Source organism: Pan troglodytes, chromosome 2 (assembly GCF_028858775.2).
Source record: "Pan troglodytes isolate AG18354 chromosome 2, NHGRI_mPanTro3-v2.0_pri, whole genome shotgun sequence".
Taxonomy (NCBI): Eukaryota; Metazoa; Chordata; class Mammalia; order Primates; family Hominidae; genus Pan; species Pan troglodytes.
In genome coordinates this window covers 153458040-153602218 of record NC_086015.1, presented here as the reverse complement: position 1 = coordinate 153602218, position 144179 = coordinate 153458040, and the positions used below count along the sequence as shown (strand labels likewise).

The following is a 144179-nucleotide window of genomic DNA, read 5'->3' as shown; positions in this document are numbered from 1 at the left end:
TTTAATTTTGGATTGATTTACCAGATGTTTAAGGTGGTTATAATGGGTAGTGTTGATGGTGGTGCTTTTGGAAAAATGAGTATTATATGCCTGCTCATCCCTTTACATTATCTTATCATATAAACTTCTTGATTACTCGTTATGATACTCTTAAATGGTACATTTAGAGGAAAAATCTTAAAGTAATCTGTAAGACCATTTCTCCTTAAAATGATATATTATGAGATGAAAGGAAAGATAAAGATAATTTAGAAGAGATCCAGAAGTGGACTAAATTTCTGGTGAGGAGGGGGCTAAAGATGTTAAAAGACATCTTAGGAAAAGCATATGATTTATAACTTTTAAAAGTGTCATTTAGATGGTTAAGGATTTGTGTTTAATAGTTCTCTTGAAAATATTGTTTTCCAAAAGTTTAAAAGCCCTAGATACTTTTATACATTTGCCCTTAAAAATGTACAGAATTTATTACATCAAACTGCTGCAAAGAAATAAGAATTCTGATTTTTGCAAGTAAGTTGGAAATCAATGTAGAGGACAAAAAGTGGCATAGCTATATCTAAACAAAAAAGTATGTAATTCAAAAGTTGGTCCACAAAGAATCGAAAGCCTTTCAATAACTAATTTAAATGATAGAAAGCAGTATGTATATGCAAGTACATATGCTCCCTGTATAGAGAGTGGTTAGTAAGTAAGATGGTAGCCTAACTCACTGGAATAAAGAGATCCTTGGAGTCCCAAACCTCAAGACTAGGAGTCTTAATGCAGTTACCAGGCTGCATGCCTGTACCCAGAGACCATACTAGAGGCTGTGGGAATCCTCGATTACTGCTCTTAGAGCCCCCAACTTGACTGTTTCTTCTGTACCTGGTACTTTTTTCAAATATTTCAAATTGCAGTGATGCATGGGAGATACATTTAGAAAACATAATGCAGGGGAATAAAAGCAGTTAAAAACTAAGGACAGTTTCTACTGATGAAAATAAAAAACTGCTACAGCAAGATCTTTTCATCATCTGTAAACATCATATCCCCAAATTTTCCTAGGTTATTATCTAACCTCATCAGTACCAGATGGTGAATTATTTCATAGAAAATCCTGGAATGTAAACTCTAGATACTCAAGAAAACCTCTTTTTTTTCAATGAAGGTATATTATATTTAAAATAATAATGATGCATTAAACATTATGGGATAAAGAAAATACTTTCCATAGAAATTAAGCAATGGCCTAGGCAAAGAGAAGTAACCCTTTAGCATTAATACTATCAGTTAGACAGTGACATTTATTGAACATTCCCTGTGTTGTGTATTAAGAATTGGACTACCTATATCCCAGTCAACAATTTTTTCTGGAGTTTAGAAATAGTTTATGCTTATTTTCTGTGTTTTTTATTACCAAATTGTTATTAGTTTGGTGCAAAAGTAATTGTGGTTTTTGTCACTTACATGATGGCAAAAACTGCAATTACTTTTGCACCAACCTAATAGAAAAATACAAAATGGAGAATAGTTTTCAGGTTCCACAAAGCATTTGCTAGAAATAAATATCAGTTGTCTCAATAAGTAGTACTTGATTTATTACTATGATTTTCGTAGGGTTCCATTTCTGGAACAATATCATATTAATAAACCCTTTCAGTGAGACCATTGTGTGGTATTGCCCAAAAAGGAAAAAAAAATGTAATGAGAAAGAACTAAGGCTAATAAAATTCCATAAATACTATTATAAAGAAAAATATAATTTGACTGAGATGCACAAATGCTTACTTGATAATGAGGTGTTTTTAAGGAAACTTCTATTAAATACTCTTTTTGAGTTTAATATACTATGAAACAATGTTGTCTTTTTTTTTTTTTAATGAAGATTTCCTTGACTTCCAAAGACCTTTGATGTTCAAGCAAAATGTAGCAATTTGGTAAAAGTAAAGGGTGCATTTTGAACTGAAATACACATAATGTCCTATTAAGACCTGTATTATATTTTATGGAATTTAACTTAGAATGTAAGATATTAGCTCTGTGGTTTTACAAGCTAGTTTAAATGCTGCAATGTAGGGCAACAGAAAATCCAAACAAAATCCATTAATGACTATATTACTTCTTTATTTTTCTTTTTAAATATTATATGTGGCCAGTCAGGATGAAGTTTTTTTTAAACTACATTTCCTAGTTGGACAGATCAAGAGTAAGCTCCAGTTTTGCTATAATCTCGTTTTGTGATTGCTGACAAGTCTATTACTCCCTCAGTTCCCCTATCACTAAAAAGAAATAACATTGTGGTAAAGAGGTGTTAAACTACCAAATCCACTGAAAAAGTATGGAAAAAGGTCACAGATGTGGCAGCTTTGGCATCTTCAGAAGAAAAGATAGCAACTCAATGTGATACTATTGGCAATACCATTTGTTAATTGAAAAAAGAAGAAGAAAGCAGTTACTAGATATCCATGATTTTATGGAGAAGCCATATTCTGTCATAGATGAGCTATTTACAGACATTCAATGGCACATTCTTTGACAAAGTGAATCATCACTGTCTAGTCTTTCTTGTATATGAATTTGAAGTATTGATTAAAGTTGTAGCATACCTGTAATTTTAAATTGTAAAACTTTAACACTCACAAAAGAACATTGAAAGACTGCAAATTTCTAGACTTGGAGGTTATAATTCCTTCTGTATGTTACTACTATCAGCTTATAAAATTTTAAAAAATGTGAGTGTAGAAACTTATATAAACTGTATTCACACATGAAGGATAGCCTAAATGCTCCAGACTGATAATCTGAAGGTCATTCTCACCTGGCTGATTGAACTACTTTTATTCATAGAAGCCAAAGTTTTGAAAGGTACAGATAGAATCTTGACTACCTTGCATTCGCAGTTACGTTTTAATTGCAAAATAACAAGCTCTTTAGTCACTGGAAACAAAACACTTTTAGCATTTAACTTTATAATACTTGAAATCCTACCTTGAAAGCATTCATACTCATTAAAAGCTCAACACATGATCCATGTTTACATAAGGATTTGGGTGTTACTTAAAATGATCATGTAATGAGCTGCTTCTCTGCAGATTAATATTCACTCCCTTCCCTCATCCTTAATGTGGGATCTTTGAAGGAAAAGGAAGTGACCAAACTAAAGACATAGGGAAATGCAAAATCAAGGTGAAAAGTTACCCAGAGGGTTGTTTTAATTTTGGCCATCAACCCCCTAGTGAATAATGGTAACAGTATTGTTTTGAGACCCATTTTGTGGCATTTACCTATTGTTAAACTAAATTGACTAGATGTAAATATATTTTCATCTTCAGATATTTAGAATTTCTATCCTTCCCCATTGTTTCTGGATTTTGATACTAATCTTTTTTCTTTGCATATTGTATATATTTACTCAACAACTAATCTAATTTTAGATTTTTAGCTTATCCACATTTCATTTTTGTTTATTTCATTGGTATTTCATCAATACAATGGCTCTACCCTTCAAGGAAAAAAAACATCAGCCCGTCCCACAAAAATGCATATATTCAAGAAAGATAAATTACATTGTGATGATTCAATCATAGTAAGTATTCACCCCTGAATTTCTTTAAGAATAACTACTGTGTTCAAAATAATTTTTGTACTAATATTTCATTTGAGATATTTTATTTCTGTGGAATAAAAAGATTTATCATAGTAACATCAAGCTTGTATCTTGAACAAACAGCTCCAAATATAATAATACAAGCTCTACTTCATGCATTCAACATGTATTTAGAAACCTGGCTGGGCACAGTGGCTCACACCTGTAATCCCAGCACTTTGGGAGGCCGAGGTGGGCAGATCACTTGAGGTCAGGAGTTTGAAACCACCCTGGTCAACATGGTGAAACCCTGTCTCTACTAAAAATACAAAAATTAGCTGGGCATGTTGGCAGGCGCCTGTAATCTCAGCTACTTGGGGGACTGAGGCACGAAAATCACTTGAACCTGGGAGGCAGAGATTGCAGTGAGCCAAGATCAGACCACTGCACTCCAGTCTGGGTGACAGAACAAGACTCTGTAAGAAACCTACTGTGTTGGCCTCTTTGCTGGACTTGGGGAAAACAGTTGTGAACCAGAAAAGAAAAGCAAAGTCGTTGTTCAAATAGGTCTTATATTTTAGTAGGGGAAACAACCACCAAAGAAATAAGCAAAAAAATATAATTTTAAATATTCATAAGTGTTAAGAAAAAAATGAAACAATAATGCAAGGTGGGAAAGGAGACAGTGTACCTTACTCAGATGTACTGTAGGTAGGCCTGAGGAAATGTTCTTTGAGCTAAGGACAAGCTCATCAGGGGAGCATTTGAGGAAGGGAGACAGATGAGGCAATGGCTTTGTGCTGGAAACCAGTATGTGGTTGGAAGGGAGCAGGGGGCATCTGAGTAGTAGGCAAGGGCTAGATCATATGGACATTGTTGGCCACGTAAAGGCACAGATATTTTATTTTAAATGCATTGAGAAGCCACAGGCAGGTTATAAGCAGAGGACTAACATGATCTGATTTACATTTACAAGGAAACCTTTTTAAAAAATCTTAACCTCTAATAGTTTATAATATATTGTGTATTATGTTTAGAGAGATTTAAAAATAACTTACATGATCAAAGACAAGTTTCTTTTTGTAGGGCTGTACTATTTGTGTGATATCAAAATGGAAGAAATATTTAACAATCTATATGGCATTTCTTACAGAGACTTAATAACTTTGTTGCAAAATGACTAAATCTTTGTAAGAGAGAAATCTTTTTCTCCATGAAACCTTAACTTTAATTTAAGGGCAGTGATTTTGATATTTAAGAGAAGCTTGAAATGCCCCACTTAAAAAAAAAAACAACTCTGGACAACAGTGAAAAAGAAGTCATTTTGTTTAAATGTAATTATTAAATAAGTGTGACAAAAATAGAGCTAATTTTAGGGATGCTCAGGGCTGAGACTCCTTTTCTTCAGTGGATAAAAATATCCATAGGCGCCGGGCGCGGTGGCTCACGCCTGTAATCCCAGCACTTTGGGAGGCCGAGGCGGGCGGATCACGAGGTCAGGAGATCGAGACCATCCTGGCTAACACGGTGAAACCCCGTCTCTACTAAAAATACAAAAAATTAGCCGGGCGTGGTAGCGGGCGCCTGTAGTCCCAGCTACTCGGGAGGCTGAGGCAGGAGAATGGCGTGAACCCGGGAGGCGGAGCTTGCAGTGAGCCGAGATCGCGCCACTGCACTCCAGCCTGGGCGACAGAGCGAGACTCCGTCTCAAAAAAAAAAAAAAAAAAAAAAAAATATCCATAGGCAAATCTAGGGACACTTTAAATAATTCAAGTAGTCATAAAAGGGTCTCAGAGGAGGGAACCTCTTCTGGAAGAGGTAGGTGGAAAGGCCATGCATTTTGATATTGGTGGATTGCTTTTCATTTAGAAACTACTTTGTTTTCCTTGTCCAGTACAATTGAACAGTAGATGATTTCTACTCCGTTTCATGGGCTATTTCTTTATTAGCAAGGTTACACTCTTGAGCACCTGTGGGGACAACTGGCCTGGGCACTTTCTTCGTATCTCCCTTTATCTTCTCTCAACTCAGGCCTGTATGTACAAAGGTTAAATTTGTTCCTACTCAGTTAAAATCTAAAGGAAGGCCACCATAGGCCATTACTTTCTCTAGAGCACACAAAGGTAATCTGTTTTCCTAGTTGAACATGGGAGAAGAAACACCTAGATGTTTTATACCATAGGCTCCAATGTAAATGTGAATAGGTGATATAAATTCCAAGCAAAAAGAAGAAAGTTTGCTTATCTTATCCAATACTTTTGAAATATATTACTATTTGATGGCATTTGGCATTTTATAAGATATGATAAAAACTTAAGACTAAAAAAAGAAGGCCAGATGCGGTGGCTCACGCCTGTAATCCCAGCACTTTGGGAGGCTGAGGTAGGCGGATCACCTGAGGTCAGGAGTTCGAGACCAGCCTGGCCAACATGGTGAAACCCTGTCTCTGCTAAAAATACCAAAAATTAGCTGGGCATGGTGGCAGGCACCTGTAATCTCAGGTACATGGCAGGCTGAGGCAGAAGAATCACTTGAACTTGGGAGGCAGAGGTTGCAGTGAGACAAGATTGTGCCATTGCACTCCAGCCTGGGCAACAAGAGAGAAACTCCATCTCAATAAAAAAAAAGGATAGCATGCCAAAGTTATTGCGTAAATTCTTTAAAAGGGGTACACATGTGCTCGTGTTGCATTTTTGTTAAATATCATCCTAAAACTTAGATTATTTTACAACTTAATTATAAAGCTTACGAATCCTGATCATATTGCTTTAAAATAGCACCTTGTTATGGGTAGAAAAATATTACCCAAACTTTATAGCCCACCTTATTAATGAACTTTGCTTCTAGTTGACTTATTTTATTTATTTATTTATTTATTTATTTATTTATTTATTTATTTTGGTGACAGAGTTTTGCTCTGTCTCCCAGGCTGGAGTGCAGTGGCGCGATCTCAGCTCACTGCAACCTCTGCCTTCTGGGTTCAAGGGATTCTCTTGCCTCAGCCTCCCGAGTAGCTGGGATTACAGGCACATGCCACCACACCTGACTAATTTTTTGTATTTTTAGTAGAGACAGGGTTTCACCATTTCGGCTAGTCTGGTCTCAAACTCCTGACCTTCTAGTTGACTTCTGTTTTCAAAAGTCAAAATCATTTTGAAGATGAACATTTGTCATTTGTTGAAAATTTTTTAAAATGTTAAATATGTTAGAATACCAAGTAAAAAAAAATTAAAATTATATCATGCCTTTTAAAAATTACATGTATGCATAGTAAAAGAATTTGGGAGAAATACGTTGGAACTTTAATAATGGCTATCTCTAAGGGATGAGGTAATAGGCTTTTTTTTTTGCTTTATATATTTTTTTCAAAATTTCTGCAATGATCACAAATCATTTTTATTTAAATATATTACTTTTATATATTTAAAAAATGTGCCCACAGACTCCAGACTAAGCCAAAAATAACTTTGTAAGGGTGTATTAACAACAGCCAAGTTTATAGTTTTAGCTGTTGTGATAGATGATAGTTCATAAATGCTATCCAAAGATAAATTGTCCCTTGGAAATAGTATATATTTGAATGCCCTCAAAGATAATATTAGAAATAATTGGTGCCTTTTCAGTTGAATCAAACTAATGCAGAGCAACTTTTAAGAGTCAATTTATGAAATACAAGAGGATTTTAGAACAGAATTACAAGGACAGAAAGGACAGAAAAATAATTAAAATATTAGAAGCAAAGTTGAAAGAGAGTGGGACGTCAGGAGACTTTTGTTCTGTTACAGTCTCTGCAGCATTGTGTCTAGTTGTGTGTCCCTGAACAGGTCATAATTTCGATGGGCCTCAGTTTCTTTAACTGTAAAATAAGAGTTGACTGAACAGATGACTATTTTCAGTGCCAAGACTTTATGAATCTAAATTCCCCAAACAAATTTGGATTCTTGGTTTTACGTGCAGCAGTCAATATATAAATGGGTCCAGAAGATGTCTTTGCTTCAGCTTTGGTAACACTCAAGTGTGCTGGTTATTGCCTGATTTCCTCTTCTCTATCATCTCCCTGCTCTTCTCTGCACTCTTGCATTCCAGGAATGGGATGTTCTGGCCCTCATTACCAGGGATCCCCTTGTCTTCCCTGGGTTTAGCCAATGAGAACTGCTGGCAGGAGGTCAGAGGGTAGTAGAAAAAAGAACTTGGGGTATTTCTTTCCCCCTCCCTTTGAACTAGCCTGAGATTCTGGTGGTGATGGCATTCCTCTACAACTGCATACCCTATCAGATACCCGCCCATGGCTCTAACTTTCATTGGGCTGCTTCAGATCCAGGTGTGGTGATGGCATCCCAATGTACTAGCCCCTGAATGCCTCAGCATTCCTTGTTTGGCCTCTTAACTCTGCCCACATTTCTGTAATTGTTCTTTACATTAGTTTGTACTCAAAATCTCCTTGGAACTGTGCCTTCAGTTTCCTGCTAGGACTAGGTGAATACATCCAAGTCATTTCTATTTTTCTGATTCCTACAACTTTGCTCAAATTCATTGTTTCCTGTCATACTCAGAATAAGAGTCAAGTCTTAACAATAACCTACAAGATTTGTGCTGTGCTCACCCTACTCCAGCCACAATGATCTCCTTGCTATTCTTATAGCCTACCAATGTACCCTCCTGCCTCAGGACTTTTGCACTTACTATACTTTCTCCTTATTCCCTAAGCTATTTGCATGGCTAATTCCCTTATCTTCAGGTCTTGGCCCAAATGTCACCTTTTCAGTGAGGACTTCCCTGACTACACTATTTAAAACAGCAAGCCTCCACCTCCCATCCCTCTTTTTGCTTGATTTTTCTCTAGCACACTTATAACCTTCTAATATACTACATTATTTACTTATTTTGTTTGTTGTCTCTCTTCCCATACTGAAGTGGATTATTCCAAGAGGGAGAGGGTTTTCATCTGTCTTGTTCATTCTTATATTCTCAGAGTGAATAATACAGCCTGGCACATACTGGATTCTAAGTAAATATTATGTAAATAAATGTTCCATTTTTACAACATGCTACAACAATTTTATTCATTATTTATGAAAGTAAAGTAATAAACATGCTGAAAAACATGGAACATTGGTAAAGTGGGAAATTCCCTGCGATGACAGATACTTTTGGAACATGTCTTTTTTTTTTTTTTTGAGATGGAGTTTCGCTCTTGTTGCCCAGGCTGGAGTGCAATGGTGTGATCTCGGCTCACCACAACCTCCACCTCCCAGGTTCAAGCGATTCTCCTACCTCAGCCTCCCGAGCAGCTGGGATTACAGGCATGCACCACCACACCTGGCTAATTTTTGTACTTCTGGTAGAGATGGGGTTTCTCCATGTTGGTCAGGCTGGTCTCGAACTCCCGACTTCAGGTGATCTGCCCACCTCCACCTCCCAAAGTGCTGGGATCACAGGTGTGAGCCACCGCGCCTGGCCAAAACATGTCTTTTATAAAGGGGATAAAAGAGAGATACTATTTTAATTACAAGATAAAAGTTTCTTTACCTTTTTATTGATGCATTTTATTTGTTGCAAAATTTTCAGAAAATATGCAAGGTATGTATTGGATCATATGTTGAAGTCCTTGAGAAAATACCTTATTTAGTATTTAGAAAGTGTAAGATTAAAATCTTGATCAAGAGTACGCATTACTTTGACACTAGCTATTCTTAATCGTATTTAATTCAAGGCACATTGACATATTTTAAATATTTGGTATAATGGCTAAAATAACATTTCCTTTGCATAGAAAAATCTAAAAAATATAGACACTGTAAGGGTAAAAACTTCTTATTTAGTTTTTAAAATGTAGGTCTATAGATATGTCACTGTAGTAACAAAGTATTAGGAAAAGCTCTATTTTGAATTCATAGAGTCTAAATGCTATTGATTAATAATGAATACTTAGATTTTTTAAATGTCTTTTATAGACTCATTGGGCTTTGTTTTCTTCATCTGTTTGGTTTGGCTGCTCTCATTTACATACTTGCTCTCATTAGGGTTTGAATTTCAGAGCTGGCCTCACTCTGCAATGAGAACAAATGTCTTGCCATGTGATACTAACTTTCCATTACATGCTGAAGCATTTGCAGTCCCAGAGGCAAAGAATTTATGGTTGGTACATGAGAGATAGAACCATCACATAAAAGAAGCCAAATTTGCAATCATATTTTTCCTTAGTGCTAATATAGTTTCGGGATAATGAGAACTCAGAATAATCAGCTAATGATCAGAAATGAATCATTATTAAAACACTGTTTTTCTGGCATAAAATAGCTAATGTTTCTAGTTGGTTGATAATTTTCATAGCAACCATGGTATTTGGCACGTCCTAAACCACTTTTCACTAGAAGCCTTCAGACCCCACTGAAGCAGTTCATTATACTCTGAAACAGTTCTGAGAATCAGGGAGAATAATATACAAGTTTTGCTGATATTCTATAGCTGTATAGCCAGTATCCTGTAGCAAATACTTAAAATTTCCTACAAGATTTCTCAGTAATTCTCCAGCCAAGTAGGAAATTAAGTAGATGCAGCAGAAGAGATTAAAAAGTATTGGAAGTCGATCCCCAAGTTAGAGTTTGGTCACAATTTCAAGCTTGTTTTATTGTTTTTTAAAAAGTAAATAAACAAGTTGTTTTATACTTTAATAATAGGGTCACCATTAATATAACATTTACATGGCATCATATTTCCAAGGGATTCTGTATATGTCCCAGCTTCTTGTTATTACTGACTATGCTCTGTGAGATTTTTTGGCGGCATATATTACTTTGGTTTTGGCCAGAAAGTCAAAGGAAAAGAGTATTGAGAATAGCAGCCAATAACTATGAAAACTCATCACAGATCTATTCATATATCTGGTCATACCCTGCACACATATAGCACTGTATGGTTGTCAAACTCTTGGCATGCATGATATCATTTGATCTTTATAACCCTATGTCTGTGTGACCTTGAGCAAATCACTCAGCCCATGGCTGTGACTCCTGTTTGGAAGCTGGGTTTAATAGATACCCTCTCCTAAGTCTATAGGAATGCTTCAGAATTAATAATAGAGTAGTTCAATGCATTGTGAACTTTGTAAAAGAAAGGTATTATTATAAATGCAAAATTATTTTATTCACCTAGCTTGGGACACTAAAATTTAGGGAGACTAAGTGAGTTGGCTCTAAGTGTTTAACCACATTGGTCCCAGGAAACACACAGAACCATGGATTAAAAGGTTGATGTTTTCTAGTTTAGATAAGAAGCATGAGATTTTATCATAAAGGGCAAAATACTGCTCATAAGTAGAGAATATTGTTTTCTAAAGAATATAACCAAATATTCATTCTGAACCATGAACTCACTAATTTAATTTAAATGTGTCAAACAGTATGATTTTATTAGTTATTGATCAATATTCAGGCTACATGTAACAATGGATGACAACCAGTTTTCTTGAAAAGATATCCAATTTGGAGGCAATTAATCCCAGAATTATTATGAATTACATAAACTGAGAAGATAAATTGGTAATATTTCTGATCAAAATAATATTTTCCAAATACATATATTTTCTGAGTAATATTGTATAAACAATAAAGTGGTCAATCTTGTCACTAATGTTTCATATAGCTCACATATTAGAATAAAACCTACTTAAGAACATCAGATATTTGATAAGATGTGTCAGTTTCAATTAAGCTAGGTTTTGTACCAGCCTAATAAATAAAGAACAATAATTCAGAAGCTAGGAAATATAATTTCATTGAAAGATGGAAAGGAATGAGTATCTAGCATGAGCCAGGCAGTGTGGTAAATACATTTTAAATGTGACTTTATTTAATCTCTACAACAGCTCTGTAGGATAAACATTATTATCTCTAATTTAGAGATAAAGAAATCGAACCTTCAAGAGATTGAGGGCTTCCTCAAGAGTTTGTAAATCAGAGCCATAATTGACCTGGATCTGAGTGATACCCAGGTATATGTTCTCTCCATTACTCCATTTTATAATTTAGGAACCACCAGATCAGATGTTCCCAAATTTGTGAAGAGGAACTACATTCTGGTTTTTTGTTTTGTTTTGAAACCTCATATTGGTGGAGGGAGGGGCCAGGAGAAAGAGGTTGAACCTGATGTGGGTGAATGTGAGGATAAGGGCCCCTGATAGTGAGGGGCTACAGGCATGCGCCAGCAGGGCCGGCTAATTATTTTTTTTAAAGCTCTTGTAGAGATGCAGTTCCTCACTTTGTTGTCCAGGTTGGTCTCAAACTCCTGGGTTCAAGCAATCCTCCTGCCTTGGCCACCCAAAATGCTGGGATTACAGGTGTGAGGTTCTTCACAGGGGAATGAAGTGAGCAGAAAGTAGCTGCTTGCCAAGTGAAAGAAGCAATGGACCAATATAGGCTTTGAGGTGCACTTGTAAGCTGGTGTGTTGGGAACTGCCGACGTGGTTAGATGATGCTCTCTGATGGTCTTTCTGTTATATTAAGGAGTAGAGATTTAAAAATATTAGATAATTTTATGTTTCTATTGCTAAATTGGGGTTGGGGGGGATGTTGGTCTGTCATTCTATTTCACTTCAAATGAAGATGCATTTTTATCTGGAACGTATGTGGAACTGTCTTGGAATTTGACTCTGCCGGGTCAGATTATGTCCACACAGCATACAAGCAAATTCCCAGGATACCAGGTTGCTGTTTGAGGTTGGCTGCTGCTAATTCCTCTCCTAGAGAAGAGGACACTCTAGTTCTAGCCCCAGCTCTGCAACTGGCAGATCACCTCAGCTCTCTGGGCCTCTGTTCTTCCTCCTCTGAAAAATAAGGAGGCTGAACTAGACAATTCCTAGGCCTCACTTTCAGTCCTTCTGTTCTGCAGTTCCATGAGAAACAGAAAGCACAGTTTATCCTTTAAGCCCTCTAAAAGGCAAAAAAAAAAAAAAAAAAAAAAACTAAAACAATTACCTTCCATGGTAAAACTGTCTGCTATATACATTTTAATGTTCCAAAGGATTAAAGTCCATCAATCTTGTAGACTTGTTGGGAAACAAGTCGGTTGGCATTTTCATACACTTTTTATTTCACTGTGTTTTAGCATTATTAGAAAATTTTTCTGTAGAGGAAAATTTTGCTAGGAGTTAATTCAATTTTTTTTTACATCTGATTTTGAAATTTAAAGTAAATCACTTGTTTTGAGTATCTTATGTAGATGCTTTTTAAGCCACAAATAATTTTGTCAAACTTTGCAAAAGTACACTCTGCCCTCAGAAGTTATTTTAGGTACAAATTACTTGTTATGTTAAATTGAATAGATGAAAATTTAAATGCTGTAATATTTAAGTTATTCCAACATATACACTTTGATGATGAATACATGCTAACTGGAAACATTTTACTGTAGTCTTACTTTATGGTTTTCTACTAATAATGTTCATAAATTCATGAATGGGTGGATAATCTTGGTAAGAAAATGAAAAGGCTTTTAATTGTGTAAAAATATGGATTTGTCTTCTTCTGGAGTTGTTGCTTGCTCAGCAGACACGTGTTGAGTCCTGCTAACTTGACAAGCACTGCACCACTTGCTGAGATTACAAAGATAAGTAAGATATGCTCTGTGGCTCTGGAAAATCAAAAGCTAGTAGAAGATGCCTGTAGTTCATCTGGAAAAAGAGAGCTTATAAAGTTTTTTCTACAATATGACCTCATTTGAACATATGGGGTGCTGTTATTCTTTTCCTTATTTTACACAGGAAACTGAGTCTCATGGAGGTTAAGTTATAATGCTCAACTTGTTATTACTTGCCCAGTATCTGTTGTCCCTTAAACAAGGACTGACACCATGTCTATCTTTTTCATTCTGTAGTTCCAGTACAGTACCTGGCACATAATAGGTGTTCCATTTGAGCACCTATTTGATGGATTAATAAATCCATCAAACATATTTGATGGATAATAGCTCCAACAAATATTGGATCATAGGAAAGCATTACTAGCATTAGTCTTCTTACTCTTGAAGTAAGTACTCTTTCACTATGCCTTGCTGTCTCTGTAATTATAAACCTGTTTAGTATTAACAGGATGAATGCTTGTGGTATGGAAAAAGAGCTATATATGCTGCCTAATTTTTTAAATAAGGAAAGAGATTGCCTTTGAAAGGTAGAAGCTGAACACCCTTGCAAAAACAATAGGATAAATCCCCCAGAACTCAGACATCTTGATACTCAACCACAAAACATTCTTTTCTTTATGAAGAAATAATTTGGTCATATGTGTCAAGCTTTCTCATTATGTAGTGGTTTGGAATCATTTTAAATTGGCCATTAGAAGTAATGGCAGCAGGTTCGAGGGTCTAGAAGTATTATATATTGTGTACTTTATCAGTAATTTTTATGATATTTATGAAGCTCAGTATGGCTGATGTTAAGAGACAGGGTTATTAGCACTTCAGAACATAAGAATGGAATTCAAAATGACCTTGGAAAAATTGAGAGGTGTTGATCCTAAATAGGAACACATGTGGGGAGAAAAGACAAATGCACTGTAACTGCAGTATGCAACTGTGTCAGGGAGGAATTTAGAAGACCAAATTCAGAATCACAAAGTATTAATAATTCTTGTATTACATTCTTCAGACTATTACTGGAATACTATGGTCAGTCTCAGTCCCACCAGTTTAAGAGATTGTAACAAATTGTATGAGATTTAGAGAATATAGAAAATAATTAAAGGTTAGAAATTTAGGAATGTGAAAACATAGAAAATAAGTTGAATTTTAGTCATGTAAGGTCTCAAAATATTTTACCTCTCATGTTTTCATTCTCAGAAGCTACTCAAGGATGTGCTCCACCAAAATGAGGATATGAAGCCAATATAAAGGAAGGCAATGAATACAAGAGACAGGCAAAGGGAGTTCCCAGGACGTAAGCAAGGGACGTCCCAGGTAGCAAGCGTGCACCTGGTGTCCAGGGCCATCTGTCCAGGTAATGCATGTTATAAGGTGTAAGGGGAGATATTTTTCAGGAAGGTAAAAATAAAAGAATTCCTGATGCATCTGAATATTTTAAGAAAAAGGGCATGGTAACACATGCCTGTAATCCCAGTTAATTGAGAGGCTGAGGGAGGAGAGTGGCTTGAGCCTGGAAGTTCTAGGCTGCAGTACGCTATGATCATGCTTTTGAATAGCCACTGCACTCTAGCCTGGGCATCATAGCAAGACCCCCATCTCAAAAGAAAGAAGGAGAGAAAGAAAAATAAAGAAAAATGGAAAGAGAAAGAAGGAAGGAAGGAAAGAGGAAGAAAGAGAGAAAGAAAAGAAAGAAAAAATGTTAAGCATTTGATGGAGAGTTTGGGGTTAAATTAGTGATATACACAGAGAATATTTGCTAAAACCAACAAAAACCAACTCCAGGGAAGCAAAAGTTTTGGCCAAAACAAAAAGAAGAATTATATATACTACAGAGCTTCACTATAACTAACATAAATACTAAGTATTAATCTAATCAAAATTTTGATGTAAAGATAGTAGATGAAAAGATGGGAAGGGTGGATGTGTGGGATGGGGCGGGAGAGGGTGGTGAAAGAAAGCTGTGCCCTTGTATTTCACAGTGAGAAGTCATGGAAAATGCCTACACTTGAAAAATCAAATTAGTAACATAAGCAAATATAGCATTAAAAAGTTGTGGAAGTAAACATCAAAACTACCAACCAACAAATTAATCAAACGAACAAAACAAAATTGCTGAAAACATTGAATGTGGCCGCCTTTGGAGTGGAGAGAAATACATTGAGAGGAGGTACAAGGGACCATTATTTTTCATATCAAACCTTATTTAAAGCTTATTTAAACCATGAGCTTGTATAACTTTGGTTAAGGCAAACAAAAATAAATTAAATTATTTAACTACATAAAATATATTTAAGGACCTAATAATCACCAAAAGTAAGGAAATTTGTTTTGTCTCAGGGTGATGACAACTGCTTGTTGTATTTACAAACTCAAGATTTTGGTTTAGTGGTAAGTTCTAGTAAGGATTGTTGTATGGGAGTTTCTAAACAGATGAGTCATTCCCTTTCCTGGAGCTATGGGGGGACTAGCAGTCAACACTCAATAGCCTGGCATGGTTTAGGTGCAGTTATAGAGTAAGGTTGTGTGCATTTCCCTGTCTCATTTGGGTTCCTTATAATTCTGTAGGCCTCCAGCAGTGGTGTGGTGTGAAGACAAAGCACTGGATTTGTAGACACACAGACCCCAAGTCAAATGCCAGCTCAATCATATGCTATTTATGTGACCTCAGAAAGTGACCCAACCCCTCTGAATCTTAATTTCCTCATCGTAAAATGGGGCCATGTGATATCCACCTCATGTGCTAAGCCATTAAATGAACTTACGTTTATAAAGTATCTGGCAGATGCTCAAAAAATATCAGTTCCTTCCTATCCGAAGTAGTGAATCTCCTCACGGATTCAGAGCAGTAATCATTTGAATCATATGATGATAATGTATATTCATCTCTAATGCAATCAGGTAGGGAATTAAAATACATATTTAAATATCTTCTTGTTTTAACTTTTACATGATATAAAATAATCAGTTTTCCTATCCTAGAAAGATAGGCTTTAAAGATAATTTATTTAGTCCAATTAGATAGCTATTTTGATGTCCTGTAGACACAACTTGAATGCTTATGTGTCACATATGGCCTAGTACCATGAGAAGACTTCAGGAACACTCAAGACCTGTAGGTGATGGAATAGTCAAAACATGCCCCATCCAACCAGTCTCCCAAATTGCTACATAACCCCTTGAGACCCTGTGAATCATAGTTTATAAGCAACTATTCATAGATTTAGGCGTTTTCCCCAGGGTGTTATTTATATGAGGCTGCTAATGATCAACTTTAATATGTGTATATATTTTCTTTGCTAAGTATTAACTCTAACACCTGACTCACAAAAGTGGAGGGAGGGGGGAAGGAAAAATCCACTAAGTTAGAGAGGCCAGAGAGACCCCTTGCAGAGAGAGGATGGCAAAGAAAGTCAACCTTTGAAGAAAGGCCTCCCTAAGGAACAAGGACCATGTGGTCCTCTGATCCTCTGTAATCTAAGTGCCAAGACTTGGTGCCAAGAATAAATGATCCTGGTTGATGAAGAGCAATCTGCCACTTCTAAGCTTTGATCAAAGCTCAGAAAACCATCTCTGTGCTGCTGCTTCTCACATCTGCTCACATTTTAACAGTTTAGTGCCTATAACAGGAAGTGCCTATTTTCACATTGAAATTCTTTCATTCAGTAGAAATATTTTTGTTTTAAATAATTTAAAAATATAACCAGTGAGCATCTTTAAATTTTCATAATTGGCTCACAGTAAAATAGATTTCTCACCTCTGATTTAGGTGAAATAACATTGTTTCTGTTTTGTTGTATTCTACTTTCTCTACCTCAAACAAGAACAAAAGTTCTTTTAATAATCAATTGAGCTCATCAGTTTCTTTAATTGAACACTTGCCAGATTCTGGGGATACCAAGATGACTGTGAAAGAGTATCTTCCCTGGAGGAACTCAATTTCTATTTGGGGGTGATAGTGGAGAGAGGGGAACCCAGATTTGGAAAGAGACAATGGTGATAAGAATGACAATAAAAGTATGTACAAAGGTTAAGATAACACAAAAGATAGAAAGGCCAACCCTGGAGCTTTCCAAAAAGGCTTCCACAGAAGAGATAAAGTTGTGGCTTGATTTCCCAGGCCTTGTGAGAGCTTGCCAGTCAGGCAGAGACTTTGAAGATACTCATGAAGAACAGTGAAGAAACAGAGCTTAGAACCAAACAGTATGTTTGGAGAATGGCACAAAACTCCATGTAGCTGTGTTAAGCAGTGAATGTGGGAAGGTAGTAGGAGGTGAGAACCAAGAAACAAGAGATAGAACATTCTATAGATAAATAACAGGAGTGACAGGCTCCAAGATGCATTGTCAAGAGAACATGTGATGGTGAGGATGGGCTGGAGTGAGATGAGAACCTATTTAGAAGTAGTCCAGGTAAGAGATATGGAGGTCCTGAATTATGGCAATAACATATCAAGGATGGATGATAACTAATTGTAAATCATCTAAAAATGTGAAGTACCATGTAAAACCATACAAAGATATTAATTATTGATATTAATTTTCTGCATGACCTTGGAGTCTGTTGTGACAACCCACCCCTAGTTTAGTAAACACTTGCTGTGGCCAAGCCAAATGCACAATGCCATCTACAGTAGGTGTGTGCTACCGTCACACAGCCCTCTCATGACTTCCCAGGATTTACTAGGAAGGCTATTTGTGGAACAAGCTCATTTTAGCCTCTTAAATATCATAAAATAAACTGAGATTGCCCATTTTATTTTAAGTATCCTGCAGAAGACAATTAACTTTGTTTCCAGCACAAAAGATAATGCCAATATAACTTTGGTGAAACGTAAAATGGTGAAATTTAAGGATATGGCTGAAGATGCCTATGATTTTATAGGCTTTTCACTTAGATGAATGAATGGATGACTTTGCCACAGCATTTTCAGCATTCCAGGCGTGTGATAAAATGGAATCCAGTTCAAGTTTCTTTTAACCTTCATTTTTAGGAACCTGTGATTACATATATAAACATTTATAAATATACACGTTTGGATTTGACAGTGATTTAACATTTTGACCAAATACCTGTGCTAAATTCATCCATGAGACAGCTGAGGAAATCATTTCTGGAATAATTTTTACTGTTCTTCAGTGTTCCTCAGGCAGGAAGCCACAGGAAACAAAGTATTGTGGTGCATATTTCCCTGCAGGATTTGGTGTGTCATTCACTGTGGAGAATTTTGCTTTCCAGCTGCCTATAGTTCATATTTTTGTACTTGCTTTTCCCTCCAGGATAATTTGATGAAGTCAGTTCCTCAGAGATAGAAAATGTCTTTGTATTTTTTTAAGATCAGATTTGTTTCTTTTCCCAACTGAGAGATAAACTTGATTAAAAAGAAAACATGTAAGTAGCCGGGATTAATTATTTTGACATATGAAATAACCATGATCGCAATATGAAATAGTCATTAGATAATTTTAATAATCTAATAGGGTAAGTGCCTTTGGTTGAATGAAAATAAGGTCTGTCAAAATTTTGGATCAGTTTAAGATGTAGTAAATTAGAACCTGGAATATAGAAATGAAAACCACCCTTTTTCGAGAGAACTTCACTATTCTTTTATTAGGTCTAATTTCTACTTTAAAGTTTTTCTACCCTCCTTTTCCTCTCACTTCCGTGCGAAACATTGTCCCACTCCTAGATGAGAAAATGGCAGAATAAAATGTTTTAAAATCAGAACTAATATCCTCACGTTAAACAACTATTTTTTTTAAACACCTACACCAGTGGGTTTTCAACCCTGCCTGTAAGAATCACTGGAGGAACTTTTTAAAAATGCACAGACCTTCACGCCTGTAATTCCAGCACTTTGGGAGGCCAAGGCAGGCAGATCACTTGAGGTCAGGAATTCGAGACCAGCCTGGCTAACATTGTGAAACCCCGTTTCTACTAAAAATACAAAAAAATTTAGCCGGGCATGGTGGCACGTGCCTGTATCCCAGCTACTCGGGAGGCTGAGTGAGGCAGGAGAATCACTTGAACTGGGGAGGCAGAGGTTGCAGTGAGCCAAGATCGCGCCATTGCACTCCAGCTTGGGCAACAAGATTGAAACTCCGTCTCAAAAAAAAAACAAAACAAAAAAACAAAACCACACAGATTTCACCTTCTGAATTACTAATTTGATTCGTATGGGGTGGGACCTGAGTGTTCACATTTCTCAGAACCTCCCAGGCTGACTTTAATGTACAGTAGAGTTGAGACCACTGGCCTCTACTGTCCTTTGCATAGGTGTCCCTAGGCTCTTTTTCAACCTGCCAAACCTGATTTCTCTATCACCCACTTAAAGATTACACTTGGGGTAACAGTGACAATCAAGCTCTGTGGTCTCCAAAGTGAGGGGTGCAAGATGATCTATTAGAGTGTGAGAAAAATATAAGAAGTTTATTTTTTAATCACATCCTTTAATGATATGTTTTTTAAATATTTTATGATGCACATAATATATTAGTACAATAGATTGGGGGAAGGGAGACAGAACAGAAAACACCATTTTTCCTGCTATAGAGATCCCCTAATTCTCTGCTTTCAATGAGAGCAGTTTCAATGTTGGCTTTTTGATGTCTACTGATTGCTGCAGACTTCTCTAGAGCTAAGTATGGAGTTTTATAAGACGCATGTCCTCCACTGTACGGCTGTATTCTATGACCAACCACAGAGCACAATCTTTTTTTTTTTTTTTTTTTTTTGAGACAGAGTTTTGCTCTTGTTGCCCAGGCTGGAGTACAATGGCACAATCTTGGCTCACAGCAACCTCTGCCTCCCAGGTTCAAGTGATTCTCCTGCCTCAGCCTCCCGAGTAGCTGGGATTACAGGCATGCGCCACCATGCCCAACTAATTTTGTATTTTTAGTAGAGGTTTCTCTATGTTGGTCAGGCTGGTCTCGAACTCCTGACCTCAGGTGATCTGCCTGCCTCGTCCCCCAAAGTGTTGGGGTTACAGGCGTGAGCCACCGCGCCCAGCCTAGAACAGTCTTTCTTGCTAGGTCTTTGTCCTTCCCAGGGTTCCTGATACAGCTTTACCTCTTGATCCCTTCTCTTAGTAAAATTTCTTCTCACCTTTCCAAATTCTTCTAAAATGCACAAGCATTTTTGGGTACAGTAACAAGAGAGGCTTTAATGTAGAAATGCCACCAAAATATCCCCTGATGGTAAGAATTTTTGAGGTATAATGACATTGTGGTCACTTTTTTTTTTTTTTTTCTGAGATGGAGTTTCACTCTTGTCACCCAGCCCGGAGTGCAGTGGCATGATCTCGGCTCACTGTAACCTCTGCCTCCCGGGTTCGAGCGATTCTGCTGCCTCAGCCTCCTGAGTAACTGGGATTACAGGTGTGCACCACCACACCCAGATAATTTTGTATTTTTGGTAGAAATGGGGTTTCACCATGTTGGCCAGGCTGGTCTCAAACTCCTGACCTTGTGATCGGCCCGCCTCAGCCTCCCAAAGTACTGGGATTACAGGTGTGAGCCACCGTGCCCAGCCATTACTACAATAATTAAAAAAAAAAAAAAAAACTAATATGAGAAGTGGGAAAATGGCTGTGGTTGAATGACGTGATTGACCAGGATTAGATAATTGTTGGATCAGAGTACTGGGTACATGAAGGTCATTATTATATTCTGCTTACTTTTTTGTATGCTCAATTTTTCATAATAAAAAGTTAAAAAAATCTTTTGAATCATTTATGGTTCATTTATTTAAAAAGAACCCCTCCTGCCACCTCCCCCCAGCCCCATATAAGGGCACCCCAAACCACAACTCTTGGGCTTGAATAATGTGTGAATCTATTTCAGATTTGGGCTTCAGACTGGTGTGAATTCTGCTCCTTCTGAGGCTGATTTCTTCCTTCCTCGCCCTCACTGACCACTTTCTTTTGTCCCAATGGCTATCTCAACCTGCCCACAATCACTTTCTTATAGTTAGCCTCCCCTCTTCTATCTTGTGTCTTTCATCTGCCTTTGTGGTTTTCTTATCAAGTCATTTGTTCCTTGCCTCACCCCAAATCCCCTTCAGACATCAAATACTCAAATCTAGTCAGCATTCTCAGGCCATTTTCTTCCCTCTCCACCTAGTTCTGCCAGGCAGCCTGCCTCCCACTCCTGCCTCCATTCTGGGGGATGGTGTGCCAGCAGCACCAGAGTAGGAACTTCCCACCCTTCTTTTGCGAGCTGAGCTGACCTGGCTCTGGCCTGAGGTCTCATCCTGTGCGCTCTGAGTCTTTCAGCCTCATGTCACAATCCTCCATGAGGGGATTTCAGATACTTGCAGATTGGGAGGAGGTGACCTTTCTGCTTTTTTCTGCTGGGCCCGGTGGAAACCACCTCATCCCCTACCCCCACCTTCCTTGTACTGTAAAATGGGAAGTCTCGATGCAGGTTTCAGAGTTTCTGTTGGGGGACTTTCTAGGATGCCTATAAATTTTCGAGGTTTTGCACCCCTTTTAAATATACAAGCTCTTCTGAAAGTCCCTAAGGCATTTAGCATCATAGCTATAATCTCTAATATTTGAAGGATTTCAGGGTCTTCAAATAACTTGGATATATACCATCTCACTTGTACATTTTTTCCCTGTTCTTTTGTAACACAGCACCTGATTTGCTCTTCCTGCCACTATAGCGGTTCAAAGAGCCACTCTCCTCCACTTTGTTACACGCTCCATTTCACTGTTCGAATATTTTTTTTTCCCCTAGCAACTTTCTGGTCCCCTACCCCTAGCGTAGGTAGTAGATACTGCATCACCACTTCCCTTTCCCCTGCTGCTCTGTGACCTACCACGTGAACATGAGAAAAGTGTCCGTCAGTGTGAACGAGCTCGCATCACAGTGTTGGGCAGCTGCATTCATTTTGACCTATAGTGAGGCCCGGGTTGGAGAACTAAGGGGGAGGGGCTGGAGCGGGAGAGGGAAGAAGAAACAGATACTTGTTCACTTTCCCTTCTCTCTTTGCACTTCCAATTTTAGAGAGGTTGGAGGCTAATTTCCCAGTTATAACAAGGGCCTTCACTTCAGCTTGTGTTTCAAACACTAGGAGAACTAAACTTAAAACTTTCTAGCCTCACTGGAGATCGCATGACTGAGATTAAATAGGGAAAGGGAAGAAAAAGAGGAAGAGAAGAAAAGAAAAGGGAGAGAGAAGAGACAAGCAAAGAAGGAGAAGAGAAGGACAGAATGAGAAAACATTTACTCTCATTTCTTTCTTTCTTTTTTTTATTGTTATTTTTTCTGAGACAGGGTCTGGATCTGTTGTCCAGGCTGGAGTGCAGTGGCGCGATCATGGCTCATTGCAGCCCTGACCTCCTAGTCTCAAGCAATCCTCCCACCTCAGCCTCTCGAGTAGCTGGGATTATAGGCACACACCACTATGCCCGGCTAATTTTTGTATTTTTTGTAAAGACCGGGTTTTCCCATGTTGCCCAGGCTGCTTTTTTTTTTTTTTTTTTTTTTAATTTACTTCTTATATTAGAAGAAAGCTGGGGTATCCTGGGACTTATTAAAATGCATTTCACTGGACTTCTGATGTGGTATTTAAAATGTCCAATTGTCAGGTAAACTATTGCTGTGCTAGGATTTATAGGCAAACTGAGGCAGTTTTTCAGATACTTTCTAAAGCAGGAAGTTCCTGATATTGAAGAGGCAGTTTGTTCTTGACCATATTTATCCAAGGCTACTTCACAGCACCTCAATAATCTATTTCATATAAGATGTATTTGATATCAGGTTGACATTTTGACACAATTTTCCAGACCATTGAAGGAAATTGCTTAAAACTTTTTCTTTTGTCTAGGCAGGCAAGACCACCTATATGTTGATAAATCTGGTTTGTTCTTTTTGTATAAATCCTGGCAGGAGCATAAAAACAGTATTTGTCTTTTATTATTACAGTGGTGATATGTTCGCTTAAGGAAATCAAATATAGAAAAAGTACAAAAAAATGTTATACAAATATGTATAAAAAGATTTTTTAATATAAATTTTATTGTAGTATAACATACAGAAAATGCACAAATTGTAAGTGTGCAGCTTGATGAATGCCACAAAGTGAATATACCCATGTAACCAACAGACTAGGACAGCGCTCCAGAAAGAGAACATAACAGCACCCCAAAAGCCTCCCTCATATCCCCTTCCAGGCACTATGCTGAAAGTGTTATCATGATCCTGACTTTTAAAGCATAGATCTTCTCCCCTCAGCCCCTGGTTTTGGACTTTTTAATAAATGGAATCATACAGTAGTATGTAGTATTTTTTTGGGGGGGGTGCCACTTCCCATCTTGCTTGTGAGAGCCATTCAGTTTTTGTATATGGCTCATTTCCTTTTCTTTTCTTTTCTTTTCTTTTCTTTTGAGACAGAGTCTCGCTCTGTTGCCAGAGCCCAGATCATGTGATGGCATGATCTCGGCTCACTGCAACCTCTGCTTTCTGGGTTCAAGTGATTCTCCTGCCTCAGCCTCCAAAGTAGCTGGGATTACAGGCACCTGTCACCACGCCTGTCTAATTTTTGTATTTTTAGTAGAGATGGGGTTTCACCAGGTTGGCCAGGTTGGTCTCGAACTCTGGGCCTCAAGTGATCCACCCGCCTTGGCCTCCCAAAGTGCTGGGATTGCAGGTATGAGCCACCGTGCCCAGCCTATGGCTCATTTTTGTTGTTGTATAGTATTCCATTGTATGAATATACTACAGTTTATTTAAACATTCCATTTTTAATTGACATTTGTGTTGTTTTCTCATCTTAAGCCATTATAAATGGTGCTGCTATTAACATCTTTATAAATCTCTTCTAGTGGATATGTGCACTCCTTTCTCTCCTAGGAAAGGGAGTGTTGGGTTATGTGGCGAGCATACGTTCAGCTTTAATAGATAATGCTAAACAGTTCTCCAAAGTGGCTATACCAATTATACACTCTTGGCAGTCATGTTTAAAAGTTCTACCTATTTCACTTTCTTGTCAACACTTCATATGCACAGTCTAAAAAGGCAAGGCCATTGAAGGTAATAGTTTACTTGATATTCTTCTTTTACTTAGACAGACAAGACATATATATTTATTCTTTTCATATAAATTCAGCAGGAGCATATCGATCATATGTGTTTTTTTGTTTGTTTGTTTGTTTGTTTTTGAGACGGAGTTTCACTCTTGTCGCCCAGGCTGGAGAGCAATAGCGTGATCTCGGCTCACTGCAACCTCCACCTCCTGAGTTCAAACAATTCTCCTGCTTCAGGATCCTGAGTAGCTGGGATTACAGGTGCGTGCCACCACGCCTGACTAATTTTTTGTATTTGTAGTAGAGATGGGTTTTCACCATGTTGGCCAGGCTGGTCTCGAACTCCTGACCTCAGGTGATCCACTTACCTTGGTCTCCCAAAATGATGGATTACAGGTGTGAGCCACCACGCCCAGCCAAAATGTGTATTTTTAATTGTAATGATGATATGTTCACTTAAAGAAATGCTGGAAAATTTTGGTCACTGTGGTGGTTAGGTAGTGGCATCTCATTGTGGTTTTCATTTCATATGTTTATCAGTCACTTGGATATCCTGTTTTGTAAAATGTTTCCTCAAATTGTTTGCCTATTTTTCAACTGGGTTGTCTGTTTTTCATATTGACTTACAGGAGCCTTTTTAAATATTCTGGATGAGTCCTTTTGCCAGATTTGTAGTGGAAATACAGATTTGTAGTGGAAATATCTTCTCCCATTCTGTGGCTTGCCTTTTCACTCTTAATGGTGACTTCTCATGAAATAGAAGTTCTTAATTTTAATGTAGTCCAATTTATCAATTTATTTTGTGATTAAAACTTTCTGTGTCCTGTTTGAGAAATATTTGCCTATTTTAAGGTCATGGGTATTTTCTTATGTTTTATTCTAAAAGTCATATTACCTTTTACATTTAGATCTACAATACATCTAAAACTGATTTTTGTGTATAGTTTGAGGTAGAAGGTCAAATTTTTTTTTCATGTGTGTGTCTAACTGATCCATTATCATTTATTGAAAAGACCACTCTCTCCCCATGCAATGTGAGTTTTAATGGGCTCATGGTATTTTATCACATAGATGAGACACTTAACAGTCAAGAGAGCATTTTAGTTGACCATTTTCTTATTTATTTTCCTTGATATTTGACCCAAGTGATCTAAAAGAAAAATCTATTGAAATGAGTGCTAAAAGTACTTTATTCTATAAAGAATAAGTATCAAAATGCTAAAAACAGCCAAGCATTTGTTAAAATATGGCAAAGTTCTTAGTTATAATTCTCAGTTGGTTGTTAGAAGCCAAATAAAAGGTAGATTTTAAAAAGTGAGTTTTGACTGGAGACTTACATAAATCAATATTTGTGGAGGGCTTAGGTTAATTCTAGTTAATGATGATGCTGGCCTTATTTTATTAGATGTACATTAAGCAGATGAATAATTAAACTACTCTTTAATATATCTGAAGACCAGTTTGGGCAAGGTAGCAAATTATTGATAAAACTTGACTTGAGAATAAATTACACCATTGATATTTATTGTTACTAAACTACTAGCAGTCATTTACTCAGTGACTTCTTTTGAGGTAGCTTTATTTAAGATGCCCCATAATTTTAAAGGTATTAGAAAGCTGGAAACTTAGAAGAGTTAATTTGACAAAGATGGCTATAATCCAAGCTTAGCTAGGAAGTAAGTTCTGTATACAGTAATGATGTACATGTGAACTTTATAAATCTAACATTTTTGAATGGCTAGAACAATAATTTTGTATGGTTGGATTTATTATTTATTTATTTATTTTTGACACGGAGTTTTGCTCTTGTTGCCCAGGCTGGAGTGCAGTGGTGGGATCTTGGCTCACTGCAACCTCTGGCTCCCTGGTTCAAGTGATTCTCCTGCCTCAGCCTCCCAAGTAGCTGGGACTACAGGCGTGAGCCACCATGCCTGACTAATTTTTGTATTTCTAGTAGAGACAGGGTTTTGTCATATTGGCCAGGCTGGTCTCAAACTCCTGACCTCAAGTGATCTGCTGGCCTCATCCTCCAAAAGTGCTGGGATTATAAGCATGAGCCACCACACCCAGCCTTGGTTGGATTTACTCTGATGAAAGAAGTATGAAGTCAATTTCCCAATGGACTTTGTATATATTATAATATAGCATGATACTGGAGGAACTTGCTGTTAGTCTTATTTTTAGTTACTGGGAAAGTGTCAATGATATTAATTAGCCTTTGACATGGAGTTTTTCTCTCCATTAAGTACCTATATTATTATGAAATCTAATGTATTTAATTTTAAAAAATTAATGTTATAGAGCCTAATAGTTCTGCTATTTAAAGTGGTTGTAATTAAAATAAGCAAGATGGGTTTGTGATGAATAAACTTAATTTGTTTTGCACTGGGTTGAAGAGAAATGATTCATTTTACTTAAAAAATCTGACTAATCTGCAGTGCATAAAAATGCATTCAAATTCAAATTTAACCTTTAGTAATTAGTTTTTTCATAAAACTTATATTAGTATATATTTATACATATTTATCTTTACACATATTAGCCATTTTTAGTTCTGTTGAAATTATTTTAAGATGAATAAATGTGGTGAAATTAGACTTATTGAGACTCTTGCACCTTCTACTTTCACATGTGCAAACCAAACTATTATATCTTTTCAAAAGTCCTATTACCTTATTTATTTAATGCTTCTACTGAACAAAATTACTGGAAGCTAGACATTATCACAATTAGGCTTGTGGGTTATGGAGAATGATTTAGACCAGTTTCCTAAAGTCTGTTTTACAAAATACTTGCTCACATGATTAAAACAGTATTGTATTCAAACAAATCAAGACAAAACAAAAAGCATACAGTGGTCAGATTAATTTGGGAAATAAAAGTGTACCAGGTTTTCCACATGCTGAGATATTCAGAGCCTTAAATATGCTAATGTACATTGTGAGTGCCCAGGTGGTGGTGAGGTGGGGGTTGGGAGAGTAGTATTTCCCAAACTGAGGCTTCCCAGCAACTCCAGGGCTTAGTCTAGTGTTTCTGGGCTATTCTTCATGGAATGTTGGCTTATAAAAACCTGCACCAAGCCTGGCAAGGTGGCACATTCCCATACTCCCAGTTGCTGGGGAGACCGAGGCAGGAGGATCACTTGAGCCCAGGAGTTGGAGGCTGCAGTACACTATGATTGGGCCTATGAATAGCCACTACACTCCAGTTTGGACAACATAGCAAGACCCCATCTCTTTAAAAAAAACCCTATTTTGCCCTAAGATCACCAGTTCAGCATAGCCTCTGGCCACCCCTCCTGTAGTAGTCCATTTTCACACTGCTGTAAAGAAATACCTAGGGCAGGTATGGTGTGGTGGCTCATGCCTATAATCCCAGCACTTTGGGAGGCTGAGGCAGGCAGATCACTTGAGTCCAGGAGTTCGAGACCCTGGTCTCGAATGAAACCCTGTCTCTACCAAAAATACAAAAATTAGCCAGGTGTGGTGGTGTGTGCCTGCAGTCCCAGCTACTTGCTACTTGGGAGGCTGAGGTGAGATAATCACTTGAGCCCAGGAGGCAGAGGTTGCAGTGGGTTGAGATAGTGCCACTGCACTCCAGTCTGGATGACAGAGTGAGACCCCATCTCAAAAAAGAAAGAAAAGAAGTACCTGAGACTGTTTATAAAGAAAAAAGGTGTAATTGGCTCATGGTTCCACAGGCTATACAGGAAGTATGGCTGAGGAGGCCTCAGGAGACTGATAATCATGGTGGAAGGCAAAGGGAAAGCAGGCAAGTCTTACATGGCTGGAGCAGGAGCAAGAGATGGGGCGGGGGAGGTGCCATACACTTTTAAACAACCAGATCTCGTGAGAACTCACTCACTATATGGTACCAAGGGAGGATGGTGCTAAACCATCCATGAGAACTCCGCCCTCATGATCTGATCGCCTCCCACCAGACCCCGCCTCCAACACTGGGGATTACAATTCAACATTATATTTGGTGGGGACACAGATCCAAACCATTATCACCTTCCAAGGCTCCAAGTCTGAACTAGACCTGAAAATGTTGGTGCTTTTCTCTGCGTTTTGTTCCTGGACTGGAAAGTTACTGTACTACTGGTTTCTATATGGAAGGAGTTTGAATCCCTTTTATATCCTTGAACTAGATCTCAACCAGCTCCTTCCTTCCCTCCGCAAATATCTGAGTTCTTACTCTGCCCTCAGGATCAAGCAGTCTTGCCCTGGTTCCAGGCATCACTGGCTCCTCCTCAATTCTCTGCCGTGATTAGACCACATGATCTTATGTTTTCCTTTTTCTCTCTTACTACTCTTTAGTACACTAGAGTAGCACTTGTCACTATGCTTTTATCTGTTTGTTAATTGTCTGACTTACCGCATGAGACCATAAACTCCGAGACATCAGGGACTTTGCCTCTCTTGTTCTTTATTTCTCAGTGCTTACAACAGCGCTCAGCACACAGTAGGTTCTTTAAAAGACCCAACCTCTGTGGTCAGGGAACTTGCATTCTAGAGGGAGAGAGATACAAACGTGGAATCCATGTCTTGCCAGTTTTGCTTAAGGTAAACATACGATGCTATGGGACTTCCAAGGAGGACCTCTGCTCTTGTTTGTGTTGGGGGAGTGTCAGGGATAGGCAAAGGGTGTCAAAGAAGACTTCCTACAGGCAAGCTCTGAACTAAGTTTTAAAGGCCTAGTAGGGCAATGTTTTTGGCCAACGAAACAACAACTCATGCAAAGGGCTGAAGGTGAGTCAGATGATTCAGATAAATGCACATGTCTCAGGGAGGGCAGTTGGCAGAGTGGAGGAATTGAGGCTAGCAAGTTAGGCAGAGAGAGATTGTGACAGGCCTGGGAGGTTGTGCTAAGGGGTTGGGACTTTATTTTTGAATTTGATGTAGAACACTAAAATTGGGAAAATTGTAATCATGCTCAAATTGGTATTTTGTTTCTGGTAGCAGCAAGGAGGGGATGAGTCTACAGGTGGGGAGGGCAATTTGAAGCCTTTGAAACCAAACAGATTTACTTACTGTTTAAGAGACGTGTCATGCACCTTCCCCTTTCTCTTCTTTGCTCATAGTGGTTGATTTGGTGGAAAAATTTTTTTTTTCCATCTCTACATGGTCTAATGCTACCTATTGTTTAAGCCCCAGGTTGAATAAATGAATATAAGCACTGTGAGCCAAAAAGAACCAAGTGTATAACCTTGGATCTGTTTCTGAGAGTACATGGGAGGAGAGTATCCTGATCATTCATTTGTTCTGGGCATTTGAGACTATATAGAACTTTCAATGCTTTGTTGCTTTTTACATGCTAAACTCTATGTGAAATGCTATATTTACAAGGATTATCTATTTAATTCTTACATCTACCTATTTACTAGGTATCATTATTAGCTTTGTATTATGGATTAATCAACTGAAGCACAGTTTTGTAAATAAGTTGTTCAAAGTCAGACCACTGTTAGTAAAGATTAGAAATCTTGGAAGATTGGCACTAGAACCATAATAGTAGCATTACCTTGTAAAAAGCATTTGACTAAAAATCAATAGAGGTGGTTTTTGGTTAAAAATTAATAGCAATCATATATTCAGCTCAACCCAGTAAGACAGTTGTTATTATCCCCATTTTAATAGATTAGAATACTATGGATTTGTGCGTTTACATTAATTGTGCAAGGCCACACAGCTTGGGATTTGAACCCAGGTCTACATGATTTCAAAGTCAAAGATTTCAACCACTTGGAAATGTTCCTCCTGGCAGCTCTTGTATTAATTTATTTGAATGGCTTATGACTTTAAACTCGGAGGTATCAACTCTGCCTGGAAAATGATAGAATTGGACTAGGTGGCATCTAGGACCTCTTCTGCTCTGCAATTCATGCTCTAAGAGCATCACAGAGCCCTTGTTAATTTCTTCCCTTGTCATTCACCTTCACCGCTTTGTGGTGGATTTACTCCCTCAAATAGTGAGAGACACAAAAATAAAAATTGTGACCTGGATAGGTAGCTTGCAACGTAAGCATGGAGCAGAGTGCAGAGTGCTGGCTCCCAGCCAACTGGAAACTAAACAAGTAAATGAGATGACAACAAACCTGAAGCCAAGCTCCATACCACCAAAGTATTGGAGGAAAGCACTGGGGAAATGACCACAGCACTTCAAGGTCACTCAGAGGTCCAGTGAGAATCATGAGGGAGTAATAAAACATATGTTAACCAACTAGTGCATGTGTCAACTGTGGTGTAGGGATAGGGCTGAGAATGGAATTCTGTGAGGAAAAACCAGGACTTAGTTGATAGTCTGTAGAGACAACACTGTGTTGGAAATAAAGGCAGAAAAAAAGCAGGTCAGTTGGGTGACACCTGATCAAGGCAGTTTGTCTAAAATGGAAAGATCACATGCCATTCGAGGACATTTCCTGGGAAATGAGTTTGCAGAAAACCACGCTTTAGTGGACAAATAGCTTGGAAAGCTTTCAGGGGAAAAGATGCAGGTCATGTTTGTGTGGCTAATTACATCATATTTATTTGAGGCTTTGAGGGATGCAATTAGTAATTTGCCTTCTTACGGTTTTCACATCAGGAAGACAAAAGCATAGAAGATGAGAAAGGGTCAGATTTTAAGGGAGTGTAGGAAAAAAGGCTTAGTTGGCACGTGATAAAGAAAAAAAAGTAGGAAAATAGAAACCTTTGTTGTGCAATCCATGTGCAATTCAACTGCAATAGATCATTAGGAAGGGAGGCCCCATTCCCAAATGCTGCAGGCCTCTCTACAATTGCTTAACTGTCTCTGTCTGAAATATTGAGGCAAAGTTATATAGAAAATGAATTGTCACAGACCCAGAAACATTCTCGTAGTGGAATGCTTTCCAGTGTTGTAAATTTGATGAGATTCAGTTCTTTTTAGTAAGGTTAATTTAGTCAAATTTTCAAAACTAAGGACTGGTGATTGGAGATACCCATTTCATTAGCTTTCTGTCTAACTTTTTCCACACAGAATGAGGTTCATTTAAACAAGGCACATTTACCATATATTAAAGAGACAGAACAGTGCCCAATTAATGTAAAAAATAAAGACTGGAGACATACTGACATGCAAATAAAGGGATAGAAAAATAAAATATACACTTCTGGGTTCCGAATGCTATGAAATGAAGTTCTAAAAATGTGACCCAACTGTGATGGTGACCTAACTCACCAAACCTCTATGTCACAGCTAAGAGTCTTTGAGGATAAAAACAGGAATAACGAAACTGCTTTAGTATGAGTGGTGATATAATGTAAATAGTTCTCCAGAGATAAATGTATTAATAAGGTAGAAACTTGAGACACTTCACAGATGTTTAAGTGTTTGGGAAAAAATAGAGAACCTTCCTTAAGCAAAGTAACACACGTAACATAGTGCCTGATATTTAGTAGATCTGCAGTAAGTCTTCCTTTTCCTCCCTTTCTCATCTCTAAAGTAGTGAACAAGGGAAAAATGAGACTAAGTCTCCTTATTCCTCCAATACTTGTGTTGGACTGAAGCCAGGTTTGCATAAAGCCACTGTAGGGAAGAGCACTAACACTTGTAGAACCAGGTCTAACACTTTCAGGAATGGGGCCAGCAAATAAGCATATAATATTTATTGAGCACCTATTTCATTCCAGGCACTTTATATCAGAGATTTCATTTATGCTTAAAACAATCCAGTTTCCATTTTGAAGATGAAGAACCAGAGAATCAAAAGTTTAAACATTTGCCCAAAGTCAAATAGCTGCGAAAGTGGCAAAGTTGCTCACTGTGTCTGGCCCAAATTGTGCTGTTTCTTAAACTATGCAATTCTTAAAATCATCATATAAGCCCTGAGAGGGCAGCATGATCACCTGACTGATTTGCCTTAGGGATGATATAGAGACATTAATTGCTTTCACCCCTACATGCCTTTAAGTAAGCAATGATATTATTTTTCTTCTTGCAAAGATAATACTAGTTTAATTGTAGAACACTTAAACATATGGAAAAGTAAAAAGAAAAAAATAGGTCGTCTAAATCTTGTCACCCAGAGATAATCAGGGCTAACATTAGGCATCTCTCTAATGCTTTTTCTGTGCTTATATATTTGTAGATATTATACAATTTATGAAATACATACATACAAATACATACTTTCTGAAAAGTGATCATAATGTACATACTTGATTTGCAAACTGATTCTTGCTCATTCAAACAGATTACATATGAAGAAAGTTTTTCTAACTTAAAATTATGAGAACTGGGTATTATAACAATATTTTGATAAACAATGCCATTTGCATTAATGAAAGTGCTACAATATTTATTAAGTTTATTGAGAGTGCCAGAGGAGGAATAAAACCAATAAGAATGTTAAAGGCTTTTTACACCTACTAAAATAATATTCATTATGTGAAGCATAATAGCCTAATCTCGCACAGAATTGATGTCCAATGCTAATATCAGTGCTGAAAGTAAACAAAGTCCAATTGTATCTCCTTTGAAACTGGAAGTTTTGTATACCCTCAATCAGCGATAGAGAGCACCAGAGTAACTTACTTTCAGATATTAGGAGACCTCAAATTACCTATTATTTTACAAGCCTGGCTGAGAGAAATAATCAGAGAATACTAAGTGACACGCCACTTACCTACTCTTCTAGGGTACTCTTAAGTTCTATCCTTGAATCAAATAAGGTATATAGGCTATAATGTGTTTAGACATCTTGATTTCACTGACCTGAGGATCCCTGCAAGAAGCAGGTATGTGAAATTCACTCCTACGTTTACTGTAGAAATGCTATTGAGGGTAGCTCTACCACACCACTTAATGCCCCCAATATTAAACTCTTTGAATTTGTTTTAGATTTCAGTACCAGGAAAACATGTCTTGCTGAGAAACATATATGCTTCTTCCTTCATCATCATAGCAACAATTTTAATGATTGTGATTTCTAACCTCTTCTTCCCCAACCAGGAAGCTGAGAGCCAAATTTGAAGCCAAATCAAAAAAATTATGTTAATTCTTAATATTAGCATCTTCTCATGTTACTCTTCCCTGGTATTGTTTTCTGTTTTCCTTTTATTACCCTCATTGTTACATTTGTATATAAAGGACGATTCTTCCTTATTTCTTTTCTCTCAATTTAGAAAGTGAAAGCAAACATCTTTTTTGTTAAAGAAATGTAGCATTTTCGTTAGAAATTTCATTTCACTAGAAATGAAAATACTGTTTCACCACCCGATTATTTTGTTCATCTCAGTTTGTGTAATCATATAGGATTTTTGTCTTGGCCCTTGAAATTTAGAAAGTACAGCTAGCTGCAGCACTCTTTTTAATCTTGGCTGCCCCTTAGTGAACCCTTTTGACCTAATGACTGACCTCTTTTCAGTTGAGAGAATTTTTCTTCTATTATTTCTTTGATGATGATTGCTTCCCCTTCATCTCATCTATTCACTCATGAAGTTAATTATTTCTTAGAAATAAACACTTTTAAGGTGGCCAATTCACCTGATTTGCTTGTAACTTTCCCAGTTTTAGCACAAACCAGATGGTTGGTCACCCTACACTTGGCTAAGCTATTGAATCTCTGAGTATAGTGGTTTTCAAACTCTTCATCATGAGAGTAGAGTTTTATATATTTTTAAATCTCCAATCCATTGTGGACTGATATTTTTGAAAATACAATAAAAATAAATACAACAAAAATGAGATAAAAAATATAAAAGACAAACCCAATTTTAAAAATTATTAGATTCAACAGAATTACAGTTACTCTGTCAAATTGCTCTGAAAATTTTAAATGAGGACTCTCAGTTTCTATTGGTTGCTTGTAAAATCTGCAGTCACCTAGTGGACAAAACTTTGAATAGTCCCACTCTAGGATTTCTCTAATCTGCTCTGATAATCCCTTGCATCTTCTCCACCCCACATTCCGTTCTCTGCAGCCTGGGCTAAATGCCTTTTTTGTGTTTACATACCCCATTACAGTAAGCTGTGTACTTCCTGAGGGGCAGTGATGAAGTCTTATTTATCTTTCTATGCCCAGCACTCAGCACACTGCCAGGCAAGAAGTTTGTTAGGCTGTTGTATTTATTCAATCTTTATTGAGGCTAGAAGAAATTACAACCAAGTTTTAGTTATGGTTGTTTTGGGAAGGGTGGGACTGTGGGGGCTTTGCTTATTTTTGTACTTTTCAGTGTTTTCTAAGTTTTTCTAACACATGTGTTAAAAATGGGAAGATTTAAGGATTATTCTAACAATCGATATTGTAGAATAAGTGACATCTACCTCATCATGGCTTGTGGTCAGTAAAAAGTCCCCTTTCACAGTGTAGTTGACTTGTAGGACAGAGCCCAGTTTGTGTGAGAAAAAGAAAACAACACTAAACAATCCTTGTCATCATTGAGGAACAGGATCCTACTCTCATCCTATTTAGATTAGGAAAGTCATCAAGAGATTAAAATTACTAATTTTGGAAGACAATCAGGAAATTTTGTACAAAATTCCTCCTAAATATAGAGGATAGAAAGTGTTTCCTTTTCACACTGGGTCCCTTTTCAAGTGGCCTGTGATATTGTGAAGTTTGATAACTACCTTGTTTGTATTACTCAGATGCTGGAATAACTGGATGGGATCATTTAAACTATGAGTGATGGGGTCCTGACTTCCCTACCCAAAGAATAGTACTATTTGAACTGGCAGTTAATCACAGCTTTTTTAAAAGTGACTTATCTGTAATGTACAATATGACTAATTTAGCAGCTAAGCAATTTCATTGTGATCTTGGTGTCAGTGGAATTCCTGTCACCTATCCAACAGTTAAGTCATATTGCATAACTGTGGGGTGACATCACCATGCTACAAGATTATTGGCTGGAGACAAGAAAAAAAAGTTTCCTGGACTGTAAGCCTTTCCGGTATCTGAACGAACGACTTGTGCTGTTACTGCAGTACAGCCAGAGAGAAAAGTAAAAAGGGATTTATAGTGGCTGGCTTTTGGTGTGTCACTGGAAATCACAGTCTGTAGCACACGAGGAGATTCTCCAATGTGCCTAATTATGAGATCTCTTCCCTTTGTGTCATATTCCACAGTATCGGTCATTAAGATGTGGGGTGAGACAGCCGAGACAATGGCATTCTCTTGTAATTAGAGCATTTTATTTTTCTAAGAACTTTATAGTCTTCCCTTTAGAAGCAATACTTAAAAAAAATGCAGTCCACCATCTGCTATACACATAGAAACTGAAGAGATGGTCAGCGGGGACCCAGCTGAAAACGTTTTATGGCTGAAAGCCCGTTTATTTCCCAGAGAACTGGTATACAGGTTAATCACCACATAATACATACATTTTATTTAATTGTATAAGATATCAAACTTTAAAACTACCCACAGAAATGCCTAAATCCTGGAGCAATAGCTGATTGAAATTTGGGAATATAATGGCTAACCTTTATTGTTTACTATTTATTGTTTACCATCACTGTTCTGGCTAAAATTTATTGTTTACTATTTATTGTTTATTATCAGGTTCGAAGTAATTTACATATATTAATTCATTAAATCCTATGAAGGCAATACTATTATTATTCCCAGGTTAAGGATGAGGGAATGGAGACTGTGAGATCACAAAACTGGAAAAGAGTAGAACCAGGATGTGAATCCAAGCGGTTCAGCACCACAGCACACAGTCTTAACTGTTGCCTTCCACTGTATATTTTGTAATAATAATAACAACAACAATTATTACTACTACTGCTGTTGATACTACCACTGCTACTTCCATCTACTAAATGCTTTTTATCTGACAGACTCTGAATTATAACCATCATATCTCTTCATCAACTCTATGAGATAGAAACTGTGCCATTATTATCCCCACTTGATAGATTAGGAAAATGAGACACATAGAAAATCAGTCACACAGACAGTAGGTAACAAAGCAAGGATTCAACCTCTGTCTAGATCCAGACTCCATGCTTTTAACCACCATACTACACTGCTTTTCAATAGCTGCCATTTATTGAGTACCAACTAATGTGTAATCCTCACAAATATCCTGCATTGTAGGTATTATTAGTCCTAATTTACAGATGAGAGAATGGAGGTCCCAAGAAATCAGGTAACTTGCCAGTTTCTAAGCAGCAGAGCCAGAATTCTTCCAACTTCATTGAACACCATTATAACACAATACCTCTAAAAATTCGAAACAATTCTGATGCAGGATGACAGAATGTAAGTCAGGTAAAGGGCTGGTATCTCAGGAGTCACTTAGTGCAAAGAGTGATATCTTGGTCTGGGCATCCCCAAGGGTGGGGCCTGGTAAAAAGATGCTGGAAGTGTCTTACAAGTCAGCAGTCACTGAGGGGTGGTGCTCTGATGGAGGAGCAGTCTTCCTTGAGTGCACCCTGTTCATCTGTGAATTCTGGATGATCCCCTGAGTGTGGGCAGATTCCTCTCTCTCCCGTCAATTCTCTTTCTCTTTTCATTCCCCTTGATATTTCCAAAACGGCACTCCTCTGCCCTCCTTCGTTTAGTAAGGAGTCTTGCACATGCTCAGTTCTCTTGCCTTGTAAGGGTTTTCTCCCCACCCCCAAGCCTCCACTCCTTTTCTAGCACATATTCAGCCCTCTGGAATGTGGCCACCCATAAGCATGACACACATTTTCAAAGGGCTTTAGAAATGCATGTGATTAGTGAATTAAATTTTGTTAAAGGGGAAGTGTATCAATACTGCACATATGTAACCTGTTAATTTCACAGTATGGGCATCCTGCCTTCAAAAATATAATAATTTTAAAAATCGGAAATCACAATAAAAAGCAAAGCAAACAAAGACTGAAAAACAGTTTGAATATTGCAAGAAAATTTACCCCAGAGTTTTTAAGTATAAAGAGCCTCTGTGGTTTATTTAAATTCTTATTCTATTAAAGGAAATCAAATGTATTCATTTATTCCTGGGGACACAGAGAATAAAAATATGTATGACACATCCAGCATGTACCTAAATACTTAAAAAGTGAAGTCAAGGCCAGGTGCAGTGGCTCATGCTTGTAATCCCAGCACTTTGGGAGGCCAAGGTGGGCAGATCACCTGAGGTCAGGAGTTCGAGACCAGCCTGACCAACATGGAGAAACCCTGTCTTTACTAAAAAAAATATGTAAAATTAGCTGGGTGTGGTGGCACATGCCTGTAATCTCAGCTACTTGGGAGACTGAGGCAGGAGAATCGCTTGAACCCGGGAGGCAGAGGTTGCGGTGAGCCGAGATCACACCATTGCACTCCAGCCTGGGCAACAAGAGGGAAACTCCGTCTCAAAAAAAAGAAAAAAAAAAAGTCAAATGTCCTAAGAGTGAAACAAATGGTAAAATAGGGTTGTTCTAATAAGGAAGCAAATCCCCTGAAGCAAATGATCAGGGAATCTTCTTGAAGGAGGAGAGACTTGGCTGGAACTAACAGAACTGGTAGAACAACAAGAGGTTGATATTAGAAGTTAAGGAAAGGACAGCCCATACAGGGAACTAGTGTGAGACAAAAAGACAAGAATAAGGGATGAGGCCATGAATCCTCCTTGAGGGTAAATAGCTATTAAGTAATATAGAATATTTTATAAAAATATGATGGGATGGTCAGTTATTTGTTTGCTTTTATAGCAGAGAATAGGAAGTAGTGAAAATGTGTCTCGTCTTAAAATTAGAAAGGGGAAAAGCTTAACATATTGATGTGCTATGAGTTGGCCATTCCCTGGACCCATGCATTTCCCTTTAATGAAGATAGAAGTAGACTCAGCATTATAAGCAACTCAACAGCCCCCAAAAGGTGTGCTCCTCTAAAATTCACTCCAATAACTCTCAGTGGGCAGGGAGTCTACTCCTGATTAGGACCTGGATCCTAATCAGATGACCTCCTGGGTCATCTGATCTTCTCAGTGACCTCAGGTGAATCATCCCATCTTCCCTGCTCTGAGTTTATATTGCTGAAAAATTGCAAGGTCCTTCTATTCAGAGAGTCAGTAAATAAGGTATGGGAACTTCTCTCATGTGCTGTTTGTGGTCCTAATCAGTGACTGGGGATGGATTTTTATACCCAAGACTTCTGTAAGATAAATGAGTTCACTTTGGTTCTTCACTGACAAGTGCTTTGGGATGTGGTCCTGAGGAGATCACTTCATTCGCTCATTCAGATGTTGAATGAGTGCCGACTATGGTAGTCAGCCTCCAAGATGGCCCCTGATGACTCCCTCCTTCCTGGTATGCATGCTGGGTAAGTGCCCTTGGACATTTGTCAGTGGTGTTCTGTGGGTCCAATAGCATACGGCAGAGTGATGGTATGTCACTTCTGAGATAGATGATTGGAGAAACTGTGGCTTCTGCCTTGTTCTCTCTTGGATCACTTCCTCTGGAGGAAGCCAGCTGCCATCTCATGAAGACATTCAGTGACCTATAGACAGGGCCATGTGGAACTGAGGGCCTCTGCCAACAGCCAAAGAGAATCCAATGCTTTTTGTCAACAGTTCTGTGAGTAAACCAGCTTAGAAGCAGATTCAGCAGCTTCAGCCAAGTCTTTGGATGATGCAGCCTTGGCTGGCACCTTGAATTGAGCCTTGTGAAAGACCCTGAGAACCCACTCATCAAAGCTGCTCCTAGATTCCTGACTCTCAGAAACTGTATGACACAGTTAATGTTGGTTGCTTTAAGCTGCTAATATTTGGGGTATTTTGTTAACATAGCAACAAACAACTAATAGACCTACCATTTGTCTGTTCCTGTGCCAGGTACTGGGAATGAATATAGCTTAAGAATTTGCCTTCTAGAACCTAACAGTACTCAGGGAAAAAAAAATCAAAACCAAACAAACCAAAACAAGACCCAGGTATATAAGTACCTACTTACAACACAGTACAACAAACGCTGCGAGGGAAATCCCTACAAGTGCTGTAGGAGACAACAGATATATAATAACGCACTCTATTTGGAGAGAGAAGGGGTACAGAAAAGCTTCACAAATAGACATTAGTGATTAGTCTCTAAGAAAAATCAGGACTTTTCCAGGCAAAAAAGACAGAATAAAATATGCAAAGACCCAGAGGTGGGAGACCCATGGTGTGCCTTAGGGAATGTGTTCAATTCCATGTAGCTATGGCTAAGGATTCATATGAGGATTCCCTGCTAGGGAAGATCAATTTATCCTAAGATATGAGAAGCCATTGACAGATTTTAATGAGGAGATTGACAGAATCAGATATATGTTTTAGACAGACAGCTGGTGTTGGATCACAAGGAGGGCATGGTAGAATTAGAGACAAGGAAAGATGGAGGCCATATAGAAAACTACGGTAGTTCTTTACAGTAGCTACCCACGTTAGAGACTAGTGAGCTTCTGATGTGATTGTATCACTCATATTTTTTGCTGATCATATATATATATTTTTTGAGACAGAGTCTCACTCTGTCATCCAGGCTGCAGTGCAGTGGTGCAATCTCACTACAACCTCCACCTCCTGGGTTCAGCAATTCTCATGCCTCAGCCTCCCAAGTAGCTGGGATTACAGGTGTGCGCCACCATGCCTGGCTAAGTTTTGCATTTTTAGTAGAGATGGGTTTTGCCATGTTGGCCAGGCTGGTCTTGAACTCTGACCTCAGGTGATCTGCCTGCCTCGGTCTCCCAAAGTGCTCGGATTACAGGCAGGAACCACTGCACTCGGCCAAGACATATTTATTATATATTATTACATATTCAGACATAATAATGTTTTTTGGTTTTCACTTTGAAATGATTTCAGATTTATGAAAAAATTTCAGGAATAATGCAAGAAATTCTTATATACTCTTTACCCAGCTTCCTCAAATGTTAACATGCTATATAACCACAGTATAATTTTTAAAATCAAGACATTGACTGGGCCCGGTGGCTCACACCTGTAATCTCAGCACGTTAGGAGGCCAAAGTGGGAGGAACACTTGAGGCCAGGAGTTAAGAGATCAGCCCAAGCAACATAGGAAGACCCCATCTCTACAAAAAATTAAAAAGTTAGTTGAGCATGGTGGTGTGTGCCTGTAGTCTCAGCTACTGGAGGAGGGGGTTGAGGTGGGAGGATCACTTGAGCCTGGGAGATCGAGGTTGCTGTGAGCCGTCATCAGGCCACTGCACTCCACCCTGGGTGACAAAGTGAGACTCTGTCTCTAAATAAATAAATAAAATCAGGACATTAAGATTGATACGCTTTTAATTAATCAACTGACTTTATACAGATGTTCCTTGTTGTCTGATTAGTGTACATTTTCTGGTCCAGGATCATACCTTGCTTTTAGTTGTCATGTCTTGTTAGTCTCCTTTAATCAATATCTCAACTCTTCTTTGTTTTTCATGACCTTCACGCTAATGAAGACTACTATCCAGTTATTTTGTAGAATGTTCATCAACCTGGGTTTAGTTTATCTAATATTCCTCATGATTAAATTTAGTTATGCATTTTTGGCATGAATACCATAGAAATGATGTTATGTGTTCTCAGTCCATTGTATTGAAAATCATATGGTATTGTTATGTCTCATTACTGGTAATGTTAATTTTGATAACTTGGTCAAAATTTTTTTGCCCAGGTTTTACACTATAAAGTTTTACACTATAAAGTTATTGTGATTCCTTTTGTAACTAATACATACTTTTTGAGAAGATACTTTGAGACTATGCACATTTCCTGTTTCTCATCAAAACTTTCACCCACTAATTTAAAAATTATTGGATTAAAATTACTTTATTAATGCTTGAATTGATAATTATTTTAGTGCTTGCCAAATGATGAAAATCAGGAGATTTTGAATTTTTTGTCTGGTGGTTTTGAAACATATTCATAAATTCTTTGGTATTCTGTCTTTTAAAAAAAATGGAGCCTAATTCCCCTTTCCTTGTGTGTGAGCTGTACAGTAGTTGGCACCTCTTTTCTAGTGAACAGTATATGGCTGAAGTGGCTTCTAAGGCCAGATCATAAGAGGCATTGTAGTTTACTTTTTGATCTTTCTCTTGGATGACTCATTTAGGGAGAAGTCAGCTGCCATGTCATGAAGACGCTCGAGTAGCCCTATGAGATTCCCATGTGAGCAGAAATTGAGTCCTCCTGCCAACAATCAGCCATAATTTGCAAGACACATACATGAGCTACCTTAGAAGAGAATCCCTGGGCCCCAGATAAGCCTTCAGGTGAATGCAGCCCTGGAAGACATCTTAACTGCAACCTCGTGAGAGACCCTGAGCCAGAACCAACCAGCTAAGGCACTGCCCGATTCCTGACCTACACGCATGGGGGTGTGAGATAATGTTTATTGTGTTAAGCCACTAAGTTTTGCTATAATTTATCATTTAGAAATAGATAATGAATACATGCTGGCAGGTAGGAAGGAAATCATCAGAGACATGTTCAGGAAGAATTAATACTGGGAAAGAAAGTGTACCCCCATCCCCCCAGAAAACCATGGATATATTTTTTATGCATTTAAAAATACATATTAAAATTAGAATGAGATTCTACTTTTCATGAGATCAGCTAAAATTGAAATCTGATAGTACCAAGTGTCTCATACACTGCTGTCAGAACATAAATTGGTACAATCATTTTTCAGAAAACAGTTTTACATTACCTAGTAAGGGTGAAGTTACACATACCACCAGATAGATTATCAACATCCTACCCTTATATGCACACACCAGAAATAAGTGCACATGTACATCGAAAAATAGGTACATCAATGTTCATAGCAGTATTACTCATAAAAACCTGAAACCAGAAACAAGTATCCCTCAACGGTAAGAAAATTGTGGAAGATTCATTCACTAGCATACTGTACGTAAGTGAAAATCAACAAAATATAGCTACAGGCAATAATGTGGATGAGGCTTAAAAACAATGTTGAGTGGAAAAGGTCCCACACAAAGGAATATATATAGTATGAATCTATTTATGTGAAGTTCAAAGGGAGGCAGAGTTAAGCTATTTGTTTTAGGGATGATTACTTAGGAGGTAAATACATAAAGAAAAGTAAGAAAAGTGAATACCATAAATGTCAGAATAATGGTTTCTTTAGGGAGGATTATATACAGGTTGTGATTGGAAAGGGGCTATGGGTGGGGGCTTTCGGAGGTGTTTACAATATATCATTTCTTTTTTTTGTTGTTTCCTTTAAAAATCATTCCTATTGGCCAGGCATGGTGGCTCACTCCTGTAATGCCAGCACTTTGGGAAGCCGACGTGGGTTGATCACTTGAGCCCAGGAGTTCAAGACTAGCCTGGCCAACATGGCTAAAGCCCGTCTCTACTAAAAATACAAAAATTAACTGGGCATGGTGGTACACACCTGTAATCCCAGCTACCCAGGAAGATGAGGTACAAAAATCGCTGGAACCTGGGAGGAGGATGTTGCAGTGAGCTGAGATTGAGCCACTGCCCTCCAGCCTGGGCAACAGAGACTCTGTTTCAGAAACAAAAACAAAAACAAAAGCAACAACAAAAAAAATTCCTATTGAAATTTAACTTACATGTGATAAAATTAATGTAACATTTTATATATATTATATATAAAATATATACTTATATATTATATATACTTATATATAATGTATTATATATGCTTATATATTATATAATACATCTTCTAATATATGTATGTAATATATAATGTAACCTGTATATCAGTTTCACAGATGTTAACTTAACAAGCAAAGTTCATTGAACCATGCATTTGTATTCTATGCACTTTGTTATATATCACAGTTTAAAAGGTCCAAAGTAGAGTATAGCCAGGCACAGTGGTTCATGCCTGTAATCCCAGCACTTAGGGAGGCAGAGGCAGGAGGATAGCTTGAGCTCAGGAGTTCAAGACCTGACGGGGCAACAGAGCAAGATCCTGTTCTCCACAGAAAGGAAAAGAGAAAGTAGAGTATAAATACAGCATAGGATCTTGAAAATCAGACTGGATCAAAAGGTGAACATGAACTAGCAATTAAGGTTCTGTTTAAAAACAACTAACACGTGTTGGGACATAAGAATTAGGGTAGCACACAATAAACTACCTCCTGGCTTATATTTTTTAAATATCACTGGGTGGGTCAGTAGTCTGAACCTGGTTGCCAAGGCAGTTCCTAAACCTGGGGAGTATGACTGATAAGTTTTTCACCTTGACAGCAGAAAGCAGTTGGGCCCAAGAGAGGGTAGGCTTGATGCTAGCAAAATTATGAAGATGAAGCCTTAAGTACCTTATCTTGTTTGTGCTTGCCCCCTGCTCTGCTTCTCTACACCTTTGGATTCTCAGCAGCCTGCTGCTTTTCTACACCTTTGGATTCTCAGCAGCCTGTGTACTTGTGTACTTATCCCCCTTCCCTTCCTGTCATCTACCCATTTCCAAAGCCAAGGCAGGTCTAAAGTCCTGCTTTGTTGACTTCTGGTTCAGTCAGGGGTGTTTCTATCATATCACACTGGCTGAAGGTATTTGTACCTTAACCTTGATCTCTGATTATGAATGAAAGGTTTTGGGTCCTATTAAAGAAATTTTCATCACCACTGACTAGTTATTTGAGGTGTATTTTGGGTGAGGTGGGCCTTGCTGCCCCTGGGGTAGCACCTTGTAAGCTCTGGTATGATATGCCCTGGGGAGAAGGTGTCAGCTAACTTTAAAAAATCACTGCAGGTGATTCAGATATGACAACCTGTATCCTGTATGACAACCTGCCTTCTGTCCACACCCCGTCTCTCAATGAGAACCACCTTTTACAAGAAGGCCACTCATAAGCAGATATATCTATTTATTCATTCATTAAACAACTATTTCTTGAGCTCTAACTGTGTCTGGCTATGGGCTAGCACTGGTGACTCAGGGTTGAACAGAAACAGGCATAGGCCATGCATGGTTTAGTGCAAGACACACATTAATCAAGGCAAGCAGGTAAATGTAAAGTTACCAGTCAGGTAAGTGTCGTAAATCTGGGTTTACTCAACATAAAGACAGGTGAATTGAGAGTTAGCTTAATAATTATGATTTTCAAGTATAAGATGAATAAATTATGTAGAGGAGAATATTATACACTGTAAAAAAGACATAAAAAAGGAAGTTTGCTGTAGCATAAAGAATTTAAGGTAATGGCTACCATAGTCAGAGGGCCTGCTCTGTGCCAAGCATGGTGTTATTTTATTTTATTTTTTTATTTTTGAGACTGAGTCTTGCTTTGTTGCCCAAGCTGGAGTGCAATGGTACGATCTCAGCTCACCATAACTTCTGACTCCTGGGCTCAAGCAATTCTCCTGCCTCAGCCTCCCAAGTAGCTGGTACTACAGGCATGCACCACCACGCCCGGCTAATTTTTGTATCTTTAGTAGAGACAGAGTTTCATGTGAGCCAGGCTGGTCTCGAACTCCTGACCTCAAGTGATCCACCTGCCTGGGCCTCCCAAAGTGCTGGGATTACAGGCATGAGTCACTGTACCCAGCCTGCTGTTATTTTATATATTAAAATTTTTACATAAATATATTTTACATATTTTTATATTTTTATAAAATAGTGATTATATATTATCATTTATTAAACTCATATATATTGATAAAGCCTCACAGAACCCTACAGAGATTTAAAAAAGCAATACTTAGAGATATTAGATAATCTGTTCTAGGTCACCCAACATATATATATTTAATAACAGCTTTATTGATATATAATTCACATACCATAACATTCACCCTTTTAAAATATAAAATTCAGTGGGTTTTAGCATATTCATGTACTTGTAAATTACCACTATCTAATTTTAGAACATCTTCATCACCCCCAAAGAAATCCTGTACACATTAGCTTCTACCTTTCATTCCCCCTCACCTCTGCCAGTTCCTGGTAACCACAAATCTACTTTCTTTCTGTATGGATTTGCCTATTCTGGACATTTCAGTAATGTTTTCAAGATTCATTCATGTTATATTGTATATCAGTACTTTGTTTCTCTTTGTTGCTGAGTAATATTCCATTGTATGAATAACCTCATTTTGTTCACTCTTCAGTTGATGAACATTTGAGTTGTCTCCACTTTTTGGCTATTATAAATAATGCTGCTATGAATATTTATGTACAAGTTTCCATGTAGACATATGTTTTCAGATCTCTTGGGTTTATTTCTAGGAGAAGAAATGCTAGATCATGTGGTAACTCTATGTTTAACATTTTGAGAACCGCCAAACTGTTTTCCAAAGTGGCTGCATCATTTTACAATCTATCAGCAATGTATGAGGGTTCCCATTTCTATACATTCTTGTTAACATTATTTAAGGTATCCTAATGAGTGTGATGTGGTATCTCATTGTGGTTTTGATTTGCATTTCCTCACCAGCTAAAATTCATGAAATTCAGATTCAAGTTTAGGTCCAAAGCCAGAGTTTTAGCCACTGTGCAATACCATCTCTCTCATGCTCTTAGAAGTAAGGAAGAATACGTTGATAAGATTGTAACGCACTGGATTGAATTTTAATTATCATCTGGGTATTCACCTCTAGAAGCTTTTAAAAACAAGGGCTTTTTTGTTGTTGTTGTTGTTTTGTTTTTTTGAGACAGTCTTGCTCTGTCACCTAGGCTGTAGTGCAGTGGCGTGATCTAGGCTTACTGCAACCTGTGCAATTCTCATGCCTCAGCCTCCCAAGTTGCTGGGATTACAGGTGTGTGCCACCACACCCAGCTAATTTTTGTATTTTTAGTAGAGATGGGATTTCACCATGCTGGCTAGGCTGGTCTCAAACTCCTGACCTCAAGTGATCCGCCAGCTTCAGCCTCCCAAAGTGCTAGGATTACAGGTGTGAACCACCGCACCCAGCCCGGTTTTGTTTTTAATCTAGGATATAATAGCTATGGATTAAATTCAGTGATGAGCTGGTAAATGGTTGACAACCAACTTGGGGTGCCACAGTGGGGTGGGGGTAGCAGGAGGGGCTCTGATTTGTAACCACTGCTTATTACCATAATGTGAATACTCCCACCCATTACCGATTTCAAGCTACCAACTTGATGTCTGTCAGCCAGCTTGCAAAAATCCTGAAAATGTAACAATCAGCTCTTGTGAACAGTATGAGCCTGAGCCAGCTCCAACATACAAATTCTATAAATTCATTAAGGCACTTTTTGAATTACAAATGTCTTTGTACATAAGAGAAAATGAAATGATCACTAGTTACAGAAGATATAATTACATATGTAGAAAAATCTAAAGTAATTCATGTAAAATTAATATAAGCAATACACAATTTCAGCAATGGGACTAGATTAAATAGTTATACAAAAATTATCTTCTCTCACAAAAATAATTAGTTAGCAAATGTGATGGTGAAGATTTCCCCATCATAGTAGCAATGAAACAATAACAGCAACAATATACAGTTTCTAGAAGAATAAACATCAGAAATTCTTCTGAGGGGCATTAAAAAACTTTGAAAAAAAGGGAAAGATGTATGCTGAGATCTTACAGGAAGACTCAGTATTATATAATTATTATTTCTTCCTGAAATATTTTAGAAATCAAATGCAATATCAATTACAATCCCAACAAGATATATTTAGAAAATCAATAAGATGAATAGAAAGTTCGTTCATCTAAAAGAAAAAAACAAAACAAAAAGAGGTGAGGCTAGGAAAATTTTGAAAAATAAGACAAGAGAAGGCTAATTTTTAAAACAACAAGCATGTATTTCAGAAAAACAAAATACAGTTAATTGAAAAGAAAAAGAAAAAGCAAACAGAGAGAGACAGGCCAGCTCACCTCTGGAGTGCAAGAGCATTCCTCAGCCATGTGTTCCCTTCCTCTTGTGTCCCAAATGGAATGAAAGTGTGGAGGGAGGGTGTTAAGTGACTTTCTGAGCTGTGTTTTGAAATGTATTTCTCCTTAGTAACAATGTTATAAACAGTGCTGAGATTCCAAGGCTAGCCCAGTTCTATCATAGGTTAGGTACAGGCTTCTAAGGCATATCTTATAAACTCAACTACCAAATTTAATATGGATCCCGCTGTATGTGTTCTAGTTTCCAACTTTTGGAATGCATCGTTACAGTCAGTAGGGAACTACTTAGACAACTAAGTATAATGAATAAAGAGTATTTTGAGTGTGAATGTGGCATGTTATGGCAATATGTTCAATGTTTTTAATTCTCTTTCACCATAGACTTTTTTTTGATTTCTCATTTGCTTATTTGTGTAACTTATAAGATAATTACATATTTAACTTAGCATTGTGAGAAACAAAATTGATAACATTGCTTTAATCTCCTGAATGTATAATATGTTCTTATTTCTGAACAGATACATTTTTCAAGATATGGAGGAAATAAGCAGTCCAATCTCCACTGAGCTGTATATTTTTTCAGATGTTTCTTCTGGAGTGAATATTTACGGGCTAGATAGAATTTCTTGAAAATAGACATGTCACATTCTTGTTTATATGTAACATTTATTACAAATGGCAAGAAATGATAATTTAAAACTAACTTTAAAAAATGAATTCAGGACAGGTGCGGTGGCTCTCGCCTGTAATCCCAGCACTTTGGGAGGCCGAGGTGGGCGGATCACTTGAGGTCAGGAGTTCAAGACCAGCCTGGCCAACATGGCAAAACCCCATCTCTACTAAAAAAAAAAAATATATATATATATATATATATGTATACAAAAATTAGCTGGACTTGGTGGCGCATGTCTGTAATCTCAGCTACTTGGGAGGCTGAGGCATGAGAATCACTTGAACCCAGGAGGTGGAGGTTGCAGTGAGCTGAGACCGCACCACTGATCTCCAGCCTGGGTGACAGAGCAAGACTCTGTCACACACACACACACACACACACACACACACACACACACACACACACACACGAGTTCAGGGAAGTTTAGTTTCGAACTAATTTATAGCTTGAATACTTTGAGGTAATATTTAGATCAATTTATTATTCACTAATTTTGTTGAAAATTTATATCATGACTATTCTGATTCCATCTCAAGGCACGAGGTTATTCTCAGTGGATAAAAACTCAGCTACAGCTGAGGTTATTGAAATGCCATGCATATAAGCATCCTGGCTCATTTTCAATTTGCATATGTATGTGGGTAGGGTGTGTGTGTCTGCACGCGCCCACAATCCTTAAAATTACGTGGAATATTAACAAATAATATCATGCACATCCGATGTTTGTGCAATAATATTAGAGAGAAAGAAGGTTATTCTCTGAGACCCTCCAAGCATCTTGCTGATAACTAGTTTTATCCTTTGACACCACTGTTTGAGGCCGCAGTAGCTTGCTGACACTCAAACAGTGAGTTAGTGACAGGCTCTGCAGAGAACAGAGCACTTCTCTGTCCACAGAATTCCGGGCACCAGGACGAACACATATGCACTGTAGACTTTGAGTATTTTTATATGACTCAGTATAAATGTATACATTCATAGCCTCATGAGCGCATGTCTGTAAATATGGGGTCTCAATAGCTTCATGCATTTTCCTCACTAGCCAGCGAGTTCTCTGGCATACTTAATCAATCCTCTACTATTCTTGGATAGGAAGTACTAAATTGCTGAGGTTTTAACAAATACCATGTTTCACTTAGGCAGTGTAGAAATTATCCCAGTATAAGTACATTACTATTTTTATGTTTTTGATTTTTAACTTTTATTATTTTAAAAATAACATAATGTATATTCATAATGGAAACATATAAAATGCAGATAAGTAAAAAGAAAAATATACCTGATCCCACCATGTGGAGATAATAGCAACCATAATAAATTTGATGTATACCTGATTTAGACTTTTTTCTATGCACTTATATACATGCATAAAATTTTTCACAAAAATAAATCATATAGATGTCTTAAAACCTTCAAACCCTGCTTTTAAAATTTAATATACCATAAATACCTTTCAATTTCCAACATAATATTTAATGGCTGCAAGCCAAGAATATTTTAGCTGAATAGGACTGGGAATTCTTTGCCCCAAAGATCTTACATTAAATTGAAACTTAATCATCCCAGGGCCTGGCCTCCTGAGGATAAGTTGTACAACTGTGGCATCAAAAGGTAGCCAAGAGGCACTGTTTAAGGTAGCTGAGTGTCTAGGTGAGTGTGTGCATGTGTGTATGGTACTTCACAGTGTGGAACTGAGCTGAGAGTAGAAAGAGGTGTGAACTAAAGCCCTGGGCCAGGAACCAAAGACCAGTGTCTGGGTTTGGATAGACCCACACTGCCACTGAGAATTCTAAATTTAATCCCATCTTCCAGATAATTTTGAGGCTTACATTTTTTAAGGAAAAAAAGAGATAATATTTTTTATTTAGTAGTTTGCTTTCATAACTTTAAAACATTTTGGCACATGATAGGTGTATTGTCCTTCATTTGTACTTGAGGCAGCCCCTAAAAATGTCAGGAACAGGCCTGAATACACAGATTATATACTTCCTAAATTTCTAGAATGTATAATAATTGTTTTATATAATAATTTACCTTTCTATATGAATGAAAAGGAGTATTACATGAGTGCTCATTTATTGACTGGCTAAGGTTCAATTTAATATGATATTTATTGAAACTTCACCATATACCATATTCTACTGGGTACAGGATGAGAGGCAAAAATACATAGGCCAGACCCTTACAGGACTCCCAGTCTTCTGGGGACCTCAGACTGTGAAATAATTATCCCACAGAGTGATAAGTGCATCAGACAAGTGTGAACATGGTACAGAGCCACAGAGAGAAAAGAGTGGACAACTTCAGGGTCAGGACCCTGGGATCAATTAATTTATCTGGACAACTATAGCCTCACAGAAATCTTTAAAAAGCTGTATAAACCATTCCATCCAAGATGAGTTATTGTAAGCCTTTGAAATAGTTGAACATTTTAAATTTTTGATAAATTTGGTAGGTTGGTCACTTGACAAATTGATCATTCAGGAATTCACTTTTAGTAGATGATTTTTACCTAATCAGCCTGTTTCTTTGAGGGGCTGATCTCAAGGTACATTCATAGAAATTCCGTCCATGCTGGGATTTAAAAAATACACAGGAAGGCCAAGTGCATTGGCTCAGGCCTGTAATCCCAGCACTTTGGGAAGCCAAGGCGGGTGAATCACCTGAGGTCAGGAGTTCGAGACCAGCCTGACCAACATGGTGAAATCCAGCTCTACTAAAAATACAAAATTAGCTGGGTGTGCTGGTGCACACCTGTAATCCCAGCTACTTGGGAGGCTGAGGCAGGTGAATCACTTGAACCCAGGAGGCAGACTTTGCAGTGAGCTGAGATTGCGCCATTGCACTTCGGCCTGGGCAAGAAGAGCAAAACTCCTCAAAAACAAAACAAAACAAAAAAACACAGAGGAGTTTGAATGGGAAGGAATGTGGTCAGTTAATGAGTAAAAATACTCTGTGAAGAGGGAACAGCACATGTGTCAGCTTGGAGGCACATCATGGAGTGGCACATTCTGAGAACACTAGGTGGTTAAAATTGCTAGAGGACTGAGGTGAGGAAGCAAAAGGAGATCAAATTGGAGAGAAAGACAGGGCTACAACCTGGAGGGTTTTGTGGTGCTGGGTTCCATGGAGTTTTATCCAATAGGAAATGGAAGCCATTGAAGGATTCAAAGGCAGGAAGTGAGAACATCAGACTGCATTTTAGACAGACCGTGCTGGCAAAGGAATGAAGGATGAATTGAAGGGGAGTAGTCTGGAAGGGGGGAGTTCACTGCTGAGAAGGGAGCATCCACAAGGGTCATGATAAGGGCAAATTCTGAATTCAGAGTGTTGAGATTCAAAACTGCTTCTATCACTTAGCAAATGTGTGTGTGGGCAAACCTGGTTTCCTCATCTGAAAAATACAATAATAATAGCTGTGAAGATTAAAAGAAACAATACATATAAAGTGCTCAAGGAAGAGCCTGCCATATAGCTCTTAATACATGCTAGCTATTATTTTTAAAATGTAATATAATTATTATATTTAGGAGTTCAAAAGAAAGATATTGATGGTCAGGCAGTGGAGGTGGGTGTGGGAATAAGAAATATAAGGAGTGGATTTGACAGGCCTTTTTGGCGATTAGATTCAAGATGAGGTAGGAGGAATTTGGGAAGACAGGAGCAAGAACAAGTGGGATGGTGGAAGATAATGAATTTTGCTTTGGACATAGTGAGTTTTAGATACTTTTGGGTCATAAAGGATATCCAGTGAGCAGATTGATATGTAGGCCTGCAGCTCAGTAAAGAGAAGTGAAGGCCACATAAGCAAAATGCCAGGGTAAGAGGTTGATCAGAAATAGCTGCACTGATGTACAAATGCTATTTCATCTATTTGGCCCTTGATGCATGACGTCTGTTAGTACTCAGAAGAGAGGGCACCTTAATAGCTTTCTTAGGTGCAATCTCCACTGTAAAAGCTTTGCTTATCAACCCAACTAGGTAGGGCTTCTTTACTCTTACACTCTTTGTTATGGACTGAATATTTGTGTCTCTTCCACCCCACCAAATTCATATGTTGAAAACCTAATCCCCAATGCTGTGTTATTTAGAGATGGGGCCTTTGGGAAGTAATGAGGGTTAAATGAGGTCTTGAGAATGGGCCCTTGGTCCTATGGGATTACTGCCCTTATAAGAAGAGACACTACTCTGTTAACATACACCAAGGAAAGGCCACGCGAGCACACAGTGAGAAGGCAGCTGTCTCTACAAGCCAGAAGAGAGCCCTCAGAGAAACGACTCTGTTGGATCTTGATCTGATGCTTCTAGCTTCCAGAACTGTGAAAAAACTTTCTGTTGTTTAAGCCACCCAGTCTATGATATTTTATTTTATTATGGCAGCCTGAGCTGACTAGTATATCCTTGTATAAGGGGTTCTTTGTATTTCTCCTATGGGTTGGTCTTTTGTTTCACTCTCTTTATTAGTATATGTTTCTTATCACTTCTTCCAGCTTATAGGTAGCTTGAAGGCAGGTCTTTCCTTATACTTATGTTAGCATTCCCTGTGGTGCCCTGCACAAGGTTTTGCCCAAAGGAGATGTTCAATAAACATTTGATGACCTCAAGATAATGCAGTAATTTCTGTGAAGAAGGTCACAGATAACAAGCTTAGGGCAGGAGACTAGGCAGCAGTCAAGACTTGGGCTTAGGTAGAAACGGAGAAGATATAGGATTTCAATGTGAAATTTGGAGATTAGCAAGGACAGAGGTTCTCAACAATGATCAGTGAGAAAAGTGAAATGGCCAACATGTCTCCAAGTAAGGCATATTCTTTTTTGAGTATTTTGCACTATGCAAGCCATTATGTAAAATTATGTTTTGGCTTGGCTGCTTCAAATTAACTTTGAAAAAAAATTGTTTTTGAGTTACGGTTTGTCTAAAGCAAATGAGTTTAAAGGCTGAAATCGAGAATGGGTCATATCCTTAATAATTTTATGTAGTAAAAGATATTTTTAAAAGAACTACCAATCAACTGAAAAATCCAAAAATCCCAACAATGGCAGCCACTGCCCCCCAAAGAAATGAAATGAAACAAAACAAGCAAAACAAAAAATATTTTGTTTATTGCACTTCAAACTCTAGTTTATTGGGAACCACTTAAAATTGACATAATGTTCTTAAGTGGAGATTCAGGGGTGATGCTGTGATTCTGTGTATTTTCTGCGGGATGCCAAGTGTGTTCTGGGGGTCATGGTAGAAAACAGAGAGGGACTTTGCCACAAATGTCTCAAGATATCCCTCTGTGAGGATAGAAGAAGTGGGGGAGATTTATTTATTTATTTTCTCTGGAGCATCCTTCATTGCCATCTTGCTAATCTCCTGAGTGCTACTGGAAACAAGGACTTTCTAGTATCATCAGCGCTGAAGCCCAACAGTACATGGGATGAAAATGGAGTAAAGTTGACTCTACCAACCTATCCACCTAAGAGAAACCAGCACGTGGATGAATGGATGTCACAGCCTGGAGCAAACTCTTAGACTTGTGTTCTCCAATAGGTGAGCCACTAGAGCCACAATTGGCTGTGAGCATTCGAAAGTTGGTCAGTCCAAATTGAGATTGAGATGTGAGTGTAAAATATGCACTAGATTTCAAAAACAGTTAAAAGAATGTAAAATAACTCATTAATATTTGCTTATTAATTACATGTTGAAATAATATTTTGTAAATATTAAGCTAAAATATGTTATTAAAATATATTTACGTGTTCCTTTTTTAATTTGGTAACTTGAAAATTTAAGATTACATATGTGAGTTATGTTACATTTCTGTTGGACAGAGTCTAAGGCTTAACACCACCAATGGACAGATGTATATCCTGGTCTTGACAGAACGCAGAGCTTGCAGGAATTTGTTTCTTTTCATATGAATCATGCCAAGTGGTGTATAAATGCAGTTTTATTGTTTGTGTAATAGCCCTCTGCACATCCAGAGAGTCTTTTTATCTGAAGATCTCAAACATTAATTAATTCTCACTGAATAGCTGAGGAAGGCCACTGTGTGCTCGCATGGCCTTTCCTTGGTGTATGCACAAGTAAAGAGAGTAGTGTCTCTTCTTATAAGGGCAGTAATCCCATAGGACCAGGGGCCCACTCTCAAGACCTCATTTAACCCTCATTACCTCCCAAAGTTCTATTTTACAGATGAGAAAACTGAGGCATTGGGGAGATTTAAATAATTTGCTTAGGGCTACCTAGAGTAGGGTGGCAGAGCTCAGAATAGAGAATATGAGTAATATGAGTCATTGTAAATAATCACACATCTACCAGCAAATAATACCTTTTTTCTCCAATCAGGTGAACTCCATCAAGGTAGGAACCATGCTTTTAAAATACTATTAATATTTCCCACTAGTAAAATACTGAATGTGCAGTGAATATTACAAAATAGTACAGTAATAGTCATTGTTATCAGATCTAATACCTTTTGGCATTAACTATTAGATAAAGTACAAAAGTGGTAAATACATGGTCTTTTTAATTGTATGCAATTTTTCAAATGCTGTCTGAGGGGAGGAATCATTATTATCTGTTAGTTTGAAAGCAGACAAGTAAATCCCACCTTTGATTAGTTCACTTGTTTTTAAAATTTCATTTCCTACTTTGAAGAGAAGACATTGCAAGCAAAAGCATGTTGCTCTAGATTTGGATTCCAGACTGGCAGAGGAAGGACGAAGCTTTGAAACTCTGGTGCTCTTAGTAACATTCTTCTGTCATCTTCCACTTGTGATATAGCTCTCCTTTTATAAGCTCGGGCATTAGACCTTTGGTGAGTGAATTTTCTCAAAAGAGGCCATCTTTATCCAAGTTAAATAGGGGAGGGAAGGCCATAAGAAACACACATCAGGCTTCCTGGACAAAAGCTACATGGAGCAGTTTTTTCCCCAGTCTTCACATTATTTTTTTCTTGCACTGTGTAAGAAAGAAAGAGAGAATAAAATCTGCTACTACTATGATTACATTTCCTTTGATTGAGCCTGATTGTCAATGTTACTCTAAAATACTGGGCCACTAAAGTGTACAAGTTTAGGAGCAGAAATGGGGAGTTATAGAAACCATTTATTCATTTCCTCAACAATGTGTATGTATCCTGTATTATGTATTCAAAAAATATTGATCACAAATGCATGAGTGAAAGATTTCTACATCTCCCTAATTCTGCTCCTTCTAAAAATCATTTGAATAAAGTATATTTTCCAAGAATGGTTGAAGGATGTTAATTTTTGCCAATACACAATTGTATATACAGGGGAGTATGTTCATATAATGCCCTGTTTACTTTCATTTCTGGTACAGTTAAGCCTGATCAGTTCTCAGTGTATCATCTTGTCCTTGTGACAGGAAATATGACTAGAGTGCTGAAAGGTTTTTAATTATACTCAAGGTTACCTCAAATAATGATAGTCTACTTGTGGGCACATGTCTTAGAGGAGAATCATAGTCTGTGCTTTGTGCATGAGACAGATTCCTTCATTTCCTCTGCTTTTTGCTTGAACCGGAAAAATGGTTCAGAGAAATTCATGCATACTTCCCTGCCATCCCCACCCAGCAATGTTGAGGCTGACGCATGACGTATAAGTTAGTGTGAGGAGAGTTTCAATACCTTTGGTATCTTTGATACTCCAGGCTCAGAATGGAATAGGGGTTGGGGAGGCAGGAGTGAGTAAATGACCCCCCAAGGAAAATGCTGCAGACTCCATCTTAGAAAATCCTCTGCAATGCCAGGTGTGGTGGTTCACGCCTGTAATCCCAGGACTTTGGGAGTATCACCTGAGGTCAGGGGTTCAAGACCAACCTGGCCAACATAATGAAACCCTGTCTCTACTAAAAATACAAAAATTAGCTGGGCGTGGTGGCACACACCTGTAATCCCAGCTACTCAGGAGGCTGAGACAGGAGAATCACTTGAACCCAGGAGGCGGAGGTTGCAGTGAGCTGAGTTTGTGCAATTGCACTCCAGCCTGGGTGACAGAGCGAGACTCTGTCTCAAAAAAAAAAAAAAAAAAAAAAAAAAAGGAAATCCTTTGCACTGGATATTTTTATTCCTTCAATGCTACTGAATTCCACTTTGGCGGTGTGAGGGTGTGAGGGCAGGGGGAATAGGAAGGGTGAGGTAGGGGAGATGATATATGCATGTTGAGTCCTTTAAAAACTTCCCCCCAAATGGTCTCTGCAAATCTCATTGGTCACCATTTCCTGCCATTCAGTCTGCCCAGATGTATTTATTTTCTGTTGTTGCAAAGCCATTCAGCACCCCACCACCAGAACAGGGTAATATTGGTTCTAGCACATCCCTGTTGGCAGAGAAATCAGGAAGACTTTGAAAAACAGTGATCGTTTAACTTTGCAGTATAATGGATGGTTTTGTAGGCCTTTTTAGCTGACTTTGAAGTTGAGGTCTTTTACACAATTAAATCTAGTTGTTATGGGTTCATGCCAGTCAGAAAACACGAAGAGTTGTGTTTTTCAATACCTGGAGGAAAGAGGCAGTCATTGCATGGATTGATGCCTCAGAGCCCTATAGTCTACAAAAAGGTCTATAAAATCCGACTATCTTCATTCTTTCAGTAACTATGCTAAATCTGTAGTAGCTAACCTGCCAGGAAGTATTGTCTGAATGACAACTGAACAGACAGTGGGGATAATCATTCCAACTTAGATATGTATTTAATAAAGCTTATGCAAAATATAAAAAATTTAAAATGATACATTGAAGTCATGAGAATACAATCGCCTTTGAGCAGAGTTAATGAATTGATGCCATTTCACAGCAGGAGAAGTGGGGAAGATAGGGGGAAAATAATAGACTAATGGAATTTCAGGGTGTTTGGAATTCAAGAAGCAAATGTTTCCACTTCTGATGAGCCCTCTAAGGACAATTCCTGGAACATGGCCTGCAGAAATTCTGTACAACCACAGCCCTCTCACTTCTCCAGCAGCAGCAAGACACCGCCGGGCAAGACCATGGTGCTTTCTGCCCAGGCTCTAATTCATGCCTGCAGAATAACAATCTGCTCTTGGTGCACCAAGCACAATGCAAGCCCTCTAAGCTGCCACTCATGCAGGGCCTGCTAACACTCCCGGCCCTTGTTTCTGATTCTTGGCATTGTTGGCGCAGGGAGTGTGGGGAGAGTCACATACTTCCATGCTGGGAAAGGCAGGGCCCCTGGTGGCCCAGCAAGTCATCAGACAGCCTGGGCAAGAGCAGCAGCCAGATGAGCTAGAGGGCAGCTTGAACCTCTTGGCAAACTTGCCAAACATTGAGGAATCTGGGGATTGTGGTTCCAAAAAGTCTGGTTTCTTTTGGAACCAGACTGAAGCATGAATTTGAGTTGGGGACAAGGGATCTCCCAACTCAAAAAAAAAATCCACCTCATTAAAAATTCCTTTGGCATGGCATATTGCTACAGAGTCTGATTGTAGTGCCAGTGTCTTTCTAACACCCTTCAAATAACAGTGCTGACAAATTCCTAAGCAGCCGTCAAATTACATGATCTTGACCTGGTTGGATAAAAAGTGATGCTAGCACAAAGGTGATTGATTGAGGATTATGACAGTCAGACAGATGACACAGTGAATATTGGAAGTATTAATAGCAAGCTTATTCCTAATCTTTACACTGTAGGCAAAAGAAGTAACATGTCAAAAACACCACAGAATATTTTTATTATGGGAGGAGGCAAAACGTTCTTAAGCTTATAATGTAGTGGCACCTTATAGGTAAGACTTAAAGCCTCAAAGCTTTGTTTTAAAGCAACGACTGGTGTTGATTCTCAGTCAATTTAAAGGATGAAAAGGGCTGTAAAACTATTTTACGGTAGGAATAATAGCTACCACTTTTTGAGCACTATGTTACAGGGATTTTAAATGTATTAGCTAATTTAAGCCTAATGGCAGCCTTGTCAGGTAGGTACCTTTGTCCCCAATTTATATACAACTGCAAATTCTGAGACAAAGGATAGTTAGACAGTTCTGCCTGATCCCAAAGCCAGTGCTCTTTAATTCACTGCAGTAAGCCACCTCTCTGGAGCTGAAAGGAGACATGAAACTAGGGACATGAGATAAATGGATTTTTTTTCTCTAAAGAATTGCCATTTTTCTGGATCTTGGATAGAGCTTTATCTTGAGAAGTAACCACGCTTGCTCTTCACAGACAAGATACAGCAACATCTAATATGGAGAAAAACTGTGAGCATTTCCACTTCCGATTAATGAATCAAAACTGAACCAATAAAGTCTAGCCTTTGTGACAGTTCTTTGTCTCCTCCTTGGCCAAGAATTTCTGCACACACTGAGTCAGAGTGTCAGCAGTCTCTTAACTTGGCACACAACTTGACATGAGTCACCAGAAGGATTTGAAACTTAGGGTTGGAAAAAGCCACTGCTGTTAAGTCGGTACAGACAAAAATATTTGGGCGTCAACTCTTGTGTTCCTGGATATAGCTTGTTCGTTCATCTATGTGTTGATTCATTCAATAAATATTCTAATGTACCCAATAAAATACAAAATACTGGGTAAAAAGTTTAATTAGTAAAAACAAAAACAAAAAAAACAGTGAAAAGCAAGTGTCTCACCTCAACCCCTAGTTTCTCTGTTGAGGGACAATCACTGCTAGCAGTTTCTTGGAGGATCATTCTAGAGATATTCTAGGCATATTATGGGCCTTTCCCTTGGTTTACATAAGTGTTATTGCACCCCTGCAATAGCCTGGGCACTGATTTATGTAAAGTGATGATCAAGACTTGGGCCCTGTCCCTGAGGAGGAAATAGAACATAAACCAACTTCCACTTTATGATTGACAAGTTCCCTGATTGGAGGTACTTATAGGAGTGGTGGTGGTCTGAGTGAATCAGGATTGAAATATCAATGTGTCTTATCAGCTGTCACAAGTAAATTGTTGTTATTAATAGTGAAGTGCCAGCATTTGAAAATTATTTTTTAAAATAGGATAACATGTATTCCTGTGATAATTTCAACCTCACTTGCATCCTAATTTGCTTGTGAGACAGAAAGGTGTGGAGATTAAGCTGTTTCACTGAGAATTGTGCGTGACGCTGGACACACTCATGGTAGGTTCTCTTGTGAATGTGATCTGGTGCATATCCCAGGGAGCTGAACATTTTGTACAATCAGGGTACAAGAAGAGCATAATTTCTTCATCTTCTGGGGGACAATTAGAAAGTTTTCCCTAAATAGTATATGCTCCCATTTAGTGGGGTATGGTTTTCCTAGTTGCCTGGTTTCAAAATATTCATCCTTACAATGGAAGGGAAGTCAGGAAGTGACAAAACCTCCCATCTGGATTGAATACAGTTTGGGACAGTAGTTTGTGCACGGTGAGGCAGATAACACTTTGCAGATTTAGGAGACAGCTGAATCTGATGCATGTGGATGCAAGCTACTGGTAGAAGGCTTGGAGCAAATCCTTTCAATGCAGCTTGGATTTATGGGAGATTTTCAGGCGCCTGTAGGCTTTGAAGAGGGGTGTACAGTAGTATTTGGTTCACAAAGAGTTCACGTTTACTTCGGTTCACCTGGATTCTCACTCCCAATTGAGTTTTATTTCCAGTATGCTTGTAAACCAACTCCAGACTCGGATGCAAACTCGGCTCAATGTCTGATAGGGAGTTAAAGAGAGAAAATAAAAAATGGCATAAATGAGTTTCACATGATTTCCAATCCAAGCTATGAGCTGGCTCTGGCTCGCTCAATCAGCCAGGAGCAGAAAAAGTTTTGCAAACTTCAGTGACCCTTGCAAAAAACCTGGTCTACATCCTGCCTTCAGGAGAAAACCCAGAACCGGTTAGATGTGCCCTGTTTTGGTTTCTATTACAGCTTGCCTTGCAGCCGTCCTAGGAGAGACTGTGGCCCAAGTACATTCTCCTCTTGATCTTCTAAATGTGCCCCTCTCAGGGGCAAGAAGGTTTGCTTTTATTATGGCACATAAGGCAAAAATGTGTCTTGGAATGAAGCACAGCTGAATTGCTGAGGGCAGGACTATAAAATACAATCTTTCCCAAGGATTTTCTTCCTTAGGAGCTCAAATGGCAGCCTAGCTTGACAGCAGGGGCTCTATGCTGACTTAAGTTTTTATATCATGTCAGAAAAATATAAATATAATTATCTTCCTTCGTTAAAGAACCCACAACCCAAATTTGTACAGTTAGTCAAATTTCAGTTTAAAAAATACTGAAATATGTTATTATCCTTTTAAAAGTCATCTGTACAACACTATGATATAGGGCATAAGGTTTGAGAGGGATTTTTTCTTCCTTTCTTCCTTTTTTTCCTTTCTAAGTCATATGAAGCAGAACTAGATCTGAGTGAAATCTTGCCTTTTCACGTAGTTTTTTTCCCTAGCTAAGTTAAATAAAGCACAAAAAGAGTGCATTTCCCAAGTACTTTATGAGATCCTGTCAATTTGTTTCTTCCCCTTGCTTTGAAAACCACCCCTAAAGAGATAAAATTACTTGCATCGATTCTTACAGAAAAGCAGCCAAGGTTTTATTAAAAACATTGTCCTTCGTACTCTTGCATATTTTCTTTTTCTCCCTAACATGGAAGGACATCAAATATAAAAGAAACACAAATGTACAATACTGCCTCTTTCATCTTTGCTCAATTTCCAAAATCTTCCAACCCATCGCTTTACTTTTCTTTATTAAATTTTAAAGCCGAGCAAGTGGAATGCTGCATTTGAATTGTGAGGCTATGGGGGACGTTGGTGAGAGACTATCTGCATTGTTTCACTCATTCAATTCTCATAAACTCTTCTCACCCTGTATTGGGATTGGCGAAATACTTTTATACCTTGGGGAAGATGTTCAAACTAATTGGTTTCCTATAGAACTCAGGATTCTGGAAGCTCATGATCCTTGATGTGACTGGATTCTTTAGTAATTAAAAAAAAAAAGATGAAAAAGTGTCATTGATACCTGGTTGAATATACAAACTTTAAAAACAAGTTCAGAGTTTTCTCTCAGATGCATACAGTGTATTACAGAGTATTTCTTGGAAGAGCAATCCTCTGAAATACACATGAAAAATAATTTGATGATTAAAAAATAATGAAAAAATGTGTGATGATCTGGATTTCTTGCATTTTAAAATTTCCAGCTTGATAGTGTTCACTAAAACATGTCCTTTTGAAAAGCGATTTCTAAAAGCCATAGTCGTGAAGCAGACTCTGGCAAAATAAAGGCAAAATATCTGTGATAAGTTAAATGAAAAAAAAATTCAAAATTTTATCTTTTTTTAAAAAGACTAAAAGGAAACACATCAAAAGAATAGCCTAGAATTACTTGTCATATTTTTCTTTTTTCTATTTTCATTCTTTCTGCAGTTTGGAATAATTACCTTTCTAACAACAATAATACAAAGATCAGCTATAGTCCTTATATTTTTAGTGGGTCTGATTTATCCTGGACTGCCCTGTGCTTGGAGATGCAGACCTCTGATTTTTTAAAAATATGTGCTTTAAACACAGAATAGCTTATCAGAAACTGTAATTGTGTTAGATAAAATCTCAGCCCTAAAAGAAAACAGTACTGTACGTGCCAGGATAAGCATTTTGAAACCAAATGAATAACTGAGGTTATTAGTTCAACGATGAGCACACCTGAGTTTTGAGACATATGACCCAATAGCATATGGTGAAATCCTGGATCCACAGAGAGTGTCTCATATTCACTAAACTCATCAGAATGAGCATTTAGTTCCTCTAAAGCAAGGTGCAATAAATCAGGGGAAAGCTGCAGATCCTGTCAGACCTGCTTGCATTCCTTTCCCCTCAGTGATTCCTTAGTTCAAGAGGGTTCATCCTTTGGGAATGTTTTAACACCCTTTGAAAACAGTGCCAAAGTCCAGGGCTTTGACGGCTTGATAAAACCTTATTTTAGGCCAAGTGCGGTGGCTCATGCCTGTAATCCCAACACTTTAGGAGACCGAGGCGGGCGGATCACCCGAGGTCAGGAGTTCGAGACCAGCCTGACCACCATGGTGAAACCCCGTCTCTACTAAAAATACAAAATTAGCCGGGCATGGTGGCGCATATCTGTAATCCCAGCTACTCGGGAGGCTGAGACAGGAGAATCGCTTGGACCCGGGAGTTGGAGGTTGCAGTCAGCCGAGACTGCGCCATTGTACTCCAGCCTGGGCAACAAGAGCGAAACTCTGTCTCAAAAAACAACAACAAAAAAAAACAAAAACAAAAACAACAACGAAAAACACACCTTATTTTATCCTGAGATGGAGAAAAATCAGCCTCTGGGAGGGGCTAAATTATCAAAGGCAATGCCATGTAGCAGCAGTAAGTTAACTAGCAGATCTTGGAGAGATGAGAGCCCCTTTGAACTTGCTGGGAAGTTTAACAGCGAGAGTGGAGATTCCTGGGAGAAGATCTGTTACCAAAAGACGATAAAGAACTAGTAAGTAGCTTTCCAGCTGGATAAAAGACAAGAGATAGAATCCATCCGGCTGCAGATCCGTGTTTAATTCTTGCACTGGGGGAGGGAGTGAATGCATAGAATTTATGGGATGGCGTTGAAAATATAATAGATGCCCAAACAAGAAGTTGGGAAGATTCATTTTTCTTTTATATTATGGACCGGAATTTAAAATGTCAGTTTGAACAGGGAATTAATTGGACTTGCTGGGATGACAAGTCATGAGCCCTTAGGGAAACTGGTGATTTACCGATGCCAAGGCCAGCTCTCTTCCTGGGGACTCTCTTTGAAGTCAGGGGATGTTGGGAACACAGGGGGTGAAGGGAGGAATGGAAATTAGGGTGAGAACGGGCTTTGTAGGGGTATCATTTCTCCAAAACAATCTAGTGCTTTTCCCTTCTTTATTCATTCAGCAAATATTTCATGACCTCTCTGTGCCTGGCACTCTGCTGGCATTTGGGATTCAAAGATGAATACAGGAGAATTCATTGCTTAAAGAGTCTGGAGGTAATTTCAAACACTGACAAATTTCCTCTTCCTATTCTTATTAAGAGGAGCAGCCTGGAAGATGCATTGCCCCGTATTTCTATAATCTTATGTCTCTAATTTAAAGACATTTCAAATTTCATATAATTTTACTCTTTTTAGTAAAGGCAATTCATTAAATACATAAGATGTTATTTGAAATGCTTTTTTTTAACCAAATAAACTCATTTATTAAAAAAGAAAATCCCCCAAGTCAGACAGAGTTTTCATTCTGATTTTGTTGTTGTTGTTTTGGTAGAGACAAGGTCTCACTATGTTGCCCTGGTTGGTCTTGAACTCCTCAGCTCAAGCAGTCCTCCCACCTCGGCCTGCTGAAGTGCTGGGATTACAGGCATGAGCCACTGTGCCCAGACTAATTGTTGTTTTTTAACAATATAGTTTCTATATTGATTTCACGAGCCTCCTTTTCCATGTGTTGAAATCCATGGATTGTATTAGGAAGACATTTGACCTATTGGGGGAGATAGATTATTATTGTTTTTAAATCAATTAGACATCTAGCTAGGCTGAAAACAACCACTAAAAGGTTTTCGTTTGTTTACTTGTTTTTGCCTGGCAGCCATACCACCAAAGTACAAAGGCTTGTTTAAAAAAAAAATCTGTTTTGCCTATCTAAACCTCTCTAAAAGGAAGGAAATAAAATTTTGTAACTTTCCAAGAAGTGAAAACCAATTAACATTTTAAAGTCACATTACACTCATAACCTCTAATACATTATTTTCAGAAGAGCCATTTCTGCTGAGTCAGAATATAAAATAGGATTCAAATACCTATTTCCTTAATAGATTTAAATGACTGTGACTAACAATCTCAATATTTCTTGTTTTATGGAAAAATTTTAGTTTCTCAAGGATCCCATGGGGATTGGACATGATGGTGTTTAGGGGCCTCTAACGATCCCTGCCTTGGATATGTGTAGTCCCCTCCCACACTGCATCAGGATTGGGGCTCCTCTCTCTCTCTTTCTCATACATACACACATCATTCCATCCAGGGGAAGCCAGATGCTGTGTTGTGAGGACAGTCAGGCAGCCCCATGGAGAGGCCCATGTGGCAAGGCATTGAGGACTTCTGCCAACAGCCATATGAATGACCATCTTGGAAGTAGGTGCTCCAGCCCTGGATAAACCTTCAGATGACTGCAGCCCCTGCTCAGAGCTTGACTGCAACCCCATCAGAGACCCTGAGCCGGAGACACTCAGCTAAGTCACTCGGAGGTTCCTAACCTACAGAAACTTTGTGAAATAATAAATGTTTATTGTTTTAAGCCGCCAAGGTTTTGGGGTAATTTGTGATGGAGTAACAGATAACTAATACAAAGACCCTTTCAAAAGTGAGATTAATTGATTCTCTGATTCTCATACCACACTGGTAATAGCTGCCATGTGAAATATTCTTACTGGAAGCCATGGGAAGTTTTAAATCTCTCCAGATTCCTGCACATTGCTTGCATTAATTAATACATATACCTGTGTATATCCATATATACAAAGTTAATGTATTTTTTTAAACATTTTTTGAAATTTATTTTCAATTTTAAAGACAATATATGCTTATTAAAGAAAATGTGAGGGGAACGTTAAAAAAGATTACCCATAGTTCTAACATCTATAGTTAGCACATTTGAGTGTACTTCTCTATATTTTCTTTCAGGGTGTTTAAAAAAGTAGTTGTGATCATATGCTGTATAACCATATTTTCACCAAGTCAAATCCACTTCCTTTAATAACAGAGCCCAATAATGTGCTTTGCTCATCCTTGTCATTCAGCTCCCTGCTCCGAGTGACAGGTTCTCAGAGAAATCAGATGCAACTATGTCCTTAGCGTGCAGATGGCTCATGAGGGTGTCATGTGTTTGGAGCCAGGCCCTGGCAGGGAGTGACCAGTGCCCGGGGTGCCAGACACATGGAAGATGATTTACATCAACAGGCAGTTCCCTCTGTGCATATTCTTTTTATTTTCAGTACTAACATCTGTGTGAAGGGCCAACCCCTGTCCCCCACTAACTTATATTTATATCCACAAATTTCTTATGGGAATCAACACTCCCTTATTCTCTGCTCTTCATAGAGGGCTGCAATGCTGGCAAAGTGTAGGCATCAGGACCCTCTCCAAGGCCCTGAGAGGGGTTCTACAAAATGTTCAGATGGTTATACGTTTTTGCAAAATTTGCAAAAATAAAAAACTTGAATCACAATTGGTTAAGACTGCTACATCTTTCCACTCTGCCCCATCCCCGAACCCAACACACATATACTTTCCTTTATGCAGGGTGGTGCTGAGTGGTCATGTGAGAGCATTTTATTGTTATGATTTTTTTTTTAACAGAGCCTGAAAAATTGTGTAAGTTCCAGGACTTAAAAACCTGGATATACCTCTTTGTCTCTGAATTGCAAATATATACATAATATATTTTAATATAAATATATATCTGTGGTATTTATATATATATTAACAGCTTTTTCAATTGCTTTGTACTGTGAACATAATTTATTATTTGCTAGCCTTATTTGTTAAGTCAGAGGAAATTTCAGAGCCATGAGGGTTACAGAATGAGAGGATTTCTAATGAGCTCAATGTGTTCTAAATGGTTTAATGTGATTCCCAGGTTTGCTTCATCAGAATCCATAGGTTCTCAAGTGGCGCTCCTCCTTGTGCTCGCAGAACCCCGCTTATTGACTCTACAGATACTTTTTGCAGAAAATGGCTGCCTCTTTGTTGTCTACTGTGACTCTTCAACTAGGAAAGAACCAAATAGATTTAACCTACTCAACTCGACACTTCTGAACAAAAAAGAATGCAGAATATATAGCACCAACCAGGTGAGTGTTCCACTCTATAAAAGACTGTGCTGCTCTCTGAATGTTTATTCATTTTACTTGTTGATCAGAGGAATTTATCCTTCTTTTAAAAAAACTTTTGAAATTTTAAAATCAAATCAGTGCCTGCTGTAGCAGCCAGGAAAATATGATCTTCAGATGTCCCTTTAAGAGGACCTGCGGCCGGGCGCGGTGGCTCATGCCTGTAATCCCAGCACTTTGGGAGGCCAAGGCAGGCGGATCATGAGATCAGGAGATCGAGACCATCCTGGCTAACACGGTGAAACCCCATCTCCACTAAAAATACAAAAATAAATAGATAAATTAGCCGGGAGTGGTGGCGGGCGCCTGTAGTCCCAGCTACTTGGGAGGCTGAGGCAGGAGAATGGAGTGAACCTGGGAGGTGGAACTTGTAGTGAGCCGAGATCGCGCCACTGCACTCCAGCCTGGGCGACAGAGCGAGACTCCGTCTCAAAAAACAAAAACAAAAACAAAAAAAACCCTGCTGTGGGGCACATAGCAGAATGACAGCCCCTAGCTGCCACATCTTTGGATATACTGCGGCATTCATGCTGAGCCATAGCCCTCTGGGCTGCTCCCAGCCAATGACTGAACACTGAAGTGGTGCTAGGATGCGAGCGCAGGCCCATCCTCCCTGACACAGAACTCTGCTAGTGGGCAACTTTTGCTTAGACACTCCCTATCAGCTCGGCAAGTCTTTCTCAGAACTGCTCTGGGTTCCCAGGCTTTTCCTATCCAGCCTTTCCTTGCCCTTCTCTCTTCACAGGTGGCAGACCTGATCTCAATCCCAGCTCTCTCCCTGTCTACTCCTGCTTCCTCCTCCCTTTATCCTTCACAGGCTAAGCATTAAACATCAAGTAAGTAAACGTCAGGTCCCATCTAAGCATCGGCTTCTATGAGCATCTGAACGGACATACGTACTCACTGTTAAAAACGAGCAAATCCAGAAGGGCATATACGAAGAAGCCACAGTTCCTCCCCTTATTCTCTCCTGCCCTGCATTTCCTCACATGAGGAAACACTTTAAACAGTTTCTCTTATAGCTCTTTGACAGTTAGTTCCATACTCCTAAAATAAGTTTATGCCATGCTTATTATTTATTTGATATATATTTTAGATATTTGTTATATACACATAAATATATGTAATATATTTGTTATCTTTTTCCATAATATGTTTATGCCATGTCTTTCTTTTCTTTTTTAACCATTGAAGTATAATGGACACAAAATAAACTGTTTATTTTTAATGTGAGCAGTCTGATGAATTTTGACATTTATATATGCCACAATCAAGCTATTAAAAAGGGCAAGGGGAAACTTTTCAGGGGTGAGCATATTCATCATCCCTGAAAGTTTCCTCATGCTCCTTTTAATACCCCCACCACCTCTCTCCATACTCTCTGATCTGTTTTTTGTCAGTATAAGTTAGTTTTCATTTTTCAATTTTAAATAAATGGAATCTTATAGTATGTGGTATTGTTTTTCTGGCTTCTTTTGCTCAGCATAATTAATTTGAGATTCAACCATGTAGTTGCATGTACCTAATTCATTCTTTTTTGTTACTAAGTAATATATCTCATTGTATAGATACAGCATGATTTGTTTATTCATTCATCTTTTGGTGGACATTTGGGTTGTTTCCAGTATGGGGCTATCACAAATAAAGTTGCTATGAACATTTTTACACAAGTGTTTGTATAGATTTACATTTTCTTTTCTCTTTCCTTTCTCAGAGATCATTGTTCTTCATCATGGGGCGTCCAAAGTCCTGAGCGCCATTTTTTCATATATTTTATCTGATATTTTAGTTGTTTCAGGCAGGGCGGTAAATCTAATCCTTCTTACTCCATTCGACTGGAAGTGGAATTATCACATACCTCTTTAGCTAATCATAGTCTCCCTTTGAGTGATCCAATACCACTTCATGTGTAGTGTATGAACCCCCAGTATGCCTTTTTTTCCCTCCCAGCCTTTGTGCTATGATTGTCATACATTTTGCTTTTACTCATTATAAACTCTTCAATACATTATTACTTTCCTGTTTCTTTAGTCAACAAGTTTAGACATTATCTGCTGATTTCTATAATGTTGGCTATGGATTTAACTCACTTATCTTTCATCTTCCAAATCTGGCCTTTCTTTCCTCCACTTCCCCATAAATTGCCACTAGTTTTGGATTTTTTCTGCTATTAACAGTTACCTGTGTAACTACAAAAAATACACTCACATCCTTACTTCTAATTCCATCAACCATTTGACAGTACCTCTTAATTCTTTGATTTGTGAGGTGAAAGTATGAAAGCCCTTACCCTTTCCTTCATTTCTTGATTCCTCCTAATCTCAACCAAATGCTTAATTTTAATGTATGTTTTCAAGAAAAAAGAAAACAAAAAACGTGAACCTCATTCTGCAACTACCCCTAAGTCTTCCTTTTTAGGCTAACCCCGTGGGTTGATTCTAAGAGTTGAAAATTGATCAGCAGTGATTACATTATGACTATGTAAAGATTGTTCACTGCTTAGCTGCATAATATACTATGATTTTATATCTTTTTTTCATAGCTTTGTGATTTTCTTGGAATTTCTAATTATTTCCTCCTCTCCATCCCCATCTTTTGCATTACTGTGATTTTTTTTACAACTTGATATTCCAATTTCTTAAAGATAGCATCAAATTTGTGGATTACTTCAGCTCATATAAATTTTTTTTTTCCAGATACCTGCCTTTTAAAGCCCTTGTCCCACCAGCTCCAAGCTGGACTTTTCTTCTCTAGATTTATTGAAAAGCTAAAATGGAAGAGACAATTAAGCCATGTCTTCCTTCCATTTTTCTCCCGTTTGGCTTGTTTCTTTAACTCCCTATTTTTCTCTTTTTTGGTTTACTCTCTTGTTTTATTGGAACACATCCTTGAATCACTTCTATAAGAAAGGTATATGGGAGGTAAACTTACTAAGTCCTTCCATGACTTAGAATAACTTTATTCTACTCTCCAATTATATTGATAATTTGATTGAATGTTGACTTTTTCATTTAAAATCATTTTTCCTCAGAACTTTGAAGGCAATGTTTCATTGTCTTCTAGAATTCAGTATTGCTGAAAAGTTAGATGACAATCTGATTTTTTGGGGAAAAAAAGGCAATTTGGTTTTTTTGCTTTGAATATTTTTTGGATTAAAAAATCTTTGATATTCTTAAATTTCACCATTCTGTGACTGAATATGGGTCATTTTTCATTCATTTTGTGTAGTATTCTAGTATTTTTTTCCTCCTTTTTTTCTTCGGTCTAGAGACTCATGTCTTTCAGCTCTGATAAATTCCCTTTTAAAAATTTGTTTGTATTCTCTCATTTTGTTTGGTTTTTTTTTTGGAGCTTCTACTCACTGGACATTAGCCTCCTGGATTTGTACATTACAATTTAGCCTTTTTTCCACATTTTTAAACTACTTGTATTTTCTACTTTCTTGGAGATTTCCTTGATTTTATCTTTTAATCAATTTATTAAAACTTTGCTTAAATCACTATACTTTTAATTTCTAAGAGGTCTTTCTTATTTTGGGTCATTCCTTTTTTATAGTATCCAGTTCTTGAATTATAATCTTAATATTTTTAAATTCTGTCAGAGATAATTCTTATAGTTAAAATATTATTTTTTAGTATGTATTCTTAAAATGTGCAAGTTTGTGTATATCTTGCGTGGGTAATGAGTATGGACACGTCCATGGACATACATTTCTCAAGGGTTGGTATTTAAAAAATCTACTAAGAGATATTATTTTTCCTTTTGGTAGAATGCAACTTTCTTCAGTGTAAGTTGAGTTTTCAAAATATGGAGTTCACATGTTCAGAATATGTACTTTCTCACTGAACTAGACCAACTGCTGCATTGAATTTGCTTTAGAGAAATTTGTTTTTCTTCTTTCAAAAATTCGGGGTTCTTTTCTTTTTATTGTATATTTATATCTCGCATGTCAGTTGATGATCTGAAGCCAAGGGACCAATACTGGGTAATGTATGACCAGAGCCAGATGAGAATACTTAGTAGCTGGGACAGAAACTCTCGCAAGTGTTTAGAAACTGATGTCCTCTCAGAGTAGTCCTGGGATGTAGATGCAGTGGGAGGGCAGGGGAGAAAGGTCATTAATCTGGTAATTGACCCTTTCAGCATCTGCTTTCCTCCAGATATACTAGTTGGGTGATCTAATTGCATGGTTGTTCAGAGTTTTAAAAGTATATGCAAATTGATAAACTATGCACCAAAATAGTAGCCATGCTTATTTCTGGGTTTCAGGATATGGGGTGTTATCTTTCCTTTAAAAAAATATATATCTGGCCAGGCACAGTGACTCACGCCTGTAATCCCTGCACTTTGGGAGGCCAAGGTGGGCGGATCATGAGGTCAGGAGTTTGAGAACAGCCTGGCCAACATAGTGAAACCCCTTCTCTACTGAAAATACAAAAAATTAGCTGAGCATGGTGGTGGTCACCTGTAATCCCAGCTACTTAGGGGGCTGAGACAGGAGAATCTCTTGAACCCAGGAGGTGGAGGTTGCAGTGAGGTGAGATTGCGCCATTGCACTCAAGCCTGGACGACAGTGCGAGACCCCGCCGCAAAAACAAAAACAAAAAATATATCCTTATTTCTAAATTTCCTACAATGAACATAACTTACGTAATAAGAAAATAATTTATTTTTAAAGTGTATGTATGAAGCTTTCTTCTGAATCTCCATTTACTATGTTGAAAGTAGCAAAAAAAAAAAAAAAGTAAGTAAAAAAATAAATTTTAACTCTAGAGCTAGTGACTGTATCTGAGATGAAAAGACTAAACTCCTTCAATGGAGAGGGCCAAGAATGTGATAGAGAAAGGGGAAGGAGAGTGGGTAAAAATATTGGTGGGGAGGATATACAGAAGGAGGTGGGAGCAGAGAGAAGAGGCCTCAGGTATATACTCTTCTGCCCTTCTCAATGCTGACAAATGGTGGAATCATGACTTTGGATATAGTCTGGATTTGCAGATGGAATATAATTGAAATTGGACAGCTGAACTTTCAGTATTACTGTGGTGGAAACTCATGAGGTAGGTTTCTGCCCTGGTATAATAATTCAGAAATAAGTTACACATGTGGTTGGATGGTATGTGCATCACTGACTGCCCATTTAAACAGGCAATATTCAGATCACCCATACCACCCAGGCAGCCTCTGCTTTGAAGAGGGCTTTTGAGAGAAGGCTGGCTTCTCCCTACTGAGGATCTATTCATTTGTAAAATCAACAAATGCAATGGGACCTGTACTGAGATTTTTACTCAGAGGCCAGAGTTTAAAATGCTGTCAGGATTGAACGGAATGTAAAAACCACATCACCACAGAATTGCATTAATGAATGATCTGGAAGATGGACTGAAAGTAAAATTTTGATGTACTCTCAAGAGAATGAAAGCAAAACATTGGAATACAAAACTGACTTTTGTATTCTCTCTTTGTTAAAAGGAGGATAAATGTTATCCATTAGAAAGAGTCCATTCTTTTTTGGGAATCCCTATAATTCAGGAATTTGCATCTATGGGCATTATTGAGAAATGCCAGTGTTTAGAAATCTTGTGCCTTGAACAGCTTGTTGGGCTATATTTTAGTATGTTTGAGTCACACAACGACCAACTGGCCTAAGAGACTTATTTTAAAATTCTAAGCCTGGAGTATCTAAGAAGACTTTGAAACCAACCCCTAACTTTAGGGGAGGTCAAATTTAATAATCGCAAAATCAAACTACAATCTTATATTGTATAACTGACTTAGTGATTACTGCTAAAAGTGAATTAACAATACCTAACAATAAATCAAAGGACAAATACTAACTGTGATATGCCTCTCAATATACGACATACCTGTCAAATTGAGTCACTTTCAAGCTTATCATGAGTGCAATGACTTGTTATGTCTTGTCATACCTTTTTAAAAATATATACTGTCAGTGTCAGGAACTGTGGCTTCTTTTGTTTTTCTGTATTCTGAGAGCAAGGGTTGCAAACCTCCCACTCTCCAGCCACTCCCCCAAAACACACGAATATACTCAAACAGCGTAATTTTTATTGGCTTATTCTTAAGGGTGATATCTTAACATCTTGGTGTAACAAGAGTTTCAGAAACATAATAACACCAGCTAATGTTTTTGTGTGCTTGCAGTGTACCAGACAGTCTTTTAAATGCTTTACTTGTATTAATTTATTTAATCCTCACAGCAACCTGATTAGATAATATGGTCATTATGGATTGAATTATGTCCCTCACACACACAAAAAGATATGCTGGAGTCCTAACCCCTCAATACCTCAGAATATGACCTATCTGGACATACAGCTTGTACAAGAGTAATCAAGTTAAAATGAGGTCACTAGGGTATATAGTAGTAGAAGATGTAGATGGAAGATGGAAGATGTAGATGGAAGATGACCAGAAGAGACACTGAGAGAAGATGCCATCTACAAGCGAAGGAGAAAGGCCTAGAACAGATTCTTCCTTCACAGCCCCCAGAAGGAACCAACCCTGCCTACACCTTAATTCAGATTTCTAGCCTCCAGAACTGTGAGATAAACTTCTGTGAAGTCATCTAGTTTATGATACTTTGTTACAGCAGCTCTTGTAAATGAATATAATTGTACTATTATTATTGTCCCCATTTAAAAGTTGAGGAAACTGAGGGCAGAAAGGTTAAGTAACAAGACTGAAGTTTGGCCTGGTGTGGTGGCTCACACCTGTAATCCCAGCACTTTGGGAGGCTGAGGTGGGTGGCTCACCTGTCACCTGATATCAGGAGTTTGAGACCAGCCTGGCCAACATAGTGAAACCCGATCTCTACTAAAAATAGAAAAAAATTAGCCGGGCGTGGTGGTGGGCACATGTAATCCCAGCTACTCGGGAGTCTGAGGCACGAGAATTGCTTGATCCCAGGAGGCGGAGGTTGCAGTGAGCTGAGATCACGCCACTGAACTCCAGCCTGGATGACAGAGCAAGACTCTGTCTCAAAAAACAAAACAAAGACTGAAGTTTATGGCTAGTCAATGGGATGAAAACTCAGTCTGCTTCCAAATTCTGTCTTCCTAAATGGCTAAGGTATTTGACCTCTCTAAATTCAATTATTGTAGACATTGCTCTTGGTTCCAACTCTCCCTACCAACCTCTTTCCACCCAGTGCAGGGCACAGTTATGATGAACCATTGAATAAAGTGAACCTGAAATGAAACAAAACAAAACAACAACAAAATAACATAACAACATCAACAACAAAACATCTAATACATATAGTGAGCCCTAGTATCAGGCACTTATTATGATCAGGAACTGACAATATAAAGATAATATTATTCTGGTCTCTGTTCAAGACCTCACACCTTACAAGGGGAACATGCTCCTTACTTAGGGTGAGGGAGCCCCACAGGGGTGCATAGCAGAGAGATGAGTCAATTTCACCTAGGAAGAGGCAAAGACCTCTATGGAAAATACCCCATGTAGGAGATAACCTTGAGTTGGGCCTTGATAAGTGGAAAGAATTTGATAGATGGCTAACTAGAGAAATGTTTGTAAATAGTTTCATTTTGGTTAATGTAGTTGGATACGTAGGATTAGTAGCTCTAATTTTAAGAATATATGAATGAAAAAGCAACACTGGAGCTCTAGGCAATTGCTTGGCAAGGCTACTTTTATCAAATGAGAGAAGAGCTGTAGACACTAGATAGTTTCTACTTTTCACAGTTATACTCCAATGGCCATTGGCTTAAAGTTTAATAAACCTGCATGACCTAATGGAAGAAAGACTTGGGAACCTTAATTGGATTCTCAGGGGCAGTTGAATCTGTACCAGTTGAAACTGGGACCAGTAAGGGAGGCTGATTAAAGTCTCAGGGTCAGGGTAATATTGAAGCTGGAATATAATCTGGAATATAGTTGTGTTTTGTTTGACCTTCACAGTATTGGCTAACACTGAATGAACAGCTTCCTCATAATATTAAAAATTTCTGTCTTCTCCTAAAAATATAAATCAAAAGACCTGGCAATATTGGGCCTGCATTTCTATAGGGGCTTCCTTTGTGTATTGGTCCAGGTAGGCTATCCTATCTTGTCCTAACAAGAGACGCAAACCTGTAATAAATCATCAGAGGAATACATTGTTTTTTATTCATATGAAAATCCATCTGTCAATGTAATTTAGGTAGCTTTTCTTTGAGTGATGACACAGGAACCTAGACTTCTAATCTGTGGCTTTGCTGTATTTGTTGCATTGCTCTCAAGATCTCCTGTGGTATCTTTTTCACTTCAGTAGGGGGAAAAGAAAGAGTGAATAACTGAGTGGGAGATTTTTCATGGACCAGGCCTGGATTGAGCACTCATTCCTACTACATACATTCCATTGGCCAGAATTCAGTCACATGGCCCTAATTAATTATAAGGAAAGCTAGGAAATATAGTCTAGCAGGAAGAAAAGGAAACAGAGTTTGTTAAGCACGTAGCAACCACATATGTATTCTCCAGCTCACCATAGCTCCTACTCAGACTTCTTCACTAATTTATCTACCTAGCTTCTGTAGGCATTTGAGTTTGCAATTCCCAGTTTAGGCATTGAGAATTGTAGTAGAAATTACTCAGATTTGGAGTTAGACAGACCTGTTTGAAAATTAGTTGGCCACAGTATTGCTTCAGATAATAGGGTCTTAAGACAGACCAAAACATAGTTGCTTAAATGAGATAAAAGAAATACTCCCCCACATAGAAGTCCAAGTTGATAGTGATTCTAGAATGGAGGGCAGCTCTACCACTGAGGTCATTCAGAAATCCAAATTCCTTCTATCTTGTTGGTCTGCCACCCCTAAAGTGTGGTTCTGGTCCATGTGATTGGACCAGGTGGTTTACTTTCAACACTAGTGGGAAGAAGGAAACAAGAACTGGAGGGCATGACCTGGAAGTTAATCACATCCTTTCCTTCTGTTCACATTCCATTAACCAAAATACAGTCACCTGTCCCACAAAGCTGCAAGGAGATCTGAAAAATGTGACCATTTGCTGGGTAGGCATGTGCTAAGCTATAATTTGGAAAATTCAGTTACTAAGAGAAGAATGAGGGAAAACTATAAATAGATCACAGTCACGTACTATTTGTGTGGCCTTGAAAAATAATAAAAATAAACAGAGGTTCAGTTTTCTTATATAACAAGAGATCTGAAGGTGGGTTGTTGTTTATCAGGCTAATAATGTTTGGGAAAATATTTCACTGAATTTTCTTTTGGCTTTTCTCTCATGATTCCAAGATAGATGTTCAAGTTTCAATCATCACATCCAAATTCAGGTAAAGAGGAAGATGAAAGATGTACCAGTTGCATCTTTCACATTTATCAGGAAAAGCAAACATCTTCGCAAACTCCCAAGGCATTCAGTGAGTGACAAATACATATTATATCAAAAGAGTTACTTATTTATTCTTTTTTGTTTCCTTTTCAGTTAACACGTAATTTTACATATTTATGGGCTAGAGAGTGATATTTCAATCCATGTATACAATGTGTAATGATCAAATTATAGTGATTAGCATGTCTATTTTTAATCATTCCGAACCTCAGTTTTCCCATCCATTATATGGGATGCTAAGACCTATCTCATGGAATTGTTGTGAGAGTCAATGAAATAATATTGTTGTCTAGAACACTGCCTGACATATGATAGATGCTCAGTGAAGGGAAGAACTTATTATTTCAGGCAGTGAACCTTGACAGTTCTGTATTTGAATCCACATGACCTTGATTAAGTTGCTTACCTTCTTTGAATCTGTTTCCTCATCTTGAAAGATGGGGATAATTGTATCTTCTTTTTACAGAGCTGTTGTGAAGATTAAGTGGAGTTACATATATTAAGCACCTGGCTCACAGGAGCAACTCTTTTAAAGTTTAAGCAGGAGCCATCCTGAATTTACTTGGAGTGAGTAGGAGAGAACAGGAGATGCTGGGTATATGTTGCTGAGATAGCTTTTCCCAGCACACTCACGGAAGGATGGGGTTGTGTAAACATGATGACTATAGCAAAACACCAATAGGGAGGGATGATGGGAAAGCCAAACACAGGTCAGGTCAGTAAAGGAAGCACAAGACCAGGGGCCAGTTCACTCTTCTACCTGAAGCAGAGACAGCACCAGGTGAGTTTCAATGGGGCTCTGGTTACCTTCCCAGGTGGAAGGCCAGGCCCTTCTCAGTTATACAGCAGTGGGGAGCTCTGATGGTCTGGAGATGATCAGCAAACTTTGACAGGGCTCTGTCAGTGTCATCCCAACAGCCAGTTCTTAGGGCAGCAGAGGACCCAGGACAGATCTCTGAAGGATGCCTTCTTCATCAGGGTGGCCAAGCAGCTGTGTTGGGGCAGGAGTTCATGGCAAGCAGATATGGGTGAGGTTAGCCTCATGAATTACAAAGAGGCTGAAAATGAAGGCTTCGTTCCTGGGGGCAAATTTGGCCAACACTAGAAGGAGGGCCTTTCCCCTTCATGACTCTTGGGAGGGGTTTGCTGGGGGAAAGAGACATTGAGAGGCAAGATTAAATAGCTCAGTGTTTACCCCAATCAGTTTACTCCCTACTCTTTGTCTTTCTTTCTCGCTCCCTCCATACTTTCCTTCTTTCTTTTTCTCCCTCCTTCCTTCCTTTCCTTCCCTTCCTCTCCTCGCCCCTCCCCTCCTCTCCTCACCTCTTCTCTCCTTTCTCTATTTTCCTTCTTTCTTCTTTCTTTCTCTTTCTTCTCCTTTCTTTCTTTCCTTCCTTCCTTCTTTTTCCTTCCTTCCTTCAGCTTTATTGAGATATGATTTGTGTGCCAACAATATAATTCAGTGGTTTTTAGTATAGCTGTTTGTGCAACTATCACCAATACCCACTTCCAGAACAATTTGATCACTCCAAAAAGAAACCGTGTACCTGATAGCAGTCAAATTCCCTATTCCTCTATCCCCAGCCTCTGGCAATCATTAACTACTTTATATCTCTATGGATTTGCTTATTCTGGACATTTCATGTACTTTTGTGGCTGGCTTCTTTCACTTTGTTTGAAAACCTTTGTTTTCAAGGTTTATTCATGTTGTAACATGTATCACTCCTTCAATCTTTTTTGGTCGATGATTTCCCCTTATATGGCTATACCACATTTTATTTATCAATTTATCAGTTGATGGACAGTTGAGCTCTTTTCATCTTTCGGCTATTATGAATAACACTGCTAGAACATTTGTGTACAAGTTTTTGTGTGGACATGTTTTCATTTCTCTTGGGTATATACCTAGGAGTAGAACTGCTGGGTCACATAGTAACTATATGTTTAACCTCTGAGGAACTGCCAGACTGTTTTCCATAGTGACTGTACCATTTTGCATTCCCACCACTGTGTATGAGAGTTCCAGTTTCTCCACATCCCCTTTTGCTGGTTTGCAAAAGGAACACCAGCTGTCTGAACCAATACTTGTTATTGTCTTTTGTATTATACCCATCCTAGTAAGTGTGAGGTGGGACCTCATCGTGGTTTTGATTTGCATTTCTCTGATGACTAATGATGGTGACACCCCCACCTTTTTTTTTTTTTTTTCTTTTGAGATACAGAGTCTCACTCTGTTGCCCAGGCTGGAGAGCAGTGGTACAATCTCAGCTCACTGCAACCTCTACCTCCCAGTTTTAAGTGATTCTTCTGCCTCAGCGTCCTGAGTAGCTGGGATTATAGGCATAAGCCACCACGCCCAGCTAATTTTTGTATTTTTAGTAGAGACACAGTTTCACCATGTTGGCCAGGCTGGTCTTGAACTCCTGACCTCAAGGAATCCACCGACCTCGGCCTCCCAAAGTGCTGGGGTTACAGGCGTGAGCCGCCATGCCCAGCCGCCCCCACTTGTTTTAAAGAGCAAGCTGAGTGGCTCCTTCTGTGGCAAATAGCATGAAGATCATACAGCTTTTGGGGAAGGCCCAACATATCCCAGAATGGCTTCTGCAAAGACACAGAGCTTGTGCTCAGTTATTTAGAGAAGGGCTAAGAAGACTTGAGAAGAAGTGTTCTGAGGTGGCTGACAATTTGCTTCTGTTCTCCCAACTTGGATTACAGAGATTTTAGTTATCTCTCCCAGGGCTGAAGGATGGTAGTTCCAGCTGTAAGTGGAAAGTTGCTCTAAAAGCCAAGGTGGTTAATATAGTACAATATTCAATAGTGTTAAGCAGCTTCATTTGACTTTGCTGGAAACAAGGTTTATAAACAAGGTCAGGAATACATCAAGTGCCCTAGCAAGCCTTAGGCAGAAAAGGACTTAGCATTTAGAACTCTGGTTCCCAGCTGCTTGCTGAGTTCTCCTTTTCTATGAGCACGAACTGGTAATTAAAGACCCCAAATTGCTGAAAGTTAAGTGAGTAAAGAGTTTCGTGACCATCTCCATGGAGCTAGATGAAACTGCTCCCTTCTCCTCTTGTACCTGGACACCAAGGTCATGAAGAGGCTGCATCAAGCCCCAGGGAAAGAGAGGAAAAAAGAGTTACTTCACATTGTGTGCCCTGGTTTTTTAAAGCACTAAATTCACCTCTGCCTTCCTTGCCCACAATTCCCACTTCTCGCCCACAACTGTATAATAAAGCAGTAGACCTGAGATCTTATGAAATCTTGCCTGAAGTGCTCTTCACAAGGAATATTCTTTGAGCTAGTTCAGGGGACTAGGAAGGAAAAAGTCCTCTCCCTCTGCTTGGACAGATTAGAGAAAGATGGGAAAGGCAGGAATGCCTCCATCGATGTCTGGTAGGGAGGAACACCACAGGAAGAAGTAATACCATGTTGATTGTGTTTGAAGTGGGAGAACCTGGTATTTTCTGAAGAGCCACCATTTCAAACAGTGTTCTCATGACCCTCTGATGGTGTTTAAAAGGAGTGAGTTGAGGGGATAGAAGCTGGTTTGCAAAAGGAATACCAGGTGTCTGAATGATCTGCCCCTTTGAAATGTCTGGAATTTTCCTCTTCAAAGAACTGCTAAGTGGAATCTGGCTTTCAGATACTCTGAAAACGTCTCCAGACTTCAACAAGTTTCCCGGATTGTGTAGAGAGCACTTATGTACTTACAGGAATAATCATCTGTAACATCTATTGTACTTGGTGTCTGTTTTGGGTAAATTCCCAGCCATGAAAAGTACAAGCCATGATCTGTGGAGAAGGGAGTTGGTTGTGTCCTTTACTTTGTTGGTCAAGGATGAGGAGTACAAGTGGAAGGGGTGTTCTTAACAGGGAAGGAAATGGACTCATGCACATGCTGCAATTCAGAACCAAGAGATTTCCTGACGTGCTCGTGTGCGACTTAGGATGAAATGTGCTTGTAGTGGAAATTAAAAAAGACAGGAGATCACGCCCGTAATCCCAGCACTTCGGGAGGCCGAGGTGGGCAGATCACGAGGTCAGGAGATCGAGACCATCCTGGCTAACACGGTGAAACCCTGTCTCTACTAAAAAAAAAAAAAAAATTAGCCAGGCGTGGTGGGGGGTGCTGGTAGTCCCAACTACTCGGGAGGCTGAGGCAGGAGAATCGCTTGAACCCAGGAAGCAGAGGTTGCAGTGAGCCAAGATTGCGCCACTGCACTCCAGCCTGGGTGACAGAGTGAGAGTCTGTCTCAAAAAAAAAAATAAATAAAGACAGGAGAAAGCAGTCTTCTGGAGTGTTCTTGGGTAGGTGGGAGGTGAGGTGGAGAAAAAGGAAAAATGGTATTATGAGAATATATCTTTGTTCTAATGACTGGTATTCTGATGGAGAAATGAATAGCTCAATCCCCAAACTAGTGCCAGTGCTATAAATTTTCCTAGAATCAAGAATTCATTTTCAATCTAAATTATTTATTTTTTTTCCGAAACTTGTTCCCCAAACACCAACAGTTGACTCTTCTTTGGTGGTGAATGGATAAAAGGAGAAGCAGAAGAGGCAGTGGAGAGGCAGTTTGTAATACTAGTATAGTCCAGAATCCAGAAATCAAAGACTTTTCTGGTTATCCCTCTATTATAGTTAATTCTTTTGGATTCTTAGAAGGATTAAGATAATCTATATGAAAAGGTTTCTTTATCAAACTCACCTGGTTAATCTACTTGCTGGAGAGAATCCATAGTCTCATTAAAAGTTAATAAGTTCTTAGGCTAAAAATTGGAGTGTGTGTAACATATTTGTAACATTTAGCAGAACTATGTGGGAGGTTAGAATGCTGTAACCATACTGATTCTTTAAAAATAAAATGATTTACATGCCAAGTTGATATAAAAGCATTCCTCTGAATGAATACAAAAAAACATGTAGTATTCTGTGTAAGAAGCTCTGTAACTGTTTGGTAAAGCATTTTTTTCCACTGAGGATAGAATCATTAATGTATACATTTTCCACTGAAATCCAAGCTATTTTATTTTGGAGGTGAGTTTTGAAAAATTATACAAATTTATATAGTTAGCAATGTATACTTAGAAATAATAAAAAGGAATATTAAATTGCTTGTATATGTTTATTATAACTATAATCAGTGACCATAGTTTTAAAACCAAGAGCAGGGCACATAGTTTGCCAAACAGTCTTACACAATCATTAATTTTGAATGCATTGCTTGAATGTCTACTGTGTGCCAGATACTGTATTAGTTTCTGAGCATATGACAATGAACTGGAGTCACACACGGTGATCATAGAGCAGAATATTTCTTATTGAACTACCTCAGAAAATCTAGGTTGACTGATTGCTATAGTTATAAATCATGCCTAGTTGCATATTACTACATCTTTTGGTTGAATTTAATGGGTAATTTCTTTCATGTGACAAAATGTCACTATTTGTACATAAATTTCCACACAAGGTATAAAATAGGGTACATATGCTGTGGTTTATGGGCTTTTGTTAATGCAAAGTCCCTGAAGCCTACAATTTAGAAGTGGTTTACATTCCAGAAGTTTGTTTACAAGTCACTTGTTCAATGGTAGGTTTCCAAAGCCAATCAGCAAAAAACCTATTTAACCTATAAAGCAGCTGAAACCAAGCACTTGTCTTATAATTAAAACTAACCACTAGGTTTAACAATGTTTCTAAGGTTGAGGGCATTCAAAGTTCAATTTCGGTTCTATCCACAAGCACATTTTTCCTGGAAGCAGTGTGGAAATGCGAGTGGGAACATTTCCCTAATTCCAAGATAATCAAGGGAGCTACCACCTAAGCAGGGGCAGGTCCAGGCTTTGAGGTGGCCTGAAGATTAGACCACCTGGGGGGCCCTCTTTAAGAAGAATAATACAAAATTATATATGAGACCTTGCAAAGGGCCCGTGCAAGCTAGGACATCCGAAGTTTAAGCTTCATTGGTGTCCTTGGTAAATCTGTCTCTATAGCTATGGTAGGGTCAGGCCAGGGGTAACAATGGGTGGATGGGTGGGAGATTTGTGAGAGGAAGTTGAAGCTCTGTTGGGGAGCAGTTAAAGGGCTAAGAGAGATAGACACTAGGCCCCTAACATAGCCAGTGTAGGGGGATGGGACATTCAACAGCTATGATTGTTCCCATGCCAGAGATGGTGTTACCCTGACCTTTAACAGTCAGAGTCAAAGGCATGTTGTTAGAGGGACAGGACCTTTGGGGTGGCAGGATGGGGCCATACGTGGGACATTAACAGGATTGGTGAAAGGATGGGTAAGACTGGCTCAAAAGCGAAAAGCAGAGGGATGGGGATGGGGACAGATTCTATAGCTGAGGTGGGATGGGGCGCAGGGTTTAGGTTAGCTCCACATTGCTGTGATTAGCGGTTAGAAGGATCAGGCCAGCATTAGAAAAGGGGATTGTCAAGGAAGAAAGGAGGTGCATTCTCACCTGCAGCAGGTGGACAAAAGAGGCCACAGGTGCAGGGGCAGTAAGAAGGGGTGGAGTCCACTCGAGTTCAGAAAAGCATGATGTAAGGGGCCATGAATAAGTCAGAAGCCATGAGTGAGACACAGCCTGTAATTATGAAGAAGGATAACACTCACCAGGCCAGAGTGTGATTCGGATGCATATGAATTGAGAAAACCCAATCATTTCAGATGAATTAGAACAATGTGTTAGCAAACCCCACATGAATGTATAATCTGCAGTAGTTAGGCTTAGGATAAACTCTGGTGAGCACTCTGTGGTGACAAGAGATAAGCCCATGACCTTTAAATAAAGGCCACTGGCTTGGTTGAGAATAATTGTCTTTCCTGAGGAACAAGTGAAATGAGATTTTGATTTCTTACACCAGAAGAGCTTGAGACAAAGCCAGCTGAGAAATGTAGAGTCTGCACGTGAGCACCACTCAGTCATTTGCCCCTAAAACCTCTGTAGGAGAGAGACTCTGAATATGAGCCTTCTCTAATAGCTCAGCTTGGGTGACTTCTGTGGCCCCAGGCAGCTTGGGCAACTCCTCTGGCCCCAGGAGTTTGATCAGAGAAATTTCCACAATTAATGCTGTAAGTGTTCTTGTTTTGAAAAGAATGCAGTGGCCATTATGCCTATGCACGTATCTACAAATAGTGTCCTTTTAAAAGGCATCTATAGCATTAAGCAAAGATAAAGAATGGTAGTTATGAAATATAGGGGCGAGGTGCAAAAAACTAACGTAAAGCTAGTATGTTAGGAGTTCTGCAATGTGAATGTAAGGTCAGATGTTATATGAAAAACTACTGAGCTGTTTTTCTTTCTCATGGAGAAGGGTGTTTCAAAGCAAGAAACAGAAAATGTGAAGTATATCAGTCAGGCCCTCTGGCCAGAAAAACAAGCCGTTCCAGGTTTTTCTGACAGTAAATTTGACATAAAGAATTGGTTACCTATGAAACAGAAGAGGAGAGAAGCCAAACATGAAATGCAGAGAGAATTCCAGAGATTAGCAACCTTCTCTCACTTTAAGACTGGAAGAACAATAGCAGAAAGTGGCATTATCAGAGCCCAAGGCCATTCTGTGGGGACTAGAACCATAGTAGAGACTTTCCAGTTGGAGCTGAGACCACAGAGGGGACATTACTGGTGCTTGAAATACCACAGGGAACACAGAGAGAAACATACCCTGGCTTCTTTCTTCCTTTTACCCCTCATTCTAGTGCTCATGCCTTCCATTGGCTATAGCTAGCTGGACCAGAGGTCCAAGCAACCTGGGAAATGTAGTTTCTTTCAGCCAAAGCAGAGTACTGGATTCCTAAGAGAGCAAACTGCAGGTGGGCTGCATAGCACAACAAATTTAAGTTTTGTGTAATGAAGGATGTTGCCAAACTGCCTTGGAATTATTAGCCCTTTATGAGATCAACCCTGTAATAATGGTCATAATGTGTCCGGAATTGGTGGGTTCTTGGTCTCACTAACTTCAAGAATGAAGCCGTGGACCCTCGCGGTGAGTGTTACAGCCCTTAAAGGCAGTGTGGACCCAAAGAGTGAGCAGTAGCAACATTTATTGCAAAGAGCGAAAGAACAAAGCTTCCACAGACTGGAAAGGGACCCAAGCAGGTTGCCACTACTAGCTCAGGCAGCCTGCTTTTATTCTCGTATCTGGCCCCACCCACATCCTGCTGATTGGTAGAGCCCAGTGGTCTGTTTTGACAGGGCGCTGATTGGTGCGTTTACAATCCCTGAGCTAGACATAAAGGTTCTCCACATCCCCACCAGACTCAGGAGCCCAGCTGGCTTCACCCAGTGGATCCAGCACCGGGGTTGCAGGTGGAGCTGCCTGCCAGTCCCGGTACCGTGCGCCCCCCCACTCCTCAGCCCTTGGGCGGTCGATGGGACTGGGCACCTTGGAGCAGGGGGTGGCGCTCGTCGGGGAGGCTCGCGCCACACAGGAGCCCATGGAGGGGGTGGGAGGCTCAGGCATGGCGGGCTGCAGGTCCCGAGCCCTGCCCCGCGGGAAGGCAGTTAAGGCCGTTAAGGCCCGGTGAGAAATCGAGCGCAGCGCCGGTGGGCTGGCACTGCTGGGGGACCCAGTACACCCTCCGCAGCCGCTGGCCCGGGTGCTAAGCCCCTCATTGCCCGGGGCCGGCAGGGCCGGCCGGCTGCTCCGAGTGCGGGGCCGGCCAAGCCCACGCCCACCCGGAACTCCAGCTGGCCCGCAAGCGCCGCGCGCAGCCGGGGTTCCCGCTCGCGCCTCTCCCTCCACACCTCCCTGCAAGCTGAGGGAGCCGGCTCTGGCCTTGGCCAGCCCAGAAAGGGGCTCCCACAGTGCAGCGGTGGGCTGAAGGGCTCCTCAAGTGCCGCCAAAGTGGGAGCCCAGGCAGAGGAGGCGCAGAGAGCGAGGGAGGGCTGTGAGGACTGCCAGCATGCTGTTACCTCTCAATAAGGTGACTAGAAAATATTACTGTATTATTAGTGAAATTCTTGAACTTGACCTTCACTATTGTTGATATAAAAATTTTAATAAATAGGTAATACAGGCACATGAAACAAAATTCAAAATTATGAAACATAGTTTAATGCCTACAGCTTTGTTTTGGTTTTTTGTTGCTGTTGTTTTTGTTTTTGCTTTGTTTCATTTTTGCTTAGGATTGCTTTGGCTCTTTGGGCTCTTTTTAGTTCCATATGAATTTTAGAATACTTTTTTCTAATTTTATGAAGAATGATGTTAGTAGTTTGATAGGAATAGCATTGAATCTGTAAATTGCTTTGGACAGTATGGCCATTTTTACAATATTTAGATTCTTCTAATCCATGAGTGTGGGGTGTTTTTCCATTTATTTGTGTCATCTCTGATTTCTTTCAGCAGCGTGTTGTAGCTCTCCTTGTAGGGTTATTTCACTTCCTTGGTTAGCTGTATTCCTAGGTGTTTTATTTTCTTTGTGGCTATTGTGAAAGGGATTGTGTTCTTGATTTCACTCTCAGCCTGGATGTTGTTGATGTATAGAAATGCTACCGATTTTTGTACATTGATTTTGTATCCTGAAACTTTGCTAAAGTCATTCATCAATTTTACGAGCCTTTAGCAGAGTCGTCAGGATTTTCTAGGAATAGAATCATATCATCAGTGAAGAGAGATAGTTTGACTTCTACCTGTCCTATTCGGATGCCTCTTATTTCTTTCTCTTGCCTGATTTCTCTAATAATTCCGGTACTATGTTGAATAGGAGTGGTAAGAATGGGCATCCTTGTCTTGTTCCAGTTCTCAAGGGGAATGGTTCCAGCTTTTGCCTATTTGGTATAATGATGGCTGTCAGTTTTTCATAGATGGCTCTTATAAAGCCACAGTAACCCAACAGCTTGGTACTGGTACAAAAACAACACATAGACCAATGGAACAGACCATAGACCAATGGAACAGAATAGAAAACTCAGAAATAAAGCCACACACCTACAACCATCTGATCTTTGACAAGGCCAAGAAAAACAAACAATGGGGAAAGGACTCCCTATTCAATAAATGGTGCTGGGATAACTGGCTAGCTATATGCAGAAGATCGAAGCTGGACCCCGACTTTTCACCATAATCCAAAAATAACTCAGAATGGATTAAAGGTTTAAATGTAAGGCCTCAAACTATAAAAATCCTGGAAAACAACCCAGGAAATACCCTTCTCAACATCAGCCTTGGCAAGGAATTTTTGGCTAAGTTTCCAAAAGTAGTTGCAACAAAAACAAAAATAGAAAAGTGAGACCTAATTAAACCAAAGAGCTTCTGCTCAGCAAAAGAAACTATCAGCAGAGCAAACAGACAACCTGCATAATGGGAGAAGATATTTGCAAAGTATACATCTGACAAAGACCTAATATCCAGAATCTATGGGGAACTTAAACCAACAGGCAATAAACAAATAACTTCATTGAAAAATGGGCAAAGGACCTGAACAGACACTTCTCAAAAGAAGTCATACATGTCACCAAGAAACATGAAAAAATGCTCAGCATCACTAATCACCAGAGAAATGCAAATCAAAACCACAGTGAAATACCATCTCAATCAGAATGGCTGTTATTAAAAAGTCAGAAAACAACAGGTGCTGGAGAGGTTGCAGAGAAAAGGGAAAGCTTATACACTGCTGGTGGGAATGTAAATTAGTCTAGCCACTGTGAAAAGCAGTCTGGAGATTTCTCAAAGAACTTAAAGCAGAGCTACATTTCAACCCAGCAATCCCATTACTGGGTATATACCCAAAAGAAAGTAAATCATTCTACCAAAAAGACACATGCACTCATGTGTTCAGTGCTACGCTGTTCACAATAGCAAAGACATGGAATCAACCCAGGTGCCCATCAATGGTGGATTGGATAAAGAAAATGTGATACATATATACCATGGAATACTATGCAGCCATAAAAAAGAATAAAGTCATGTCCTTTGCAGTAACATGGATGGAGCTGGAGGCCATAATTGTAAGCAAATAAATGCAAGAACAGAAAACTAAATACTGCATGTTCTCACTTATAAGTGAGAACACATGGACATAAGCTTTGAGCATACATGGACATAAATATGGGAACAGTAGAGACTGTGGACTACTAGAGGGCATGGTGAAGTTAAAAAACTACCTATCAAGTACTATGCTCACTACGAGGGTTACAGGATTTGTACTCCAAACCTCAGTATCATGTAATATTCTCACGTAAAAAATCTGCACATATATCCCCATATCTAAAATAGAAGTTGAAATTAAAAATTAAATTTTAAAAAGTTATGAAAGGATAATGAAAAGTCTCAGCCAGTCCTCACCCTCCCATATAGCTATATCATATCTATATATCCATATCTTAATCTATATCTATCCTTTTTTCTATATACAGAAGACATATATTTTCTCTTCCACAAGTAATAGCATACCACATGTGCTGCTCTATTGATTCATTTGGGACCTACCAATTTAACTCCAAAGATATTTCTTCTCTGTAGAAATACAATGGGTGTGCCCGTTGGGTCAGACTTGTGCCTTTCTATAAATCATCAGGCTTGCAGTCATCCAGTGTTCAACCAGTCAGGCAAAGAATTCTCCAAGGCAGTAATTCAACAGAAGCTTTGTGGATTTGTCAGACTGATTCAAGGGTTTGGAATGACTCACTGGGGCTTGGGTTAAGTAATCTCTGCTTAATCATATCACTTGGAGCAAAGGTAAGTTGAAGATTTAAATCCTGGTGGCTCAGTATCTCATCTGGACACTGGCAGAGTAATTCTCAGCCCAGCAACAGTGTCAGGGTCAGAAAAACAGCCCCAAATGCCTTGTATTATTGTACAGCAAGACAATGTCTGCATGGGTTAAAAAGAGTATGTGCATATGTCTGTGTTTATGTATATATATGCACACGTACAAATACATTAATATATTCACATACATATATTCGTACATACTACACATGTATGTACACATGGGAAGAAAACAGATTTGAAAATTTCTCAAGTCTCTGGAACAGAGACATCTTTATAAGCTTAGAAATGATAGAAATAATTACAAAATGAAGAAAAAGCTCAATTGATTATAAGAACATTAATATGTTCTGCATATAAAAACACAAGAACAACAAAAATACAAAACACTGGGAAAATACTTTTGGTAAGTATGACAGGTAAAGGGATGACATCTTAATTATTTAATACACTCATGTACAGCTATATAGTGAGGTGACAGTAAGAGCCTCAGCTTTGATGTTAGACTTCCTATGATATAAACTTATCTGGGTCCCAGTTTCTCCATCTGTAAAATGGTTATTATGGTAATACTTTTTGGAGTTTTGTGAGGTTTAGATGTGACATATATGTAAAATAATTAGAACAGTGCCTGGAACTTGATAAACACTCAATGGGAGTTACCTATTATTGTTATTAGTAAAAGCAAAATTGTTAAATAAATCAAAAATGACCTGAACTGTCAACTGCAGTTGTAACACAAGGGAAGTGTTCAAATTTATAATTTATTCAAGAAATAGATTGTTGTACTTGGCCAGAGTAGTTAAAAAATTAATACCCAATGCTAGTGAAGATGAAGTAAAACTAATACACTTTTTGTGGCAATAAGGTTAAAACTATACTTTTGAAAAGAAAATTGGCAATGTATATTAAGAGTTATGCAATGTTTAAATTCTTGTTTAATTTGATCACTTTGCAACTTATAATTTTCCTTAAAGATATAATCCAAAGAGAGAATACCTTATAAACTATTTTTTTCTGCATTGTTTATGAGAAGAGCATAAAGTCCAAAGCAGCTAGCATACTGCTTTGGTTGATTACATTCTGGTACAATAATTGTATGTATATGCATCAATACCAGATGATAGTTATTTGCAACAAAATGGCAATTCATATACTGTAGTTATGTAGTTTATATTAAAAATATAAAATTCAAAGTTATAATGACTATATAGCAACATTCTTATTATGTAATTTTGAAATTTTATATATTTTCCCCATACTTAAACTCATATTAAAAGCTTGGGAGGCAATACATGTAAATGAAAATTGTTGTGTTTGGGTGATGCAGTTATGAGTAATCATTTTTCTTTCTTTTTTTATCTTTAAAATTCTTTAAAATTACTTTTAAATTATAAAAGTAATTCATGCTTATTGTTTAAAAAATTGCAAAGGCATATAGAGCAGAAACTAAAAGTCCCTTATGAATCCCCTCTCCCAATTTTCTACTCTCCCATCTCTGTTCCAACTCCTCAAATCTCACACTCTTCCTCAGCAATGACCATTTAGGAATATGTCCTCTTAAATACCTCTCTATGCGTTTACACATACATACATACATCTGCACATTTACCACATGCATTTTTCTTACATTAATGGGATTTCTACTATTCTGCTATTTGCCTTTTTTGCTTCATTAGTATATTTTCTTTGGTCTTATTCCTTGTCAGTTCAAATAGAATCATATGATTATTACATTTACAATATGGGCACACAAAGATTTGTTTTTATCAACCCATTATTGATGAATTTTTGTGCAGTCTTTTTTTTGCTATTGGAAATATTGTTACAATCCTTGTACTCTTTGTTAATATGTGTATTTCTTTAGGACAGGTATTTAGAATGAAATTGCTGGGCCGAAGATTTGCCCATTCAAATTTCTAAGAGTTGCTTCCAAACCACACTGTGAGAAGACTTTATCAATTTTTATCTCCATAAATTTTTTTTAAAGAAAATAGTCAAACCAGAAGTCCCATGAAACTAACTTAAGAGATAAGCAAAAGTGTCTATAGCCCATTGACTTCCATATCAGAGGTAGGTAGCTTAATTTTGGTTTTATTCTTTCAGTTATCCTTATAAATTTAACTAACTCATGATTCTACCGTACCCCTCATTCATTTTTTACTTTAACTTTACTTTGACGTTCTGGTCAGTATGCTCATTTCTAGGTTTTGTCCTAGAAGTGTGTTTGAACTGGTTGGATCAACTTAGTAAATAAAGATGAGTAACTTTGTAAATAAAGCTAATTTCGACACTGTTCCTAGAGCCGCTGGGCATGGTTGTGCTGTTGTGCTCTACGAAGGGGACTCAAGGGCACTGACATCCTGTCTGTGCTCCACTCACCAAGCCCTGTACCCTGGGTGCAGGCAGGGGAGGGCAGAGTCTGCTTGGAGGAAATAGTTCCTTTCCAAATTCATGTAAAAAATGGTTTATCGAGGTCTTAGCTGCCCTGACGATTCATAATTAAAATTTTTTTAATTTAACTGATTCTTTACGTCTCAATAAAGTTTGCCGTATTAAAAGGATGATGAAAAATTTACAATTAGCCTTAGAATTTAAAGGGTAAGTATAGTTCAAACATAGTTCTGTCAGAATTTGGCTATGATGAAAAAAAGTTTTGGTGAGCTAAGGAATCCAATGAGAATACACATCATTAGGAAAAGAACTATAATGGAAAATTCAGAAGCAATCTAATAATTTCCTTATCATTGATAGATTTTGGAAAATCATAAAATGAACTCATGCATATACTGCCAAATAATGAAATAGAATAAGGCTAGGATACATCTAGTTTATAATTATTATAGTTGTTGAGTATTGTTCCACTGTTAAATATCTTTTTTTTGGAAAGCCCTAACTGAGATATATTCAAGCAGATATAATTATTGCTGTTCCATAGATGCTAAACAAGATATTTCATGTTATCTGTAATGAGGCATGAAGTAATTACAATTTCAATGGTGAGCACTTGATAAGTTGTAGATCATCTTCCAATGTAAGAAGACATCCTCACTCCACTTTATAATGTTTAAACTAGAACTCACACGGTGTGCCTGTAAAAGCAGTCAGCAGTGAACAACTTAAATAGAAAATACTGAGCATAGAGTTGATGGACTGATGTGCATGGATTGGGCAAGGATCTCATAAAAATCTTAACATGAGCTGATCCTATGGGCCTAAATAACATCAGGAAAGGTTTAGGTTACACCCAAAGGTAGGAAGGAAGAAAGGAAAAGGACAGACTTGCCAAGGGAAGTATTGTTACCTGAAGTTTCCAAGGTAACAAAATTTTCTTTTGGGGATACCTTTATAATAAGACACATGAGTTTATGAACGTAGGCTTTAAACTTTTTTTTTTTTCTTTTTTTTTTTTAGAGATGGGGCCTGGCTAAGTTGACCAGGCTGGTTTCAAATTCCTGGGCTCAAGTGATCCTTTCACCTCGGTGTTCAGGGTAGTTGAGACTTACAGGTACACACCACCATGCTTGGCTATGGCTTTTTTTGTGTTTTTCTTTTTTTTAATTTCTGGCGATGGCAGGAATGTAAATTTTAGGAGAGAATGAGAGACTAGCTCTTGTTAGGGATTCTAAAATTCCACTAAATAATTCCTGACTCTGACAGTTGGCAGATATATTCTGGATGGGCTCTAATAAATTAGATCAGTATTTAACAAGGAGAATTATTTTTGCTTTGCTTTCTGCGACTTTGGATTCACTCAGAAGGAAAGTGAGGTCAGGATGAGTATGGACCACAGTTCTCATGCTCCTTCTGGCAGCTCTAAAAACATCAGAATCTAGGACCATCCCTGCCCTTGACTGCATGGGGAGTTTGGATCTACTAACATGAAGTTGCCAAGTCACAGTAATATCAAATTCAGCCTGGGCCCAGCTGTTGAGTCCCTGAAGTTCTCAGGCAAAATGAGAACTGGTAGGACTGGTAAGAACAGAGCATCAGGTGGGTGGGCAGCATAAGATGTGTGTGCTAGAAAGAGGAGAGGGGAGGATATGCATGTCAGCAATGACTATTCGCCACATTCTCTGAGGCTGGCAGCAGCTCTGGAGCAAGACATTCTGAGTTACTGGGGCAACAAAAACTGGGTTGGTAAAGCAAAGCCACAAGTAGTTCTTAAATTTCATTTAAGCCTCAGAATCAAGCCTCTTTCTCATTAAACTGCTAAACTGGGTCAGTTTACAAATAACACTGGACTGGTCTCAACCACCTCATTAATTCTCTTCTAGTTTATGTCACAGAAACTAGTCTATGCCTTCTCACCTGTCTGTAGGATGATCCCCTGGTTAACTGAATATAGTCTATGTGTTTTTATCTAGAAGATATATGTCCTGAGGTGAAATCCCAAATCATAAGACACCCATAATTTACCATTATAAGAAAACAAAGAGCTCAATTACAATGACAATAATAATAGTTAACATTCATGGAGTGCTTATGGCTAACTACTGTGCTGAGTGTTTGTACACATTGCATAATTCAATACGGAAAACATCCACTTTGAAATATAGACTAGTAGTTATTATCCTTATTATAAAGTTGAGGAACCTGAGTGATAAAGAAGTTAAGGAGCTTGCCCATGGTCACATCGCTAGTAATGGCAGTAACCAAGATGGCTCCCATAAGGAAAACTTAACCAAACCTAAGGAAATCCTAACCCTTAATATACTCGAGGAGCAGGCTAGATCCATTTATTTATTGTAGCTTCTTTTTCTTCTCTTTATCCATGAATATAAACTATTTCTGAACATCACCCTGGAAAGATAGCTTTGAGTTGCATGCCTCCTGTGCATATGGTATACACATTAAACTGTATATACCTAGTAACAGAATAACATGGAAGACTGGACCCAGCAGCCTGCTTGGCATACTGCAGTCTTTGAGCCCCCTTGCGGGACCCCCAAAGCAGATTTAGTGCTTCTGGGAAAGAACTGTCCCCTCTCAATCACAGAGTTCAGTTGAAACACTGTGAGTATGTAATCCGTGACACATAGTGAGGGAGGAAACCAGTATTTATCTATGGGGCTCAGCCCCCAGTGATAAGGAACAATATGAATGGGACTTTTTCTTTCCTCATGGTTGGCAGAGGCCCAGTCAAGCTGCCATCAGCTCCTCCAACGGCCAGAGGCTTAAAGGAACTTCTGAGTCTAAAAAAAAAACAACAGCAAAGCAAAGGAAAAAAAAAAAAAGAAAAAGCTAGGTCACCCAACAGGTAGAGCATGGCAGGTGACAGGTGACAGGCTACACGCCCTGCTGCTGGGACTGTGTTCACAGCCTGGCCCTAGCAGTCCTTTTGCTAGGGCTGTGAATTTTTCTCTGACAGCTTAATACTTTAGGGTGGGACAAAAAAGTGTTAATGTAGTGTAATTTTCAATCCATTTAAAGGGGCTTAATTCAGAATGCTCCCTCCCATTCTTTTGGCTAGGACGCCTGTGGGTCAGCATTTGAGATACAGTTAGATTTGATCCAGCTGAGCAGGGAGTACCTTGCAGCCAGCTAGTGATCTGGAAAATGTTTATGACACCTTGTCAAGTGAAAACAACAGCATATAAAACAGCAGTACACTTGAAATATGCACAGAAAAATATTAGAAGGATAGATACCGCCAAGTTAACAGTGGTTACCTCTAGATGGTGGAATATGGGGGGTTTCTCTTTCATTTTATTCTTCATTCAGATATCATTTGAGTGGTTTCCATGACTGAGGCATAACAGATTCTTACAAGTATTTTCTTTTGTATTTTAAAACACTTATGCTATACGAACATCTGTTTCTTTTGTAATAAGAAAAGAGCTGTTTTTCAAAGACTACCTCATATCTCTAATAAAAATTTTTACCTCTTTAGAAGACAACCCAGTGCACAAAAATCCTCAACTTAAAAACAAGTAAACTATGATGTGAACATTCATTTTACAAATAGATTCGCCACGTGGTTATTTTTAATAGAGTGCTCCCTTGCCCTCCATATCTGATTCAGTTTTCAATAATTTGCCTCGATAACAAGGGAAATGTAAATTCAAACTTTGTAAATTAGGATAAAATTATTTACACACCCTTTGGTTTAGCTTTTTAATCCAGGTTGGAACCAATAAATGAGAAAAGTAAGCTATGGTGATGGAACGCCCTTGCCCACAAAATAGGGATATGCGTGTAGCAGAGACGGCCTCTTGCCCATTGACATCTCTATCAAGCCTGGTGAGCTGGATCTGCTGCAGGGATTCTGCTGCTCCTGCCTCTAACCTCACCCCTTCTCCCTCTCCAACAAGCCTTGCTGCTTTCTGTCATTCATAAGTGCCTTGGCTGTGATGGGGACCAGTGGATGGTGAGGCATGTGAGAAAAGGGGAATGATGCTCTGCAGCCGGGTACATGGCCTAGTGTTAGTGCTCAAAGAACAGAATGAAAGAGGTTTCATTATTTTCAGAGTTAACCATAGAACTTCAGTATCTATCAGAAGGAGTTTTATGTAATCCAAGAGGCTGAGGGAGCCTTGGGTAGAGTGAGGGATGTAGTTGGTGCTGAGACCCCACATTGCTCCTGTGGGGATTGAAACTGTAAGGGGTTGAGGGACAGAAACAAGGATCTGCCTATAATCAGAAACAGTAGAGAAGGTGAGTTGGGCCAGGACTAGTGTGGCTTTGTATGCCCACTTAAATCCACTCTATTCAGTTCCTATCATGTGCCAGGCTACGCACTAGCATGGAAAATACAAGTGTTGTGACTCAATTGGCTTCCAAGGCAAGGCAAAGTAAGGGTTGCATAGGTCACAAATCCTATAATATTGGAAGAAGTTAGCCGTGGGTTGTGGGAGAAGTGTCTACAGAAAGTCTGAGCATACAGAGGAGACTTACAGGAGGAAAATATTTCCTGGAGTGGGTGGCATTCAAGAGGGTCAAGGACTTTGAGAGGCAGGAAAGGGGAGGGGGCTATCAGTGGATGTATTAGCTTAAAAGTGTGGAGCTGGGAGACATTACCTGCTCCTGTCTGGTTGGAGGGTAAGGTAGAGATAGGAGCCCGGCGACACCATCTGTACCTGTGCAGGGAAAGTGCCAGCTACAGAACTAACAGGGTTTGTTTTAACTATAGAAAGAGATATATATCCATGGGTATCTTTTTTTTTTTTAAGTTTGTATTTTAAAAGTGCACAATCAGAGCAACCATCACCACTATCTAGTTCCAGAATATTTTTTATCATCCCCAAAAGAAATTTCATACTCATTAACAGTCTCTCTTCTCTCCCTAGACCCTGGCAAGCACTAATCTACTTTCTGACTCTACTGATTTGCCTATTCTGGACATTTTATTATAAATGGAATCATACAATATGTGGCCTTTTGTGTCTGGCTTCTTTCACTTAGCATAATGTTTTCAAGGTTCATCCACGTTGTAGCACATATCAGAACTTCGTTCCTTTTGATGGTCAAATTATGTTTCATTGTATGGATATACCACATTTTGTTGATCTGTTCATCAGCTGATGGACATTTGAGTTGTTTCCCCCTTCTGGCTATTATGAATAATGCAGCTAAAAACATTTATTTACCCATAGGCATCTTAAATAAATACACAGGAGTACCCACTTGAGTGAATGAAGTTTCAAATATTTTCTTCTCTACCAATGAATGTGGAAGTCTTTCTAGGGCTTCACTCTGGCTTAGCTCTCAAAAACCTTTTACACTCTTTGAGGACTAGCTTGCTCTTGGCCAGCTTGCTCTTTTTGCAGGCTCTGAAGTGGATCCATTTCTGGGTTTCTGTTTGGTAGTTTCTTAATCTAAGAGCAGGCATTGCCCCCACATTCCCTGTACAAACAAGGTTCAGCTGCCACCTGCATGTGTCAGGTTGGGCAGTTATTTTACAGGGAGGATTCCAGGTCTCACATGTGCACTGCTGTGCTCAGGGCTGTCTTGAAAAAGGCAGGATTTTCACCCTGCCACAATCAGAAGAGAAAAAACTCTAAACTCTGGGCAATCTTACACAATCAATGCGTCAGAATGTTACCTAAATATTTATTTCAAAGAAGGAAACATTCAGATTTATTGTTTAAAAATACTCATTGTATAATATTCAAAACTGTATCTTTGTTCTTTTGGGTACGTTTTTGAAATGTATGTATTTTATATGTGACCTAGAGTCCAAGACAAGTAAATTGTGGCCCGAATCCAGAGATCATTTCTTCAAACTACTTTTCTTTGTTCTAATTTTTCTTTTGATCCCCTTATTCCAAACCACAGCCTTCTTTCTTCTATTCCCCACTCAATAACTCTAGACCCTCTGAAAAAGTCCCTAAATCATAGCCTCTCTTCTTTAATCTCCCTTTCCAGACCTCACCCCCTGGCCTTTCTAGTTACCTCATCCTCCAAATCACAATTCTCCCTTTCAAAACTTTTAAAACTCGTTTCCTAAAACAGCTTCTTTTCCCAAATCCACTTTTCTGAAAACTATAGTTTACTTTTTGGAACTGAAAGACACACATGTCCTACAATCAGTAATGGGGCTGGGACTGCTTCATGGAGAGAAGAGACCAGGAAGCTATGAACTTTGGAGGCTCTGGAGACATGTGGAGAGGCTGCTGGAGGCAGAAATTCAGAAATTCTAGAACCATGACTTCAGGGCCCTCTGGATAAGCCTGGGGCTGTGGGCAGCTGCCCTCATTTTGCTGAACTTTGATTTTCTCATCTGGCATATACTATGCCTCTGGTTCACAGGAGGTCTCAATAATATTTGTTGACTTGATTAAGTGGTCGAATAAAGGACTAAGACAAGGTGAACTCTAAGCTGCTTTCAGCTCTATGTAAAACTCTAATATCCATGAAGTCAAGATGAAGAGGATTGGCAGAACTTTTGAAGTTTGAATTATCCAACCAATTATTTTCATTTTGTTCTTCACTTTGCTTGTGTACACGAAGTCTTTTTTTGTCGAGGAGGAAAATCAGTTGAATTTTCCTGGGAATAGATACAAGACAGTTTACTCCCCTCTTTGGACTCCAAACTCCTTGACTATATATCTGTCAGTAGGAGCTAATGAAAGTAACTTTGGTTCCATGGAAATAACTGTGAGGACTATGAAATCCAGGGATGTGAGCTGGGAGTACAGGACGTCCAACCAGGATTGTTCTAAAGTGCTCAGAATGTAGTAATGAAAGTGAAATGCCATGGCTAATAAATATTTGTTGATTGATTAAAGAACATCAAATGCTGGATATACCTCTGATAAAAATATCTTGTAGCTCTAAGTTTATACACCAAGGACCAAATGTAAATGGACATGGTGGTTTCAATTAACAAGTAACCGTCAAAAAGTTTGAAAAAATGTTTTAACTCAAAATGGGTCACAGATCAAAATGTAGAAAGTAAAACTATACAACTTTTAGAAGAAAACATAGGAGAAAATATTCATGAACTTGGGCTAGGCAAAGAGTTCTTAGATAAAACACCAAAAGCATGATCCACAAAAGAAAAAATGGATATACTGGTCTTCATGAAAATTAAAAACTTTGCTCTGTAAAAGACACTCTAAAGAGAATGAAAAGACAAGCTATAGACTAAGACAACATTTTCAGAAATCATATATTCATAAAGAGCTTGTATCCAGGATATATAGAGAATTCTTAAAATTCAACAACAACAACAACAACAACAAAAAATGGCCAAGTACGGTGGCTCATGCCTGTAATCCCGGCACTTTGTGGGGCTGAGACAGGCGAATCACTTGAGGCCAGGAGCTCGAGATGAGCCTGGACAACATGGTGAAACCCTGTCTCTACTAAAAATACAAAAATTAGCTGGGCACTGTGGCCTGTAATCCCAGCTACTCGGGAGGCTGAAGCATGAGAATGAACCTGGGAGGCAGAGGTTGCAGAGAGCTGAGATCACACCGCTGCACTCCAGCCTGGGTGACAAGACCCTGTCCCAAAAAAAAAAAAAAAAAAAAAAAAGGAAACAAACAACCCAATACAACTGAGCAAAATATTTAAACAGATGCTTCACAAAAAGATGATATATGGACAGCAAATTAGTACATGAACAGTACTGGAGTATATTAGTCATTAGGGAAATGTAAGTTAAAACCACAGTGAGATACTACTACACGCTTATTAAAATGGCTAAAAATAAAAACAAAATTGACATTTTCAAGTGCTGACAAGGATATGGAGCAACTGGGTTTTCATACATTGGGAATGTATGGAATGCTGGTAGGAATGCAAAATGGTACAGGCACTCTGAAAAACAGTTTGGCAATTTCCTACGAAATTAAATATACACAAATCAGATGACTCAGCAGTCATACTCCTAGGTGCTTACCCTAGAGAAATGAAAATTCAAGTTCACACAAACATCTGTATCCAAATGTTTATAGCAACATTATTCATAATTGCCAACAACTGAAAACTATTAAGATGGCCTTCAATGGGTGGATGGATAAGCAAACCATGATCCATTCATACAATGGAATACTACTCAATAAGGAAGGACTCAACAGTATGTACAACAATATTGATTATTTTCAGATGTATTATGCTAAGTGAAAGAAGCCAGACTCAAAAGGTTACATAATATAAAATTAAATTTATATGACATTCTGGAGGAGATAAAACTATAGGATGGAGTTGCCAGGGGTTGGGGGTGGGTGAAGAATTTGACTCCAAAGGGGAAGCATCAGGGACATGGGGTGAGAGAATTTTTCTGTGTCTTAATTGTGGTGATGGTTACATGACTATGCATTTAAGACGTTCACAATTGTACACCCCCCCAAAAGTTAATTTAATATATGTAAACAAACAAAAAACTTCTCTAAATAATGGAAGGGAAAAAAATTTAGTCGTCAGAGATCTACCATAGGTTAGTCATGAGGCTTTAATTTTTACTCAGAATAATCTTGTTTTTGATGCTTAACTGACTGTACAATGGGTACAAATGAATATTTTCCCGGTCCTATATTTACATAGCAGTTAGAATGACCCTTAAAGACATTCCCAAACACAGGGCAGCTGCATCCCCTAGCTTTCCTAATCAAGCTATCTGACACTCAAGCTCCTGTAATGTCGGAAGAATTATGACTGCCCAGCCAAACAAAGCGTAGATAACACCACACCCTGCACTTTTCACCTGAGCAAATGTCACCAAGATCTCATGCACGTCATCTGCCTTGGTAAGTATGCCGGCCTGAATGCAATCCACGGGAGGCTTCCACGTCCTCCTCACCAAATCCTTGCTGACCTTGCCTCACTGATTAGATCCTACTTTGATGACAGCTGAGATGCAACCTGGGTGCTGCCCCTGGGTGGGACTCAGCTTTGACAAGCCTGATTTAGCGCTCCATTTCTTTCCCTTATAAATCCTATCTTTAACCTCAGACCATTCATTGTTTAGGAATTCAAGGTCTCCTTGGGAGTCTCATGTCCTTGCCAAGCCTTCGCCAGGCTCTCGCCACTGCCGTTCCTCTACCAGCCCAAGTCTACATTCTGAGGCTCTAGGAACACGAGAGAGAACTCCAGTGCTCACATCCCATATTGACCCTCTTTATGTTCTTCAATTACCACCTACCTGAAAAAGCCTCAAAGTCTCAGGGGAACATTCTGGAGTCCCTGCTGCTGAAGAGGGTTTTTTGAGTTTTGGTCGTCTTCCAAAGTTTATTGTATGAAGTCTTAGTGCTTCACTGGAGTTTGTCATATGTCTGGATAATAAATAAGTTTCAAAAATGTAACTAACATAAGTTCCAGTTGAATTTCCAAGGCTAGCAGAATTGTGTTCTTCTTCCTCTCCCTTTCCCTCTCCCTGCCTCCACCAACTGCCACAGCGTATATTAAAAGCTGACGTGCCAAACTTTGCCTTCCGGCAGAAATTACCTCGGAAATAAAGCTAAGATTCCAGGGGTCCTGGCCTTGAAGAGAATCTAATCCAAGAAGACAAGCGGAACTGAGAGGCCTAGGAAGACTTAAAGTTGGAAGGAAAGAATTCACAGCTAATTTGGAGGATAAACAGAAAAGTAGTTCAGCATAATGTGAACATTTTTCCATGTGCTACAGCAAAGGAAGGGGATTTGGGATATTTAAGGAGGAGAATTGCCCTTTCCACCTTAGCCTTCTTTTCTCAGAGTTGGCATTCAACCACCAAAACAGCCAGAAACCAGAGGGCTGTTCCCACACCCACAATTTATATAGCTTTACTCCATTCATAGCAGGTAGATATCTAACAACACTAAGGCTTCCTACCAATTTTTTTACAATTTCATTTTATTGCTCATGATTCTCTTTTGCTACTTTCATCAGCTTTGTGTCCTGGAATTTCACTTAGCCTGGCAGGCCTTCCCTCTGCCACAGCTAAAAGAGAACTCAAATAGACTTTGTCTCGGGAGTGGGACATGACCCAGCCATATGGGGTAGCATATATCCCTTCCCGCACTAATTGTTCTGATTTTTTAAATCCTTGCTTTCAAAAGAAATGTAATCCTTATGTTTCTACCTCATTTACACTCAATTTAGGAAAGCCCTCTTTCATAAGAGCTGTGTGATGTCCAAACAGCCTTCTTGACACACATGCCCCTCTTCAAGAGCCTCTAGAAGTCTTCCAAAGTCAGAACCAATGCCTTCTGACTCTAAATTGAAAATCCAATTAAACACGCAATTTAGGTGACTACCAGAAAGTTTACCCTTGAATTTTCAGCTAGCGCCTACTCTCACAAAAGTATTTGAGAGCATCGAAATTCTAGAATCTAGAAAAAGAATCTGTGGTGTGTGCTAACAATTTACTTCTCTAGCATCAATAATTTCTGACCCTGCAGCAAGTCCCAGCACCAGGAAGTGACGCATTTCAATTCCATAGGTCACCTTAGCATCTAGTAGCAATGCCCAAGACATGGGCTCCAGAGCATACTTCCTGCATTTGAATCCTACCTTTACATCATAAGTTATTTATAAATATCAAATGAGTCAAAGCAGGCAAAGCACTTATTGTAGTGCTGGACGTAGTCACTACTCGGTCCCATTACCTGTGATCACTAGGCTTTTGCACACTGCTCTTGGTGCTTATTGGGAACAATATAAGAATTTACTGTATCTACAGGAAGATATTTCTGCAATTTTTGTAAAACTACTTTTAAAGATACTGCTCATTTTTCCTTTTAATGTCCTGTCTAGTAAATAAGCCTTTGTTAAATTAATGTTAGATTACTCAAGCTAGAAAAACAGAAATGTGCCCTCCTGATTAACTAATAGGCTTCCTTTAACTTTAATATCATAAACGCAAATGAGTGACTAGTTTTTCTTTCTTATTTTATTCTTTGCTTTGGCTGTCAAAAAGTCAGGGTTTATGTTTGGCTATAGTAGCAATCCTGAGTTTAGCAATAATAATAGCTCTCAGTTATTTATGAAAAAAGTGCTAATGTTTAAGAGCATTTTGTAATGTTATTGTCTGATTTTTGCACTCCAAAAATAAAAATTAAAAGAGGGCAATTCCTGCAAATAAATATACCTGAAATTAATACACAAGAACTTTTTGAGCCACTTGCTTTATTCCTGTCCTGCCTCTGACCTATGTTATATTCTGATATAAACAGGAGAAAAATATACATAGTCTAATGTTACAGATTTCAACAGCTGCTAAAATCACACAGTAATTGTTCCTTCACACTGTGTAGAGTTACACCATGGTGAATTTGCTGCTCATACACAAGGAAGGAAATCAGAGTCTAGGCATTGATGAGTACTCATTAAATCAGACACACACAAAATGCTTTTATGCACTCTTCTTTCTTTTGTCTTTTACTCTAGTGCCATGTAAAATATACAGCCAAGACTTTCTGGAAGTTTCTGATTCTCCATTGCTTCACGGAAATGCACATGAATATAAAGCATACGAATGACCAGATCTGTGGCTACACCCATCAACTGCTTACTATCTCAGACACCCCAGTCCAGAGGACCACTAAGGGGAGCACAAATTCAAATTACAGTTCTTAGAGGTTCCAGATGGACTTTTCATTTATGATCTAAACTGAGATCATAAATGAAAAATTGAGAGAAAAAGAAGGCACAATGAATAATTTTGCCAGGACTATAGGTGTAAATATATACTAGACAAATTAGAATGCATAATCACCATACCTAACAGGCTCAGATTATTTCAAATCTACCATTGCAATTGCTGGTGGACTGGAAAGGATGTTGAGCCAAAATATTTCTGCACCTCCCTTTCCTTACTGATGTCTTAAATTTCACCATTACAGATTCATTCCTTTGGATTAGAAATTGTCAACCAGGGATAATTTTGCCACCAGGGGATATTTGCCTAATAATATTTTTCATTGTCACAACTGGGATGGGGGCTGTCCCTGGCATCTAATGGATAGAGAACAGGGATGCTGCTAAACATGCTACAATGCCCAGAACAGTCCCCCACAACAAAGAAATTATCGAGCCCAAAGTGCCCATAGTGCAGACTGAGGTTTAGAAACCCTGCTTTGGATTAAGCAGTCTCTTCTGTTGCTCCCATTTGAAGATACATGAAGACCAAGAGAATGATAAGACAAGACACAGTCTGGGAGACAATATTTGCAAAAGACATATCTGAGAAAAATCTATAACAGTTATCCAAAATATACAAAGAACTCTTAAAACTCAACAATAAGAAAACAATATGAATAAAAAAATGGGTAAAAGACATGGACAGACACCTCACCGAGGAAGAGCTACAGATGGAAAATAAGCATATGAGAAAATGCTCAACATCATATGTCACCAGGGAATTGCAAATAAAAACAACAACACTATTACACACCTATCACAACAGCCAAAATCCAGAACACTGACAACACCAAATGCTGGAAAGGATGTGGAACAACAGGAACTCTCATGCATTGCTGCTGGGAATGCAAAATGATACAGCTGCCTTGGACAGTCTGACAGTTTCTTACAGAACCAAATATTTTTAACATAGATCTAGGAATTGCACCCCTTGGTATTTACCCAAAGAAGTTAAAATTTATACAGGTTTTATTTATAATTGCCCAAACTTGGAAGCCACCAAGATGTCCTTCAGTAGGCAAACAGAAAATTTAACTGTGGTACATCCAGGCAATGAAATAGTATTCAGTACTAAAAGGAAATGAGCTATCAAGCCATGAAAAGACATGGAGGAACATTAGTGCATATTATTAAGTGAAGGAAGCCAATCTGAAAAGTCTACATATTGTATGATTCCATCTATGTCACTTGTTTGAAAAGGCAAAATGATGGAGACAGTAAAATGATCAGTGGTTGCCAGGGGTTAGGAGGAGGAAGTGATGAACAGGCAGAGCACAGAGGGTTTTTAAGGCAGTGAGATTATTCTGTATGATGCTATAACAGTGTATACATACCATTATACACTTGTTAAAACCCATAGACTGTACAGTACCAAGAGTGAACCCTAGTGTAAATGGTAGACTTTGGGTAGTAATGATGTGCCAATGGAGGTTCATTGATTATAACAAATGTGCCACCGTGGTGCAGGATTTTGATAGTCGGGGAGGCTGTTCATGTGTGGGGGGCATATGAGAATGCTCTGTATCTTTTGCTGAATATTCCTATGAACTTAAAACTGCTTTAAAAAAAGATACATGAAGGACACACATAAGTCCCTCATACTTCATATAGAATGATTTTATCAAATGGTAAGAGAAAGTGATAAATGCAGGAGTAGCAAGTAAAAATATTACTGTCTTCAGATTATTGCCTATGCTGACTCTACTATAGTGGACTAGGGGTGGTCAGGAGATGAGGGAGCTGACTGCAATTAGCTGATGCTTCGGGAGAAGATATAAAAATCATATATTCATTTATTAATTTCACTAGCCAAATTTTATTAAGCCCTACTGTTGGCCAGAGCCTTAGGGATTTCCCATAAGCCTCCCATTTCCATAGTGGAAAAGAACCTAAAGCTTGAACTAGTGAAGCCTAACATCCTGGCCATTCTGCTGCCCCCAGAGGCCACCATTTACCATGCAGTCACAAGACCTATGCTGGCATCATCAAAACTTTGAGTATGAACCTTAAACTGAGGCTACAGCTTCCCCAAATGTGACATGATTGGTTTTACTCAACGATTATGCATTCCAGTTATTCATCTTGTGGGTAGATTTGAACTGCAGCAGTACCCTGCGTTTTAGTGTGTAGAATGGGTGAAGTTGAAATGAGTGGGAGAGAAGGAAGACATTTATCTAAAGAAGCATTTCCCTTAGTGTCCCATGCATGCCAATGATTGCCTTCCGTACTCTTCTGATGTCCTAACCTAAACTATAGAGTTTGTCCTGTCCCACTAGCTTCAGACCTTAGAGACATACAGGGCATATCCAGACAACAACTGGTAATACCAACCCTAGTTACACTGATGACACCAAGACCCTATGCAGATGCCTCAGAGTGAATGTTGCTACAAAAAGACAGACTAAATTGATGGTGGGATTAGCATGTGCTGAACCCCAGTAAAAGCAATTTATTTTTTTGTCTCATTCCAGGCAGCCGTGGTGAGATTTTCCCCCACCCCACCCCCCAAAATAGAGAATCCTTGGTTTTCCCAAAAGTAGCATAATTTTCCTGGTGTAAACAGTAGATACTGCCATAATCTCTTGTCAAAGATTTCTTCAGGAGGAATAATTTTTCTGTGAAACTTCAATTAAGGAAAGAAGTAGCTCAGTGAGTATGCAAACATATAACAGGTATAACTCTGAAACTTCCACTGCAAGTATTATTCTATGCAAAATATTATTTTTTCTTTTTATATATGATGGGGAGGTGAGATTAAGAATTATTTTAGACCCCCATTGAACCACTCGCCGTCTTTACATTTCTTCTAGTTATCCTTTCATCTTCTAAGTGCCTATATTTTGAAGTTTTCAATTCCCTTTTGTTTCTGACTTCTGTTTCTAGTTTTTTATAATCCTCCTGTCACTGCCTTTCTTTTGGTTCAATCTGATGCCTTTCTTATTTCATTCTCTTTACTACAACATTTTCTATGTGTACTTTTGCACTTATTTCCGCTGCCTTTTTGCTCCCAGTTTTAGTGTCTAATCTCCTTTATCTGTTGTGTGTGTATGTTTTGCTTTTTGCCACTAATGATAATTATTTTTACTTCTGAGGATTGTTTCTTTCTTTCAAAAAAAGATTTAGAATGTGAACATTTTATCTGTTCTCATTTGTGGTATCTTTGTTTATTTCTTGAGTCTTCCAGTTTGGAACTCTCTCTCTCTGCCACAAATTCTGCCCTTCAGAAACTCTTTTACAACATGCCATAGTGTGTGGCTCCATCTAATTAAGAGAACAGGAAAAAAAAAAACCCAGATGATGAAAAAATTGGGCTGAGATTATCAGCCACCAATATTATGGTTTGTTAGAGGACTCTCTCCTTTTGTTTGAGGGGGTGGAGGGGCTGTCCACTGCAAATATACCTCTCTATGCCTTGATGACATGTGCATTGGAGGAGTTTCTGGCACAGACATTTAATAGCCTTCAATGGTCTCTGAAGGAAATTAGTCAGTGTTGCCAAAAATATCAGAGAACTAAGCAGAAGAGTAGAAATATCATGGAGAGTAGGCTAAGGGATTAAGAAGCAAAGAAAGAACTGGAATGTTCAATTGGTTAAGGAAAATCTGAGTATGGATAAAAAACACAAAGCCTATGTCTGTGAATGTCCTAGAAGCTGTGTTATATCATTTCACCTGTTACTTTGATGAATTACTATTTACTGTAGTGAAGCCATGTTACACCATCCATGTGGGTCAAGCTTCCTTTTTAAAAATCTGACCTCAGGTTCCCAACACCTAGTCTCCTAAGGAAGAATAGCAGGAACTTTAACTCGTAATTAGGAATTAACAATTCGAATGTTTCTGTATGTGACTCTGCAGATACATCTTTTAAAAAACACACAGAAATTAGGCAGTTTCTAATATTTTTTAAATAGGTAGCCCACTGGCTTGGGATGGAATTGTTCCTATGTGTATTATTTATTTGGAAGAGAATTTGCCTGAGCTGACTAGATTGCAAATCGGCATGTAATGTAAATTTATCGAGGGTTAGAGGTATGTCTTTTACAACCGTATATCCCTGGAGAACCTACTGCATAGCTCTGTACATTGTTAGCACTTAACAACTATTTGTTGAAACAATGCACAAAGGAATAAATAGCAAATTTTGGTGAAGTTGGAAGGGACCCCAAGTGATCAGCATGTGCTTCTCCATCCGGAATGAGGTAAATGGACAAGGGCACATGAAGGCTTCCTTCTTTCCTGGATTCGCTTTTAATATAGGAACAACAGGGTCAGTTCCTTGTTCTTGAGGATTCATGGGGATTGGAACTTACAAGCCAAGTTCCCAATTTACAGAGTATGTGGAAACAGTTTGACGGACAAACTCCATAAGGACAAAAGTGTATCACTTATCAATCACCTTCAGCAACCAAACTGGGCGTTCAGAACAGCCCTTGTTAAGTAACCATATAGGTGAGGCAGCACAGGAGATTCAAACAAAATCAAATACGAAGAGACTGAAATAATGCTTTCTGAGAACTGATATTCCCAAGTTGGCATACAGATCTAGTTAGACACAAAGCCATTCTCTTTCCCATAAATTCAGGGAATACTAGGCTAAACCAAAAGCCTGTCTTATTTTAGTTGATTGGACTAAAATAAAAAGGGGGCTCTCTAAAAGTAAAAGGAGACAAAACGAAAAGACTTCACAAGTATAGTTAGAGAATTTACAGCAGGAAGCAGCAGTTCGTTTTTCCTTCCGACTTACAGCCTGTGACTGATGACTAGTTAGTGAGTAAGCAAGTATAGAGTAAGTGTAAGGAAATGATAATCATTTCTTATCAATACTGATAATCGTATCAGTTTAATAGTAAGCAAGTGTGCTTTGTGTTGGCAAGACTCTAATTCAAAGTAGTATTTCTACAATATGGACCTTGGGATTACTTTTAGCACATTCACCACCTTGTAAGCAAGACTTTGGCCTTCTTCATGGCACAGATATTTACTGGGCAATACCTTGCAGCACACACTAGGCACTGGAGATAAAGAAATCAAGGAGGTAGCCACTGCCTTGTGGAAGGGCGGTTTCGTCATGCCAGCACAACCTAAGGGAAGCTCAGAAATTCCATCCTCAATGGCTTTTTTCCCCGAAAAGCGTAATACATACAGTAGTTCCCCCTTATTTGTGGTTTGTTACCTGTCGTCAATTGAGGACAAAAAAAATCAAATGGAGAATTCCAGAAATAAACAATTTATAAATTTTAAATTGCCCATTGTTTTGTGGTGATGAAATCTCTCACCGTTCGACTCAGCCCTGCATGGGACATGAATCATCCCTTTGTCTAGGGCATCCATATCCACACTGGATATGCTACCTGCCTGTGGGTCACTTAGTAGCCATGTTGGTGATCAGATGGACTGTTATGGTATTGCAGTGCTTGTGTTCAAGTAACTCTTATGCTTCTTAATAATGACCTCAAATTGCAAGAGTAGAGATGCTGGCATATTGTTATAATTGTTCTACATTATTATTCATTACTGTTGATTTCTTACTGTGGCTAATTTATCAATTAAACTTCATAATAGGTATTAATGTATATGAAAAACATGGTACATATAGAATTTATATCTGCAGTTTCTGGTATCCACTGAGGGTCTTGGAACATATTCCCCACAGATAACAGGAGATTACTGTATATTGGTTGATTTGAATGGATTTCCTTCCCCCACCTTGCCACCTGATTCCACCACAGCCTCTTCGAATAGACCCCATAATTCAGACATGATAATGTCATGGTCTCTAACATGACAGTATTTCTTTTAAAGACTTTTAAATGAGTCTATATGTTGGCAACAGCAATTTCATGTGCATTTTTCTTGATAAATTTTGATTAGCTAATGAAGTATAGCAATACCTAATATTTATAATACCTCCTAATTCAGCCTCACATAAAAATTTAAATTAAATATTTAACATAGCATGTTGTGGTTACTTTGAAATATTATGTGCTGAGGTAGGGCACTGATTTGTTTACTAAGCACTGACAAATATATTATGTTTTATTTACTCTCAGTATCACTTTATTGTTGCCTTCCTTCTACTTCAGTTATGTCTTAAAATAACTGTTCTGTACTTTAGCAATAACACATATAGCAGAAAATTTGGAAAACAAATAAAAACTCAAAAGAAACAGGAAAATAAGTTACCCCAAATCCTGTCACACGTGGGTGGCTTCCATTATGTTTGGCAAAGCCTTATAATGTTTTTTTCATGTATCTTATGTTGCTTGACAAAAATTGTATCACATTATATTTACAGCTTTGAGCCTGTTTTTCTCTTAACAACATATTGGGGGCTGTTTTCCCATGTCAGCAAAGATTCTGTTAAATGGCTGAATAGCATCAAAGTGTGTTATTCTTAAGCTGCTGCATGCTGCCTTGCCATGGGCCAGCGGAAATACAGCCCCAGAAGCAGTGGTTTTATCCAGACCAAGAAGCCATTCTTTGCATTCTCGGTGGAGGGTCCTCCCCTTAGGAATGTGGAGCTGATGATGCCAAGTGTGTCCTTGACCTTCTGGGCAGGATGGAGAGCTCTTCTATTTTCTCAGGCTTCTGCCTGATAAGGGTGATCAAACAGCAAGATTCAAGATTTATTACTCAGGAATCTAATTTATTTGCAGTTGTTTAGAGCTTTCACTGGTGTCCTGATCCTTTTATCCATTTGCTGCCTTGTTTTAGAAACTCATCTGTTGAAACCAATATCAATCAACAAAACCCCAGTTTGCACCCTATTTACAATTCTGAATCAGTTTCTTTTCTGTTTTAGTGTTTCTCTTCTTATGTGATTGCTCCTATAGTGGTCAATATAATTATATCATATTTGGCTAGTTGTTTAAAAATGTAACTCCAGTGGAAAATTTACCTCAAAATTTGACTGCGATATGTTCATGAATGGATGTATTTACCTATATCTATTATATTGTTATATATGTAATTTTTAATAATGCAAGCTCCAATATTTAAAAACATTTTTCTCTTGAATGTATCAGTTATAAAATTTCTGAAGTTATTAAATCCTGTGACGTGGCATCTTGATGCTTTTTTTTTTTTTTGAGATGGAGTCTTGCTCTATCACCCAGGCTAGAGTGCAGCAGTGGCATGATCTTGGGCTCACTGCAACCTCTGCCTCCTGGGTTCAAATAATTCTCCTGCCTCAGCCTCCCAAGTAGCTGGGATTACAGGTGCCCACTACCACCCCTGGCTAATTTTTGTATTTTTAGTAGAGATGGGGTTTCACCATGTTGGCCAGGCTGGTGTCGAACTCCTGACCTCAGGTGATCCACCCACCTCGGCCTCCCAAAGTGCTGGGATTACAGTCATGAGCCACCATGCCCAGCCAATGCATTTTAGATTCTAGGTTTTGGAAGTCCTAGAAAAGCTTATGGTAATAAAAAACAATACATTATTTCTAAACCATGACATAAAATAGTAATAATGAACAGTTCTGACGCTCATGCCAAGTGTGCTGTACTTGAGCACTTTTCATATTTTATTTCAATAAACTTCTTAAAACAACTCAAAAACAGTTACTATTATGGGCCCCATTACTGCAGACGAGGGAAACACAAGTGAGAATTTCTTAAAAGCCTAATTTTTCACTACCTTTTTCCTCTAAGAAGGTCAATATGAATCTCAGTGCCAATTGCTCCCCACTTAAAGTTAATAATGACACTATTAATAGCAATATGAGTCATCATTCATTGGGTGCATATCATGAGAAGCAGGTACTTTATAAATATTATTCCTAATCCTCACGTGGTAGGTTGTATTTGTAGCTACAATAATCTCTCCTTTCCACATGCTCCTTTGCAATGTGACCTAGCCAACCTCCCATCAAGAAGAGATTTTCTCCAACCCCTCCAATCTCCACTCCCTCAATTTCTCCACCCCATCCAATAAGGGTGGGCCCTATGACTGCTTTGATCAAGGGAATACAGCAGAAGTGACATTATGCCAGTTTCAAGACTCAGGCCTTATGATTTTACCTGCTTCCACTTCCTGCCTCACAGAATATTTGATATGGGGACCTAGCTACTGTGTAAGAAATGTGACTACTCTGGGACCACCGTGTCATGAGAAACCCAGGCTATATGGAAAGGCCCAAGAATAAGGGTCAGTAAACTATAGCCCATGGGCCAAATCTGGCTCATCACATTCTTTCTAGCTAAGAATGGCAGGGAGGGGCAGCCAAAAGAATAACAACAGTCTGCGATATGTAAAAAGTATATGAAACTTAAATAAAATTTTATTGAAACTGTCACACTCATTTGCTTACTTATTGTCTGTGGCTGCTTTCATGCTACAATGGCAGAGTTGAATAGCTGTGACAGACATCATAAGACCCTTGAAGCCTAAAATATTCACTATCTGGACCTTTACAGGAAAAGTCTGCAACCCCCCACCCTTAGAGGATAAGAGGGAGAGGCCAGGAAGCATCAAGGAGCTAATACATATAAATATATAAATATGCCATACATCTCAAACCTTCCACCTCTAGCCAACTCAACTGATGCCACGTGGAACACAGACAAATTACCCAGCTGAGCCCTTCCCAAATTCCTGATCAACAATAGCAAAAGCAAAATAAATGGCTGTTTTAAGGCATTAAGTTTTGAGTAATTTGTTACATAGCAAGAAATAACTGAAACACCTTACAACCACCCTACAAAGGAAGATGTTGTTATGCAAATATTTGGGTGAGGAAATGGAAGCTCAGAAAGATTAAATAACTTACTCAAGTTCACACAGCTGGCAAATAAGGAGCTCGGATTTCAACCCAGGTCCTTTCAATTCCTTAGCTTTATTTGTGATACAGTAGCCCCATAATATTCAGCCTTTACTCTATTGCAATACATTTTATGCCCATGTCAGTCTTCATTAACTCAATAAATGTGTACTGATAATTGTCACCACAGGAAAGCACTGCACTAAGCTTTGTGGGGAAACAAGAGATGTAATTTAGATGGAATCTGAAAATTTTACTTAACTTTTTACTTAGCTAAGAAGACCAAGGGTTATTATAATGTGATGATGGATGAAATATTATAAATTCAAATTTGACACATTTACTCTGAAGGTGGTGGCCTACAGAATCCCATTCTAGGTAATAAAACTTACAGGAAAGCTATTTGTTTGATCTTTATATCACAGTTCTAGGACTTTTTTTCAAGGAGCAAGTTGTCAGCAGTCACTGAAGAGATGGCTTGGAAGCTCATCCTGCCTACCCGCAAAGTCAGTTACACGTTAGTGTTTTACTTTGTTTTTTCATTTCAGATTAACTGTCCTCTTCCATGTTCAAACCATATGTAATTGTAATTGAATGGAAGTTAAACATCTGGAAACCGTTAGGATTGAATAGCAATGAAAGGCAGGAAGCACAAGACTATGGAAAGTGATTTTGAACAACCAGGGTAAGGAATATAAAGAAAACTATTTAAGCATATTCCAAGTTGTCTGCCATTATGATACACTCTAAAGGTCATTACTGGAGATAGTCACTCTGAAGTGAAGGCTGTCAACTAGGAACACAGCTAGATGAAATACAGTATGGTGAAAATGGAGGTAACTATGGGTTTAAAGGTCATTTCCTTGTTTATCAAGGGCCCTAGTTAGGTGTAGGCTGCTTGAGAGCCAAAATATGTAACCTTTATAATATTTGATAGTCAGTGGTTTGTTGGGACCGGTACATACCAGCTTACAATAACTGATTACATTTTTAGGAATTTTTGTGGGCCGATTGTTGAAATTTGCCATGGTAGGAGCACTTATACCATGGAATCTGGCAAATACAGTAAGTCAGAGCTCTTTTTTAAGAGAGCCAGTTCAGCAGCACACCATTAAGACAGAGTCAATTAAAAATGATTAGCCAGTAGTCCAAAATTCTTTAGAGTGTGTGATAAACTATAAGGCATTGATTACATTTATGCTCTTCAATAATTTTTAGTGACATGAGAAACAAATCTGGTAGCAAAACTATAGCTCCAGTACAGTCCCCAAAATGCTAAAACATATAGCTCTATATAGAAAATTATAAGAAAGAAAATACATCAGTGTCTTCACAGTGGTTATCTTTGGGTTGTAGATTTACAGGTAACTGTTGTTTCATGCATTATATCTTTCAAGTATTCTATAGGCATTGCTTTCTTAATTAAAAAACCCACTAAAAATAACATACCTAAGTATTAACCTTTTTAAATTTTGTGTACAGGAATGACAGAGGAAGGTTTACAGGAAGAAAGTTTGGAAGAGGACTTTCTCTTCTTAACTCATGCAGTCCTGTGAGAAAAGGGTTGAGGAGAAACCATTATGATTAAATTGGAGCTAGGAGTTCAGCTAGGGTCACAGAGGGAATGAGTAGAGAAGCAAAAGACAAATGAATAGAGAGAGGCAGGAAAAGGGAATACTAAAATAGGGATCAGAAATTGTATCCCTAGCAGCTATATTAAGAAGCCATGTCATAGTCATTTCACTTTTTGAGCATCAATTTTTTCATCTCCAGGGTGTGCAGGCCACACTAGAAAACAATGCACAAATTTCATTTTAATCAAGATGTTCTAAGTGAACTTCCTCTTAAGGGCAGCCAGCTCTCAGGGTGGGTGTGCAGCAGCATAAGACTCACCTGGCAAAGGAAAATAGAGGAATGTTTGCTGGAGAGGAAGGAAGGGAATTGTGCAAGATGAGAGTAGAGGGGTGTCCTTTAGTGAGGGTGCTGGAAGAAAACTGTCCTAATTGTGAAACCTCAATGGTAGTATCAAAGGGATGTTTGGGGACAAAAATATGGTTCCACTTTTGTTTTATTTTATATGTAGATAAAGAATCCTTGCTTCTCACAGACACATTTCTAACTTCTACCAAGGAATTTCTGAATGTAGTCTGTATGATGAGATCCCTGATTGTGTGTTATAATAACAAAATCAGGAGTCTTCATTAGAAGATTACTCTGAAACTAAATAAATTTTGTTTAGTAATGTTTTAAACACATCTTTTAAGGTCCAGATTATTTTCTAGGATCACATTATAAAAAAGATCTTAAAAATATAATAGAATTTTTTTTTTTGAGACGGGGTCTCATTTTGTCACCCAGGCTGGAGTGCAGTGGGTGATCCCTGCTCACTGTAGCTTCAACCTCTTCAACCTCAAGCGATCCTCTTGCTTCAACACTCCAAGTAGCTGGGATTACAGGCACCCACCACCAAGTCCAGCTAATTTTTGTATTTTTCACAGAGACGTGGTCTTACCATTTTACTCAGGCTGGTCTCGAACTCCTGAGCTCAAGTTGTCCACCCGCCTTGGTTTCCCAGAGTGCTAGGATTACAGGTGTGAGCCACAGCACCCAGCCTAGTAGAATTTTTATTAGTTGTTAACTCTGACACTAACCTAGTTAGAAAGAGGTAGAAACCAATGGCTCAGTATATTACTTTATCTGTGGGTTCCAATTATCTATACAAAGTTGTTGCTTATTTCTACAATAGTTTCATGGCTATTATAGTTATTCTCACTCATCTTGAAGAAAAAAAAATCCCCTGATGTGATAAAGTACAATGGTCCCAACTCACATATTTAAAACGTAATAAAAGTTTAAACTTTAATCGTTTTACAAAACTTGATTTAATGCATGCCATGTGTGCCTTTTTTTCAAGGAGATCTGTATTTTTCAAACGACTTTGTAAGTCAGTGTCATGTACACATATGATGTGGGAACTAAATGGTTATCTCCATTTTAATTGTATTTTTGAGACATTATAAGAAAAACATCAATGTTGCATTCCACTGGATCCCTCTTCCCAAACAGACCTGGATGAGTCTAGCTTTGCCCAGGACCGTGCACTTCCGTGTTATGTGGGGCTGGGTGTTGAGGACATCGACACATTTGTAACCAAACCAGTGAACCTCAGTGGGAACTGAGAGCCATGTCTCTGGAATGAGGGCCTCTCATTCCTTTGTTCTCGATATTTCCTGGCAACGTGTACACAAGCACATGCTATTAACAGATGGTAGAAGGCATAATTGGGATTTTTATCATAACATATCCCTCATGCTTCTACCATGCGCCAAAGAAGAAGAGATGCATGGACTAGCTAGCTTCGTCACAGCAGGACTAAAACCCCCTACTGTACTTCAAACCTCCCAAGACCCGAGTCCCTCCATGACAGATTCAACCACTCAGTTAGATGTGGTTTTCAGTCAGAAGTACAGAGCCAACTTTGGCAGACACGTTCATTCAGATTCCTTTTAAGATCAGTTGTTAATATGAGAGAGACTGGAGCCTAGTTTATCTGGTAAGTTGAGGCATACATCTGTGCTGCAGAGCTGAGGCCTATGGAATTGGCAGAGAGCCCTAAACTTTGTACAGACAACTGCGCCTCATAACCCACACAGATGAAAAGGTCTCCTTTGCTTAACCCCATAGCTATGTGCTGAGCAAGACAGAAAGAAAGCAGGAACAAGTATGGCAAAGAACTTAGCCAAAGAAGCTTAAGAGGATTATTTTTGATTTTTTGCTGTTGATGTTCAAATCTAGTGTGTGCCTTCTCAGTTCAAAATTGATTACCCAGGTCTGCTTTATAAAACCATACATACATAGTGCATATTTTTAAGAGAAAATTAATTCTTCATAATTTATAAGTCTCTAAAGAAGTACCATTCATAATGTTCGTATAACTCTTGTGCATTTATGCAGCTTGCATCATCCAAAGAATTTGAGGGGTTTTGTTAAAAGTATCTGCTGGCTGGGAATATTTTACATTACACCCAGGATGATTAAAATCGCAGGGCTATCCTTTGGGCACATGCCTGAGCATTGTAGTCAGTGAGGTTTATATTTAGTGGTCAGTGGCATAGCTAAAGAAGTACCTCAGAGAGCTTGAAATCTAACATGGTGGTGGTTATAGCTGGTGGAATCAGATGGTTGGGTTCAAATCTGACCCTTTCTCCTACCAGCTAAGTGACTTTGATCAACACACTCAACTTCTCTAAACCTTGCTTTCCTTATTTGTAAATAGGCATGAAAATATTATCATGGTGTTAATTATATCATTATAAAATATTTTAAAATATGTAAAAGAGATCATTATAAAATATATAAAATATCATAGGGTTGTGAATTTTAAATGAAGTAACATGTGAAAGTACTTACCATAATACCTGTTGCATAATATGTGCTAAATAAACATTAGCTATTATTTATACAAAGTGATAAACAGGGCTACATAATTTTCTGGCCCCACAGCAAAATGAAAATGTGGGACCCTTTGTTCAGAAAGCAATGCAAAAAAAAAAAAAAAGTGCTGTTAAAGGTACTTAAAAAAAGCTTTTTATTCTCTTTCGTGCTCTCTCTCGGCTTGTGATGGTGGTGTTGTATTTAATTACTAGACTTTAGTTTTTAGAGCAATTTCAGATTTACAAAAAAAAAAAAAGAAAAGAAAAAATAAGAAAGTGGAACTCCCTCCAGGTTTCCACTATTGTTAACATCTTGCATTAGTGTGGTACATTTGTTATACCTGACAAACCAATATAGACACATAGTTACTAACTAAAATCCATAGTTTATATTAGAGTTCACTCTTAATGTGTATAGTTCTACATGTTTTGAAAAATGCATAATGTCATATATCTACCATTACAGTGTCATACAGAATATTTTCACTGATCAAAAATATCCTTTGATAACTGGCTAATCATATGCAGAAAAATGAAACTGGATCCCTATCTTTCACCATATACAAAAATTAACTCAAGATGAATTAAAGACTTAATTGTAAGACCTTAAACTATAAAAATCTTAGAAGAAAACTTTGGAAACACCATTCTGGACATAGCTTTGGGAAAGAATTGATGACTACATCCTCAAAAGCAATTGCAAGAAAAACAAAAATTGACAAGTGGGACCTGGTTAAACTAAAGGGCTTCTGTACAGCAAAAGAAACTATCAACAGAGTAAACAGGCAACCTGCAGAATGAGAGAAAATATTCACACATATGCATTCAACAAAGATCTAATACCTGGAGTCTTTAAGGAACTTAAAGAGTTGAACAAACAAAAAACAACTCCATTAAAAAATGGGCAAAAGACATGAACAAACACTTATCAAAAGATGACATACAAGTCACTAACAAACATGAAAAAATGCTTATCATCACTAATCATCAGAGAAATGCAAATCAAAACCACAATGAGATACCATCTCATACCAGTGGGAATAACTATTATTAAAATGTCAAAAAACAACAGATGTTGTTGTTGAGATTGTAGAGAAAGGGAAAGCTTATAAACTGTTGGTGGGAATGTAAATTAGTTCAGACACTATGGAAAGCAGTTTGGAGATTTCTCAAAGAACTTAAAACAGAACTACCATTTGATCTAGTAATCCCATCACTGGGTGTATATCCAAAAGAACACAAATCATTCTACCAAAGGGACACTTAATACTTGCATGTTCACTGCAGCACTATTCACAATAGCAAAGACATAGAACCAACCTACGTGCACATCAATGAAGGGTTGGATAAAGGAAATGTGGTACATATACACCATGGAATACTACACACTCATAAAATAGAACAAAATTGCCTGGCCAACGTGGTGAAACCCCATCTCAACTAAAAATACAAAAAAAAAAAAAAATTAGCTGGGCATGGTGGCAGGTGCCTGTAATCCCAGCGATTCAGGAGGCTGAGGCAGGAAAATCACTTGAACCTGGGAGGCAGAGGTTGCAGTGAGCGGAGATCGTGCCATTGCACTCCAGCCTGGGTGACAAGAGTGAGACTCTGTCTCCAAAGGAAAAAAAAAAGAAAAAGAAAGAAAGGAACAAAATTGTGGTCTTTGCAGCAACATGGATGGAGCTGGAGGCCATTATCCTAAGCAAATTAATGCAGGAACAGAAAACCGAATACCACATGTTCTCACTTATAAGTGGGAGCAAAACATCGAGAACTCATGGACGTAAAGGTGGCAACAATAGACACTGGAGACTATTAGAGAGTTGAGGAGGGGTTGAAAAACTAACAGTTGGGTACTATTCTGTATCTGGGTGACGGGATCATTTGTACCCCCAACTTCAGCATCATGCAATATAACCAGGTAACAAACTTGCACATGTACCTCCTGAGTCTAAAATAAAAGTTGGAGCTGGGCGTGTTGGCTCACGCTTGTAATCCTGCCACTTTGGGAGGCTGAGAGGGTGGATTACTTGAGTCCAGGAGTTTGAGACTAGCCTGGGTAACGCTGGCAAAACCTCGTCTCAACAAAAAAGTACAAAAACCTTAGCTGGGCATGGTGGGCACACCTGTAGTCCCAGCTACTACTGAGGCTGAGTTGGGAGGATCAATTGAGCCCAGGAGATGGAGGTTGCAGTAAGTCAAGATTGCACCACTGCACTGCAGCCTGGGTGACAGAGGGAGACCCTGACTCAAAAAAAAAAAAAAAAAAAAAGTTGAAAAAAAAAGAAGATTCCTTGTGCTTCGCTTTTGCATCCTTTCCCCACTATTTCCCCCAATCCCTGGAAACCACTGATCTTTTAATTGTCTCTATAGTTTTGCCTTTTCAGATGTCATATAGTTGGAATTACATAATATGTAGCTTTTTCAGACTAGCTTCTTTTACTTAGCAATATGAATTTAAGCTTTCTCTTCCATGATTTTTTATGGCTTGATAGCTTATTTTTATTGCCAAATTTCATTGTATGGATATGCCACAGTTTATTCATTCATCTACCAAAAGACATCTTGGTTACTTCCAATTTTTGACAACTGTGAATAAATTTGCTGTAAACATTCATGTGCAGTTCTTTTGTGTGTGGGCATAAGTTTTTAACTCATTTTGATTTTAGCCATTCTAATAGGTATGTGGTGGTATCTCATTTTTGTTTTAATCTGCAAATTTGTAACAGCATATGATGTGGAACATTTTTTCATATGCTTACTTGCCAGCTGTATATCGTCTTTGCAGAGGTGTCTGTTCAGATCTTTTGCTCTCTTTCTAATTAGATTGTTTGTTTTTTGTTGTTGAGTTTTAAGAGTTCTTTGTATATCCTGGGTAACAGTCCTTCCTCAGATATGTCCTTTGCAAATATTTTTTCTCAGTCTGTGCCTTATCTTTTCATCATCTTAATGAAATTTTTCACAGAGCAGACATGTTTTATTGTAATGAAATCCAACATCAATGTTGTCTTCTAGAAGTTTTATAGTTTTACATTTAGGTTTGTTATCCATTCTAAGTTAATTTTTGTGTAGTATAAGGTTAGATTCTATATTCATTTTTTGCATGTGGATGATTAATTGTTCCAGTATCATTTATTGAAAATACTATCCTTTCCCCAGTGAATTAACTTAGCTTTGTCAAAGATCAGTTGACAATACTGTGTAGGTCTTTTTCCAGATTCTCTATTCTGTTCCTGTGCTCTATTTGTCTATTCCTTCACCAATACCACATTGTCTTGCTTACTGCAGTTTGTAGTAACTCTTGAGGAAGTATAGTGTCAATCCTCTGACTTTATTCTTCTTCAATATTTTGTTGGTTATTCTGGGTCTTTTGCCTCCCTATGTAAACTTCAGAATCAGTTTGTTGGTCACCACAAAGTAACTTTCTGGACTACTTTATTGAAATTGCATTGAATCTGTAGATCAACTTGGGAAGAACTGATATTTTAACAACATTGAGTCTTCTTATCCATGAACATGGAATATCTCTTCATTTATTAGTAATCTACTTTGATTTCTTTCATTAGAGTTTTGTAGTTTTCTTCTTGTACCCATGAGATCTTATAGATATTTTGTTAAATTCATACATAAATATTTTGTCTTTTATTTGCTATTTAATGTTGTTCTGAGCTTAAAAATTAAAATGTAAATTTTACCATTCATCTCCTATCATGCAATTCCAGTTTTAAGTGCAAACATAAAACATTTAATTCATATGTAGAATCACCAGAATTACACAGTGGAAAATCTGTACAGAATGTATGTCTGTGAAAACAGCCCAGCTGGTAAATGAGAAGTGGTGGAGATGCAGGTAGTACAGCTGATCACAGAAGGATGTTAACTAACTAGAGAACAAAGAATACTTCAGCTGGAAAGGAAATAATGTTGATCTCTAGTTCAAGAAACAAGGTCCCAAATGAAAAGTGGCCAGGGTCACACAGGTAAAGAGTGATGAGAACCTCTCTTACCATCCAAGCAGCATTGTTGAAATTCACTATGTGATATTAGTTCAGGTTTCTTATATACTGGATTTCAGTTCTGCTGACATTCAAAATTTTATTGAGCTTGACTAGATACTTCCGGGAATATTCAGATATACACACTGTGAGTCCAAGTAGAATCCCAAAGCAGTTACAACTGTCACAGATGTAGCAATACCTTTGGCCCCAAAACTTGTTGAAGGAGAGACTGAATTAGAACTAGTCACACTGACATGTTTTTAATATTAGGCATTGATTTCTGCTGGGAAATATAAGAGGCATCTTCCTTCATGGGGGAGAAAAGTGACGGGTGTGTATGTGTTCTTGGCAGGAGCTTTTGCCATCTGAGCCAGGCTCAGATGGGGAGAACATCAGATTCAGAAGAGACCTCAGGGATAAACTCATTCAGTGGCTTTTAAACTGTGTTCTAGGGATCCACACACATTTCATTACATTTATTTTATTATTTGAAAAACTAAGTTAAAAAAGGCTTACTACTCAAATGTGTTACAGATCAAGGCTTGATGTGGTAGAAATCACAGATCATGATAATCTTCAAATGTCTCATGAGGAAATGCTATACACAGTAACTTATGAAAGAGGTATACTACTTTTATCTGTGCTGTGCATTGGGGAGCCATACAAGACTTCATTTTACAAAAGGATTCCCTTGCATAAAGTTAAGTTTGAAAACCACTGATCTATTCATCCCCCTCCAAATAAGCCTCTAAGAACTGTTGATAGATTCATAATACATGTTTAACAAATTTCAGCCATCATTATTTCCTACAGATAGAGAAATTGAGGCCTAGGTTGACTAAATGACTTCCCCAACACATCCAGATATTTAGCAGCAAAGCCAGAATTTTACCTGTGTCTTAACTCCTAGATCATTTTTCCTTTCACTCTATTGCAACCTCCAGATTCCATCCCCAACAAAACAGCTATGATATTAAGTCTTCCAGGCATAGGCTGTATTTACTGTCCCTTTGATCTATCCTTTTCTTAGTCCTGGGAGCCAAGAGGGGAAAAGAGAGAGAGAGAGAGAGAGAGATCTCACCAGAGGACTCACCAAGATGTTCTTATTTTGACATCTTTAACGTTGAAAAGGGACAAAAAAGTGACAATCCTGCTTTTAAATGTTTATCCCATTTTCCTTATAAAAACACTTATATGTGGCAGACCATGTATCCTAAATTTTGATCAGAAATGTGATCTTTCTTTCAGTGGTCCCAAAGATAACCAATTGTTTAGATCCTAGAGGAAAGGGAAGAACCCACATCTACCATGAATGAATAAATGGTGAGTTCTGACCATCATCCTCCAACTCTTTTTTTTTTTTCCCAACTCTACAAACTGTGGCACTACACACAAATTTATGGTATCCACAAACCCCACTTTTGAAAACTTTTGTCACTTATGCAGCCTGTTCTGAAGATACTTTCAAACCATTCCTTCTCCCTCCTTCTCCCATTCTCTATACATCGACATACCCTTGTCTATGCCTGTCTTTCTAGTCTTTGAACACCTCCAAATTCAGGCTTAGAGCAACAAATGAGTAAATGAGGAAAAAATTAAAGCCCTAAACCTCTTTACAAAGGCTTAAATGTATGATTAGAATATTATTGTAATATCTACATGGCAAATAATAGGAACTCAATAAATACTTGAATTAATAAATTTGTTTTACATATTTTTACTGAATATTTCTTATTTTCTGCCTACATGTTGAAGTGATTGTTGAAAAGTACACAGATTGATAAAATGAATAACTCAGTAAGCAAAGCTGCCTTTATAGGGAGGTTCGGCCCATGCCCCACAACACTAGGCTACTTACTGGTGGGTTTTAGTGATGGTGATGAGTGAGTTACCTGAATTCAGCCATCTTTAACCTACTCCCCCTTGTGGTTAGTGTGAGACATTTTAAGGTGTCTGGTGTGGCTTTCACTCCTTTAACACTATGTTCTGACCTAGAGATAAAATAATTCACGGACAAAACCAAACTCAAAACCAAAACATTTTAAGAGCGGACTAGTCTAATGTGAATGCGGAAAGACCTAGAGAGCCAGGCCCTTTTCTCTTGATCTCTTTCTTTCCTAAGCAGCTCCTTCACCTTCATCAAGACTCAGCTCAGGACAAACCCCTTCCAGAAAGTTTGTTCTGGTTTCTTGCTCTGTGAGTTTGGGGCCTCACCTTGTGACTGCCTTTATCAAAGAGCCTATCACTCTGTGTCTCTGCTCACTAGGTGGGTATCCCCAATGGACTGTAAACAACCGGAGGTGGGGGCAGGAACTGTGTCTTGCATTTCTTTATTCCAAAATGTCTTCTTTTGCCAGCTATAGAGTAGATGTTCAGTAAATGTTTGTTGAAATAAATAAGTGGTTCTTGCCACTAAAAACTTTAGACAATTGGCATAATATCTCAGGTTGCAGTTTTCTCATTTATAATCTTAGAGATTAGGACTTTAAGTCCCTAAAGAGTCTGTGTGTCTGGAATTACATTTATTATCAAAATATTCTGTAAGAATTGGTCCCCTTTTGACTTTCAAGTTCTTTTATTTGGGGTCTTTTGAATATCTTTTTGGCTCTATAGAATTGTATGTCATGGTATGTTAATATTGGAGGTGGGAATGGAAAATAGCCCAGCAGTTACTAGCAAAGATGGCATTGAAGAGATTTCTTCATAAGTAATTGTCTGAATGATAATTTTCCAAAGAAAATCATACATTCCATATAGACCTCAAATAAGTTTTTACTTACATTTTTTATTCCATTTGAAGACATACCAGCTTGTGGAGAGGTCTAGAAGTATTTCTCCTCTTGGCTTGGAATTCCCAACATATCAAGTTTTAATAATATTTGACTCAGGACCACAAAGCATTATTTAGCAAATATACAGTTTGTGTTGAAGACATTTGAGGAAACCAGACCACAGGAAGAAAAATACTGCATGATCTCACTTATATACAAAATCTTTTCAAACACTGAATAAATAGAAATGGAGAGTATAATGGCGATTGGGGTGGGAGGATGGGGGAAATGGGCAGATGTAGGTTAAAGGGGACAAAGTTGCATATAGGATGAATTAGTGTAGAGATCTAATGAATAACATGAGGAAGACAGCTAAAAATATTACAAACTGGAAATTTGCTAAGAGAGATTTTAGGTGCTTTTACCACACACACAAAAGTAAGTATGTGAGAGGATAGATATGTTAGTTTACTTGACTATAGTAATCACTTTATTGTATGTGTGTATATCAAAACATTGTGCTGTACATCTTAAATATATACAATAAAGAAAGTGTTCAAGCTGCCCAAGATCTAGAAGACATCAGAGAGGATTGTATACAAGTCTGGCAGTGAGGCCAAGTGAGAATTCATTGTCTCATCCCATGTCTCTCTTTTGTTTTTGTGAGAATTTGGGTCCATCTGAGGCAGAGAGTGGTGTGCTCTAAGGATACTGAAAGCTGGAACTTTTGTTCTCCTAAAATAGGAAGCACTCAGAAGTGGGAATGTTTTCAAGAGACAGTCCTTTCAGAAATGAGGTAAAAAATTTTCAAATTAAAAGAAATTTTTGGAGGCCATGGAAAGAAACTGATATTTTTAATGAACCAAATTAGGACAGGAGGACTCTTCAACTGGTCAGAAAATAGATTTTAAGTAAAGGGAAGAAAAATAACTGTAGATATCAGGATGTTTGTTGTTAAGCAATAATTTTGGGGTGTGTATGTGTGTGGTGGTGTTGTTGTTGTTGTTTTTTGAGCCTTACTGCTAGTTTGTAAAGATGGACTTTTCGATTATAAAGAAAACTGCAGGCCAGGCATGGTGGCTCATGCCTGTAATCCCAGTGCTTTGGGAGGGCGAGGCGGGCGAATCACCTGAGGTCAAGAGTTCAAGACAAGCCTGACCAACATGGAGAAATCCCATCTCTACTAAAAAATACAATATTAGCCAGGCGTGGTGGCACGTGCTGTAATCCCAGCTACTTGGGAGGTTGAGGCAGGAGAATTGCTTGAACCCGGGAGGCAGAGGTTGAGGTGAGCCGAGATCGCACCATTGCACTCCAGTCTGGGCAACAAGAGCAAAACTACATCTCAAAAAAAAAAAAAAAAAAGAAAAAGAAAACTGCAGTTTGAAATGTAAAATGATCCTATAATGAGGCCTGAATTTGCCTTTACTGCAGTCTTTTCAGGAATATAGGCACAGGTTAATCTGTGTGTACAGGATTATGTTAGCCTCTGAGAGACTCTGGGAAAGGGTTGTCCTATTAAAGTCATAAAGGCTCTTCTTTTCCTTCAAAGCGTATTTTTTTTCTATGTAGAAAATCTACCAGAAAACCTTACCAAATTTCTCAGGATGGCAAAAAGAGTTATCTTAGATCTTCTATTCATGTTTGGGAATTCTAATAAACTGAATTCATGTTTATTTGTTTGTTTTGTTTTAAATTTTTGTGAGTACATCGTACATCTATATAGTTATAGGGTACATGAAATATTTTGATATAGGCATACAATGCATAATAATCACATCAGGGTAAATAGGATATCCATCATCTCAAGCATTTATCCTTCTTTGTGTTTCAAACCGTCCAATTATAGTCTTTTAGTTATTTTTAAATGTACAATAAATTATTGTTGATAGTAGTCACTCTGTCATGCTATCAAATACTAAATTTTATTCCTTCTATCTAATTATATTTTTGTACTCATTAACCATCCCCACTTACCCCTCACCCCCACTGCCAAACTATCCTTTTCAGTCTCTGGTAACCATCATTCTACTATCTCCATGAGTTCAATTGTTTTTATTTTTAAATCCCACAGATAAGTGAGAACATGCAAAAGTTTGTCTTTCTGTGCCTGGCTTATTTCACTTAACATAATGACCTCCAGTTCCATCCATGTTGTTGCAAATGACAGTATATTATTCTTTTTTACGGCTGAATAGTACTCCATTGTGTATATGTACATTTTCTTTATCCATTCATTTGTTGATGGATGCTTAGGTTGCTTTCAAATTTTAGGTATTGTAAACAGTGCTGCAACAAACGTAGAAGTGCAGACATCTTTTCAATATACTGATTTCCTTTCTTTTGGGTATATACCTAGCAGTGGGATTGCTGGATCATATCGTAGCTCTATTTTTAGTTTTTTGAGGAAACTCCAAACTGTTCTCCACGGTGATTGTACTAATTTACATTCCCACCAACAGTGTACAAGGGGTGCCTTTTCTCCACGTCCTTGCCAGCATTTGTTTTTGCCTGTCTTTGGATATAAGCCATTTTAACTTAGGTGAGATGATATCTCATTGTAGTTTTGATTTGCATTTCTGTGTTGATCAATGATGTTGAGCACCATTTCATATATCTGTTTGTCATTTGTATGTCTTCTTTTGAGAAATGTCTATTCAGATCTTTTCCCCATTTTAGAATAGGATTATTGGATTTTTTTCCCTATAGAGTTGTTTGAGCTCCCTATATATTCTGGGTGTTAATCCTTTGTCAGATGGGTAGCTTGCAAATATTTTCTCCCATGCTGTGGGTTGTCTGTTCACTTTGTTGATTGTTTCCTTTGCTGTGCAGAAGCTTTTTAGCTTGATGCGATTCCATTTGCCCATTTTTGCTTTGGTTGCCTGTGCTCATGGGGCATTACTCAAGAAATCTTTGTCCAGTCCAATGTCCAGGAGAGTTTCTCCAATGTTCTTTTTTTTTTCAGTAGTTTCATAGTTTTAGGTCTTATATGTAAGTCTGTAATCCATTTTAATTTGATTTATGTATATTGTGAGAGATAGGGATCTAGTTTCTGCATCTGGATATTCAGTTTTCCCAGCACTGCTTTTTGGAGAGACTGTCCTTTCCCCAGTGTATGTTCTTGGCACCTTTGTCAAAAATGAGTTCACTGTAGGTGTATAAATTTGTTTCTGGATTCTCTGTTCTGATCCATTGGTCTATGTGTCTGTTTTTGTGCCAGTCAGTACCATGCTGTTTTGGTTTCCATAGCTCTGTAGTATTATTTAAAGTCAGGTACTATGATTGCTCCAGTTTTGTTTGTTTTGCTCAGGATAGCTTTGGCTATTCTGGGTCTTTTGTGGTTGCATATAAATGTTAGGATTATTTTTTTCTATTTCTGTGAAGAATGTCATTGCTATTTTGATAGAGGCTGCATTGAATCTGCAGAATGCTTTGGATATATGGACATTTTAATAATATTGATTCTTGCAATCTATGAACATGAAATATCTTTTCATTTTTTGTGTATTCTCTTCAACTTCTTTTATCAGTGTTTTATAGTTTTCACTGTAGAGATCTTTCACTTCTTTGGTGAAGCTAATTCTCAGTTATTTTTTGTAGTTATTGTAAATGTGGTTACTTTCTTAAATTTTTTTCAGATTGTTTGCTGTTGGCATATAGAAATGCTACTAATTTTTGTATGTCGATTTTTTTATCCTGAAACTTTACCAAATTTATCAGTTTGAATAGTTTTTGTGTGTGTGTGTGGAGTCTTTAGGTTTTTCCAAATATAAGATTATATCATCTGCAAACAAGAATGATTTGACTTCTTCCTTTCCAATTTAGATGCCCTTTATATCTTTCTTGTTTGATTGCTCCATTTAGGACTTCTGGTACTATGCTGAATAACAGTGGTGAAAGTAGGCATCCTTGTCATGTTGCAGATCCTTGAGGAAAAGTTTTCAGTTTTCCTTCATTCAATATGATACTAGCTGTGGGTCTGTCCTATTTGGCTTTTATTGGGTTGAAGTATATTCCTTTATACCAATTTTTTGAAGGTTTTATTAATCATGAAAAGATATTAAATTTTATCAAATGCTTTTTCAGTATCAATTGAAATGATCATGTAATTTTTGTCTTTCATTCTGTTGATATGATATATCATCTTCATTAATTTGTGTAAGTTGAACCATCCTTGCATCCCTGGGATAAATTCAATTTAGTCATGATGAATGATCTTTTTAATGTGTTGTTGAATTCAGTTTGCTAGTATTTTGTTGAGGATTTTTGCATCAATGTTCATCAGGGATTTGGCCTGTGTTTTTCTTTTCTTTTTTTGATGTGTCTTTGTCTGGTTTGGTATCAGGGTAATACTGGCTTCATAGAATGAATTTGGAAGTATTCTGTCTTCTATTATGCAGAGTAGTTTCAGTAGAATTGGTGTTAGTTCTTTTTTAAATGTTTTATAAGGTTATCATTTTGTTTCTGAGCTCTAACAAATAATATAAGCTTGTTTACTTTGTGACAACAAAAATTTGTTTCTCTAGGAATGCATATGCATTCCCAATTTTTATGTCTGTTCCTAGAAAAATAACTGTGTATTCATATATCAGGGCCACTGGACTTTTTAAAAAAAAATAGAAAAACAGCCATAACTTTATTTTTAATTTGTGGGGCACTATTAATAAACCTAGTACATTTGTAGCACTACAGTGATGTTGAAGCAGGAAATTTCCCTGACCCCTCTGTGGGCAGGAACTGGAGTGCAGGCACTGGAACTAGTCAGCTGCTTCAGCACCGGCAGGGGCAAGCTCTACTCACTCGAACCCACAGTGCTTAACCCCTTGCTGAAGGGGGCATGCAGGTGAGGAGGTGCACGAGCTGGGGTGGGCGTTTTGGGGTGCCAGCAGAAACAAACTTTGTGCCGGTCCTGTGGCAGTGTCTTGAGGGTGCCCATGACCCCTGAAGCCCCAGAAGGAGTGTTATAGTCGGTGCTCTTTTAGCTTTGCCATCCATGGACAGCTTAAGTGTTAACAGCTCAGTAGAGGGTCAGTGTGACAGCCTTTTGCACCCACACCTGAGTTCTTTTCTGGCATCCAGGAAGAATGTTGCATACATGAATTAGAAGGATGGTCAATGTGGGGGATTTTATTGCCGATGAAGGTGGCTCTCAGCAGGAAGGGGAGCTGCAAAGGGGACGGATTAGGGGAAGGTAATCTTTCTCTGGAGTCTGGCTGGGGATGGCCAAACCCCTCTCCAAAGCTGTGCCATCAACCTGTCCCTCTGAAGTCAAGCTGCTTCTCTCCAACAGTAGTTTCTGACATCCAGCTGCATCTCCTCTTCTCCTGTCTCTCCCGGCTGAGCCTGGGGTTTTTATGGGCACAGGATGGGGGCAGGGGAGGCCATGGGTGGTTTTGGAAAAGGCAACATTCAAACGGGAAAACAGGGATGTACGTTCTCACTTTGGGCAATAGTTCCAGGCTTGAAGGTGAAGCCCTCGCTGGGGACCTGCCCTCTTCTGCCCAGAATTTTCCTGTCTCCTGTCCCTATCAATGTGAAAATTGGATTTGATTTAAAATGATTAAATATTAGTTAACAGAATCAAAAGTTTTTTGTCACTAGAAAGACTTAAAAAATAGACCCCCCATTGATCTATTTTTAGGCTTTGTGGTGACAGTCTGGCACTTAAGGGACATTCAATAAATATTTGTTGACTCATGATTGACAAGTGTCAATTTTGAGGCTAAAATGAAAAGTCCACTTAGAGTATAAGAAGTTTATATAACCTACCTTAACCACTGTAATGATTTTAGCTGAAGTTTTCATTTTTCTTCCTTCGTTTGGATTTCCTGACCTCTGAAAAGTGGAAGACAATTTTATGTTAACAAAAGTATCTCTAGGCCAGGCATGATGGTTCATGCCTGTAATCCCAGCACTTTGATGCCAAGCCAGGAGGATCACTTGAGCCCAGGAGTTTGAGACCAGCCTGGGCAATATAGCAAGACCGTCTCTCTACAAAAATTTTTTTTTAAATTAGCTGGGTATGGTGGCATATTCTTGTAGTCCCACCTATGCAGGAGGCTAAAGTAGGAGGATCACCTGAGCCTGGAGGTCAAGTCTGCAGTGAGCTGTGATCTTTCCATTGCAGTGCAGCCTGAGTGACAGAACAAGACCCTGTCACAAAAAACAAACAAATAAAAAAAAATCTGTAAAACCTCTAAAATAATGTGATGTCTGGGATTAGCTTCAAAACAACGAACAAGATGGGCTACGAGTTCATCACTGTTGAAGTTGAATGATTCATACATGGGGGTGCATTATATTATCCTCTACTTTTATATATATCTAAAACTTTTCAACATGTAAAGTTAAAAAAAGGATTTATAAGATGGAAATGTAGTTCCTGTGTCTTTCCCAAATATTAATTTCTCATTCTGGGTCCCTTACTTAAAAGAAAAATGGGGTTGGGGAAAGCATTTCCAGGCTCCAAAAATTTGATAGTATTGCTTATCTCCCTAATCGTAGGCCTCCTCTTTAGAAGCTTCTGGACAGGAATGAAAGCTTTTGGAAGCTTCCCAAGACTTATGGTTGAACAGCCTACTTTAGTTTCCATTACCTTCTTTTCTGGGTGGAGAAAAAAGCCCTTTAGGTTCAACAATTTACAGGGATGTGGCAGGGGAGGTGGTTTTCCATTGAGAACGAGATAATGGCAGCATTCCTTGCCTGAGAAAGGAGCTGTAAGGTGCTGTTGCCTCAGGGCACACTCCGGACAACTGAAAGCAGCTGTTGCGGACTGGGCTGGCTTTTAATTAATTATTTTGGTAATTGTGTTGGCAATTTTCCCTTTTCCTTAGTCTTTGAAAAAAAAAAAAAAGCAAACACATCTAACTGTTTACGTAACTACTAGAAGAAACACGAGGTTCTTAGCAACTGACCTAGTGTACCTTGACCGAATTGTATCATGTTTTATGGGCATGGACTGCCATATAATTTGTGAGTCTTTTTTGATCACTTGGGTTTTGCTGGTAATATTTCAACAAAGGGGAGGAGACATTCGGGGCTGTCTTTGCTCTTGCCTGGTGAGATGTTCTCACCCTGCTCCAGTATAATTGAGCCAATATGAGTTTTAATCTTTTTCCCCCATTAAGAAATGCTCAAATTTATATATAGAATACTGAAATCCAATATATATTTAAGAAGTTATCTCTAAGCAGTATAAAAGAAACCAAATACATTTGTAACACTACAATGATGTAAAAATTTGTTTTGTTTGACTTAAAATGATTAAATATTGGTTAACAGAGTCAATACTTTTTTATTGCTAGAAAGACAAAAAAACAAACCCTGGAGATTATTCTATCTGAAAGTTCTTATTTACACAGTAGAAGTTACTGATGCCCAGAAAAGCAGTGTGACTTGTCCATTATCACAGGTCCCTTTGAGAAAACTCAAGTTGCTTTTGCTCTCTCTGAAAAGCAGTTTTACAGGGCCTGACAAGAAAATTCACTCAGCACAGCCACAGTTCAAAAGTTAGTGAGCCATAGGAGCTATGGCAGAGTAGGAAAATGAATTTGCTGTCATCTGCTGTTTTATTTTATGCAAGACACATACCATGGAACCTCCAGCTTTAGGGTTCTCAGGGAGACAATGTAATGTAATGTTTCTGTTACAGAAAAAAATAGAGAAAACTCAGCCATAAAAGATCCAGTTCAAAAATTCAGTTAAGGTGCATTTGGGAAATCAAAATATCCTTCTCATATTCAAAGAAAATAATTGCTGTTAAAGTCAATTTGGGGGAAGTCTGCTTTTAATAATACTTTCTTTAGAGAATAGTCACTCAAAAAATTGAGAAAACAGATTCAGCTTCAAGTCAAATATTCTCTATGCACTCTACTGATAAGACAGAAATTGGGGGCAGGGGGAGTCTTTTAGAAAAGAATCAGTAAATGGAAAATATATTACCAAGTGAAATGCATCTAACATTTTATTTCTCCTGAAAGAATATTTATAAGAATTAACTTTACTCTGTGTATGAAGTGTATATTATTTATAGCTATTTAAAGCTACTAAAAGAAAATTGAAAAAGGCAATTTAAAAGTGTTTACATTCTCTTAACCTTTTTCATTTTGACTTATTCCAACCACTGCCACCATACATAGAAACTTTCCCATTCTAAAGGAGACAGAGACCACTTTGTAGAACAAAAGTGGCTTTGAACACTTATCTTGTGGTCTTGGGAGAGTGGAGAAAAGAGGGGGGAAGGGGAGGAAAGTAAGGAGGGTAGAAGAAAGGACTCCTTTCTAACAAACCTTTTAAGAGCAATATTCTTAGAAATATTTAACTCCTATAAACTTTGCCTCACATATTTGCCAAGTGCTAACAAAACAAAACAAAACAGTAAAGGAGACAGTAATAATAGTGGGCTATATAGGTGGAAGGAAGACAACAAAGATAACTCCAGGAAAGGAACAATGCCTGTGCACTGACCCTGGGGAAGGAAGCAGGGGCATATACGTCTGGACCCTTGAGTTGCGAAGCACTTGACCTTCAGTTCCTCTGTGGATGATGTAAAATAAAGAGCATCCCCCACTTATTTTAATTCCAGTTAACCTAAGTGCATGAAACTTGAGAACTGGGTCATCTGTTCCACTTAGTGCTAATGAGAAATTTTGAACTGAGTAATTTCACATGTATGAGCTGGATTATCTATCAAAACGATTTCCTGAAAAAATTGGATAGTGATATACTGTGAATATTATTTATACATAATACTATTGACATACCGCAGATATTATTTTAAAGGGTCTCAGAACTTTTCTTTGCTCATGATCTACTGTAAGAAATACATTTGATATCACAACACACATATGCAAACATGTAAATCTAAATTACTGAAATGGAAGTTTCATTTAAAAAATACTTTTCCGGCTGGGTGAGGTGGCTGATGCCCGCAATCCCAGCACTTTGGGAGGCCAAGGTGGGCAGATCACCTGTCGGGAGTTCAAAACCAGCCTGACCAACATGGAGAAACGCAATCTCTACTAAAAATACAAAAATTAGCCGGGCGAGGTGGCATATGCCTGTAATCCCAGCTACTTGGGAGGCTGAGGCAGGAGAATCCCTTGAACCCGGGAGGCGGAGGTTGCAGTGAGCTGAGATCGCACCATTGCACTCCAGCCTGGGCAACAAGAATGAAACTCCATCTCAAAAAAAAAAAAAAACCCAACAAAAAAATACTTCTTCTTAGTAGGCATGATGCATTCTGATATTTTTCCATTTCACTGTATTATTTTTTTTTTAATTCTGGGTTCTAATCCATTAAATTGATTTTACCGCCTACAAAAGAATTGAGACTCAGAGTATGAGTCAACATCACAAACATAAACAAATCAGGGTGCTGATTGTACTCGAGAATAATATGAAATTCAAGTATATTTTATTGGAAACAAACAAGTCTGGTAGAATCCAGAAGTTATCAAATTTATGTTTTATTTGTCATAATGTAAAACTTCAAATTTTTCAGAATCAGATATTTTTCCAATTAACATGTGGCTTATGCTGGTAAAAGACGATTTGGCAGCATAGCTCTTTTAAATACTAGACATTTTGCAATGAGAAGAATAGTGATTTCTCAGTTCTGGGGGCTCTAGTATAACGTTGGAGCCTTAGATAAGAAAGAAAATCTTCTAAATAGAGAACTGCAAGAAGGAACTGACAACAATCTGGAGATAGAAAAATGTTCTTAAAAATTGCAAAATACTTACTAACACATTGCACACTTACCATTGAATTTAGCTTTCCACAGGATGATGAATGCTTCCAAGAATTTCACAGTTAAAGTATCTTAAAGTTTTGCATTCCAACGCCCTGCTCAATAAATGCAGGATTCCCTTCTGTGTTATTCCTTCAATCATTAAAAATATACTTATTAAACATCCACAATATGTCCAGAGATGCAGAAAGCAACAAAATGTAAAAAGCTGTCCTCAGGGCGCCTACAATTAGAAGAGATAAAAGATGAGCAAAAATATCCTAAAATGGATGCTTATCCCCAATAAGCAGTGAGCTCCCCTGTTTCTTTTCTCCTGCCACAGTAACTCAGTTCCTTTGATTACTGGCTACTTCTTTATTAGAGAGCTCTGGTTGTTAGAAAGTTTTTTACGTTGAATTGTTCCTTCAGTGACATCAGTCCAAATTCTATTTCTGTCCTTGGTGGCCATACAGTTAAAAAAGAAACAGATTCAGAGTAAACCCCGCTTTACCAGATTGACATCAAGAGGGGAGACACATTCCTAAGACCCCATGAAAATCTGAGCGGGACACACCCACTGGCATCTCAGTTTGAGAAATGGTAACTCCTGGACTGAATCCTAAAACAGAATCAGAACCACAGGCTATTTTAGTTGACAGAGACCCCTCAAAGATATTTAGCTAACTTCTATAATTCTTTAAATAGAAAAATGAGTTTGCAACCTAATCCACTGAAATATTTTCTAGGAGACGTGATTCTGATTTTATCAAGGTCATCAGTGGGAAAATAGGATTCACTTTTCAGAAGTTTAATGAAGTCAACTTTGCTGCAAGAGATTTTTTTTTTTTTTACCCCTGAGGCTGATATTTGATATGGTTTAGCCCCTAAAGTAACCTTAAACATAAGGCTCTGGGCTTTTTGATGAAGAATTTGTGTACATAATATCCCCAAGTGAGCTGAAGTTAAGAAGAACTAGTATGAACAACGAATAAATTGTAGTACAGGCTACAATTTATGTAGTACATAGCTTTTTCAAGCTATGGATTATTATTGTTATTATACTATATTCACAGTTTACAATGCATATTCACAAACCTGCTCTTTTTAAGCCTTGCAATAATCTTTGAAGTAGGTTTTTTAAACCTTTCTTTCACAAAAGTGACCTAAGAAAGAATTGCTCTTATACTCATAGCAAATGAGAACTGGAATAGCGTAAAGATTTTCTAGTTTAACTCCTTGATTTCATAGAACCCGAGGCATGTAAGGGTTAAGCAACATGGTAGATTTAGGACTAGAACTCAGGAATAAGACTCTCAGGAGATCTCTTTGCCTGAGGTTCTATACCTATTTGCCAGAATCCTGTGGGGGTAATCTGTAAGTCTCATCAGGTTCCTCTAAACATTTATAAATTGGACCATGTTATACCTCGTGTTACACAAATTTGTTTCCTCACTTGGCTATAACTTGGACATCTTTCTATGTTGATACCTATGTTGTGATCTCATTGTTATTTTTGAAGGGTGAAATAATTGGTACTCAGTAAGTATGCTCCAATGCAGTGATACCTATTATTTGTGCCAGTGTCAGTCTTGACTTGTCTGTGCCTGTGCCGTATTAGTTATTAAATATTTTGAAGAATGATTCCTAGTCCTTTCTCTGTATTCCAAAATAGAGCAGCTGTATCTCTCAATTCTTGAATGTAGCCCACAAGATTTCTCAACAAACCTAGAGCTCAACAAAGGCTAGAACTATGTGATAAGCGTGCAGATCTTCACAATGCAAGGCAGACAATCTGGTGTTCTGAGAGCAAGACTGAGGTCTTTCTGTAGATGCCCAGGCCATATGTGGAAGCTGACACTTGGCAACAACAGGTAACTTTTGTTATTTTATTTTCCACAAGAATTCTGACTGTTAGAGAACCTTCCATGAGTATTCTAATCATTTCTGCTCTTTTGGGCAAATTTAAAGACATTGTAATCCTTAATGATAGTCTCTGAGAGGTAAGAAAGCAGGATTTCTTCCTCCGTACCATCTTGAGTCACAATTGCACATGCGCAAACAGTTGAGCTGAATATCCTTTGATGGAGTCACCAAAATGGCTGAAAAGGGCAATGATTTGATTGATGGCAAAATCAGATGTTTGCCATTTGGTGGTAGAATTGGATAAGGAAATATTTTGGAATCTCCTCTCAATTTTCTCATCAAGTATAGTTTTGACAGAATGCGGAATGTAAAGTGGTTTGGTGTTTTTTCACTCCTAACTTCAAGATAGAAAACTTTCACCACCCTTGTGAATTCCTAATGAATTCAGTATTATTCAGTTTCATGTGTTGCCAACATTTATGCCTTGCAGAAAAATAAGCAACTCCATAGCGTTTTAAATTAGATATTTGTGATTTTGACTCATGTGTCTGTCAAAATGACAGTTACAGTGTCACTTTGGACTGTTGGGATTTGCAGCATATTGGAAAATAGAACCTCCTCCTTTGCAGTAAATGTGAAACCATAATTGATGTGAGTTCCTTTTTTTTTTTCTCCTGTCATCATCAACCAACCTCCAAAATAATAATAATAATGTAATCATGAGGCGTACTGTGGGAAAGTGTCTGGTCTGGCTGGTTGAGCAATGAAGCTGATAGTGGTGATGGGTGGTGTAGCTGTTTTTTCCAGGGTGTCAAGCTTTTTAGATCTCTGACAAATGGAATTACTCTTTATTTTTCATTTACACATTGGCTCACAGCATAATACCTGGTGCCATTTAATGGAACCTATTACCCAATCTAAACAAATTTACTTTAATAATCCACTTATTTCTGTAATCATGATGTATTCATCTTATGGGCTAGAAGAAATAGAGGAAGAAACAAATACATTTTGAAAGCCTAAAAGCTCCTATTATCATACTCGATAGGGCCTAAAAGCCCTATTTTTGTTTTATCAAGGCAAACTTTAAATTAAAATAAAACTTATACTCATCCTAAAACAGAAAACATTCTGCTCATGGTAAGACACAGAGCAGTATAAATTACACACACGCATGATGACATCAGAAGTAGCTAACAGACGTGCTCCGTCCGGAATTAATGCAGGATCAACTCTCAATGTGTTCTCATTCAAACTTCAGCATACTGCACCAGTCAATATGATTTGGTTTAGGTTTTCTTATTTTAGGTACTTTTATGAAAATGACAGATATTGCTTTTATCCCCTTCCTCTCCTGTCCCTCACCCAACATGCACACAATTGAATTATGTAATTGTGTATTATTGTCAAATGACAGAGAGTCTATTTCTGGAGGTTCTGTTATACTACCCTCAATTTTCTCCTGTACCAACAAGCCTATTGACAACATCTACATATTTGCTCTTAGCTATTCCTTCTTTGATCTAAGGAACTGAATCCTGTTTAAATGAAAGCAAACACCCCTAAGAGGGGTAATGTTTAAAGATTGTATCAGTCATTAACACCATAGCATAAATTGTTGAATTCAGGTAATTAGCATTTATTACAGGGCTTTTGAGGGCCTGTGTCAGTTCCAGTGACAGTAAAGACATACCCTTGAGGAGCTTTTGACTTTTGTCATTGTTTCATTTGCTAATGTTGGACAAGTTGATTCACTTTTGGGCTCAAGTTTGTCATCTGTGAATTGAAGGGACTGGATTACAGTAATGGCTTTTTAAATATCTGGGGATTTCCAGGCTCTCCCTCTGGAAAGAAAAGGAGCTGTAACCAGTAGCTCTTGGTTCACTTATTTATACCTTATGCCTTTTTGAAACTTTTTTTTTGAAGAAAGGGATTTTCAGCTAAAATATTAAAAATTAACAGTTCTGGAAATAACCCTACTGGATGATTTTCAAGATTTTTTAAAAAATCGTTGCCTCCAGTGGCATTCAACATTCTGTAATTTGACCCCATTTTCTCTATTCACAATAGGATAACCTCCTAAGAGGACATTTTCACAGAGAAGAGAGAAGTCCAGTAGGGTACTCTCTGGGGGTTTCTTGGCATTGGTCAGACAAAGACCTAAAGTGTTTAGTGCTGTGTGTGCCAGTGTGGATGTGCAGGAGGTTGCACCCAAGCTCAGCTTGACAATTTCTCAAATTTACCAAAGGCTAGGCCTGGGGCTCACCAGAGCCTGGGCCACCAACTTTGGGAGAAAAAATTTCCGTCTGAGGAACTTAATTTCCACCAATTCTTCCACTTCAGAAATGTCATTTCTCTCTAAGAAGTGCATTTCCTGCTACTTTTCAGAAAGAAGTTTGGGGCTTCAATAATTCCACTGGCTACATTTCAGCAGGCAAAATGTAGCTTAGAAATATACATAGGAAAAAGGAACTTTCTACACAATAATCTCATCTGATATGGAGAAACTTTAAATACAAACCATATTATGCCTTTGGCTCTTTTCCTCCAGCCCCAACTTGGAATCTTTTCTGAAATTGTTCCAAAAAAACTCTCTTAACAGTGTCAAAAGAAAAGTTAGGACACTCTTTCAACAGTCTTTTAAAATATTAGAAAGTGCAAAAATCACTAACTGATTTGAACTGACCAAAACAGAGAAGGGCTTGTTTGGCATGATTTTTATGGTGCTCAGATAAAATCTCTTCTTGGACTGAGAGTACAAATGGAAAAGATTGAAAGCTATCTGGAATCCTTTTTATTGGGGGCCATAGGGTTTGAAGGTTGAGAAAAGCCCCACACTTCCTTAACTTCCCGCCATTAAACTCTGAACTTTAGGACCGAAATAAAAATCCACTGGGCAAATTTACAAGGGCCTCAGAGCGGCTATCCTAGTGGGGGAAAACACAAGGGGAGGGAGTTGGACTTGGGAATCGTAACATCTTCTTGTTGGTCCTGACTGTAATAGCATGTATGGTTGGGGGTCTGAGATACAATCTCTACATTCCAGAGAAAAGAAGAATATCAGTAAAGTAGGAAGATGTCCCAGAAACTGGAGAGATGTAGGCAAGTAAAGTTAAGTAAACAGTGATAGTTAGCTTGAGGACTAAGGTAGAGGTAAAATGGAATTGTCCATGCCCAACCCTCACTGATCTTTGAAACTGCTCAGCCTGTTGAGTGACTTCTGGTCAAGAAGAAGCCTGGATTTTCGGAGTGTGGTAGGTGTAGACTTTATTACGTGCCATTGTCCCTGAGACAGCTTTTTATTGAAAGAGGAGGAATTTTAAATATATCAAGTGTATTAGTCCATTTTCATGCTGATGATAAAGACATACCTAAGACTGGGTAATTAATATAGGAAAAAAGGATTAATGAACTTACAGTTCCACATGGCTGGGGAGGCCTCACAATCATGGCAGAAGGCAAGGAGAAGCAAGTCACATCTTACCTGGGAGGCAGCAGACAAGAGAGAGCTTGTGCAGGGGAGCTCCTCTTTTTAAAACCATCAGATCTCATGAGACTTATTCACTATCACAAGAACAGCACGGGAAAGACCTGCCCCCATGATTCAATTACTTCTCTTCAGGTCCCTCCCACAACACGTGGGAATTCAACATGAGATTTGGGTGGGGACACAGCCAAACCATATCATCAAAAGAATACAGATGTCCGGTGAGTTCTAATGATAAATATTTTCCTCCAAGTAGGAGGATCAGAACAAGTGTGAGGTACTTGACTAGAGCCATGGGTTAGGCACTAAGAAAAAGTCTTGCTTCAGACACCAGACTACCCAGACGAGGACTGGCCTTTCTCTGATCTTTGTAGTCCTTCTTAGAAAGGCATCATTCATAGTGAAGGTATCTAAGTTGGCTCAGACTTGGTCCTCAGTGAGGCAGTATTTATAAAATAAGTTTATTGCTAGTTAGTAAAGATGTTCAGAGGATGTACTCTGTGTCAAATGTTGTCTGTTTGGTTTTTTTTTTTTTTTTTTTGGTAAGTCAAAGGTAGGCATTTGAGTGCCAGTTCTTTCTATCAGTTCTTTTTTTTTTTTTTTTTTTTTTTTTTTTTTTTTTTGAGGTGGAGTTTTGCTCTTGCTGCCCAGGCTGGAGTGCAATGGCAAAATCTCAGCTTGCGGCAACCTCTGTTCAAGTGATTCTTCTGCCTCGGTCTCTCAACTAGCTGGGATTACAGGTATGCACCACCACACCTGGATAATTTTGTGTCTTTAGTAGAGACGGGGTTTCTCCATGTTGGTCAGGCTGGTCTTGAACTCCCAACCTCAGGTGATCTGCCCACCTCGGCCTCCCAAAGTGTAGGGATTACAGGCATGAGCCACCATGCCAGGCCAGTTTTCTTTCTTTATGGTTTTTCTGCATACGAAGGCATAGAGTGTGATGTTTTCTATATACTTTGAATTTCTAAAAAAAAAAAGGGGGCTATTTTATTTTTCTATAGAAAAAAGTCAAAACCACAGTATATTGTGTTTTTAAAATAATACAATATTTTGTGTTAAATTGATTATATTGTGTATTGCACAATACTATTTTATAATTCTGCTAACACCTAGTAATGGATCTACAACCCTGTGTTGAAAGAAGACAGTGTTCTCATGAATAACCAAAATGATAGAATCTCATAAAATGGGCCTGTGCCTCCAAGTACATTATCAGTGACTTCGGACTTTTGTGGTATCTCTAGCCAATGAAACTACAAAGTGAGATCATTTGGAACTTAGGGGAGGCTAGGTAAGAGAGAAAGCAAAACTTCAAAATACAAGACTGGTTTAATCAAGACCAGGGGACCATGAACTGTTTGGGACTCAGAAGAAAAAAAGGAGAACTTGAAAGTGACTATAATAAATAGGCCCCAATCTGCTGTTCCAAGATTGCCTTCTACTTGATGGGAAAACAGTGGTTCCCCAAAGTAAAGACAATAAATTTGATTAAGGGATCTGCCTGGAAAAGGGAGTGAACTCTGACCTCTGGGAGAGGGTTTTGCCTCACCACATCCTATGTGTACACTGGATGAGTAATATTTATTATTGAACCATGTGATGGAACGACGAACAAAGGTTGTTCCTGGTCATCCTGTGTCCATCACCGCAATTGCTCCTCTTGTGGAATGTGATATATTGCTGGCCACCCTCAGCTGTTTTTGAAGCAGCAACAAATGCTATTTTGTAAATACAGCTTAGAGCCCCTGGACATGTACTAGGACAGCTTATCAAACATATTGCATGTTCACTCTCATGCTCAGTTGCAGAAGGATCTCCCAGCACTTCCTTTGCCATGGGGCTGTGCTTTAATTGGCTGTGAATGATGTCATCACACTGTTTACTTTTTTTAGTGAAGGCAAAGATCTGAGTGTGATGTGCATGTCCACATTGTGTTAGGTTTTGGAAGTTTCTGTTTGTCTTGGGTGCTTCCTCTTGGACTACCTTTGTAAGTTTAGTATTTGAGTCCTACTGTTAACAAGCTGGGTTTTTTTCTGCAAACATAGGGCAATTTGTACAATTTGAAATGAAATTGACAGGTAAAATTCTGCCTTGACAAAATTTTAAGACAAGTAGGCTTTGTTTATCATCGAGAGTTGAATTGGCAGGTCTTTGCAGCTCATTTCCACAAAGCAGAACCTGTCTGGGAAAAAAGATATTTGACTAGGTGAAATAAGAAAAATATTAACGCATTTCTAGAGCTTACAGAAGATTGGATTCCTCTCTGGCTTTTCTAGAGAGGCAGGAAAATGCTCAGTGTTAAGTTAAAAAATAACGGATTAAACCGTAGAATTGAACATATGCAACACTGGTCAGCAGATGTCATGGAATAGACCAACAGATTTTCAGGAGGGATGAATCCTACCAAAATGTCTTCCAAGTTTTGGTTTGTTTTTTTCTAAGTATGATTTCACCCTGCTCTATGCCAGGTATATTCCAGAAATTTGGGTTGCACAATTAAAATAAGAATAATAATATTTTTACGACTAATTTTATTATAATTTGAAGGTACAATGTCCAATAAAAAGCTGAGGACTCTAGTTAAATAAAAACTAGGCTTAAGAACCCAAGAGGGCATCCTGAGGCAATGTCAGTTTTGGACACTTAAGACTTTCATATCCTCATTAATCCATCCACATGATAAGCCTAACAAATATTTGTTGATGCTGATGAGGGCTGTTTCACATGATTTCAGCATATTCATTAGAAGCATCTACATACCAAAACGTTCCTCAAAGTTGATTTTTGATTCATTGACAACTTTGGCTGATACCATGGGATTTCCAGAAGTTGCATTATTCTTTCAGAGCATTCAACGTAACTCACTCACTTGAAACTGCTTTGCTGGACAAAATGTGTTTCTAGGTCTAAGGTGAGAGAAAAATCAATCAATGAATAAAAGAACAAAATGCGTTATGCTTTTATTATAGCATACTGATTTTCTAAAAGGCTAAATTATATTATATAGATAAATATAATTTTGGGTTCTCATTAGAATGTATATTTGTCTAGAACCTATTAAACTTCTTTAAAAGATTTGTAGGCATTATCCAAAAATTCTCTAAAATATTTAAAATTTTGAACTTAGATAAAATTGCTGTAAAATTTATTTAAAGTTAGGAAGTTCTGCAAGGGATTGTAAATTGCCAACCTGCTCTGTGCTTTGCAGAATCACAGCTTGAACAGGGCCACGAGGACCTCAGGATGATCTATGACCCATAGCATCTACTCTGTTGTCAGACACTGCCTATGATGCGGAACTTACCTTTCATGATAAGCCTTCCAACCTTATGTGGCTTTCAGAGGAAATTTATTTGGTTGGCCTTGGGCAACAGATTTAACTTTTCTGGGTCTCAGTTTTTCCACTTGTCAAGGTGTTCAGTCATTTTTGAGTCTCTACTATGGGTCAAGCAATCCCAAATCCCAGATATTTTCTTGTGGGGGCTGGAGGAGGACCAAGCCAGGGTATAAATAAGCAGAAAAATGAAATGAAATAATGTGCACAGAAGTTTTAGGCATTAGGAAAAAAAGTTTAGCTTTCCCAGGGGAAAGGCTGGGACATTAACAGTTATGAAGACACTATGGTGAGCAATTTAATAAGGTTCAAGGAATTCTGAGAACACTGAAGAGCACTGGGAACATCACTATTTGATTCTTTAGCAGCTCCTTCCCCTCCAAGCTCATGAAACTGATTTTCCTTAAAAACAGGTTAGTGGCTCTGTTCTCTGGATCAGGACTTCACTCTAGGTACTCTCATCCACTCCCTCTAGAGTCCCCTAGAATGTACATGCCCATGAAGGCAGGGACCCCATCTATTTAGTTCATCTTTCATCCATATCACCAAACCCAAATCTGACATGGAGATCCCAATAAGTATTTGCCGAATAAAAACATACTTGGACCATATCCAGAAGCTAAAGGGGAGCTACTACAGGAAGTTACATAAAATAGTGACATGCTTTTCTCTTCCCTCATTAGGCGACCTGGAAGCATACTTCCGGTAGCAATGGGGACATGGGTCAAAGGGGACTTGAGGTAAGGAGGCCTTGTAGGATGGTATTGCAATAATTCAAGTAAGGAGTGATGAGCAGGTGAAATAGGGTGATTCCAAGGATACTGGGGTTAGCCTTGATGGCTTACTGGCCACCTGTATCATTTGGATAAGGGTCTTGTTATTGACAATTGAAAATATCCTAACAGAAACAGCTGGAGCTATATATTTAGTAGTCACCAGCCAATGGGTGACTGCTAAAGCCAGGGATGTTACAGAGACTGCCTGGGAAAAGTAGGTTGAGAATGGAGTTCTGTGCACCTTACGTTTGTGATTGCATTCAATTCTGAATTCTAGCCTATGACCCAAGAGGCCCTAAAGCATCAAGGTACATCTTCTTCTGCTTAATTTCAAGGTTATTGTGTGGAATGAGTGAGATAATGTAATGTGTTTAGCACATAGTATTCAATAAAGGTTACCTGGCATGATTATAAATAATTTAATATATAATTTATATCTAATGATGAAAATACACTTCCACCTATGTGCTTATTTAATTTTTCTTTTGCTTGCTTTAATTCGCCCGTCATTTCCAAGCAGAACATTCCTCCTCCCTCCCTCTCTTTCTATCTGCCAGGGATGACTTAACCATTAGACACAGTGGGCCCAGTGCTTAGGCCCACAGAACTTTTAGGAGCACACAAAAATGTTTTTATTTCTTTCAAAATCAGAAGAAAAAGATGAACTTTCAGGTTGAAGAAAATATTTTTATACATAATATAAGTGTATTGATCTTCATTCCAATGCAGTAGTAAAATAGAAATTTAATTTTTTTGTGTGGAGGAAGAAGCCCACAAAAGTCAGGATGCAGCCCTGTTGCCTTTCCCCTTTGAGCTGCTGTTTTTCTCTTTTTGTTATTCTCTCCATCTTCATCTCCTCCTTGCCTTCACCCCACTCTTTACTGTTGTAATTCCTAGTATTCTTCTACTTCTAGCATTATTTGGCCTATATCCATATGACTCCTTCATATTAAGTGAAAAAATAAAATAACATAAAAACTAGCATTTTCCTTGCATTGGTTTTCCTTTCCCGTGTCAGCTCTTTAATTCCTCAGGTTATCAGCTTTCAGAATGAAGACACATAATCCCTATTAGAGTGGAAGACTTAAAATCGAGTTTGAGACCCACCTTCTGAAACTGCAGGCTCTTGGGAGCCTGATTTCCAGTGAAGAGTGTTGCTGCTTTGCATTTTTCACACTTGAACACGGTGAAGAAGATGAACATTAATTAGGATTATAGTGCCATGGAGGCTTACTGTGCTGTGAGAACTCACAAGAAATAAAATGCCATTTCTTTTTGGATGCAATTCTGAGTGTCATGTATGTATTAGTTCTTGGGCCCAAGCCAAGTTACTTTAGGGGTGATATACAATCTGTTATTTTTAGATCATATTGGGTAAGGGTGTAGGCTATTATTTTAGGATAGTAAGAGAAGATAGGTTTGTCTAATTTTAGATGATCAAGTTTCCTAATATGAATCTTCCTTTAAAAAGTATTTTTGAAATGTTATCATTTATAGTTCAAGCTTATGGAGAACTTAATGTTGGAAGCATTATTTAGTTCAAGGGGATTTCATGCCTGGGTAATTTTCGAGTTTGATTGTTTTCTAGCTTACTTGCCTGACTTAGGATCCGTACTGCTTCTTAAATTTCATAAATAACGAGTTAAAGAAGAAAAGCAAACACACCAAAAACAAACCAATACTAAACTCCCTTCTCCAACAACCAGACTGTCCCAGGGAGATGTATGTAAAGTAAAAAATAAAGTGGCAGGATTCCTGTTTCGCAAATAACTTGAATTCTAATTATTTTTTAAAGACAGATTTAAAACAAAGCATTTTATGAATAATGTACAGATCATTAAGACTATAATCACTAAACTCTAGCATATAATATAAGCCTCTATTTCACCACAAAAATTCACACTGATTACCCAGGATGATTTCCAGATGTTTACTCTCTGCGTGTAATAAAATGTTGGTAAAAATTGTAACTAAGCTGCTATTTAAAAAAAAAACAAAAAACCTCAACTCTCAACAGACATGTGAAATTTTCACCGAGACTTTTTCCCCATAGAGTCATCCCTCTCATGACAGAAATCTTCTTCAAAAATCTCTGGCTTACTTAAACCCACTTTTAATTTTAACCAGGGAAGAGAAAGTTGAACTATGAAATGTGATGAATTGATCACTTCACATGTATCAACTGGGTGGAAATTTCCACAGAATTCGCATAACTAGAAAATTGGTACAAGTGAATTATTGGGTCTATATTCAGTTGTGAAAGGGAATAGGAAAAAGATTAAAATTGCAATAAAATTAAATCTTCAGGGAGAACCAAAATATCATGGTAAAACAGGGTATGAATATTGTCTTTTTATGTGTCAGGAATTTGAAATTTGTGAAAATATGCAATGGATCAATTTGGAGCATGACAGTATCATGTACAGCAGCTGAAGAAGAGACAGGTGCCACGTAAGGAAAAACGGAACAGAGAGTCAGGTAGTTCAAAGACACAGGAAAGTAGTTCAAAGATGTATATTATGTAGAAGTCATTAAAATATACTAAAGAAGGAGATGGTAAAATAATCAAATACAGGATAATAAAGTGGAAGGGGAACACAGTGAGGGAAGGGGAACACAGTGAGGGAAGGGGGAGGAGGTGAGATAATTTGAAAAGAGAGAAGAGATGAAGAGGTAGAATGAGAGCACACATGGGTGCAATGGTTGGTTCTGTAATGACCTGTTTCTCATGAAAAATGCATTATCCTAGAAAGGAATGATTTTTCTCCTCCCTCACACTACTTTGATTTGTGTGTTTACAACACACTAAGCCCACTGGGATGCAACTGAGGATTCAGAGCCTTTAAAATGATCAACCAGACACTGCTATTCCAAAAGACACCAAAAGCACTGTAAATAATTAAATATCAATACAAGTCAACTAACATTTATTGAATGTGCACTCTCAGAATGATGCAGGCATCAGCCTTCTGATAGACCTTAGGGTCTTGACAGAAAGCAAAAACCCAGATGAATAAAATGGTGATTTGGGAGACAGGGACTCAAAAAAGGCAAATGTAACTTAACCCAGTAGGTCATAACTTTTTTGGGATAATAGACTTCTTTGTGAATCTGATGAAAGCCTCAGAGCTTCACCCAGGAAACTACACATTTGTGTGTAAAATAAAAATTTTGCTTACGTCATGGAGTTTATAGATTTCCTCAAGTTCAATTGTGCGCCCCCTAGTTTAAAATCCTATAGTAAGTGCTGAATTTAATAGATGCATAATTTTTAATAGGCCACTGTTTAAACTACATACAAATTCACTTCAGTTAAAACCTTAGGAATGGTTTGAATTCGTGAACTGAACTAAAGAGTGGGACCCAGATGTCATCCTCCTGTGAAACTTTAATAAACCAACTACTTTCTCAATCCTCCAGTGGAGTTAAATTTTGGGGGGTTTGTTTATAAGTTTATTTACACCTTGCCATCCTCTAGAAAAATTTTGACATATAAAAGTACATATAATACAAAAAAACAAAATAAATATTTTAGGAAAATAAACATTAACCCATGTTTAGGATTGAGGAAGTTGAACTAGCAGAACTTACAGTGTCATGGTAGACATAGGTTACAATCTTGTAACTTCCTGGTGGCTAAAGTTAAGATGAAGTAGGCTTAATTGCAAGACTAATAACAATCCATAAAATAAAAACTAATCTGGTTGTTAGATTATTGGTTAGGATACATTAGGTTGCAAGTAACAGAACACCTAACTAGCAGTGGCTTACAGGTGTTGTTAGGATTTTTTTCTAACATAGCAAGAAGCCCAGAGATAATTCAGTCATATTATCAATGATGCGGGTTTTTTCTATCTGTCATCTCTGCTATCCTTAGGATGTTGGTTTCCGTCATACTTGTAGCTTCATTGTCTCAAGTGAACTGCTAACTTGTGGCATCATATCCATGACCAAGGCAGGGAGAAGACTAGAGAGCTCTTCTCCATCTGTAGCTTTCATCAGGAAGCAATTGCCACCTTAAAAGCCCCCTCGTAGACTTCCTTTTATGTTTCATGGCCAGAACTGGATCATATGAACACCCTGGCTACAAGAGAGACTGCTAAATTAGTGTCTGCCATTTTGGCCTTTTTAGAGCAAGGAGGGCAAAGGAGGGTCTTGGGGATGGCATTAGGTTAGTATCTTTTACAAAGGATATGAACAGTTTTTCCTGATATTGAGCAACCTCATTCCTGGGTGTCATCAAATGAAGATACTGTGTGATACATCAGACCATACCC

The 144179-nt window shown here is 38.3% G+C and overlaps 3 long non-coding RNA genes across 5 annotated transcripts; all 3 read left to right on the top strand.

Moving 5' to 3' along the window:
• The first annotated feature begins 2403 nt into the window (after nt 1–2403).
• LOC129143544 (uncharacterized) lies at nt 2404–42771 on the top strand. Of its 2 annotated transcripts, XR_008547141.2 has the most exons (5): nt 2404–13590; nt 14399–14555; nt 24391–24488; nt 41265–41424; nt 42425–42771. It is a non-coding gene; the product is annotated as an uncharacterized LOC129143544 (long non-coding RNA). The 2 variants fall into 2 exon arrangements; XR_010155840.1 differs by lacking the exons at nt 2404–13590; nt 42425–42771 and having other exon boundaries at nt 13621–14555; nt 41265–42416.
• Nucleotides 42772–82887: 40116 nt separating this feature from the next.
• On the top strand, nt 82888–141182 carry LOC107970808 (uncharacterized). Of its 2 annotated transcripts, none has more exons than XR_008547139.1 (5): nt 82888–82951; nt 110056–110192; nt 119187–119261; nt 139810–139866; nt 140945–141182. It is a non-coding gene; the product is annotated as an uncharacterized LOC107970808 (long non-coding RNA). The 2 variants fall into 2 exon arrangements; XR_010155838.1 differs by having other exon boundaries at nt 140921–141008.
• LOC134809614 (uncharacterized) lies at nt 83391–98427 on the top strand. Its single transcript, XR_010155839.1, has 2 exons — nt 83391–83891; nt 98094–98427. It is a non-coding gene; the product is annotated as an uncharacterized LOC134809614 (long non-coding RNA).
• Nucleotides 141183–144179: the final 2997 nt, after the last annotated feature.